This window comes from Coffea arabica, chromosome 9e (genome assembly GCF_036785885.1).
Source record: "Coffea arabica cultivar ET-39 chromosome 9e, Coffea Arabica ET-39 HiFi, whole genome shotgun sequence".
In the NCBI taxonomy this organism is placed as follows: Eukaryota; Viridiplantae; Streptophyta; class Magnoliopsida; order Gentianales; family Rubiaceae; genus Coffea; species Coffea arabica.
In genome coordinates, this window is record NC_092327.1 from 39,031,496 (window position 1) to 39,169,608 (window position 138,113).

Genomic DNA, 138,113 nt, shown 5'->3' on the forward strand with positions numbered 1-138,113 from the left:
TGATCCGTTTTCATCCTAAAGTACCTGGGGTCTGGATTTATGCTGCTGCTTGGGAGTTTGACCAGAACTTGAATACTGCTGCTGCTCGTGCTCTCATGCAGAATGGTTTGAGAGCATGCCCAACTTCAGAGGATCTGTGGGTAGAGTATCTCCGCATGGAACTCACATATCTTAACAAGTTGAAAGCTCGAAGGGTTGCTCTAGGAGAGGATGACGGAACATTAACTCGTGATCCCCGTGAAGCTGCTGAGAAGCAATGGAGAGCCGAGAACAGCGAACTGTTTATGGCACTTGATGAGGAAAAGGAGGATGCTTTAGAATCTAATGCCAATGCTGCATCAGAGGAGAAACCAGATCTATTTCGAGTGAAAGGTTTAAGCATCCTTCGAACTGTTTACAGTGGAGCAATTGAAGCCCTTCCTTCTAGTTTCAGCCTACGAACTAGATTTTTTGAGATACTGGAAGCAACAGACTTGACTCATTCAGATGATATGCGAGATGAGATACTTGCCGACTTACGAAGGGATTTTTCAAAAGAACCAGAATTTTGGGATTGGCTTGCCAGACAGCAAACTTATGAAAGAAGAAGTGGGCAAAAGAAGAATGAAGAAATTTTCCCTGAACAATTTAGAAAAACGATCCAGGTGTGTGGCCAAATTAGAAATTATGCATCATATAGTGCTTTGATTTATGGTGTTACTCTATGGTCATCCAATTCTAAGGGTGGTACTTACGCTTATTGGACAAATAGTATATTGATCCATTGGCTTGCCTTGCCTATAATGATATCACATGAGTAGTTCATCTGTATCAGGTATTTTGGGCTACCATTCATCATCTAAGGTTGCATAATCATGACCAAGCAGTTACATTTATGTCCTCCTTCCTGCACTCAATTATGATAATATCAGTTTTTCATCCTCCTTTTACCCCTCTTAGAGGGGGCTGTGCAACTTCTTTAGTTCTGTACTGCACCATGTGAATGTTGGTATGTCCTAAGGGAAATTCCTAATTTTTCAAAGCCAGATTTTGTGCAAGGAAAGTAGGAAGCTAGTATTTATAGCAAAATGATGCTGGAGCCTTATGAGTCTATTTTCTTTTTTGGTCAGTTTTTTTTTTCTTTGTCTACTGACTTTAGCTATCAAGTGTGTTTCAGCTACACTCTAGTTTACCACCCTAAATCACTGTAAATAAAATATTTTAATTATTTTACTTCTGTGCTTTTATGTCAAACATCAGAGGAAGATGATATCTTCTTACAGACTACATCTTGATGCATCATCTTTCTTGTTCTGAAACCTATAGGTTTACGAGGAGGGATTGAAAGCTGTGCCTTCAGCTACAATGTTTGAGTTTTATGTAAAGTTCTTAATGGATGCTATTAGTTGCATAATTGGGGACAACCAACCTGAGGATTCCAGCAAATCTGGGCAAGGGGTGGATCCTATTTCTCATTTATTGATGGTTTATGAAGAAGCACAAAACTCGGGGTTCATTTCTGAGGATCTTGCTTGTGAGCATGTGTCATTTCTATTGCAACTGGGGAAACTACATGAAGCTAGAAAGCTTGTGGAAAAGCTTTGTGCAGGAAAATTCTCAAATTCTGTGAAACTATGGGCTTTGCAAATTTCAATAGACATGAGATGTGTTCAAGATCGATCCAATTCTCCTACCAAAGCTAATTTATCATCCATCTTCGATATCCTCATAAATTTTCTAACTCATGTTGCCATTTCAGAAGCAGAAAAGCTGTGGCGAATGGTATGCTGAAACAATTTTTGGTACCCTATCTTTTAGAATTATGGATCTACTAATTCATGTTCATGTTATCATATGTGTATGGGCTTTGGTTGTTAAGAATAGCAGTTGTACTTACCTCATTAGTTTGGGACTGCATTAATTTTCTCACGCAGTTGTACATGTTCATTTATGCATGGACGACTGAATTGCATAGATGGCCTTAAGTTCTAACTTCTAATCCATTTATTTTGCATGTTATTCAGGCTTTCAAATATTTCGCACATCATCAACACTATTTTGACAAGCTAGTAGAGACTTCAGTAGTTGCACTGACCAAGTTCGGCGGAAGTGATAATGGCTTTTCTCTCGGTTCCACTGTTGTAAATCATGTCCTTCAAAGGGATGGGGTTCAGAGAGCAAGAGAGATTTATAAACGGTATTGCTGATTTCTCTGAGTATAATTGTGTACTTAATATGTATGCATGACGTAGTGACTATCATAGGGTGAAAATTATCCCCGTGGAAGAGCCAACATTTAAAACTGTTATACTTGCAGATTGCTTGCGTTGCCTCGTCCAGGGCTAATTCTATTCCAGAACTGCATTGAATTGGAAATGAACCTTGCTTCTGTGGGAAACAGCGATTGTCTTGTAAATGCTCGAAAATTGTTTGAATCTGCCCTCACAACTTATAGCCAAGAACCAAGTTTGTGGAGGGACTATTACACGATGGAGGTTAAGGTAAACTTGTACACTTGATCCCCTATTCCATTTCCGTCCCATTAATGTGTTTTTCAAGATTGTTGGTTATGTCGCTGTACAAAGTTAGTGAGTCAATTTTGTAGCTGCCTCAAAGAAAGCGGAGAAAAGGGTGGACAGTGTTCAAAAGGTGTATCATCTTGTTATTGATCTTATTTTTCCTGGCTGATTTTCAGATTGGAACACCGGACAAAGCTGCAGCTCTTCATTGGCGTGCGCGAAAGGCACTTAAATATAATGTTAAACTAGCTACGACAAATTTGTGACAAATGTATATAAGTGGCCAAGCCTATTAAATTTTGACTCTCTCTTATCCTTTTTTTTTTATTGCTGTAATCAGGGAAATGCTGTTAAACATGAAATTTAAGCTTTAGGTGGTGTTTGGTTCGCACATCGGTATTGGATTCGGATTCAGAATCGGATATCTTGGGTTTGGAATGAGGTCATTCATTCCAATACAGTTGTTTGGTTCAAGTACCTGGAATGTGTATCATTACTATAGTTGATGTTTGGTTCGTCGACTCTTTCGGAATGGAATATAATAAATATATTATAAACCCCATCGTAAATGATAGTTATTGGCTCTTTGTAAATGGGATATAAGAAATCTTCACTAATTAAATATATTAGTATAAATGTATTAGTAAATTTAGTCTAACTAATTAATAATTTCTATTAGTAAACATGTATAATTATTAGTATAATGGATAATATTAATTATATTACATAAATTAATATATATTATATAATACATATAAATAATAATAATATTATTATAAGTTTGTAACGAATTAAATTAAATATTATATATATAATTAAATATAAATATATAATTATATAATTATATAATATATACAAATATTAATTATAATAATATTTTATATAAATATAATATATTACATATTAAATATAGTTATTATTATATATTATTATATTTAAAATAATAATTATTATAATTATATAACTTATTAATATTATATACATGTATATATTATAATTATATGCACATATAATATACATTTATAAATATACATATATATTATAAATATAATATTATATAATATTAATAAATTTATAATATATATTATATAAGTATAATTATATTTAACTAAATAATTATAATATATAATTATATAATACAATAACATCATTATTATAAGTTTGTAACTAATTAAATTAAATATTATATATATAATTAATTATAATTATACAAACGCTATAAAATAAATACATAATTATAATTATATATTATATAAATATTAATTGTACTCATATTTTATATAAGTATAATGCATATTAATATTAGATATAGTAATTATTATATATTATTGTATTTAAAATAATAAATATAAATATAAATATAATTATATAATTTATTAATATTATATACATGTGTATATTATAATCATATGCACATATAATATGCATTTATAAATATACATATATATTATAAATATATTATTATATAATATTAATAAATTTATAATATATATTATATGAATATAATTATATTTAACTAAATAATTATAATATATATTTATATAATGTACTAGTATTATAATTATAATATATTATATATATGTATATAGTATAATATATAATATATATAATATATATAAATATTAATTATATCATTGTATAATTATAATATGTAATTGGATTTGTTTCTTGGAATCAAACTTGGGAATCGGACAAAACCCACCAAAATACTTGGGAATAGAGAAACACCAAATTTTTAGAAATCATTCCAAGATTTCAATTCCCATTCCAGTAAACCAAACACCATTTATGGGGTTCATTCCATTTCCCGAATCCGATACCCTCTTACCAAACGCCCAATTACTCTTTTGGGAAAGAAACTGGTATCATCTAGAAACGCTTTTGCTGCTGCCTCCTTTTTAGTCAGTTGCATAGCTATTCGGTTTTTCTGTTTCTTCCCCTTCTATGAAAAGAATCTTTAACAATCATGGTATACCAATGAAGGCTCCTGGAGCTGCTAAAAGTTAACCGTTCAATTTCACCATTCTCCCTCTAGGATTCTAAATCAACAAAAGGGATTGCACTCAGAAGTAAAAGAAAAAGACATTTAGACATAATTTTCAAAGGAACACAAAGTGTTGCCCTCTGAAAGAGTTGTATTGATCTCAACAAATAATGCAGGTCATATATTAAGATGTAAGATGCTTAGATTAGTAAATACTACTTTTTACAACAGCTACTTGTCCAAGAAAGTAGTACATAATGCTCTGCCAGAGCCTCCTATTTACAGCTGACAACTATTATATTTGGGGATTCCAGCAAAACGTGGATGTGCTCCAATTGGATTACCCTCTTGGCCATTGTGGACTCACAACCTGCATGAATTGTCTGGAAAATGAGAAGATCCCAACTTGGAACAGCAATGTTCAATGCGTAATCTATTTATATGACGAAATTATCTGAACATGTTTCAGTACTTCCTCTTCAGAGTGTTTGTTTGTCAAACATCAGGAGAAGCTTGGAATGAAAATGTATAACTGACCTCGAGTGTGCTAAATACTAATCTCATTCTGCTGGCAACAACTGATGGCTCTTCTGCATAGCCCACTACTGCCATCTGCTCTAGCTGAAGAGTCTTCACAGGAAGCCTAATGCAGACAAAAAGGTTATGATGTAAATGCTTCTAGCTTCAAGAAAATATCAACACTTCATAGCCATGGGGAAAGGCAGTCATACTACATTAAGATGAAGACATACACAAGGAGTTGACTTTATTCAGTAGACACATTAAGGCCTGTCTCTTAGAGAAAAAGTTACACCAGAGCAATATGGTAAGAAGGATATGTTCATAGATATACCAGAAGGGACAAATTTTGTAAAAAAGAAGAATTACGCCGGCAAGACAAATGCACATTGAATATAATCATTTCAAATGGATGAACCATCTTTTTTCCCTTCTTCAACAAACCATAAAACAGAACAGTAAAACAGATTAAATAATCTAAAGCAAGCAGAAAACAAAGATCTAACATAAAGCTTCTCAATAGGGGTAAGTCTGAAATGATAATCCACAATAGGAAAACAAAATCATGATGCCTTTACTTTCAGGAACACATTATATTAATGAGTATACAGAGATTTACTTCAAAAACTAAAACAAAATTATGGAAGAGAGAGGAATGGAAATCAAACATCAGACCATGCCATTCCCCTCACAAAGTACGCATTTGCTATGATTGCACAAAAGCCTTTCCAGTGCAGCATCATATCTTCAGAAACTGGAGGTGTGGATGACCATCTAACTATTGTTGGTTGTGGTGTACACAGGATGGTGATGAATATAATGCTCAACCACAGAATGCATTCATCAAGCTGCACAAACAAATTATGTGCTGTATCTTCAGTTTAAGCAGATGTTGTTGGTGACCAGTTAGCTATCATTTGTAAGACAAAGAAAAGCATTGGTAAGACAACAAGAGCACAGCAATTTGTCTCAAGATGGTCCTTAGAAGTTTAAAATCATCTTAATCAGAGCCAAATCTTCCACATGGTCATCAACCAACAATCAATTATAAGGCATAAAATAACAGGTGACGTAAAACACTGCTTAGATACTCTATGCATTAACTTCCAGCCCCAAAATATCGCATCAAACTTCATAAAAGGGTAGCACGACTTTGGACTCATGCTATCACTTCAAGTTGCCAGCAGATAACAAAGCAGTCAATTGTTGGAGAAGACGAAGTTCAGTCATCTAGTCATTAAACTCATTGATTTTGAGATCACTGGCCATCACATACACCACCAGTCTACTAGATAGCGAAGATATTACCCATAGCACCTTTTAGTTAAATTATACATCAGTGATTGAGGAATGAGACCATTGTCTTGTGAGAAAGTAGGACTCCCCATTTATTGACACAAGCAACAATTCACCTCATTAAGCAATATAAAAACAGCTATACAACTTAAGCCTCCTAAATAAGTGTTCCAAAAAAATAGATGCTGTCACTAACAAAACAGAGGATTTATGTTAGACAATGTAACCTTGCTTTACGACGTGCAATAGCACATATCATAGTCTGTGGATTTCCTGAATTATGAACATCTGAAGGGGATGAAAATATGAGAAAGCAACTTTGAACAATAAGAAACGATTAAGTGGATTGATATGAGTTCTTACTCATACAGCCCAAAAGAGATCTTAAAAAGAAAATGATGAGTTTAGGTATTCAAAAAATTGCAAGCATCAAAGATGTTCACTCGGATGGCTCCCAAAATTATACCCACAAGAAAAAGTCGCATTGAAACCAAAGCTTCAACGAGAACAATGAATAAGAGAGGTAGGAAATCTGAATCATTTGTCTTGATTTGGAGGTAATGCTATCCTGGTTGAAAACACAATGTCAGAAAAGGAACCTATATTGTCTACTGACCTGATTAAATTTGAGAACTTCTTTATGTAGAAGTGCTTTGTTCATATAGGAAAACTTTTAACTCACACAAAACACCAGGAAGTGCTGCTAACTGTCCCAATGAAGGCCTCAGAGTACCTACTGTCAGCATACATACTCCAGTTACACTTTGCCCGAGCAATATGATCTCATACCTTTCAATTTTAATATGTTATACATTGTCTTCTTTTTTTCTCTACTTCTTTCTTTGAAATATATCATTGACCTGTTCAAACAGGTGCACCAGCTTACTATTTTGAAAAACTACACTTGCTTCATTGGCATGTTATGTCTTGGCTGCCCTATATCTGGTCCCTTACTACTCAGCTTCTTATTGCCGTAAAGTAGAAATTTTCTTTTAATTTGAGATTATTGTCAAAAAAATCAAAATGCACTTTTCAACTTGGCCCAATAATTGATCATGCACGTTCTATTATCCATACATGACCTTCCCGCAATATTGAAGTTTGAGCCTCATATTTTAAATGCTTTTCTACCTGACTTCTCAAATTAAGACTTTCCTGGATTTAATCACTCGCTACAACATCTGGATTCACATGGACTATAACATGGTTAAAGAACTTGCTGCCATTACCATTGTTGGCAATGTGCCAAAAAGCAAATCAACAACACTATTGCACTGTCTGTTACCTCCTCACTGAATATCTTGTACTTTAGACTGGTGGTTCCACCATATGTTTGTAAAGCTTCAATTTCGGCACCAGATTCTTTCAATTGAATTAGTTCTTTCCTTAATCCTTCGTCAGTACATCCCAATGCATAGGCATTTACACCAGCACCAATGAACTCCTACAATTACCATTCTAACATCTTATTACAGGAAGCAAATAACTTCATCTCGTGGGAGAAAAAGCAACAAAGAAATAAATATACTTTTAAGTTGTCACCTCCTCCGCGCTCCACAAAACTCCGGTAACGCCTGAACAAGCTGATTGCTATATTACGTGATGAACGGTATTCATCGTCAGGTGAAACAGAGTCTTGTAAATGGCACTGAAATGATTACATAAGCAATCACATGAACGAACCAACATAGTCAGAAAGGACAATTAGTTGAAAAAGTTTGTGTGTTCCCCTTATTAAGGGAAAGAATGCACAACTTAATGCTTACCAGCCATATCTTTGAAGGATTCTGGTATGAGAGGTGATGGACTTTAACATGAGTAAAGAAATCCCGAGAAAAGGAGCAATTTTGTATTCTTTTAGTAAAAGGGTCCCTTGGAGAGTTAGCAGAGCTGACACTACTGCTCAAGGGATTTAGAAGCCTAAGCTTTCCAGATGCGGTTTCATTCAGTAAATTTGAGTCCAAATAAGCGTGGCAGTTGTTATACATTCCCAGATTGTGAACCGTCAACATGGTTGAACCATGACAGTTTATCTTCAATCAGTTCCAAACACTCAATCATAAGTTATATGCTAAATTAAGAATAAGAGAACAGTACAATAACCAAATTCCAAAACAAGTTCTTTATGCTTTTAGCATTCAAGCATACTCAAAACTAGTCACAAAGATCTGACTGAACAAGTGCAAACACTTTTAAGCAAACAAAAAAGAGACTAGACGTTTCATTATAGCAGGTTCCCAGGTTTCTGCTTATGTGAGCTACACCTGTTAATATATTTGCTTCCAACTTTTACTAAATCTATGGTACTATACACTTCGATAAAAAACTACATCCATCTTAGAGATGGATAAAACATTAGCCTTGCTCATATAATATGTTGTGAAACTTTAATCAGTTCCAGTTGACCGAAAGACCCTATCATCATATCAGATACCCCTGCAGTATTAGGGAAAAAGTTACAAGCTTTACATAACTGAAGCTTCATTATGCTTAACATTCTGCAAATAAGAGATTTCAATTATCTAAGTTTCATAATTTTCATAAACATTGAACTTTGGAAACAGCAACAATGAAGTGAATGAATACATAAACCCTGCAACTAGTCACACAAATGCAAGTCAAGATGGCACCTATATTCATATAGACCAAAACCAGAAAACCATTGCAATTTGCTGCAGCAAATGTAACTTTAAAATTATCGGTAAAGTCATCCTTTAAAATTTAGAAAAACTAAACGTAACAAAAGAACTTTGGGGGAAAGAGAGAGAAACCATTTCTCTGTTAGTTGGACAGCACCCCAGAAAGAATTCGAAGAGCATGGTGATTAAAACAAGGAAATTCATCATTTTTCAGACACAGGATAAAAAATGTTATGCTGATTCGAGCTTCTTTTTCGAGCTCACCTTTTAATAAAGCTTGACAAGATATAAGTATGGCCTACTGAGTACAATCATCAGTAGTAAAACAATGATCACACATGTTTCTTGGCTTTAATTCATAGTTACAGAATAAAAAAAAAGCACTTTTTTTGAGAAACACATACCTTTAGGCTTTATCAGGTTTTAGATGATCTCATCTGCCAAATACAGAAATAGATTTTCCAAAGTAAAGCTTAGTACCAAGACAGCTGAATCCAAATAAAAAATGAGGTTAATAGCGATCAGAAAATCAAGATTTAAACGAGCAAAATATATATAGATGCAAGGAAAGATGCTGCATGGAAGTTGAAGAAATATCTAAGGTAGAATCTCAAGGAGAATTATATGGGGGCCACAAATTTCATGAATGGCTCTCAAAACTTCTTCATTTGAATCACCTAGAAGGCTCTTTTCAGAAGAGGTGGAAATTTCTGGCTATTGACCAATGGCCTTTCCTAACCTTGGTGTTTTCTGCGCTTCGTTTTGCAAGGCAAAGTGACTAATGATCCAACGTTGTCGCTTTCGTGTAACGTGTTTTACTTTTATTAGGCTTCAGGATTGAATGCCAGCAGCACATATTTATTTCTTCAAAAAATTAAAATTTCCAAAAAAAAATTATGTAAACTCATCCTTTTTTTTTTGTTCTCTTTTAAAAGCTTGATCACTTTTTCTCAGAGTTTATAGAGTTGTCAATATTGCACTCCATTTTCCTTTCTTGCAAGATGAAACTAGAAAAAATTGAGAACACAGAGCTGATTGGAAGAAAAGCAAGTTTGGGATTGGGACGAACCCAAAAAATAAATAAATAAATAAAACATTGATTGAAACAAATGAAATATGAAAAGGGCAATGTCCAAATGGCACATATTTAAAATTTGGGGGAAAAAAAGGTTAAAATGGCATATAACATGCGAAGTAGAGGAGCTGCTCTACTAGCAAAAATGGGAGCAATCAAGCAAAAATAATTCCACATAATATTTTATTACTTACACCACAAATATAATTTTTAATTATCTTTTAATCTTTTTAATCACATTTTCATTTTATATACGTCATATTTTGAAAAGTACTGCCATATAATAATAATTCCAAATAATCTCCTATCCAAACACATTCATTTACATATTATGATGCAAAACCTCCAGAGCTATGTAACTTCCCGGAGGAAGATGTTTTCCTGTTCAATTGCTACTAGCTGATTACCACTATGTCACGAAAACTCTCTCCTACCAAACTGGAAAAAAAAATGATACACTCTATCATTGAAGAAGTTGCTTTTGGTTCAAACCCCTTCATAGATTGCCTCCACTAGAGGGCTATCTCACTAATTGGTAGAGTAGATGAGTCTAAATTTGATGTTCAAATTCTGAAAGATTGCTATATATAGAAGTCCTCAAAAAATAGATATGCGAGTCCTTAAATACAGGTATTGGAGTACTAATTGAATACTGGAGAGAATACATTTCCTTGTGATGAAATAATTCGGATGAGTTTGGCTGACTGACATTAGAGGTTGTAAAACCAATTTCTATGATTCAAATTATTGGAGACCTGATTGAATTCACGCCTCAAATAGTGAGGGCTCAAACTACATTTTCTCTGCAAATCAAGACCTCTCCTTGAACTTCTAAAACCAGAGGTTTCAGCTCATCATGAAAGAACTTATGGCAGCGTGCTGATCACCTTTTGCCAAATGCTTATGTACAAGAAAAAAATTAATTTTAACAACTTAGGATGTGAGTATGTGACCAAAATTAGAAATAGTGTCGTCCACATAAGAAAGCTACTGACTATGAGAAAGGGGTACAAGTGCAATACTCGAAAAGGATTTCTCTCCTCTCTTGTTACTGGTCTCTCACTATTCGAATTTCCAAGGTCTCAATTTCCTAGCTCGTCTCCAACCACCCCCAATCCAAACAATAGACTGAGAAAGAAAAGATATGGAGTATCCAAATTCCCACCACCACTCACTGGAGATGGGTCTCGATTTGGCACAGAAAGCCTCCTCCACCCACTACATCCCACCAAACTTCCTCATATTTTAGTCTCTCAATACCTATATAAACAGGTCCCATGTTACTGCTATCTCTTTATTTATTTCTTAGTTACATTACATGTACCCCTTTTAGTTTGAGATAAATCTTATAATATCCCCCACAAACATTCACATAAGGACAGTCTTTTCTCCATTTCCTTATGGGTATTTATATGTAACAGTCACAAGGCTACTACTCATCTGGGCTCTGAACTAAAAGAAAAAACAAGAAAAGATAAAGATCAGAGCTTTTAGCTTCCCAGAGCGGTGAGTATCATGAATCTCTGCACTTATTCTCTGTATTGCCATTGTCATGTTTTTGCATGCTTAAAAATGTGTCAAGTTTGTGTCTTTATTGCTTCATCTCATCTTCATGTTAACACGATTGGTTTTTTGGTACTTGCGTCAATGTTTGCTTCTGGGTTTTCGAGATCTATGTTGGCATGATTCTTGGAAATAGTATCTGTATTGGGATCTGGGATTGATGTTTTACATCCATATTTGCGTCCTCAAGTGTCAGCGGCAGTCTCTTTATTGTGGAATGCTGAGGTGAATGTTTTTTCAGGCTTAAATCACGTGGAGAGGTAAAGATTGGATTTTGATTAATGAGGGTCGGAATCCTATTAATCCGAGTTTCTTTTTGTTTGATGGTTAGGCACAGTCTAAATGAATTAGTTCACCCTCATGGTACACTTGTCAGCTGCACGAAATTTTGGGTTTTCCTTGGTTCGTTAATTGGCCTTTCAATTGTTCCCATACGCCATTCGACATTGTTAAGGTTATACGTAAACTTAATGATTGAAAGATATTAAGGAATATGATATTGCATACTTATCCACTGGATTTTGCTTCCCATTGGGATACCTTGATTATACTTATTTTTGGATCATATATCTGGCGGGAGATTGTAACTGGTAATCACAAAAGAAATCCGCTTTTTGTTTTGTTATTTGAATTTTTAAATGGTCAGTTATACTTGTATTGACTGACTATGATAGCGCTGTTGTTGTAGGAATCAGGATTTTAGCAAAGATGAGAGGAGGATTGTGGCAACTTGGTCAATCCATAACTCGCCGGCTGGTTCAGGCTGATAAAAAGACTATTGGTAGAAGATGCTTCGCATCAGAGGCTGATCTTAAGAAGACAGCTCTGTATGATTTCCATGTTGCCAATGGGGGAAAAATGGTTCCTTTTGCTGGTTGGAGTATGCCAATTCAATACAAGGATTCAATTATGGATTCCACAGTAAATTGTAGGGAAAATGGTAGCCTCTTTGATGTTTCCCATATGTGTGGCCTCAGCCTTAAGGGAAAGGACACGGTTCCATTTCTGGAAAAGCTTGTCATTGCTGATGTAGCTGGACTTGACCCTGGGACTGGAACTTTAACTGTATTCACCAATGAGAAGGGAGGCGCAATTGATGATTCAGTCATTACCAAGGTGACAAATGAGCATATATACCTGGTTGTAAATGCAGGATGCAGAGATAAGGATCTTGCGCACATTGAGGAGCACATGAAGTCATTCACATCAAAAGGTGGTAATGTGTCTTGGCACATCCATGATGAGCGGTCTCTACTTGCCCTTCAGGTAGGTTGTCACTGGCATCTAATGGTTCATTTTGTTCAGTTCTGTCACTAAGCATATTGCGTGATCTCTCACAGTTCATGAACTCTATTAGCAGAAGCATTCACACAATCTTCCTTAGTATTTTCTAGTCCCTTCTCATTAGCCCAATTACAGCAAGAAACGGATTGGGTGAAACAATTGTAAAGTGGTGAAGTATCATATGTTGAGAGCTTCTGCCACTATAGGTTACACCAATGGTTTTCCAGCAGATCCATGATTAGATTCATTGTGAACTGCTCGCTCTACTACCACCATTGTCCCTTGGCTGTTTGTTCTAATTTGAGATAGACATTTTTTTCCTCTTAATTTTTTTTATTTTCATTTTTCTTTTGCTTGAATGCATTGGTAAATTTGTTAGGCAAAATAAACATCAGCTTGGACTCTTTAACTGCTTTAGGCTATGAGCCTATGTAATTTGTAGTATTGTGTATTTACTGTTCCTCCTTTTACTTTTGTAGTTTGCAAGTGTCTCTCTCACTAGTGGCAAGATTTGTTACACCTTTCATTTTTCTCCTTGCCTTTTCATTTTCTCTTTTCCCTTTGCTTGTGAGCACAAGGTTGTGGCAGACAGGGTCTTGATCAGGAGATTCACCCTTCCACACAATACTTTGGTCCCTGTCATTTTAATTTTAAAGGGATATAGGTTTCAAAACATTCTTGTTTACTTGGTGGTGTTTCCTCAATATGTTCGGTGCAGGGTCCCCTTGCTACCCCAGTTCTTCAACACCTGACAAAAGATGATCTAAGCAAGCTTTACTTTGGGGAATTCCGGATCTTGGATATTAATGGGGCAACCTGCTTCCTCACAAGGACAGGGTATGCTGTTTCTTACTGTATCTCTTTGTGTCATTTCAGCATGCATCATATGGAAACTAAAAATAAGAACTTCTACTTGTTGAATATGAACCTAATTATTCCTTCATTTTGTTTTTTGCAGTTGATGTAATATAGAAACTCAGTACTTAAAAGCTGTTAGAACATAAGTTTACGAGTTATTTTTTGGGAGTGAGTTGTAAAATAGCTATCTAACCATTTAAAAGCTACTGAAAGTTGGTAGTTATACAGAAACAAGAAGGTGGAGTGAGGTTAAGTGATTAATATGAGTGCTGCATGCTTGATTCACCGTGTTTCCTTCTGCTGACCTGAGCTTAGAAATTTGAAAATTTTTGGTCATCGTCTTGTAATTACCAGTAAATTAGGTTGAATTTTAAAAGCAGCAGTAGTGTGGTACGACGAAGGTTAAAGTGAAAAACATCACAACGCTTGTGAAAGGAATAGTTTGCACTTTCTTCTCCTTTATTCCCACCGAACTCATGATTTGGCACGAGACTGAATATGAATTAATTAGTTGTATTGTCTCGAGTTCACAGGTATACCGGTGAAGATGGATTTGAAATTTCAGTTCCTTCAGAGAATGCTGTTGATCTTGCAAAAGCAATCCTGGAGAAGTCTGAAGGGAAGGTTAGATTGACAGGTTTAGGCGCCCGAGACAGTCTTCGGCTTGAGGCTGGGCTGTGCTTGTATGGCAATGACATGGAGCAGCACACCACACCCGTAGAGGCAGGACTCACCTGGGCTATAGGGAAAAGAAGAAGGGCAGAAGGAGGGTTTCTTGGCGCTGATGTGATACTTAAACAACTTGAAGAGGGTCCACGGGTCAGGCGAGTCGGACTTTTCTCATCCGGACCACCTGCCAGGAGTCACAGTGAGATTCAGAATGAGAAAGGTGACAATATTGGAGAAGTCACCAGTGGAGGATTTAGCCCCTGCCTTAAGAAGAACATAGCCATGGGGTATGTAAAATCTGGAAACCACAAGGCTGGAACCAAAGTAAAGATTGTGGTTCGAGGGAAGTCGTATGATGGAGCTGTTACAAAAATGCCTTTTGTACCTACAAAGTACTACAAGCCATCATAATTTCTTCTTTTAATACATCATCAACCTTCCAAGTTTTACAGTTGCCCCCTTCCCCTGTCCCTTTTGAACATCCCTTTGTGAACGCAGAATACTTACAGATGAATCTAATTCTGATCCTGGGATTATGGATGTTTATTTATCACTCTGCCTTAAATTGGCGAGGCTTTCTTTGTTTTCTCTTTAAAACAAGATGGACTATGCTTTATTGACGGCTAATTTATACAGTGGATGTCTTCAATATATATTTCAAGGAGGTAAAGGAAAGAAAACAGGTGCTGCAAGTGATTGAGTGTATTGGCACAATATCTAAGGTTGTCTCTGTAACTCGGATTAACCCTTGCTTCCATATCATATTAAGGATTAAATCACCTACAAACTGAATTGCTTCATTCCCAGGCAACTTATTTTCCTCACCTCATGTGCCTAAGGATTGATTGCGACCAACCTGTGTAATTTTCTCCCCCCACCTCATGGTACTTAAAATAGCTGGATACAATTTATGTAATTTGACCTAGTCCAGACCAAGCCCACCCCAAACTTGATACCAGAATATGCTTTTGGGTCATCAATCACAAAGTCACAATAACTTGAGATTCTTTTGCATAATCTCCTGGAGAATCCGCCACACCTAACTAAACTTTGTCCCCTCTGGCTCTCTTTCTATACACTTTCTTTTCCTAAGTTACCTAACAACATTGGTCCATCATTTTATGCCTTCTCATGCCCATTTACCTAACAACCCCATAGAGTCTCCCCTGTTCAAACTGTTGTAAACAAAATACGGTGCACGGGTATATAATTGTAGTGTGCATCTTGACCAAAGATATTTTCGTTGGAAAGTCTCTAACTCCGACCAATCTTAGAGAGGGCTAAACTATTACTGATTGATTGACTAGTACTTCGACTACAGTTTTCCTCGCTTTTCTCTCTCTCTTCCTCTTTCAATCAGGGTCCAGAGTAGAGAAAGAGAAAAGATGGGATCAGTTGCGAAAAAGAGTTTGGAACAGTATCTGTTTCAGCTTCAAAAGCACCCATTACGAACAAAGGTTTAATCTTCAACATCCCTTCATCTCTTCTTGATTTTTTTTTTTTTTTTGCAATTTATTGCATATTAGTATGTGAAGTTTCCTTCTTTATTTTTTTTTTAAAAAAAGTGTTGACTTTGATATGGGCTTAATCATTTTTCTTGGTTCTCCACTTTAAACTCAGGCGATCACTGCAGGAGTTTTATCAGCAGTGAGTGATATAGTGTCTCAAAAGCTCTCTGGTATTCAGAAGCTTCAACTCAGACGCCTTCTTCTCAAAGTGGTAATGTGTTGAACTATTCATTATAGCTGTTTTTCCTTTGACGCGATGGGTTATGTAGGTAATGAGACTGACTTAATTAAGGTCACATTTGATGGTCCTAAGCCCTTCAAGAAAAATGAAAATATGCAGTAGGAATATGTACGTGAAGTTGGCTGGTTGACTTTTTTCTTTTCTTTGGAGTGAAATTCAAATTTAAAATTTAAGAAGGGTAGGGAGAGGAAGGGGGATGCCAGAATGGGATGTTGAACATTGTTGTCATGTTGATGTTAGAAGGCCTCAACCACTTGGATTATTAGATCTTGCTCTCCTTTGGTTAGATAACTCGAACTTGGATCCCCTATCAATTCTAATACATGTTAGAAGATTTTCTTCTCTTATCTGGACTCAAGTTTTGAACCGTTATTAATATTGTTACTTTTGGTTTGGTTACTTGAATGAATCCTGAGGAAAATATATTTTTGAAGTGCTTGGTGAATTCCTTGAACTGTTCTCAATTTTAGGATGAATTCTATCTGCATTAACATATTGCTCTGTATTAGCTATGCTAACATCTTGGTGTCTGGATTTACATATCTAAAATTTTTAACCACCTAGCTTAGTTTGAGGGCATTTGCTCCTGCTTTTGGAGGTTTCAGAGTAAAATCATATTGTAAAAGCATATTACAAGCGGGCAGTTTTAAATTGGATGGCTTGTAAGTTTACCCTATGTTTTATTCCTAATCCTTTTTATGACTTGCTCTTAAACATAACTCTTGCAATCATCTGGACATACCTGCTGTTAATCCGATGCGTTTTTGTTCTGCACCAGTATTACATAAATTGTATGGACGTGTAAAATGTCTTTTATTAACCTCTTTTTCCATCATACTTTTAAGTTCTTAAAAGTAACTGACCTTTGATATCTCCATGAAGTTCATATTCTTAGGAAATTTTGGTGGTTTTCAAGAACTTTGGTTTTCCTTTGATACTTTCTCACGTTGGGAGTTTTATAGCATTTGCACTGTTAATTAGCTTAGTGTTAGTAAGAAACATGCTTATGGGAGCTGTGGATGCACATAAGATTGCTAAATCAATCTTTAGGAGATTAGTAGTTTGAAGGACATGCATTTTAGCGTGCGCTTAGAAAGTTGAACTTTTTTTAGTAGGATAAATCCATCTATATGGAATATCAAATATATACTTGAACACATAGTCCTTATCCTCAATGGCACAGCTAGTTGGCTGGAAAGAAACCCCTGGAAGATCTTCAGTTCATTTTCATCCATTCTCAATTTAAAGAAGCTGTTTCATTGTTGCCCATTGTGCAATTTCTGGTCCTTTTCCTGTAGTTGTATTTTATCAACTTTTAGAAGTCAGCTTTCAGAACAAATCCATCTTTTATTAAATTTTTATTCACCAACCTAGGAAAAATTAAATGTCTTGGTATTACTAGAGTAATTTACTATCAAATGACTTGACTCAACATTTGCATATTAATAATTTTTGGATACAAATACATTGTATGTTTCCCAGCCAACCCTGACTCTCAGATTCAAATTTCTCTATGTTCTTGATGTGACTTGGTTTCTGAAGCTTTGCTTTTCGCATCTTTGATGGAACTTGTGCTCGACTTGACAATATACTTGGAAATATGATCGTGCACATCTGAGCTTTGTTGAACTAAATTTACAAGTGAGCATCAGCATCCGCAGTGTTTCCTGTTGCACTAATTACTGATATCTCTTTTCTGATGTTCATCCAAGCAGATTTTTGGAGCTGCATATCTTGGACCACTGGGGCACTACTTTCACATGTTTCTGGATAAGCTTTTTAAAGGAAAGAAGGACACCAAAACGGTTGCCAAGAAGGTATAATCTGCCTCTGGACCTTTTCTTTTTCTTTGCCCCCCATTAACTTTATGGAGACATGGTTGATATAAAAAACTGAAAATTTGATATTCTCATAAATGATACAGCTGTGAAATTCCTGGTATTCCAGTGTGCACAAATAGTTCAGTCTGTTGAAAATAGTTATACTTCCCTCACTTTAATGTGCAAGTATGATCTTTAAGTGGTAATCTGGATAAGTGACTGGACTCTCTTACATTTTAACCTGACATGAATCATTACTGTTGTTGCTAACTTGCATTGGGCATGTTATCCATGACTGTCATATAATTAAGATTATTAGCAACATTGATGAAACAAAGGACAATGGCAAAATATACCTGTGTAACAAAATGTCGAATGCCCAAAATCTTTTTCAGGTCGTGCTGGAACAGGTTACTATTTCACCGTGGAACAACTTGTTTTTCATGATTTTCTATGGGTTGGCAATTGAGGGTAAGTTTGTAGTGTAACCTCTCAACTTGTTCTTAATTTGTTTGTCCTGCATTTACACCAAAAAGAAATGATTTGCTTCCAATGAGATGCCTACTTCTCCAAAGAAAATGTCAGGGATAACAAAGGAGACTTCTAGAAGTAAGATCCAATCTGCAGGGTCATTTCTGCCTTCATAAGATTAAATACTTCTGACAGCTCTTGGTTTTAGAAGTTATAGGATGGGCTCGCAACTGGTGTACTTGCATTGAGATAAGTGGAGCAATAGTTATAGGGATTTGTAGATGCAAGACTGTACAATTTGGGCTAAAAGTTTGAGTTACTATGTGAAACCTACCAAGCTTCAAATGATGGTGGGTTGGGGGTTATGTATGTTTGTTTGGAAACGCAACTTGTAAATTGAAGTTGACATAGTGGTAGCTTCTGTCACAACATTGTGTTTAGCTACACTCGAGCCAACAGCTGATGTTGGATAACTGCCATAATAATGTTGCTCGATCTTTTGCATCAATAGCTTGGCAATTTGTGGAAATCATTCTAAACTACTTGGCAGTGTTCTGGGTAGTGTTCCCCTCGAGTCTTAACATGCCATTTGCTACAATTCCAAATGCACAGGAAGACCTTGGATGCATGTGAAATCCAAAATCAAGAAGGAATATCCAACAGTGCAATATACTGCATGGACGGTATGCCATTTGCCTCGATAATCTTTCTGCAAATGCAGTTATATTATATGTCATCATTAAAAATGGCAAAGTGTGTGCAGAATGAACTGAACAAATGATTTTGCAGTTCTGGCCCGTGGTGGGATGGATAAATCACCAGTATCTACCACTGGAGTTGCGAGTTGTCTTCCAGAGTATGGTTGGATTATGCTGGTAATTCCTTTCTGTCGTCTACCTCTAATTTTGGGCATGGAATATGCTCTGTTGATTTGATTTCCATCACTATTTGGGGTGTTAATCCTGTTTTACCATTTTAGGGGAATATATTTGAATCTTCGAGCAAGGTCTTTGGCATTGACGAAAGGTTAAGCATATGGTTTAGGTCAGGGAGATTAATCTATGGAGCTTATTACTTTTGAGAGGAAACAAAAGGAATGTATCCTTGGACATCCTTGCATTGTTTGCTCTTTCCTTCATGTCGTCGCCCGTGTTCTTTCTTGCTTAACATTGATCATGTTAGCAAAAGTTGGCTAGCTTTTAATTGTGGAGTCATGGAGTACAAATGTGTTGAATCTATGTAGTCGTGTGTGTGGGATCAAGACTAAGAATTATTAGCTGTCTTCCGGTTATCAATGTGATATTTTCATAAGTTGATTCTCTAAAGGTTCTGTTTGATTATCCAATTCAGTACTTAAATATAATGAATTCAGATCTTAACATGTTCAAACGCATTTGATAACTAAAAATTGAACACCTAAATTAATTAAGTGGCACTAAATTTTCTAAGCAAAACTTATTTCTAAAAATAAGTTATTCATTTATCATTTAATATAATATACGTTCAAATGAATCAAATTTAGTACGTAACGATTTAATTGATTCAAATTTCAGTTTTTACTTCAGTTTTATCAAACGCATTCTAAGTCATCTTCATCAATTCTATTTGTCAACCCAAGGACGAAAAATGTATGACCACATCGAATTTGGAAGCATCTATTCTTATTCTTGGGTTGAAAAATTGTTCAATTTTCCAAATTATTGAACATCTTGAGTATTTTAGTGATTGCATGTCAGTCTAATCAAAATTCAAGCAACCTTAATTTGTTCATTCATGGTGTGTTGCAGTCTAGGTGCATTTTCATTGGAAAAATTCTTCTTGTCATTTCAATTATGAAAATTGCCATAATTCTAATTTGCTTTTTTAAGCATTATTGGGCTGAACGCAAATGATACAACAAAGTTGGGCGAGGCCTAATTCATTTTCCTACTCTAAATGGGCTAACTTAGTGACCCCCAGTCAGTCCCAGGTTTATACGTCCACGCACGCGTAACATTTTTTTTTCATTATCCTGTTCTATGCCATTAGGGCACAGGATGAAATGTGAGCCCTGTATTATTTTGCCTGAAAAAGTTAATCATGCAAAATTGTAAGCAATTTTACAGGACAGGGATAAGATCAAACTCTAACAGTAGGCCGAAACGCCTAACCCATCATCTTTTCTGTAAATTCATCCTGCTCTCTTATGGCACAAATAAAAAGAAAACTTTTATTTTATTTTGCAGTGTTTTTGAAAATAATCACTGCATGCAGAAGATGTAATCAGATTTGGATAGCACATTTAATCTAAATAATATTTCGTTTGCATCATAAACACATTTCCTAACTCACCTTGTTATATTTTTAATTATTTTTTTATTTCACATATATCACATCATAAAAATGTTATAATAATTATTTTAAATAATACTCTGTCTAAACAAATGTGTTCACAAAAAAAACATAAAAACTTTTTTGAATTGAGAAACTACAATGCAAACATAGACCTCGTCTCACGTGTACGTGGGGAGATGGCAAATGTCTTGACGACTGGTTGAGGAATTGAAATTGGTCAAGCATTGAATGTTTCGGGTCATGGTACCGGTCTCGTCTGGTGACCGCGATCAATTCAATTTGACCAACACACGACACGGGGTGAGATTTGAGACCATTTCACGCGCGCTCTTGGCCTCCAAGCTTCGCACTTCTTGGAACTTCAATTGCTGACACTGACCACGTCGACTGCCAATCTAATACGCCCTTGAAGATGCCAGTAAATCACAAACGCTCATACTTGGTAATCAAATATTGTGATCATACTGCAATCCATTGATATTATTATTATTATTATTATTATTGGTAATCAAATAGCATTTCAATAAATTCAAGAACATTTTGGAAATCTTTTCCTCATCAGTTGATCACCAACTGCTTTAGAGGTGCTCCTGACTTGGTTTTTTCTGAAACCCTCATTTGTTGCAATTGGAGTGGAGAGTCTGAATTATTGTCCAAGGGCTTTTCGTTTCACCTTCAAATTGAGTGTTAGAAGAACAAAAAAACATTAATGCTCAATAAAGAAATTCCAAACTAGCACTTAAGATTCCTGATATTATTTGTTCACCATTCGTTTTCTGGTCTGAATATGCCGTCATTCATCTTATACATGTTGGTTTGTTCACCATTGGTTTTCTGGTCTGAATGTGCCGTCATTCATCTTATACATTGAGTTATTTATTCATTTATTTTTTACTATGAAATTGAGACCACATAATCCACATCATCTTCGGATTACCTGAGGTAAAATTATTTGTTTAGTTAATGAATATAACAAACCATGGTGACGAATATGTTTACAAGGAGATTGTATTAGTTTTAATAGGGTCACAGGTGATAGCAAACAAAGAAAGTGGGATAAAATGTGAGATAAAAATTAAAGAGGAATTCACGTAGGAATTTAATGTTTTGAAAATTGGATTGGACCGGCCGGTTCGACCGATCAAACCAGGAATTGGCCAAGTTTTCGATTTGATTCACTATTAGTGTTGATTTATCATAAAAATTGATAAAAATTGCAAAAAATCAGTCGGACTGTTTTACCCGAATTGACCCATGAATTGCAGTTTTTCATTTTTCTCATTTTTAAAAAAAATGAACCTATAGTTTTAAACATAAAACTCATATGTTGAATCTTCTGTTCTCACCCTCAAACTCAAAGATTACCATTTTCTTTTGTAGTTCTATTAGATTTTGTTTAATTTCAAAAGTTTCAATACATTTTGTTTAATTTCAGAATATGGTTGTGATTTGTGTAGGATTTAAAATTTTTTCCTAGTAGGTACAAATTGAGATGAATTTATTTGTTTGAATTTACAATTTTAAAATTTATTTGTGTTTAAAAATATTTAACTTTTTATAAGGTGACGTGTTAAATTGGTCCATGGGATATCTTATTTTGTACACAAGTGTGTGTACACACACACACACACATATATATATATATATAATCATCGAACCAGGATTGAATTGGTCCGATCAATTGAATCTCAATCTGATCACTTCACCGGTTCAATTAACGATTCGGGTTTCAAAACAATGCTTAGCATGAGATCTTCTCTCACTTCCCACCCATTTCCTATCCCATGTTTCATTATCTTGCCATTTCTCTTTAGAAAGAATCATATTCTTTTTTTTTTCGGTTTCTTTAAGTTCCAATAACTAATTTCAAGGTAAAAAATAAAATATTAAACCAACACAATAAAATAGAAAATTATAAAATACAACGGAACATTTTCATAAATTCTATTTTTCTCCACTTTTTTTAGTTTGTTAGCATCTTACTGCAATTTTTTTACCTTGCTAGTAGTTATTAGAATTGAGGGAAAAAAAGAATTAATCAAATGTTTGTGAAGGTCAAATAACAATGTGACAAAAGGTGGCATAGAGAGTTGGATAAGAAGTGGGACACAAGATCTTTTGCGTCATTTTACTTTCTTTCTTTTTTTTTTTATTTTGCATTTTTAGTCTGGAGTATAATTCAAGAATGGACTTAATTTACATTTGTCACTTAATAACTCTAGGGGTGGATATATGAATTTTTTTTATTGCTAATAGATCGAGAAATTTATTCTTCAACTGCCGTAACATATTTTGCATGGCAATAATCATCATAACTAAATAGACTAGCCATGCCACTGTCTTGGTAATAAGAAATAGTCTTGCCCTGTCTCCTTGCCTCGCGGGCTGTTTCAAAACGGCATACTAGTATAAAAAAAGTTATAATTTGTGACTTTATTTTGGTAGTTTTACGTTGAAAGTCAATCAAGCAACCAATTATCAGAGGGAGAGATCCAACCTTAGAAACAGTCTAACAACGATGAATCAATTCAAAGGTTGAACTTTATTACTGCATGTCCCTCTTACGTACTGTTCTCTATCTATATATACGTACGCCACCTTCAATCCTCTCCATATCACAACATATTTTTGTACTACTTCACAGTTCAAAATCTCCATATTCTCAATTCATAGACACATTAATTGTAGTCAGATATCCCTAACTAAGCCTTCAATCTTCAGGCGATTTTAATTGTCTAATAGATTCAATTTATCTATAAGAGTTCCTTTAGAATCACCAATTACATGGCAACCCTTCAATCTTCAGCCTTATTGCAATATTCATCACCTAAAATATGCAGAGAACGCACCATCTCAGCGATTCTTGGTATCCCAAAATCAAGGACTAGTAATATCCCCCTCCACAATCTCCAACAAGCTGGACCATTGGTGAAGGAGATGGAGTTGGCTAGAGGTTTCATTGGCCACAAAAAATTTACAAAGAAAAATGATGAAAATGAACTAGCGGATTCATTAGTGATGAAAAAGCTTTATGCAGTGTTGGAAGCAGTTGCAGATAGAGTGGAAATGCATAAGAATATTGGAGAGCAGCGAGACAACTGGAACAGCCTACTTTTGACGTCTATCAATGCAATTACTCTTGCAGCTTCAACAATGTCCGGTATTGCGGCCACAACTGCGGTTAGTGCCGGCACTCCCTTGGCGGCTTTGAAGCTATCTTCCACGATGATGTTTCTCGCAGCAACCGGGATGTTGTTCATAATGAACAAAATCCAACCATCACAACTAGCAGAAGAACAGCGAAATGCTGCAAGATTGTTCCAGCAGCTGCAAAAGCAAATCGAAACAACGATAGCTATAGGCAAACCTACAGATGATTATGTAGAGGAAGCAATGGAGAGAGTTTTGGCACTTGACAAGGCCTATCCACTTCCTCTCCTTGGTGTCATGCTCGACAAATTCCCATCTAAAGTAGACCCAGCAGTTTGGTGGCCTCAACAAGCAAAAGAGTCCGCCCACAAGACGGGTTCGAAAGCGAATGGCTGGAACTCGAAGCTCGAGAAGGAAATGAGATCGATTGTGGAGGTTATAAGGAGAAGAGATAAAGCAGACTATTTGAGCTTGGGTGGAAAAGCCTTGAAGCTGAACAAATTGTTAGCCATAGGGGGTCCTTTATTAACAGGGCTAGCAGTCGTCGGCTCTGCTTTTGTGGGTTCTTCTTCTCAAATTGGTTTCTTGGCAGCCATGCTTGGAGTTGTGGGCGGTTCATTGGCAAGCATTGTAAACACGTTAGAGCATGGAGTACAAGTTGGAATGGTGTTTGAGATGTACAGGAGCAATGCCGGTTTCTTTAAACTCATGGAAGAATCTATAGAGTCTAACTTGATGGAGAGACGGGAACATGGTGAATTGTTTGAGATGAAGGTGGCATTGCAATTAGGGAGGAGCGTATCAGAGCTGAGAGATCTCGCAGCTTCTCCAGAAAACAAAGAAGAAGGTGCTAAGGAGGAGTTTGCAAGCAAACTTTTCTGATAGGTTGTTTGTCAAAATTTGACAAACTCCTGTAAATTTATCCTGTACACACATGAATAGCAAACGTAATCTGTATATTTTCTGACTTGGATTACTAATATCAAATGTGGTAAAAAAATTTTTAATTCTTTACATATCTGAATAGGAAATGTAATCTGTATAATTTTTTGACTAGAATTATTAATCAAATGTGGTGATTCTTTTAATTCTTTCTAATTGTTAATTTTGAGTTGTTGGCATGAATTGCTTCAGTTCAAACAAGATACAACCAGATGTCTCATTTTTATTTTCGTTTTGCATCGACTTTCTCAGGTTATTGGTTTATCCTATTGTCATTGTCGGGTTTCCTTCCTGTAATTAATATATATTTCAAGTCACTGTGACATCGTACGATTTGACCAAAACAACTCGGAGACCATTTCACTCTTCGTCTTAGGCTGCATGCATCTTGAAACTTGAATTACCTTCTGATTGAGTGTCCTTTCGAAACCAAAATTAAATTCATATTCGGACCTACTTGATAAAGAAAAATGATACCGATTACGTTGAATAATGTTGTTAGAAAATTTAAGTGATTCTTGAATATTCCACATGAATCAAAAGTCAGCCAGTAAATCGTACCTAACTATTTTATAAACGAATACCAGGTTAATCAACAAGAGTATTTTGTATGGCACTTGTTGCATCCTTGGGATGGTGTTCTGAGATATGCATCACTATTTCTTTCTTTTGATGAAATACTGAAAAGACTTGTAATCCCATTAAAATAATGTTGCAGGATAACAATCGAATGGTCTTGCCTCGTGGGTAGGCTGTTTCAAAGTTTTCATATACTAAAATACTAATACTAGTTGCTTTCTCTCGTATTATGGTTACACTCAATCCAAGCGGCTCAATCCATTCATTAGGGAGTCTTTCAATGAGGAGAAGTAGTCTAAACAACGTTCAACCAATTCTATTGTAACAGCTTATTGTGCTACAATATATCTGCTCTTATGTCCATTGTCCTCTACAAAGACTACAATTACATGTATCAAAGTATCAAACACCACCTTCCATCCTGCTTCAAACTCAATCATGATATCTATTGTCTGATTTCAGTCATCTACTTAAAATTGTTCACCCCGATTCAAATCAACAAAAATACTGCATTGGATTGGGTTGGACAGCCACAAGAGGTTTGCATTAGAACAAACAATGGCATCTCTTCAAGCTTCGGCTTTTATATTCCACTCAACATCTCCCTGTCCTTTGTTCAGGCTTCACAAGAAGCGAACACTAAAGGCGATTCTTGATCAAGTCCCTCAACCGGGGTCATCAAACGGCCGCAATGGACGATCGGGGGCGGCGAAGCTGGCCAGGGACTTTATGTCTTTGATCACTGCAACTACTCATGATCAGAAACATGAGGCCAGCTCCAATAATAACAGAAAATTGAACAACATCCATGCTGATGCTGATGGCACTGATGATACTATGATAGTAATGGCAAAGCTCTATGTAATTTTGGAGGCAGTTGCAGATAGAGTGGTGATGCACAAAATATTGGCAAGCAGAGAGAAAATTGGAACAGCCTACTTGTGGCATCCATCAATGCAATAACTCTTGCTGCTGTAACAATGTCTGCTATTGCTGCAACAAGTGCGGATGGTGCCGGTGCTCCTGTTACAGCCTTAAAACTGTCGTCTACTATTATGTTTGTTGCAGCAACTGGGATGCTGTCGATAATGAATAAAATCCAACCATCCCAACTTGCAGAAGAGCAACGAAATGCTGCAAGATTATTTCAACAGTTGCATAATCAAGTCCAAATACTTATAAACATTGGAAATCCTAGTGAAAATGATGTGAAGGAAACAATAGAGAAAGTTTTAGCTGTTGATAAGGCATTTCCGCTTCCTCTCCTTGGTGTCATGCTTGAAAAATTCCCATGTATGGTAGCACCAGCAGTTTGGTGGCTTCGACAGCAGCCAGGGCAAGCTGAGGAGCTGACCACTAAGATGGAATGTTCCAATGGCTGGAACGTAAAACTCGAGAAGGAAATGGAAACAATTCTTGAGGTTATAAGGAGAAAAGATAAAGCAGAATATCTGAGGCTGGGCGGAAAAGCCTTGAAACTGAACAAAGTGTTGGCTATAAGTGGTCCTGTATTAACAGGGCTAGCAGCCATTGGTTCTGCTTTTACGGGATCTCCTTCTCATGGGTTTTGGGCAGCTATGCTAGGAGTTGTAGGTGGTGCGTTGGCAAGCATTGTTAACACAGTAGAGCATGGAGGACAAGTTGGAATGGTTGTCGAGATGTACAGGACCAATGCTGGTTTCTTTCAACTCATGGAACAAACTATAGAATCTAATATGATGAATAAACAGGAAAACGGTGAATTATTTGAAATGAAGGTGGCTTTGCAATTAGGAAGGAGCCTATCAGATCTTAGAGATCTTGCATCTTCCTCTTCTTCTTCCAATGGAGAAGAGCATGTCGAGGAGTTTGCTTGCAAACTTTTCTGAAGTTTTGCGAACTTGTGCGTTAGACTAAGATAACATATCATTTTTTAGGTAATAGACATTTGTTGTAGTTGAAAAATGGTTTTAGAATGGAAGTCACGTATTCGTCATACTCACATGCTCAGCTTTTACAACGCTGGATATTTCTGGACTCGGTTCTTGGTTTTGAATATGTCCTCAGGTTGAACAGTATGAGATAGCCCTAAGGGCTTCATTTATTTAGAAAAATTTAAATGTGGGTGAATTCGGTTTCAATCACTACCATGTGTTAGAACATATTTTTGGACCATAGGTTGTCCACCAACAAAGTCGATGTGAGGGTTCTTACATATCGTCCACCAATATAACTCTCACATTAACAGTTGTATCCAAATTCGAACATATATTTTATGAGAAACTGGTTGACCCTTATCAATTGAATCAACTTATATTGGTACTGCAAATATGTGTTTTAAGACAAATGCGGAAAGTCAAAAGTTTGAAGATTAATAAGGGATTTCTTTTTCTTTTTTTTTTGGTTTGAAAGTAAACGCTAGAGAGTACAAATTTATTTTGATGTCTAAGTTGAGATTACGCAAACAATCTAAAAACCTGATTTTATAAAAGTTGTGTTTGAGTTGTATGATCATGTATCCCACAGTTGGTGGGTTGTCCACTTCCTCTCCCTTGCCTCTTTGCCCAATTGGATTTTCAAATCCATATTTCTTGGATTTATAATTTTGAGAATCAATCGATTCAGCAGCCAATTGGTGGCCTGAGGTCATTGGTTCAGTGACTTGGTCTAAATGTCTAATAAACCAAAGACCAGAAACAGTCTAAACAAAGAACCGATTCAAAGGTTGAACTTTAGGAGTACATTCAAACCCTTCATTGTCAACAGCCCCCTCTATATATACCATATTGGCATATTCCATCTTCTCCACCCCTTTGTATCATATCATTTCAAGTTTTCAACAAATACAATTCTCAAAAAAACACTTTGCAACCTCTTCTTCAATCACAACCACAAATATGTCAACACTTAACTCTTCTGGCATCCTACACTCATCTCCTTATTCTGCAGTATCCCCCAGTCTATGCAAGAAAGGCACATTTATGTCTATCTCAAAATCACGGACTACAAATATTCCCCTCCCAAATCTCCAAACTAGAGTTTTTGGAGATGAGCTGGAGTTGGGCAGAGATTTGATAATCAAATCTTTGACTGGTACCCTTCTCAAGAAACAGGCAAACACCATTAGAACTGGCAGAGACAGTGCTGATGAATCAGCTGATTCATTGGTGCTGGCAAAGTTATACGCCATCTTGGAGGCAGTTGCGGATAGAGTGGAGATGCATAAAAATATTGGGGAGCAGAGAAAAAACTGGAACAGCCTACTTTTGTCGTCCATTAATACAATTACTCTTGCTGCCGCAACGATGTCGGGAGTTGCAGCCACAACTGCTGTTGGCAGTGCTCCTGTGGCAGCCTTAAAGATGTCCTCTACTCTAATGTTTCTTGCAGCAACTGGAATGCTATTGATAATGAATAAGATTCAACCCTCCCAACTTGTAGAGGAGCAAAGAAGTGCTACAAGATTGTTCCAGCAGTTGCATAATGAAGTCCAAACGGTTATAAGTATAGGTCATCCCACAGACAAGGATGTAAAGGAAGCAATGGAGAAAGTTTTGGCACTTGACAAGGCCTATCCACTTCCTCTCCTTGGTGTCATGCTCGAAAAATTCCCATCTAAAGTAGAACCTGCAGTTTGGTGGCCTCAACAGGCAAACGATTCCTCCCACAAGACGGGTTCGAAATCGAATGGCTGGAGCTCGAAGCTTGAGAAGGAAATGAGATCAATTGTTGAAGTTCTAAGGATTAAGGATGAAGCAGAATATCTAAGGCTGGGTGGGAAAGCCTTAAAGTTTAACAAATTGTTAGCCATAAGTGGTCCGTTTTTGACTGGCATTGCTGCCATTGGTTCTGCTTTTGTGGGCTCTTCTTCTCATATTGGTTTCTTGGCGGCCATGCTTGGAGTCGTGGGCGGCGCATTGGCAAGCATCGTCAACACATTCGAGCATGGAGGACAAATTGGAATGGTGTTTGAGATGTACAGGAGCAATGCCGGGTTCTTTAAACTTATGGAGGAATCCATAGAATCCAATATGATGGAGAGACGAGAAAATGGTGAATTATTCGAAATGAAGGTAGCTTTGCAACTAGGAAGGAGCTTATCCGAGCTCAGAGATCTTGCATCTGCTTCTTCTTCTTCAAACGAAGTTGAAGATGTCAATGAGTTTGGTAGCAAGCTATTTTGATAGATCAGGATTTTCTTAGCCGGACGAACTCGAGTCAATGATTGTGTGTATATACTTGTATAACTGACTTTTTTTTAATCTGTAATTCTTTTGACCAGATTTATTACATTCAATTATTATTTTCTTTTAAGTATGTTGATTCTGGGTATAGATATAAGTAATTGGTTTAGAATTTGAAATGGTCACTCCATTCTCCACAAAAAAAAAAAAAAAAAAAAAAAGATAGAGAAATGTTCTTCATATTCAAAACAAACTTCAAGTGCTGCCTTGAGTTATTTTTATTTTCCTTTTTCATGGACATCAATATGAAAATATCTGATGATCATAAATCTCTGAACTCAACTATATATGAGATATCAAGAAGTTAAATTGAAAACAGCAACTTCTTAATAATTTTCTTATGAAATACTTTTCCACATTATTTGTCAAATCTCCTATCCAATTTAATTTGCAACATCAATACTTATGTGGGGTCCTAGGCAGCTTGAAACTTTTCAGCTAATGTGGGACGGTGCTATTCAATTATATTGTGAATTGTGAAGTTAAACATCAAGAAGTTAAACTTTTCATCAATACTTCTTTTGTTTATTCATCTCTGCTAGTTCTAATTTTCTTATGATTATCTATTGTAGCAATCATCCATCTTGTTGAAAGTGCGTTTGTGTACATTTGAAGACAACTTTTTAGATTCCATCTCTAAAGAGCTCTCAATCTCCCATCCTCTTTTCTAAGAATTTTGATCTATTTTAATTATATGAAATACATTAAATGCTTCCATTACATACATATATACTATATACATTTATTAATTACCACCATCTTTTGAAAATAATTTAAGTTCCACTGGATGTTCCACAGCAGGGTGCAATTTATTGACCTGCTTCCACGCCAATTGAGAAAGAATCTCAAAAGCTTCAAGAAAAGTTGCAAATTATTGAGCTCTAGACATCAACTATCCCTTGCAGTAGGGCAAATGATGATGAGGGCAAAACGAAGGTGCCCGGAGGGGAAGGGAAGTGGGACGGGGAGATGGGCAATTGCATGGTAATAAAGATACGAATGGTTGCCAGTTGCTTAAGTTTGAGGATCGTAAAAACCAAGGATTATCTTATCTTATCTTATTTGAAGCAATAATTAAGGACCAACCACCATGCAAAATCTCTAACGCATCCAACGTGTTAATAACTTAATATTGTACTAAAATAAAATGAGCTATAAAACACAAAGCATAACTTGGTAGATTACCCAACAAATCAAAAATTAATGCAACCAAATGGAGAAAGGTAAACCAAGCAATCTATCAAACTTGAACTGATCAACCAAAATCCATCTGACTTTGGACTGCTTTAGCTGTTGGGTAGGTAATTCTAAAGTCTAACCCTTTATGTGCTGTCATTATCATAAAGCGTACGAAATATGCAATGTAATTAGGGTCGAAAGATGAACCAAATTACTCGATATTCGAATGAAGTTCGACTTGATAAGAGCTCGTTCAAACTTGATTCGCTAATTAGTCAAATCAAGTTTAAACAATATTTTCTATTCGATAACTTTCAAATTCGAAAGAAAAAATTCGTTCAAACTCGAATATTCAATAACTAAATAAATCAAATTTGAACAAAATTTCAAAATTGAGGGTGTGAACCGGTGATGTTGACGTTGATGTTGGCTTATAGCATTAAGAAACTCCCAAATATATCCTATCGTGTTAAAGAAAGAAGACTTCCTGAACCTGCATTCTTTAATTCGAGGACAATGCCATTTTTATATTGTTAATGAATACACTCACGATAACTGATGATGACAACCATATGCAGTTGCATGTGAAAGTAAAATGAATTCTCTGATTGCAAGAAATTTCCAATTCTACGTTGCCAAAAGTGAACAGCTGTGTGAACACTCTTTATCTGCAAATTCCACCATGCGTGTATCAAGGCGTAAAGAGAAATGATCTATGTGTAGTCAAATACAGCAATGGTAAGAATATCTTCTCTTGAAAGGGCTATACATACTACTGTCATCTGAAATACAAATTTGCACCTAAAATGAAACCGAACATCAAAGTTTCCCCTTATATTTCATATGGAAAAAAAATTGCCTCAAAATTATTAATTGGAGCAAAATCGACAAGGGTTTTAACTTAACCCTTAAACTAGCTAGTAAAGAAGCCACATATCGAAGGAAAGAGAGCACTTTTGCACATCCTTCACACGAGTAATGCCTTTCCATGCCTAGTAACTTGTTCAATAATTTCTCACACTTTATCCCAGGTTGTGCGCAAACTATTGGCCAAGAATAGCCATGTACATTTTTTTCTTTCATTCGAGCAAGTCTTTTCTTACCCTAGAATTGAAATTTTTGAGAGAAGGAATAAGGAAAAGGAAAAAAAATAAAACAGCTAAAGGAAAAAGAAAAAAGAAAAAACTAGACGCAAAAATAATACTACTAAAGAAATTATGTGTAGAGTAGGGATGGCAGCGTAGCGGATTTGAGGCGGGGGATCCCACCCCACTGCCCATTAATTTCCCTCACCCCCGCTCCGCCGTGCTTCCCCCGCGGGGCTAATAAAAATTTGTTATATAATTTTATTATAATCAAATTTTAATAAATAATCAAGTATTTAAATATTAACACATTGCAAAGTTATTATCCGTTGTAATTTCACAATTGAAACTCATAAAAACAATCAAACAAAAGTTATTTGAATATAATCTAACATGACGAAACAAATACAACTAAAGTAGTCAAGTTTTTACTTTTGATACAAATATAATCACTAAATCATTATTGTACTTGTGCCAAAAGTGATTGTATTTGTGCCAAAAGTGAAAACTTGACTACTTTAATTATATTTATTTCATCATGTTGGATTGTATTCAAATAATTTTTGTTTGATTGTTTTTGTAAGTTTCTATTGTGAAATTATAATGAATAATAATTTAATGATGTGTTGATATTTTAGTACTTAATTATTTACTAAAATTTAATTTTAATAAAATTATATAATAAATTTTTACTAACTCCCACGAGGAAAGAGGGGCGGGGCGGGGCGGAGCAGGGGAGTGGAGTGCGAGAGACAGGGGACGGGCACCCCGCTCCAACTCCGCCCCATTGCCATCCTTAGGAACATTATACAGGGTTAATAAAATGCCTATCAAAAAGTTGAGGCGGATAAAGTTCAACTCACCCAAAAGTTGATAGAGGTTTAGAGTAATTAAAAAAGTTCCAAGGTAGCAGTTGCCAAATACAAACCTACTACTTGTCTTTAATTCTCAAGAGGCACACATCACTATGATGACCAAACACCAAAAGCCAATAGAGCTTCCATCTTCTTCCTCCCCTGCTGATGTCCATCTCTCTTCCTCTTTTTGAATAATTCTTCTGATTCAATCCTTAAGAAATCCTTGAATCCAAATCACTTAACAAATCCCTTCATTCATATGATCTAAAGTCGAGAAAAAAGTTGAAAAAAGAAAGAGAAGAAAGAACAAGGAGAAGGGGAAAAAGATGATTCGATTACTGTTTAGTTTGATATTCGCAGAGATGGCCTTGATCGTGATCTTCGTCTTTAAAACCCCCTTGAGGAAGTTGGTGATAATGGGCATCGATCGGGTCAAAAGGGGTCGCGGTCCAACCGTAGTCAAGGCTGTTGCCGGGACCCTTTTTGTGGTTATGATGTCCAGCGGCTACAATGCGGTGGCGATCCACAACCGTTGGTCTCAAGATGCCGATATAAATCCGACGGATCAGATTCTTTTTGCGAACTACCTACTTGAAGCCTCTCTTATGGGTAAATTTACCTTACAACCTTGCAATATGCATACCTGTGTAGGGTGTATGCTGTAGAATTTTGGTAACGAAGGGAAAGCGATTGTGAATTTGACTCTGAGGAAAAAATAATGAAGTGTTACTCAAGTAAGAAGGTGGTAATGTTGGGTTGTAGATTTCGCCAGGGAACTTGTGAACATGTTACTATCTTTATATAATGGTCTCATGTTTTTGTTATGCAATGCTTTCTGATTTCTGATAATGTGATTTTTCCCCTTTTATCACTATAAAAATGTGATCTTGTTCGTATTAGTTTTTATGACCTCAAATTTTTAAGAGTAAGGATTATACTTGATCATCTGGTGTGTGATGGTGTTGAAGTTGGATAAATCAAATCTGCTGTTGGCTGCGGTCTTTCTATTTTTTTCTTTATCTTTTTAATTCTTTTCGGCCTCATATGATATATTTGTGCTGAGTGTCTTAATCAAGTGATTTAGTGTGTGCTAGTGCTCTGCGATGATTACTTAGTATTTGGTTATAGTGGTGGGATTAAGATGTGAAGCTTAAGAAAAGGTTGGAAGAAGAGCAGGGGAATTACATGTCAGGCCTTTTAGGATGGCCTCTGACTTAAACAAACACTAATCATGCAGGGAAAAAGAAAAGAAGGTAAATTTAGTATGCTTTTCTTGGGAGGCCTAGCCAGGATGCAGAACTTTCCTCTTTACTAAATCCATTGTAAGTTTATAAAACACGTCTGCTTCTGAAGTTTTTTTAATTGTATAATTACATGCATTAAGTTGCTATATAATTCAAGTCATGCTGTTGTAGGAAAAACACGAGTCACGAGTTGTTAAACATTATGAGGTAAGCTATCAGATCTACGCACAAAGCTATGATGATATTTGCATAAATCGAGGTCATTTATGATTCATAAATCCAACTTCTGAGGCTTATCTTTGACTTTTCAATTTCCATGGTAGATTGAGATGCATTGTACTTGATAAGATTTCCTCAGAACTCCTATGTGTTTTCTACAAGTTGGAAGGACTAGTAATCCTTGGTTCTTTTATGTGTGAATTACAATTCTCCAGTTCACAAACTTTTGTTGCTTTTTGAAGCTGCATGATTGTAAATTTGAAAGTTGACTTTTTCTTTCCTGAACTTGTTAAAACCCCAATAAACACAGACATACTAGCCAATGTAATTTTTTTTAAGGTAGAATCAGAATAAATGTGAGGATTGCAATTCGCTTTATATTTGCTGCACCTCCTGTAATTTTCAGGCAGCGTTCCAATTTTCAACTGGCTTTTTTTTCTGGTCTTGATGTGTACTTAAATTATCCATGTTTTTGCTGCAGGGTTTTCCCTTTTCCTTGCATTCATGATTGACAGGCTACACCATTATATCAGAGAACTGCGGATACGAAGGAAAAGTATGGAAGCTGGAAAGAAACAAAACCGGATTTCTGATGATGGGAAGAATGGTGACTTTAAAGCATTGGAAGAAGAATCAGCTGCATTGCGGGCAAAGGTTAAGAACTTGGAAGCAGAGCTTGATGAAAAGACTAAAGAAGCAAGTAGTGCTGAAGCCAATAAATTGGCTTTGAAAAAGCAATCAGAAGGTTTTCTCCTTGAATATGACCGGTTGCTTGAGGAAAATCAAAGCCTTCGAAGTCAGTTGCAATCCTTGGATAGGAGAATCTCACACTCAGATAGCAAGAAGATTATGTAACAAACAATGACTAAAGCTATTCCTTGAGTATCTAATAGTTTCTACATTTCTTACAGCTTTTTGCTATAGGTTCCCTGACACTTGAAAAAGCCGGGAGACAGGTTGAAAGGGGAAGACATTGAATGAGTTGGATCTTTGGTGTTGTCACATTAGCTAATTTTTCTAGACAAATGAGTCAGTACTGGTTGCGTTCTTTCTTTCTGAAAGACTGATTCATTGTTTTGTATTGCTCTTAGTTAGACTTGAGAAAATTTGATCACTATGGCAAGAAAGCTAGGATTCAAGACTTTGTCATGGGTCCTATTTCACAAATTGGATTAGGCGTGACAATACGACCAGGAATTGAGAATTCTGTTGGTATTGATAATCTTCTTCTCTTTGGATTTTCTGATTGGAAATTCTGGATTGATTCTATTTGATATCTGAATGGAAAACAATGAAGGGAGATAACTGGTGTATCTACCATGTTATTCCCTTGACCAGATGTCTTAATGTAATCCAATTTTATATAACGTCTGTTAAGCTAGGCAACAACTGACATTGCTGATTCCCCTGGAAATCACGATTTTTTGTCTTCCTGATTATATGTGCATATTGATTGCGGTTGCGCTTGCCAAGAAAAAGTTGTGGTTGTGACCAGTAAACGGGGTTATATTATCTCTGGTGAAATGCGATTCTTGTGGAAAGTATGGAAATTGTTCAAGAATCAAATTATAAACCTTTCTCTTTCTTTTGTTTATTTCGATACAAGGTTAAAAGGAACAAAATGGGAAATTGGGAACAACACGCATAATTTACAACTCAATTCAACAAACTAACATATCTAATTATCTATGGTAGGGTGAACGCTACCATATGGTCAGAAGAAAGTCACCCAAAATAAGATTTGAATTGAAAACGTCCAGCACTTAAAATTTCAAACTTGACCGCTGGTAAACCTTAGGTAAGGGTCATTTTCCCACGGCAGCGGTCCAGTTTGGAATGCAGTAATGATCATCAAGCCTAGAAAAATAAGAACTGAGGTGGCTGACAAGAAAAGCATCAAACCAGAAGCCGTCACGCCTTCAATCTGCCGTGCATACTCTTCTGAGGCTAGTGCTAGGAAGGTTACAGGAAATGAGTAAACCCACCAAGCAACATTGTACCTTTTCATTGATTTCTTGAATAGTGCAGGTCGAGAAGCCTGAATATAAAGAAGAATAAGGATTAGACATTTTATATTTATAGCAGATGTTGGAATGCAAACTCTAGCGAATTTTTGAAAAGCAATTCGAACAAAAACCATTGGGTTAAAAATAAAATAATCTTTACAGCCTTAAGCTTTTAAGTTTCTTCATTTCTTCTTGTCTATCACCATTTGCATTAAATTATTTCCGAGGTTTTTTCTCTAGCGTATCAAGATATGAGCCGGACTGACTTACTAATGAAACAAGTAGGAACATTGACAGAAAAAATAGCATTTTGCATGATATGTTGAATGTCCCCGAAATGGAGCTCCAAGCTAGGCTAGCAGCGCTTGTTGCAGCAACGAACAGGAAAAAAAAAAAAACAGGTCGTAGTATTGCTGCAAAACGATCAGCGCCCGGAAGCCTCTAATAAAGTGTGATGAACACTACTAAGTAGTGTATTGCACCAACTGTAAATAAGCAAGCTGCACTTTCTTTCCATCCCATTTCAGCTGCTGCCCAAGAAGTCGAATTCGACAGTCAAATACTAGGCTCAATTATCAGCACTACTTACAACAATTCCCTTCCCTTCCCTTCCCTGTTCTTATATGACAATGCATCAGTCGTGTAACATGTACTAGTTAGGTATTTGACTTTCTTAGTTTTTAATATGGGCTGATGATATGCAGCCCACCAGTTGTGCAACTGGTTGTGTCACAACTCAAGTCCAAGGATGGATCCAAGTAATTTTTATACGAAATTCACTTGTCCAAAATAGTTAATTCAAATTACAAAATAATTCCAAGAGTCCAAGTTCTTAAACCATTCCTTTCATTTGCATTCTTCCGATGTGGATACTACAGGTTGGGTATTGGTTTCCTAGTATGCCGTTTGCAATGCTAGTACTGGGCCTACTGGCACACTAATAAACCACGAACCACCATAGTTCCGTGGGCCAGGGCTGAGTCTTGAGATTATGGTTACTTGCTCTGGCTGCATAAGATTAGTTATACATAATCACGGGATACCGGTCCCAAAAAGTGCTACCATCAGTTAATTGGGATCTGATGCCAAACCAATCATGTTACACGATTCACTTTATAAATAGTTATACCCAAATTATCATGCACAATTGAAGGGGCAGTTGTAGACATGTAAATTTACACAATTGAGCAGACAAAAAAATTACAGGCGTTAAATCTTTTTTTTTTTTTTTATCCTTTTGTGGCAGTAATACAAAATTCAAGATGATACTCCTTACGTCCTTCCTTTTTTTTTTATCCTTCCGTGGCAGCCAGTATTTTGACCATCATGATCACTGACTCTGACTGGTTTGGAACAAGATGACAACCAAATGGGATGTCCAACCATTGCGCACGTAGCAGCACACATCAAACAAGCACATGAGAACATGGAGAAACAACGAAGATAACAACACAACGAAGGTGCAATAAGAACACAGCACAAAATATATACAAGCATTCTCCACCAAGTCTAAAGCCTTTCGACTTCCAGTTTATACACCATGTTCCTTGGTGTACTCAAAACGAGTCATACAGATAGATATATTTAAGAAAGGCAACAAGCAAACCAGAAGACCATGGAAGACTATGCTGGTAGATCACATTCTAAGCTGCTTCAGCAAATCCAACCCTCATCTTGCCATAATCAAAAACAGTGTGGTAGCGACCCATGAAGACATCGCCCAGAATCCTACAGTAGCACAACCAGAAAGTTAGGCATGCCAATCCCACATCGGCAACAGAACTATCTACAGAAAGCAATGAGATTCAGGAAAGTAAATACCAAAGAGGTCCACGAGGAGGAGGCATATCTAGACCAGTGAAACCACTAATGCACTGTGCAGCGGCACCTTCACCCACCTTGAGAATATACTGTTCAGACAAGAAATTAGCCCACTTAGCACAACTAAGACAGAATAAATTACCCCCCAAAAACAAAATAGCAACAACAACGACCCAAAAAAAAAAAAAAAAACTTTATATTACGTTAAGTTTAACTGCTTACTACATGGGGACAGCTTCTGCCTGGGTGGGCTTACAATCTATGGGCATGTGTTTATGAAATGCAATTCTTAATGATACATAATATCAAAATATTAATTAGGACGTCTAAATAGCACAAACTCTATACTTTCTAAGTTTTTTAAGATACACTGTGGCTTGGTCCAAGAAGGATGTAACAATCATTCATGTAAGAAGATAAGCCTGTACCTCTTCTGGAGCAAGATCAAAAACTTTGCCACCAATAGTGAAGGAAACTTTAGGCATGGAAGAAATGCTTCCACACTCAACAGATGACTCTCCCATGGGGCTAGGCAACCGGTCACAAAGCTGATATTTTTAAGGTGATTGCAGTTTAAGTCAGGCAAGTAAAACCAGCATGAACTTAGGAAACAAACAACAAACTGAAATTCACCTCGTTGGCATAGTTCAAGATTCGCTCTTGAGTTTGATTCTGACTGAGCTGGTTCTGCATCCAAACAACTGCCATTTCACAAGCTGAGCACATAGCATCACGCAGTCCAGATGATCTTCCAGCATGCTCATCCACTACACTCTCAATACCCATGCTATTGAAAATATGGACAAAATCAGGAAAATTGTAGTGATCCTCAAATCAATTAATTAGATGGGCTAAAAAACTAGATTGATTCCAAATTGAAAAGACTAGTCCATGTAGTCACAGCACTTCAACGCATACCTAACACCCTGAGTTCCATCAAAAGTGCACAATCCAATCTGAGAGCATATCGTCTTAGGTTGAGCCTGCAGGAGCATGATAAAACATTGTATGATTTTGCATCTTACACTGCTCAATGAAACCAAAAGGAAGGTTCAAATAAAGGAAAAGTAAAGAGTGGGAGAAATGAAAAACCAAGAATCGAAATGCAAATCTGTTATAGGTTTACAAAGTACCTCTCCCAAAAGCAAGTCCACAATTGTCTGCCCATATTGTTGCACAACAGCCTTGCACTCTTGGCTAACTATACCAGAAGCTCCAATTGCATGATTTATCATCGTGATAATAGTCTGCAGATAAATCGGCGAGTTCGTATGGCAGAAGGCAAAATTGATCAAAAGTTAGCAATGCACAATAGCTTAACAAACCTCTTCATATTACACAAAAGCTTCACAGCTTATGTACTACGTATCACAAACAAATGCATACTAAAAAACAAAGATAAATTAAACCAGTATCAAGTTGGCTGGAGACAACTTTCTTGAGGCTACAGGATTATGACCACGGCAAACCCATAAAATTAACAAAAGCAGCAATAATCATAGTGCACCAAGTTCAGAGTATTTTGCCACCTACCGTTGGGCCAGCTAACAGAGAAGTTCCAGAGTCTGCAATTGCAGAACATCCACCTCTGCAGTAACCTAATCACACTCATATCAAATAATATCATGGCAAAGTTAAGAACAGTTCTAAACTTAAAAACACAAATAAGAATTTCAATCATGGCTCTTCCGTTGACTCATCAAATGGTTTCTCAACCTGTAATACAACAAGCCACTGAATACGTACCTGTTGGTTTACCCTCTATTAGAACATCCCCCATATCAAACTGCAAAGCACACCACAAAGATGGGATCAGTATGAGAAGTTGTATACCAACTTCAAGCTAGAATATACCATCCAGATAACTAACCTGCCAATAACCTTTCTGTGTCACTGGAACATAAGTGTGTTTTCCCTTGAAGTGATTTGGGTCAACCCCACCAAATACAATCTCACCCCCTTCTTCTTCCTCTGTCTTCCGGTTTAGCCAGAAGGAAAACACCGGCTCCTTGACAAGTCCTTGCTTAACCATGTTATACCTGTCATGTAATAACATCAGTAAGATTCAAGATATCAAGCTCAAAACAATCCTCAATATTGTTGATTGAAAAAAAAGTAAAGCAACCTCATTACCAGAAAAGATGTATATAGTTTTTGTTCGAACATAATGAAAACTTACCACACTGGAACAGCATTTCCAACTGATATTTCACGGAATCCAAGTCCCATTATACCATCAAACTTGGCAACTAGAAAAGTAACACTAGGCTCCCTTGTTGCTTCAATAAACTCCTGATAGGGTCAACAAACTAATTAGTCATAAAAACTTAAACCAAAATGCAGGACAAACACAAGCAAGAAAAACCATAACAACCTGATCCTTCACAACTAGGTCACCAACTTTGACATTATCCTGACTAAAGAATCCAGATATAGCTCCAGTGCCATAGTGAATCTCGGCAGACTTCCCTATAACAAAACAAAAACAGTAAATATCAATAATCTGATAGCATGCATATTTTACTGAAGCTTTGGTGTTCCTCCAGCATTCCACTGATGTCTTCCATTTTTCTCCTTTAAATTTGAGCCTTAATTGCTTATTAAATGGTGCTACATGTTCTACCACAAAGGTTTTTAACTCCCTAAAGTTAACCCATGTAAAGTCACTGGAAAGACAATGAGAGAAAAAGTATTAAGAATAACAAGGGCAGGCTTAATATTCAGTAACCAGAACACAACTCAGAATGCATAAGCACATATATAGCTATTACAAGCCAAAAAACCAGTATAGACTAAACTCCTAAAAAACGAACCCTAGATCCAGATGCCAGTTTGACAGATTAAAGCTATTCAAAGAATGGTTTTCTCCCAATTGCATTTATGGGTTTCCTGGAGCCCAAGTGGGATGAAAAAGAGTCTACTCATCCAATTCAAGCTCATGTAATTCACATGACATGGATTTGATGTATTTAATAATTTAGCATGTTCTCAACCTAAACAAAGCCTTAAACTGCAAATTATATACTTCAGCTCAATAAAAGATAAGAATGCAGGATTGTGCTTTTGGAGCAAAGGACTTTCTACAAAGTTCTCCGTCAAGAAGTGAATTTGCATTTTTTCCAAAATTAAAATGTCACAATATCTTCATAATACAAACATAAAGAATGGTTAAAGGAATAAAACAAACCATTCTTCTTGTAAGTGCTAGATTGGCTGGACTTATATTTGGAATGGAAAAAACATGGAACCTGCACCAAAATACACAAGTATCAAAGTTTCCATAGACTCCTCAAGGAGACCAGCATAAGAATTGCTTGATATGCCTTGTTTCACTCCTTCAGGACTTTTCAAACTCACCGAGAAGTAGCATTTTGATGAAGGTACCCACAAATTAGAGCTGCCAGTATCAAAGATTACAGTAAATTTCTGAGGGGGTGTCCCAATACCAATCTCGCCAAAGTACTGAGCATCCATATAGTTCTTTAGTGCAACAATGTCGGTGTCAGCAGGGTCCCCTAGTTTACCACGAAAGTGGTATTTCCTAATTGAAGACCTCAAAGTCTCCCCATCCTTAGATTCAAGCCGTGAAGCAAGGCGGTTGTTTTGATCAAACTTAATTTTTTTCAATCCAATTCTAACAAGTCCATCATTTGAAGAGGAAAACGCCAGAGGAAGCAGCAACAACGAAATGAACAGAGTAACTGTAACAGCATTCATTCGGATCCCCATTTTGACCTACAAGAAGTGCACAAAATTACCATCTCTCATTCATAATATTCTACAGTGTGTTTAAAGAAGAATTTAGTACTACCAAGTTTATTATTTCTCCAACGAAAAGAAATACTATCAAACCACAATTAGGTCCATTTCAATCTTAAAAGTTACTAATTTCCCATCGTTTTCCTCAAAAAAAAAACAATTTTCTTCGTTAAAATTCACCTCCTCCTTTTTACAGAACTCATGCTGCATGAAAGAAAATTTTAAGCAAAAAATAAAAATAAAAAAATTTTGTTATCATTCAGATAAAAATATTTGAAAACTGAAAAACAAATGCAACAAAAAATTCATAAAAAAAAAAAAAAAAAACTTTGTTATCATTCAGATAAAAATTTTTGAAAACTGAAAAAATGCAAAAGAAATAAATAAATCAAACCATAATATCAAGACATAGCTATAATACATTTTTGGCACGAGTATCAGCTTTCAATTTCTCAAACTTCAACAATTTCTGTTTCAGTCTAGCTAAATAAGCTGGCTGCATCCAACCAAAAGATATTCGAAGAAATAATAAAATAAAAAATATTTTAAACATCGCAAAAAAAGGTCAGTGATAAAACCATTATAAACCCTTCATATTCCTCACAAAAATAATAAGAGCGAAAAATTCACCAACTCTCAACAAATTGCAAAACCCAAAAGCCTAGTCAAATATATAGCATCCACAGAATCAAACAAATATAAATATTAATAACATACACAAACGTCAAACCAAATAAAAAGAAAAAGAAAAAGAATCCAGATAATTATCCGATAAACCTCAAACCACAATATAGTATAACGAGGAAGAAAGTAACAACATGAACAAAATCAATTGATTAAAAAAATGTAAAACCTTACCGGAATTTAACGAGGAAGAAAGTTATCCAAATTTCAGAGCGGAAACCGATGAATTGTTTTGCCAAAAAAAAAAAAATGGAATGCGTGAATTTATATTGCTGAACTAACTTTCCGAACAACCATTCATGAAAGATCTGCAGCCGTTGGATCTTGATCATGAGATTCTTAATCTGTGCCGTTGATTCTCGCGAGCAAGTCGCTTTCACGGGATGCTCGTGTGTGGGAGTGGGAAGTTCAAACAGAGGAAGCAAAGAACATTTGAGAGCGGGATTTTGTGCGACGTGACTTATTTGATTAAGACGGGTTGACGAATCTGGATCGTCGGATTTTCATCGGACGGTGAAGAGAGGGTGAGGTCGGGAAAGCAAGGAGAGTGACGGATAGATTGAGGTAGGTCGGTGACAAGGATTTAGTAGCGTGACGGAAAATGACGCGTGGGGAGATGAAACCGTAACGGACTAAGTGCTTACGTGTCAGCAAAGCAAACTATTGTGGAGTGGATGAGGCTTGCTTGCACGCGACACCTGGCTCTGTTTGCCTCTTTTCTGTGTTTTCTCAGCTTCTGGGGTTCAACCGTTTTGATCATGCTTCTTCATGCCACGACCACGACATATCTTGTTTAGTATTACTAATAGGTTTTCCAAAACAAGAAAAAAAAAATATTGCCAGATGTGTGTTTGGTTGGGGGAATCACCTCTCCACAATTTTTGTTTTTTAATAGATAAAAAGTTACGTAAAATCGATTCTCGTCATCACTACATATCAGGATATCTTTGGAATCATAATCGCATGTCTATCAACACAGTTCTTGCTTTTAAAAAATGATCTGTCCTTATCAATTCATTCAACTTATGTTAATATTCCTCTCCATCAACGGTTTTAACTTTTCTGTGAATGTCTCGGAATTATCGTCGCTTGCCCATCAACACAATTTTTACATCGAAAACAAGATTCAAGTACATCACTATCACTTTTTATGAGAAATTGATTCCAGCTTACGAATTAATTCAACCTCTACTGGCATCCCAGCTCTACCATGGGCTTTGAGCTTTGGCAGCCGATACATGGTGTTGGTAGGTACCTGTGGGTACGTATCTATTACTACGGACAATCCAAAAGTTGGTATTGCTCAAACAATTTGGACATTTTCATCCCATTCCTGAATTTTACATTAGCGAGAGCCAAAACAAAAATCAAAACAAGAAAACACTAGTGCAAGAGATCCAGCAGTTTCTTCGTCTTTTCTTCATTCTTTCCCGTTCCATCCTATTTTCATGCCTCTTGATTTGTTTGGTGCAGCCGTGGTGCCACCCCAGTTGACGGTGGTGCTTGAAGATTAACAAACTGAGGGGAAAATGCTCACAATTGCTGTACAAATTACATTTTTCAGCGGTGAGAATCAAGAGCAAGTGAGGTTCCTGGAAAATAGTTGCTATACCTCTGCATTTCTTGTTAAGATAAATTGAATGGCAAGACTTGTATATAGTTACAGCTCCAAATTGGATGCAACCGAGGAGTAAATATAACTTGCCAAGAATCAAATTCAAAAGCTCCTAGGGAAAATCTCCAACTGCGAAACCAATTGGAGCGGCAGTAGTCTCAGTGCTGCTGCAATTGGTGGTGCTGGTTGAAGAATAAGAAATTGTGGAGAAGAAAAAGAAGTTAAAAAGGGAAGGAAAAAAAATTTAAATGTAAAAATCCATTCCTTATAATCTCAATACCAAACAACTGCAAAGGTTTTGGTAAAATCCATTGTGATCGACGAATTTTTTATTGTCATTGACGTTGACATTGTCATTCGATAGTGAATGCCAAACGGTTGGTTTAGTATATTAGCATTGATGCATTATGCTTGCGATTTGAGGTAAAGATGCCACTGCCCTCACTATTTCCCCTATAAGGTTGGATAGACTGGTGATGCACGGTTCACTTCTGTATCTTCCAAAAAAAGGTAATTGCAAAGTTCATCAGATAGTAAGAAGGATTCGCCTTTCGTTCTTACATAGCGAGTTTAGATGCATAACAACAAATTTCAATTTAAATTTGAAGTTCAAGTTTTAAATATTTAATATATGTATATATATATACATATAAATTTGTTAGTATATATAATGTCAGTGTAGAAAAAAACTAAATCTAGTAACAAGTAGATAAAACAATTGCTCATATATGGAAGAGATTTTGCTCTAATAGTTAAAATTGAAACTTCATGATTTAGAAGTCCTAGTTTCAGATTCTCTTTTCCCTGTCCGGTTCTTAAATCTCACTCATTTCTTACTAAAAAAATTAAAGAAAAAGATAAATAATTGCTCACAATAAAGGTATAAATTAATCTTTATTACATTGTTACAATAAGCCTTTTTTTATATGTACTAGAGATATAGGTGTATGTTATACGTAAAATGAAAGAATTGTAAATTTGAATGAAAATGAAGTGTCATTCATCTAAATCTATTAGTGAAAAAAATTATGTGTAGTAAAATTTCATTCTAAAAAGATTACTAAAATAAAGGTACTTCTCTCACAATCTATTGTTAAGGTTAGAACTTAGAACTCTTACAAAGGGATAATTTGAGAAATCTCCTATGAGGTTTTTGACTATTTCATTTAACTTTCTCGAAGTTTTAAAAATTACACTTATCTCTTTTGATTGGACATTTTTGGTAACCAAACATTAAAATAGGGTAAAAAATTCAATGAATATCCTAAAATGCCCTTATTTTATAAAGCTTATTTTATTCTTCTGAACAATTATAAAGTATTTTGGCACAATTACAAATGGAGTGAGTGTCAAATTTTTTATGCCAATATTTGTTGTTTGATAATTAACTATAATAATAAATCTGTCACTACAATCGGCTACTTTTCATAGTGTTTTATTGAGAATATAGATTCTTTTTGAGATAGAGAAGAAAGTGTCTTTTTTTTTTAAGTTTGTGGACTATTTCAATGATAGAATTACCATAGTTTGATAGTGATTTTATGCCATTTGTTTTTCAGTTATTGTTGATTTATTCTTGATTTTGATACCAAAAAAAAAAGAGTTCAAAAAATTGGATGATATTAAAAGTTTTTAAAAAAATGTTACTAGTTTGATGTTTGATCAACATAGAGGTTGAGGATAACATTGATAGTTTTTTGGATTGTCTGATAAATTATAAGAGAAATGAATAAGAATGAGAAAGGAAAAAAAAATTATAAAACCCATCCTTTGTATAATGCAAACAATAGAATTTCCCTATAATGTTAAGGCTTGTATTATCATTTTAAACGGCTAAGAGAGGTAAATGTAATTTTTAAAATCTCATACATACTAAATGAAATCATTAGAAATCTCAAGAGAGGTTTCTGAAATTATCCCTCTTATAAATTGCCAATAGATATTGTGTTTGTTTGCGTAGTAAAAGCATCACAGTCATTACCTTTGTAGTAACTATGAAGATTGGAAGTGTAACAAGGTGATTAGTAATCCAGACCATGGTAGAAGAAGCCAATCAGCTACAGCAAACAAACTGAAGAAAAGAGTGAAGTGAAACGAGCAGACACATCGCTATCAAAAGCTTTAATCCATTGTCGGTGCTAAGCGGCAAAGTTAAGTATCAGAGGATGAAGAAAAGGGTGAAGTGAAAGGAATGAAGATTAAAGACTTTTCGCCGACGGAAGTCAGTCGCCCACCTTCGTCGTAGCTTTTGTGTCACCTTTGCGCATCATCTCTTAAGTTAAATGCTTACTGGTACATTTTGGCTTGCAGTTTGGAATCATAACCAATCTAAAGCATTAGAAGATAAATAACCTAACAATTTATGGTAGCATGCTTTGTATTAGTTGATGTATCAAAAGGTCTATTAAATTGGATGCGTTGGATTAATCTATCATAATCACATTTTAGTCGCGAAAGTGTTTGGATTGCAATTTTCTACCAAAAAAATTTTATGTTTTCTGTGAGCACATTTTCTAATCGCTTTTTAACTCGAATAATATTTTGAAAGTCCACACACACACACACATATACATACATACATATATACATATATATATGTATATATATGTGTGTGTATACATCTTGACATATGCTTTTGAGGCAATTGTGGAAAAAGAGTATTCACAAAATTGAGGGGCTCAGTTGTACGTAGGTTTGCCTCACACTCTACTTTGTAAGAGATCTTATCCACCCCAAGAAGTTGAGAAAATTGCAGTTTTGATCCCACATTTTTTGGACATGATAAATTTTATGCACTAACAATATAATAATTATTTTTACACTAACAGTTTTGGATGTATGCTACATATATATAATTTAAATTTGATATGTGACATAATCTAAATATGTTTGTATATAAAAAAATTTTTACTAATGTATTAAAAAGTTATCCGATAAACAATAGGCAATACCTGTAGCCATTCTGGCAAACTTGAAAAATGTTTGGATACTTGGGCTCAAAGCCCATTTAATGTGTTAGTGGACTCCAACTTGAAGAATTCTTCTTCAACTGTTTCTGATGTCCTAAGTTCCACCTTTTAACCTCCCAAAAAAAACATGTTAGGATGTCAATTATTACGAATTGTTAACAGTTTGGTAGTTTGTAGCTTCAACTTCTATGTGGTGTGACTGGATATAAATGACTAGGTCGACTTGTACAGTTGGAATATTAGCAGAATTGCTATATAGTTCTCCAAAACTTCCATCATTCTTTTTCTTGCCCTTTAAACTTAAAGTAGAATGATAACCTAATCTCTGAACTTTTACAAGCATATCAATTTTGAGCGTATACTTAGGTATTAGAGCCATTCCCTACATAATTAAGCTAGTCTGACCCAAAATTACAGCTTAAACACATATGTTTCCACCAAATGATAATCCTTTTACATTATCACAGCCAAATTTAGGTTGAATTCTTGACACTCGTACAAATATTGTGATCTCGCTAATCCCTCGCCCCAAAAACAAAGGATAAAGAGAAAAAAGAAAATATCGCTAAAGAACAATACAACAATAGTAAATCTTATATATATTGACGGTGTATATACTATCACGGTTGGATATACGACACATAGATAAAATTTGAGTTTCAAATTCAAATTCGAATCATGCGTCATGCATCTAATGGCGAGTGTGTATACACTGTCAGTATATAGAAGATTAATTCATACAATAATTATGTTTCAGAATACACCATTAACAAGGCGCGTTCGCATCAATATGCTACACATTTATGAAGATATATAATTAAATAGAAACAAATCTAAGTTGAGATTCTCATATTTTCCTTTGCATTTCTACTAATCATCTTTTCCCTAATTTCAGACATGCATTCTAGAGGATAGACATTATTCCATATTTTAATTTGATATTGTCCATCCAAATAGTGGATTAAAAAAAACTATGTAACAGCAGTCTTAACTATATACCTTCTTGAAGCTACTCAATCTTGTCAAAAAAGAGAAAATCAATTAGCTAAAAGCTACTAAAAGTAAAATTAATTTTGTATATTTTAGTACCTTTAGATGGATGTCACTTTATTCCAATTAAAATTTAAAGTCCATTTTTAACATATCCAACTTGTATCCAACGGTGTCAGTGTAAACGTCATTGGTAGATGCAAAACTAATTTATAAAAATAAGTAATAGTGGACAATGGATGCGCGACCAAATCACATGGAAGCATGTGGGACTTGGACTTGGTGCTAAGGCCGTTGGTTTTGGTAAACATTGCTGTACGGCGGATCAAGTACGGTGCGACCCACAAAGTCACAAGTTGGGTTGTTGTCAAAATTTTATGCCCCATCTGAACAAACATGATTGGTGGAAGCATCATGTGCCCAAAGTCAATTTTATATTGCCCAACAACCAAAGTCGCCAAAGCAGCCCTTCTGTGATGATCCCATTCCCATCCCAAGAAAATGTTAATTAGATTGTAGTTTTCTACTAAAAATATTTTTATGTGTGAATATATTTTTTAATCATTTTTTTTATCTTATACACATTGAATTATTACAATACATTTTTTTTATAAAAAGTTTAAAAAAATAGCAATCCAAACGAAGTTGATATTGAAATTCACGGAACTGTAGATCCAAAATGCATCACCATTCACAATCCCAAGGAAAGGAAATGTATGTTAACAAATAAACAAATAATTCTTTTTTTTTTAAAATAGCAAGGATCATTTCATCGATCCCAGGAGATCATCAATATTAGCAAATACATGGATAAGATGCAGCAAATGGAAAAAGATCTTCTTTCCAAGCCCTAAATTTAACCAAAAAATAGTAAACATTTTCAACCTTCAAATATTCAATTTTCAAATAATATTTACAGCCCTAATAGTATGTACATTAGAGCTATGCATCGACTAGAAGTGTCTGTGTCTCCTGAATTTTTCTTTCTAAATTACATTTAACTTATCATGTGAATATACATGCTCACATTTATTGCCTCCTGAATTTAGATACTCCCTCAAATTAGTTTCACTCTTGTCAAACCTATAAATAAAATAGGAGATATCTAAAGGAAATTTGATAACAAACAAGTGAACAATTCAATAAAGCTTAATTTTCAAATTTTCTTTTAAGTTGAGAGTTAAGTATAAAAGATTGCAAAATTATGGAATTAATGATTGTTGGGATTTAGATGCGGAACAAATTATTATTGATATATTAAGTGCACAAAATTTAATAACAAATAAGCCACAAGTATAAAAGATAAACGGCACACAAGATTTAATATGATTTGACTCCATCATTGAGCATATGTCCGTGGAGAGAAACCTATTCTTTATTCAGAGAGAATAAATTCCATACAAAATATAAGTCGAACCCAAATCCAACTCTTATATAATTTCTCTCAACTCCTGAAAATCCTTTTACCCCATGTATAAGGCTATATGTTGCTCATTATGTGCTGTATGCCAACCCCCACCTAATTATAAACCATATTACTTGGGTGTTGGCGCAAGTAATAATAGGAAATAACTACTAATTTCTAAACTTATAGAAAATAGGATATAACTTCTAATTTCTAAACTCATATAAATAGAAAATTTTTTTACTATTACTTTAAGTAATTAAAACAATTAGAAAACTAACTATTCCCACACACATTAAGATTCCTATCTAAAAGAAGCCAATTTCCTAAAAATGAATTTTAACATTTTTGAGTAAATTTTGTCAATATTAAAATTCTTGTACATATAGAATCTTTCTACTTGTAGTGCTTATAAGTAGTACTGTTAAGCGAGCCGAGTATTTGGTTGCTGAGCTCGACTCGAGTTTAACTCGAGCCCAGCTCAATCTTGCTCGACTAGGTGGACAAGCTTTGAAATGTGTTCAGACACGGCTTGCCAAATGGGACATGTGGCTCGAGTTCGAACTCGTGCAAATTGACCCCAATAAAAATCTATAATTTTTAATTTTTATATTTTTGAATTGTGAAATGACATATATACCCTTCCTTATCAAGCCTAATCGAGCTACTCAGATAACAAACGAGTCGAGCTTACTCGACTTGTTAATTAAATGAGCATATCTCGAGCTCGCACTCGATTCATTTATCACAATTAACGAGTCGAGCTCGAGCCTTATCGAGTTGAGCTCAATTGAGCTTTCGAGTTGCTCGTTTCATTTAACAGCTCTAACTATAAGATGACTTAAAATTACGAAGTTAAATACTTGGGCTTGAAGAAGCTAGGGAAATTTACTCTCTGAAGAAACACAATTCAGAACCTTAATTTCTGTTATATTTGATAACTTTGGCAATGAATTTAAGAACATAGGAAACAGAACTATATCGTGATGTCCAAATCATAAGGTTTCAAGTAAATAAATCAACGTCCGCTAACCTTATTTTATTGTGTTTCCTCCCCCCTTATGGAGTGATATTTTCTTGTGGTTTTTAGTAAACCAGAGCACTCATTAAGATACATGTTTAAGAAACACCTAATTTATCATATTTACCATATGAATACACATATTTAGATTTATTAGGAATGCTCTCCTACAATTGAATACATTCTCAAATTAGTTTTGCTCTTGTTAAAATATTAACACTTGAATTTATGTAACCTGAATGCCAGGGAGTACTTGATTAGCCAAGCCCTAACTCCTTAGCCTGACAACTTAAGGAAATTTCGTGTTTGGATTGCAATTTTTTTAGAGTTTTTATAAAAAAAATGTACTGTACCGATTTGATATATGTAAAGTAGAAAGATAATTAGAAAATGTGTTCACGGAAACATTGAGTTTTTTTTTGTGAAAAATCCCTTTCCAAACAAGGAAGAAAAAGCAGTTCCTATCTCCATTTGGATTAAAAGGGGGAGATGAGATTGACTTGAAAATGAAGGACAACAATGACCGCTAACTTGTTGGCTAAGCAATGGTATGGTTACCCAATTATCAGCAATCCTTCTTGTTAAGCCAAAAGAATTCCACATTAAACTTCACCAAAACTGCTTTTCGATTGATCAATATAAAGAGTTTTATCTGATACCGTAGCTCTTGATGATAGGAAGCAACAAAGGTTTGCAGCAGCCTTAGGGCGACTTTTATCTTGGAATTACACGGGAAGTAGCTTTTTAGGATCGAGTTGAAGAACATAAATAGACGGGGTCCCATTCCAAAGAAAGAAGAGAACTTAATGGTAGATTTTTTTGCGCACATATCAAAATCATCAATTACGTGTCAAGATACTTTTCCACGCATTGTCAATTGAGTTACAGTGATCATTTTGATATTTTCCCTTTCCGGAGAAAATGAATCATAACCCGTTCACTTACACAAGGATAATTGCAAACAAGTCAAAGAAGATGATCTTTTCAATTTCAAACTTTATTGCTAGGAATTGCTGCATTAGCTCTTTCTTTTCAAGGCATTAGAAGTATAATTCTTGATGATGATCTTATCAGATAAAATTTTGGTCCCCTCGCTGGTTTGGCCAAAGTAGGCCATTCACTTTTCCCTTGTTTTTTCCAACCAAGATTTCTTATAGAGTTGATTTCAGACATTCCTTGGGAATGAAATCTCGTAAAAAATTAAAAGTTTTGCGTTCAAATCTTTGATCCCTCTTTTCTACTTTCTTAAATCTCATTTTTTTTTCTTTTATTAAAAATAATTTTTAAAGAAATTCAAAACTTTAAAATTATTCATTATTGTGGGATTGATAATACAGCTCAACCATTGTCTCCATTCAGAGACGTAAACCTAATCAAAGAGATGCATTCATTATCCCCACGAGAATCGTGCTTTAAAGAATCATCAAAAGGAGCTGCCATGAGGTCTCTTGTGGTCTACTCCATCTCCGTCAAGTCTATCCAATTGCGTGTCAAAAATAATGGCCGTAGTTATTGACCGGCGACCACTCCTCCTACCGAATCAGAATATACCTGTCGCTTTTCACGCGTCTGATTATCCGTTTCTTCTTCGTCGACTACTTCTTCATACATTATTATTTTCTTCGCCCACACATATTTAATAAACCAAATAGAAAGCTGAAATAACATAATTCAAATTCACTCGGAGTAACGCGCAATTGCTCTTGGCGTTTCATTTTTCTTGGGTTCTACGGTATTTACTGAAATTCAAATAAAATTTATCACTACAGAAAGTGGCAAAAAAATAAATGAAGAATTTTTTTTTTTATGTTCCAACATTTTCCTCTGCAGGCCCGACCTAAAAAAACTAAAAAATATGAACATGTTAACTATGTTCAGCCAAAATACATGTGAGGGAAAAAGGAAAAAGAAAGATTAGACAAAATTAATTAACATCAAATATCTCCACAAAAAAAAAAGCAAGAAAATGGAAGCTCTTGAAATTAATTCCCAGGAAAATTGGCAGTTGGCGGTGTTGATGTGGTTGGATTACTATTGTTGCTGCTGCTGGGATGAGAACCACCAATGATAGAACTGATAGCAGCTGCAAGGGCCGCGGTGAAGTTGGGATCAGCTGTGATCGCGGCCGTGGCAGCGCTAAGCGTGTCAGCGAATGATGGGTGGTGCTGTCCTTGTTGCACCTGTGGATGTTGCCCTTGGTTTTGCATTTGTGCTGCTGCTCCTGCAGCTTCAATGTCCTGGGACACTTGGAGACCAGAAAACTTCGATTGATTGTACAATGCTTGGCCAAAAACCTGATGCATTTGTGGGTTAGCCACCGGAGGAAAGTTCTGGGGAGGGGTTCCAAAAGGAAGCTGAAATGGGGTGGAGGGTTGTCTTTGGAATTGTAATGGATTTGGAGTTTGAGTAAGGTCTAGTGTGACTGTTGGAAATGGAGCCGAGGCTGAAATTGTTGCCATGTTAGATGAGCAAGGTAGAATGGTTCTTGCTAGAAAGTTGGGATTCATCAGTCCATCGGCACTTGACATGGAGCCCGAAAGTAGCATATTCGCGGCTGCAGACGTCGTCGAAGCCATCGCCATGGCGGCCGGAGGAAGCGGATGGTTGTGAGTACCTTCGTATGTTGTTATTAGGACAGTTCGGTCCTCAGCACACCTCTGAACCTGGAATTGAATATAAAATTCATTCATAAATATTATAGCCTGTGCAGATCTTGAAATTAGAAACATGCTTGCTTATCATTTGATCAAAATAAATGCTTTCTTGGTGTAGTAATTTTTTTACGTACCTGTTTGCGCACTGGACAACCAACAGCCATGGTGCACCGGTAGTAAGCACGCGGACACGGATTTCCTTTGGCCATCTTTTGTCCATATTTTCGCCATTGGCATCCATCAGTAATCTGTATTTGATTTGATCGAATTGGTTTAGTAAACAAATCAATCCTCACATGTACTTAATATCATCAGCTTGATCATTGTTAAGGATTGTATCATGAATTACCATGGGAGCTTCTGATCGGGCTCGAACAGAAACACGAGCTTTCCTCATGGTAGCTTCGGCTTGAGCATGATCAACAGTCTTCGATGATGCGTTTAGTTTGGCAACTTTGTTGGGAGCCCAGCCTTGTGACTCGGGGCTTTCTTCCCTACCAACTCCTTTATTCCTAGACAGTTCCATATTATTGTGGGGTGATCCGGAAAGGGTTCTCTCCTCAGACGAAGAATTGGTTGGCTCGTCCATCTCGGCTGTGCCACTAGGGCCTAAGTCCAAGAATTGTCTTGGAACTACAACTCCTCCATTTTCAGGTTTATTTTCTTCAGATTTCCTTTCTCCAATCTAAATGATGCAAAATTTATTCAGCATCTCAAAATTAATAGTGAAAAAAAAATCCATATATGATTGAATATTATATCGAGTTAACAGTTAGACAAATCTACCTCATGGTCTTGTGTGGTTTGGGGTTTGGCATTCTGTTGTTGCTGGTGCGTCAATGTCATGAGGTGCATTTGCAGGGCAGTGTAATTGTTGCTAACCTGACTTAGCATCTCTCTCAACCTTCGATTTTCAGCATTCATTCCTTCAAGCTCCACTTGAAGCTGAGCCAGCTGAATTAATTGTGCAAAACAGGAAATTATTATCAAAACGTGAAAGCTAATTTAACTAAATCACCAAATTAGACTTGAAACATCATTCAGTCGATAAGAAAGTTAATTGTCATCCTCTTACCTCAAGCTTAGCCCTTTTATCTTCAATATCTGATGAAACTCCATCATCCACCGTGGATTGATCACTTCCAGTGTTCGCGATAACAAGTTGGAGGCCCGTCTATACAGGGGGAAAACAAAAAACAAAAAGAGGTAAGCACATAATCGTGAAGTAATGGGATTGGATTAATTCACCAGATATATCAGATTAAGACAAAAAAAAAAGTACTACTGTCTTGTGGGATGCTTACATTTACAACGTCCATGTTAGTCTTCATCTTGTCTTCACCATGACAATCTTCTTTCTTGATCAGGATATCATTAGCCTTCTTCTTGTCCGAAAAGAAGTCAACTTCGCCAACAACAACCCTCTTCTCACCATCGGACGAAGCAGCAGCGTGCGAGTCTTCCCGGCGGTTCTGATTGGCCAAAAACTCGGCGGCCGGAAACATACTCAGACTACCCTTGCTAGGATTCAACCTAGGACTCAAATTGAATCCAAAAACCGGCTTATTTCCAAAAAATCCTATTTTGTCAGAATTATCTACGGTTACGCCCCATCCTTTGTCCATAAATATCAACCCCAGAAACTAGTAGTGTTTTTGCACAAAGAGATAAACACCAGTAGCAAAATACTCTGGTCAATCAAGAAGATTGTTGTTAATCAGGCTGCAGTATTCTAAAGAGGAGAGAGTCTAAGAAGTTTTTCACAGGTGGAATGGGGAGGGGTATATAAGGAGGTGGAAATGAGGCGAGGGGAGACGGTGTCTTGATTTCAAGGTTACGTCGACTGAAAATTGTTCAGATTTGATCATTTTTGATAAATTTACGTAAGGAGATGCGTCAGAAATGGTGCCAGATGGAAATAAAGTCCACTTCTACTGGAATAAATAAAGTAGTAATATCTCAGCAATAAATAGAGTTGAAAAAAAGGGGGAAATCGGGAAAATAAGGGAAGGTTTCGTCTGTGTTTCGTCAAGACTGAGTTTGACTGGTTCCTATTATAATTTATAAGGAAAGGAGGAAAAAGCTAGTACTAGTTAGAATTCAGCGAAAAAACAAAAAGTAAAAAAAAAAAAAGAAGAAATATAGAGAGAGAGAAGAGAGAAATCCACCGGCCCGAAGGGTGCGGCGCGTTCCACGTGATGAAAATGAAAAGGTAAGAGGAGAAAGTCAACCGATTTGACGGCCAAGGTTTCTGGGGGAGAGAGAGAGAGACGATGATGGATGAGGTGGGGTGTGTTTTTTTTTTTTTTTTTTTATATATCCTGGGTCCTGACTTGGTTTGGTTTGGTTGGTTGCTTAAAATTAGTAGTGTGTGAGTGCGTGAAAAATGAGTAGCGTGTGCACGCACGGGCGGACGCAGCAACCACGTCTTTGGATGGATTCTTGGGAGGGACAGATCTGTGACTTGTGTGGGTTTGGAACCCAGTGTTGACTGTTCTGCTTCGGGATTGGGCGGTTCCCAGACTTTCTGGTTTGGCCTTTGCCTCCGTGGGACCTGGTCCTGTGCGTGCAATTTTAATGGGTTTCTTTGACTTCTTTTTTCATATCGAAATTTTTAGTCAGTAATTAATTGTGACTAAGCATATAGATTATTGAAAATTGAATGTGTTCTTTTGCACCATTTTCTTGTGATTTGGAACCTGTAATGCACTGCTGTCTTTCTCATTTATGGCATCAGTTTTACCTACTAGTAAACTGGTTGCTAATTAACATCACTAGCTTAAATTTTTAATTTTGTTGTTTGAGAATTTAAAAATCACTCCAACAAGATTTATATCACATTCTAGGTGAACAATTTTAGAAGGAATGTGAAATAGTAGGAGTTTTTTGATCGATGAATAATAATACAAATTACTTCCCCCCCCCCCCCCCCCCCGGGTATAAAATCAAATCATAATATAGCTTGATGTTTTTCTTTCAATGGGTACGGTGTGGTCATGATTTCAAAATCATCGGTTTTGATTTCTTTGAAAGGTGGAATCGGAATCGGTCCTTGCAGGGACAATTACGGTGACGATTTTGGAATCTTCAATTCCCATTTTAGGCTCTAGTTCTTTCCGGTTATTGTTTTCAATTTCTGTTTGTTAGTTTTTCGATTTTTTGAGCTACACATAATTACTTATGGTTATGAAAATGATTCTAAGAAAATATGACAATCAATTCAGAATAAGAAAATATATGAAACAATACCTCAGATTTATTGAACATTTTAAATAAAGTAGAAGATATTTTTGGGCGATGGTGTTTGGGTTGGCCCTAGAGCTGAGGTGGTGTCTTCTTTCAAAAATTAAAAGAAAACAATTTGGATGGTTCGAGTCAGCTTAAAACTATTGGTTTCAAATCTGGATGAACCAAAATCAGAACCTTCAGCCAAGGTCTTGGACAGATTCTGTTTCCCAAAGCCAATTCCATTTCTAATTTGCCAAATCGCCAATCCAATTCTCACCTTTTTCCAGTTTGAACCTAAATGGTGACCATGTCGGCCACATATCTTATTTGAAAGTCAAATTTATTCACTTTGAGATTTTTTTTTTTCAAAGTGTCAATATTCACATTAAGGAAATAAAAACATTACAACTCCTAGCTTGTTTAAGATAATAATAATATGTGAACCATTCCTACGAGAAACTTCCATCAAATACAGATTTTCTGATTTTGTTATATTGAACTTAAGAAAATGTTTAAGAGAATACTATTTATTAAACATTGAAAACATAAAATTACGTGAGGAAATACACTGAGGGAAAACTAAGCAGTGCGCAAAATGCAACACCAGCTAGCTTACTGTATAGCCACTAGGCCTTTGGTACGAGGGTTCAATTCTTGCCTTCCACCAATTTATCATTAGATGTGGTGGTCTTAATTGGCCATCTTCGATGGAGTCTTTACTCACATCGAGTCCTCTTCCCTTCTTCCCATAGATTAGGCTAGATTAGATTATAAGAATCCTAGTCTTGCGGGGAAAAGAAAAAAAAAAAAGAAAAAGCTAGCTTACAGTACCATTCAGACCTTTCCTTCCTGTCTTCCAATTCAGTCAGATACTACTAAAAATCTCCCAACTTGCTCTTGCATTTATTTTTTTGGATTTCTTTAAACCCCAACAGATGATGAACTACCAAATAGGAGAGAAATGTGATTTGTGCTACGAGGCACTTTTATTATGGTAGGTTCCCTTCTAGATAGACGAGCGAGTTACTCTGCAATTACTCTTGCACCGAAAAAGCCAATGCACAATACGAGTACACAAAGACTTGGAGAGACAAGACAAAAAATGAACATTTATGGTAATTAAACGGACCACAATCTCTAATTAACGAAATAAGACGAAGGAGAAAAGAAAAAAGGGAGCAAGTGGAGACAAAGAGTCGATGGCTTCTGAACAAGTATGACCAACCAGGGCGTCTCGTGGAAAAAGTTTCACGTTAATTTGACCTTTCAATAAGTACTAGCATTTTGCCGTGACTAAGACGCGATAATTTGCCTCAATTTGACAATTTGGATGACAGTCAGGAGAAGCTGCTGTACCAGTAGCCATTAAGTTCAGACGGAAACATCAACGTTCATTAAGTTATAAGGTTTTGAGATCAAGAAACTCCTCCTCGATCTTCAGACAGGAAATGCCTTAAAAGCTAGTAAAAAAGACTCAAGTTTTAGATATATCATCTGATCTTTGGTCCTCAGCAAAAGAAACATATTTTGCCAAAGTATTGTTTTGTTTATGGCCATCGAAAAAGGGTTAAAGCGTGCTCTCCTGTCGGCTGGATCCTGTGTAGTGTGTACTTTGTATCCTTTTCGGGATCTTCAAAGAAAAGGGCCCGACCAAAATGTGGAAAAGTTAAAAAAGAAAACGAAAACAATCTCCTGTCTTGTTTGCACCTTGAACAGAATAAAAAGGCGCCTCGCCTCGCCTCACCTACTTAGTTAGAGGATTCTTCTGCCCGCCTTAGTTTATGTTCTTTTAATCTTTTCTTGATTGCTTAGGTTTGAAAATTCTCTCCATTGTCAAGTTTGGAAATCGAATTTTGGGTTTATCTTCGGCTGATTTGGGTAGGAAATAGAATCGTGATCCATCGGTTTGACAGGCTATAGAATATATAGGATTTGAGTTTTATTAGCTTTGCTGCAACCAACCAAAAAGCAACTGCGGCCATCAGGCACACACGTTTTTATGGGATCATGTTAATAATAATTTGTAAACACCGCTTGGCCCTTTATTTTGATTATATACTCCAGAAGCAATGGACAAAAACTCTCGGGTGACCCAATCTCTTGTCTTAGTATTGAAAACTATTATTCAAGAAGTAGCTGGCGGTTCTTTGTTTTTGAATGTGGAAACATGATATGATCTCGCGGTCAGCAGATGCAGGTAATAGGTTGTCTGGCTGTGACCATCGTGGGGTTTCTTACGTCAAAGATGTGAGGCTCCCTTTTTCTTCCTTCATCCAACTTTCAAGTCAAGCACAATGACCCTACACGGCTCCGGCGGTCTCCATTTGCAGCTATTGTGTCTGGGAAGTCTTTCTTGGTCATTTGTCTTCCTCTTTTTCCACGAATGCTCCAAAAATAGTAGTAGTATTTGCATTTAAAAGAAAACTGGAAGTACTGAATTAAACTTGAGGGTGTTTGGACAGCCTTTATCGCCGAAAAATTGTGTCGTTTTCGGTGATCACATTTTCTTATTATCTTTTTTCCTCACATACATCAAATCGCTACAGTAATTTTTCTACAAAAAATTCAAGAAAATCCAATCCAAACAAGGCTAGAGGAAAAGTGAATTACATCAAAAAAGGGAAACAGGAGAGAAAGAATAAGAGGGAGGATCTCTTGGTACGATTTAGATGTCGGCTCAAGTAGCAAAACTTTTTGATGCATTTTTTAAAATATAAATTGACTTGTTTAAAAAAAAAATATGTTGAATTTCTTCCTTGTAACGAAAAGAAATTTTAAATGAAAAAGTCTTTATAGGAAGTTTCCTCCAATAATCTTCTCAATATATGTAACAAGCTACAAATTGAAGGACCAGATGATAATATATAGCAGGATTATTTTACAAATACATTAGACGGAAAAGGTTGAGAATTTAACTGCTGAATCAATTATTTCTCTGTTCTTTAAGTCCTGCCTTTGAATTACTTTTCGATTTTTTCTTAAGTGACTCTTAAGATGGGTCAATATGTCAGGTCTTCATCATACGACGTCATGAGTTGATTATCCGTTTTCAAGTGACGATAACGCATGAAATTTTTACCAAGATCACTGTCCAGATTTTCAAGAACCGCAAAAATTTCTTGCTGGTGGGGCTTATCTAAGCTCATCATCTATCTACATACTTGCTTATTCACCAGTTGATATATTTTAAAAAGTTTCTAATATTTTGACGTCTCATTTTTTAAGATTATTGAATTATTTTATTCCTTAATAAATTTAATTCATTATTATCTACTGATTATATGTTATTTAAATCCCTATATAGCACGTACGGGACATAAGTTCAAATGTCTAAATCCTTACCTTTTTTTTTTTCTAAAATTTAATTTATTTTTGATCACTTGTAATTTTCGTCCATAATTGGATATAAAGCTAGTTAGTCTAGAAGGTATAGTGTTTTTTTTTTTAAAAAAAAAAAACCAGTTAAGACGTAAGAGAATAATCGTGCTAAGTAACAAAAGAAGTACTGAGTTTGTTTGGATAGGGTATTATTTGAAATATTATTTGGAATAATTACTGTAGCACTTTTTATGATATGATGTATATGAGATAAAAAGATAATTAAAAAGATAAAAACTTATATTAAAAATTGTAAAGGTGATGTCAGCAAATATATTTGACCAAATAATCTACCGTCTAGTACTATTTTTAATGGGAGACCTTGACTGTCAGTTTGAAATGCGTGCTGTCATTAGCATGAATGGAGAAGATTGAACCACGATTTCTTTAAGCTTTAAACTTTATTTTAACTTTAAAATGTAGGGCCATCTGATCAAAGCAGCTGTGGAAAAGAAAATTAAGCAAGATGGAGAAGACAAAAGGAGGGTTGACTGAGATTCATTTCCCTTGACCATACACCAACTCCAACGTGGCTTACTTGCATGGCATAGAAAATTTGGTGTAAAGATTAGGTTCTGATTGGACCACGGAGATCAAGGTTCAAGAGTTTGGAAAGAAAAGCTGCAGGCACACGATTCTTACAAGAGGTTCATTAGGTTATTTGCCCCTTAGGGAAATGTTTCCCATTTCACATAGTAATAAGAAAGTACCAAAAATCGATAAGAATACTATGGTCAGGCAAATTACCTTTTACATATCAGTTCTTTTTTCACTAGAGATTTATCAGTTTCAAAGTGTAGTGGAACTGACGTGATAAATTTATAAACTATTCCATGCATTGACTCAAGAACTACAGAGACTTTACTAAAACTCGTAACGTATCAATTCTACCCTTTTTTACGTACTTTACATTATTATGGTATTTTGCACATTGTATCACGAGGCGAAGTACCTAAAAATTGCTATCTTTAACGATACGAGACTGTAACAGTTCACTTGTTTAGTTTGGTAGTTCACTTTTCTATTCATATACATGTTTAATTAGGTTTTTCCTTCTCTTCTATACTGTAGAAATAGTGTAGATTGTTGCTGCCGCTGAGAAAAAAAAAATGTTGACATGATGATGGAGATTGGGGGGCTAGTCCAAGGTATGCTGAGTCATTACGGACGCTAAATTTTGGATTTTGCATTTTGGCGTAAATTCTGGGCTCAGGGTTGCTCGTGGTTTGGAATCATGTCCAAGCTCTACGGCATGGCTGGTCTCTGTCGAAGTGCTCATCATGACCAAACCTTTCTAAATTCTCCAATTTAGAGCCACTTTTCTTGTAACTTTATAAAATTTCTTCGCTGTTCATTTTTGAACGCTTAAGGTTTTGCGTGCTTCTATTTCTTTTTTGAGCAAACTAACCTCCTTTTAATTTATTGACCTACAAAAGAAACGTATTCCTACTACAGTAGAAACTCTAGTGTAAAAGCAACACTATACAACAAATAAAATATTTGCTTACTCGTGGAAATGAGGGTCACCGTCTACGTAATATGAAGAGGCTGCATCTCAAAAATAGTAAGTATTTGTGACTTGACAATCATAATTTTATGTCATAAAAAAGTGATTTTTTTTTTTTTTGGCTTTTTGTGACTTGCACCCGTCGAACAAATCGCGAAGACTTATAAATATCTTGTAGTGGATGAAGAAGGCATGTCTTCATCTTTGCTATCTTCCCCGTGTCATTAAGGATTTTGGGACCCACACAATTCTTTTCTAGAAACCATAATTTGTCTTTATCCATGCTTTTCCTAGAAATTTCCTGTAGCTTTATGCAGAGAGTCTTTTCAGGCAAATTAGAGGGGGCGTTTTCTTCGTAAAAAGGCCGCCCTCAACTTTTGCAGTTTTGTCAAAGAACGTTGGCTTACGTTCCAAATTAATCTTGCAAAGTTCAAAATGATTTCTCCAATTTTCCAAAACCTCCCGAGACCGACATAACCAATCGCATTCAAACCCATGCTTTTTTCTTCAACCATATGGAAACAAAACGATTACACTACTCGTTTTCAACCTGTTTGGCCTCAAATTTCTTTTCCACCTGTATGGTTTATTGTCTCTTAATTTATTTATAAATCAAATACCATTTCCACGCTGCCAGTTGTTCTTTCTTCAATTGGGCAGCACTATAGCTGTCAAACAAATTCATTTAACTAAGTTTACCTCTATACCCGTCCATAAATAGATGGGTATGGGTATCTTAAATTTTTGTACATGAGTATAAATGGATTACCCAATAATACCCATCAAATCCAATTAACTCATTTAGAATTGTCTTTCCTCAAACCTCCTCTCTTACCCCACCCGTTTTTTTTTTTCAAATTTGCACTTTGTCATGATGTTAACTATTTTTGTTTCATTATTATTATTATTTGTTGGTTTTATCTTATCATTTTATTTTCTTTTAGTTTGTTAACTTGCTCATTTTTCAACATTACCAATTTATGACAATTTTTAGTCTCTTTTTTTTTACTTTTCCAAAATAAAATTTTAAATTTACACACGAAAAAATGCTAGATGTTCAAAATTTTTGGATTAAGTTTTTATGTTAACTTTTATAGTACTTAGTTCAAAATTTTATATTCCTATTGTTTAATTATTAAATAGTATGTAATTTTGCGACATAGAGTACAGATGGGAAAAAAATTGATAATTAGATTTATTGAGCATTATAAATAAATATTTAAAACTAATGATGGGGGCAAATGATGGTATAAATTGATAACTTAGTTTGTGAAAATGAATATAAATGAATTTACAAAAAGATAAAAATAAATGAGTTATAAATGGGTAATTGGGTTACCCAATTCATTTTTTGACTTATCTATTTATACCCATCTTATCTATTAGATGGGTATAAATGGGTTGACTCACTTATACCTATTACCCATTTTACCCAACCCAAACCCGTCCAAATCACCAATTTTGACACCTCTAGACAGCACCAAGCTTCTTCCTCCAAAAAAGGACGAGAAGAATAAAAGAATGTCAATTCTTTTGACATCAGAACTGCGAAATGATACACTCAACACAACAGGCATGCCTTGGATTCTCTTGATAAGATATCTAGCACGTATAACTGCTCTTTAATTAACATAATCAGAGTTTGGTCAATTGCACCGGAAGATACAAGCTACTTTTGAAATTACCAAAAAATTTGTGTGTACCAAAATGTTTAATCTTTTGGGATTAAATGAAGCAACATATAATTTGTATGGATCATTCGATCTATTTTTTGGTTATTGAGAAGTAAGGAGGTTTCTAGAAAATATTTGTCATCTTATTTTTCTTTTCTCAAGATTTTCTGTTTGTTGGATTACATATCTACACTAGAGTTGGGATTTAAATTCGTAATTTTCGATTTTTATGAATGTTAATCAATACAAGTTACTTTTATCCCATGAGACAATTATCCAATATTTAGAACCTTTGAAAAGTATTTGAAATATTATTCTTAAATAATTGTAGGGCAAATTACTATTAACCCCTCTGTGTTTTCGTACCTTTCTATATGCTTAATAATAATCACTTAACTCCCCTATAATTTTATATAGAGCAAATAATGGATGGAAAGCACATTGGCCAATTATAGCACTAGTTAGAATTGTAGGAGTCCATCTTCAAATACAACAAATGACGAGGCTTCAATCACTTTATATAAAAACCATTAGGGGGCTATGTAATCAAATGCAAAATCGTAAAGAGATTAAGAGCATGTTTGGGGTTGCAATGCTTTTACTAAAAAGGTACTTTTGAAGGATAAAAATACTTTTAAAGTAGTTGAATTTAAGAGTAGAGCTTTTGATCTCTAAAGCATTTTTAACACAAGCCCAAAATTGATGCTTTTATAGCAACTTTTATGTGTCAAAAAAATAAAAAATGAATTCTAAGTATTTTCTTATAAAATTTGAACTAAATGAAGAGATAAATATATTTTAGAAATTTAAATTAAATATTATGAAATAATAAAACACACTTATGCAAGTACATGCCCGAGTAATATAATTAAGTGCGTAATAAGTATTTTGATAAAAAGTTCTATTAATTGAAGTGCTTTTTGATAAGCTACCGCAATCTCAAACGAGTAGATTATATTTTTAGTATAATCTATATTTCAGGCTTTAGATATAATTTAGGAGTACATTTGCATCTAGAAAACCGTTCCAATCATTTTTCACGTTATATAAAATCACTTTCCATTCATTTTTCACTTTATATAAAATCACACGGGGTTGATCATTTTTCACTTTATATAAAATCATTAGGGGACAGGACATAAACTGTGAAACCAATGGGGGTTGATAGCAATTCACCCATAATTGTACGTACATTTATCGTCATCATGTTTTGGTACAAATTCAAGACATATTAGTTATCTTGTGATACATATGATACCAATAAAATCATGCAGGTAGTAGGATACGAATATGATTAAGATGATGAATCTGATAGAGTATTGTAAACAGCAATTTAATCTGTTACTGATTTGATCCTAAGTTGATCGGCTTCACTGCATTGTCTAAGTGTTCAAGGGAAGTAAATTCCCTTTCATGACATCAACATCCATCAGTATCATGCAAGCGTGCACCGTCTCTGAGATGGACAGCAATCCCTAGTGTCCAAAAAAAAAACCACAAATTTTCCATACCTAACCTTCAGGTTGAAAATTGAAAATGAAATGAGAGAAAACTGCACGCATGCATGCATGCAATTAGTCTGAACCTGATTAAGAGATCAGAAAACTTTTCCTTCGTGCCTGGTAACCTTTTTCCACATCTTCAAGTTTCCCCGAGACATCAAATTCTGAAATCTGTAATGTTGAAAACCGCAACAAGCATGGCGATTTGGACCGACGGGGTCTTAATCAACGGAAAACGGTGGACTTGTTGTATCATCAATGACGCCCGCAAGCACCCCACTACTACGCCAGGGGCAGGGAACGAAAACCATATATTAATTCCGCACAGGTTGCCAACTGCAGGCTGCAGTATGCCTGCCTAAGATACCTTTCACACTCGATCGACTGTGCATTTCTGCCATCTTCAGAGGGGATTGAATTGATACTTATCAAACTTCTGCGGGCGACGGTTGATGACTTTTGAATTTCATCTGATTCTCTATACACCTTTTTCAAACGCATACTATTCATTTCTTGAGGAAGACCAACTTAACAATTTTTTTTTTTTTTTTGTTGTTGTCAAAAAGACCAACTTAACAATTGCTACTTCCTTTTCTTTACTTTCCTTTCCATTCTTTTTTTTTTTTTTTGGCGTTTCAATCCGTTTCATGGCATGCTTTTCTCTTGGTCAAGGAGACGTAGTCCACAAATCTTCTCAAACAAAATATTCTGAAATCAACCTACAAGCAGCACTCCAACTCACATTGCAATCACTTTTTTCACCATCCATATGAAGTGTTTTTAGCTGCAAACTTTGACTGGTCGGTTTTGCCGTTGGTATTTATTGAAACAATAGGCATGCTAGATGGCACACGAGATGCCATTAGGTTTAGGCCCCGTGACCCAGGTCATGGTCCTGACCCGAGGCCTTATACACTGAACTTGGCCTCCGGCCCATTACATCAGCTACATGCAGCATGCAGGGACGGTATTAACTTTTTCTTTTTCTTTTTTTTGGTTTTTTTGTGGTGTGTTGGGGCCTGGGGGGCCGGGTGGGGGGGGGGGGTGTTTGGGCGGAGCGGGCGCGTGGAGTTGCATAGGCAGCAGCCTCCGAACTTTTAAAAAATATATATAGGGTCTGTCTAACGGGTGTTTATAGAACATTTGTTAAGATATATTTTAAGTATTATATTTTTGAAAATATAAGATTAATTAGAGAAAATAAATAAATATGAAGGAGGGTAGTTAAGATTAATTAGGAAAAGTAAATAAATATGAAAGAGAATAGGTAAGATTAAATATGGAAAGTATATAAATACAAAGAAGAGTAATAATTAGTAGTATATGTATATATATATATATATATGATAGGTTAGGTGCAAGTTAAATTAGAAAACCCTTAAGTAGGCTTTTGAAAGTTTTGTAAACTTATATATGAAGTCTTAATTTCTAAATCAAAATTTATCACTTTACCCCTCCCCTCAACATGTTTATCGTTATCATATTTAGATATAAATTAGAAAATCTACTTAAATGTCACTATCTAAACCAACTCTCAGTTTTCTCATATTAGCATAAGACATAAATTTATTATAAAACTAATCTTAGTATATAATTAGTATTTGATTTTGGTGTATTCTACTTTTAAATGCTAACTAAAGAATCGCCTTTAATTTTTCTTTGTAAAATATCCTATATATAGCAATTCAAGTCTTAGTTTCCTTATATTAGCATACATATCAGTTTCACTTTAATATTTTTATAGCATTAGTAGCTAGTATAACTTTTAAATAATAAATAAATAAATACTATATTCTTTATGGGTTTTTTCTAGCCGGTGTACCATGCGTATTAGTTAATAAGTTATATTATACTTAACTTAGCTTACCATATGAATAAACACAATCATAATTATTTTAACCCTTGCATTTCGACACTTACAAATTAATTACACCTTTTAAAAGAATTCTCATCTGAGGCCCCTCTTAGCTAGTCTCTCATTAGACACTTGCTATCCAAATCATTCCTTTATTAGATATGATTATTATAACTTTAAAATAATAATTAAGAAACACTATATCGGTAAGCAAAATAAAATGAAAAAGAAAGACAAGACTAAGAGAAGAAATCAAACTCAAGTACAAGAAGATTTAACCACAGGGATAAATTATTAATGGTAAATTTACTTAAGCTAAAAAAAGAAAAAAATAGGAGTATTAATTAAAATAAATATAAAAAATTTCAACTTTTGTTTCTGTTTGATCAAGCATCGATCTTTGCTAACAAGCATTGATTCTTTTACTAAGCTCTAATTTTTAAAGGCAGTTTTATATTACTTTACAATTTCTTTCGTTATATCATAAATTCTAGTTATTAGAGATTTAAATAATTATTCTTATTCTAAGTTTATAACTCAAAAATTTACGATGAGTATTAACTTATAACATGTTTGTGTAATGTTTGCCCCCCTAAAGCAAAATTCTGGTTCCGTAATTGGCTGTCTGCTAAGTAGCCCAGGTACTATTGCACCAGCCTGACCGGGTGTAGCAGCCGCTCTAAGGTTAAATTACGTATGCTAGCGGCAGGTCTTTAGAACTGAATGCTAAACCCAAATTTCGCTCTATTAAGCTCGTTCTGGCTCATTGGATGATCGAATAAGCCAAAAGCTCAAGATCATAATTTTGTGCTCTTTTTTCTTTTCTGAATTTCCTATCCTGTATCATATTTAATGGAAAAAGAGGATATTTTTGTGGTATATTGCTAGCAATGAAACTTCTAAAAAGTTGCCAAAACAAGAGAAGATCGTTTGATCGGTAATAATCAAGATTGTTGGGTGCTACCAACCGGACTGGGGCTCTTAAAAGGTGTTAGTTAGGTCACCCCTTTATCTAGTCAGATCAGTAGGCAAAAAAGGTTTATTGTAGATTGGGTGCACACGCCATCTCGCAAGCTTGTAAACCAGACCGAGATCCTCCTCTATAATCATAGTAGTTAATGGTACTTGGCTATTTCACTTTCTGCGGTCGAATTAGTAAAGGCGCCCGGGGAAAGGTTATTAAAGAACGGAAGGCGTTGTTTTTCATGCAATTTATATATGTTTTCAATTGGATTGACAGAGTATTCAATACCATTCTCATGGTGTCTCCTCGATTAATTGCCTTAATCTCATTAGTCGGGAAAATAGCAAAACATGTCTACATTGGTTCTTCGTCTTATATATGCAAGCTGCCTTGCGGCGGCTTAATCTAATTTTCATCCTGAATATTCTTTACTGAAATTCAATCTCTCCATTTGAAGTATTTCTCCTTTCATTAACGTTGTGTTCTTCTGATGTTGTTAGTTCTGTTCAATTGGTCCTTGATGCATGGCCTGTCAATTGTACATTGAACAGCTTCTACTATGTTTGCTCGTCTTATGTTCATGTCGAGCACTTCAGTAGAAACGTGGGGAAAAACAAGTGAAGAAATTGCAGAGGCTGAGGACGTACGACGAAGAAGAGGAATAAGCTTGAAGCCAACGACTTCTGATCCCAAAAGAGGCGCATAATTAGCTTAGTTTTGGCACCTGAGAGTTGGTAGTGCAGGCTGGCTGGCTGAGTTTTTGCACTAACATATATTGGCATTCTGTGTTTGCAGCATTTGCTTTTCGACACATTTTTCTGTTTTGGGTTAGTTTAACATCGACCAAACAAGATTGTGTACTTCTTTTGGTGCAAATAAAATTGAATACGAATGTTAGATTATATGAAGATAGATTGCTTCTCCTCCCACGAAGGTAATCATTTCATGAGTGATAGTCAACATTACTAGTGTGACTATTTGTTTCTAACCGAGCATTGAGGAATGCGAGGTTGAACATTAGAAGGTTAGGAAGATGAAATCAGCGTACCAAACTATTTTATAAAGATCCGGAGAAGTGCAAAAAGGTAATACAATTTTCCATTTAAAAAGGGGCATAATTTAGACATAAAATGAATAAGACTCTGTTAATTGACATCTAGGTCGAATTGAATATAATAAAATGGCTTCCAGTCTTCCACTATTGGTAATGCTATCAAATCAATATCGATTCTTATAAGCTAAAAGTTCTAATCGATAATTAGGGCAAAGAAAAATTTTAGTTTCATTAAACTTTTTTAGGGCAAATTACACTTTACCCCCCTGCAGTTTAGTATTTTTTCAACATAACCTCTCTATGGTTTCAAAAGTTATACATAACCCCCTCATGATTTAAATTAAGGTGTCAAAGTGACGGAAATGATCATTCGTAACGGAGTCACCTAAAATGTCAAAAATACCCTTATGTAAAGTTAAAAATTATTTATTAACCAACTGAGGGTTATGTGTATATTTTGAAAATTATAAGAGGATTATATGGTAAAGCATTAAACCATAATGTGGATATATAGTAAAACATAAAATCATATGGGTTTAGTGTGTCATGTATTTATAAGGGCAATTTCGATATTTTCAAAGGTTCCGTTACGAATGATCATTTCCATTATTTATTTGACACTTTAATCAAAATCATGAGGGGATTATGTATAGTTTTTAAAACTATAGGAGGACTATGTGAAAAATCGCTAAACCATAGGGGGGCAAAGTGTAATTTGCCCCTTCTTTTATCTGCCCTCTTGTACAACCAAGGCACATGATGTCCAACAATATTTTTTTAGCAAGGCATCTGTTGATGCGCTACCCCAGGCTTATAATATCAAACTTCATTCACCTCACGTGAATTAATGCTTCTCTGCTCATGACTGTTGTTAAAGGATGTTTCTTTCTAGGTTAAATCAAAATTATTCCAGTGAAAATACAGTTAAAGTTTCCCATGTTGGAAAGCAAAAGCAGAAGCACTCAATTACATGAAGTGGGAACAAAGTCTTAGTATTGGGAAAAAGAAAAAGGTAAAGCATAAAGTATAAAAAGAAATTCTCAGAGAGATTCCTCCCAAGTAAATGGTTAACTTTACTCATTACTCCCCTAAGCAATGTTGAACTATACAGAACTTGCTCGAGAGTTGAGGTCATCACCCTGAAATTTTTGCATCGCCTAATTCGTATCCAAGATGGTTTCTACATACATGGGAAGATCCAGATGGGATATGATCAATTTACTACTCCCTGGTCATCCCTGCTTTATTTTTTTGCTTCTTTCTTTACTTGTAATTCCATCTTTAACAGGTCTTACAGAAGCACAATCAAAGCTCTGCAGAACGTCTTGTGGTGATATACCAATCAACTATCCCTTTGGCATTGATGATGGCTGTGGCAGTCCATACTACAGACACCTCTTTGTCTGCTCAACTTCAGGACAACTTGAGTTCATGACTCCTTCAGGGAGATATCCAATTCGAAATATAACCTATTCTGACCCTCATATTCTTTTAACAGATCCTTTCATGTGGAACTGCCAAGATGGCAACAACTTTCGTCCCACCAGGCCGTTCAGTCTAGACACCAGCACGCATTTCACACTTTCATCCCAAAATGACTACCTCTTCTTCAATTGTAGTGAAAACTATGTGATAATGGAACCAAAGCCTATGTTCTGTGAGCGATTCCCTGAGCAATGTGATTCTGCTTGTGACAGTTCCAGTTACCTCTGCCGACACCTTCCAGAATGTGCATCTGCATTGAGGAGTAGTTCATGCTGCTCTTACTATCCAAAAGCTACCGAATCGTTAAGGTTGATGCTGAGGCATTGCTCAACTTACGCGAGCGTCTACTGGAGAAATCTTGGTGTAACTCCACCATTTAATCAGATCCCTGAATATGGTATACGAGTTGATTTTGAGATTCCGGTGACAATGCGTTGCCTTCAGTGCCAGGATACGGCTAAGGGTGGTGGTATTTGTGGGTTTGACACAGAAACACAGAATTTCTTGTGCCTCTGTCAGAAAGGGAATGCTACCACTTTCTGTAAAGGTATGTTTAGTTATGGCCCTTCCAGAAATCTTTGTTTTCCCATTCTGTTTGTTCAAAAAAAATACTCATGGAGAATACTACTTGAACTAATTAGCTATTATTGAGATTCTTTTTCAAAAAAAAAAGAAGCTATTATTGAGATTTAAATTACAGTAGATTAAATAATATTCGCTAAACAGATACACTATAAGATGTCAGGAACTCTGGATTAACATTACGTTAAGGGCAAATTTATACTTAAAACCTGTATTAGATCGTTTCTTGAATTTTTTATTGGCAAAGGTTGCACCGCTTGATCACCTCAGTATTTGAAATTTCAAAAGCTATCAGGCCTATGGACTGCTATTTGACATTGTTTAATTCGTTCCATCATGCAGATCGCAATAATTCTCAGCATTCGAGAGTAGTTGCAGGTTAATACATTCTCAATCACCTAATCTCGTTATACTATTGAAATGTTGTGAGCTGAGCATTCTGGTACTGTTTATGCTGCACCTGCACCTTCTAACAAGGCAAGTTTACTCTCCCTGATAAACATCTGAACTGTATCAGGTACGGTAACAGCAGTTTCAGTTGCTGGAGCGATTGGAATCGGCGCTGGCATATGGTTCTTGAGGAAAGTGAGGACAAAAGCTCCTGTAACCCACGGCGTGCAGAGCAATGAAAATAGACTCTTTTGAATAATCATTTGTTTCCAAGCCAAAACATATGATATATTGTCCGAGATTGTCAATTGTAGCATTCGCCATATAGGTAACTCGTGGAAGCACATGTCAAGTTATAATCAACCTTATGATGCACTTTGTCTATCTTTTACTGCTATTGTTGCCATTTGAAAATTTTGCAGAAATACCGTCATAGTATGCCAGTAATATCATTGCTTTGTACTCTCTATATTGGCTGACAAATTGTACTGCCAAAGCAATGACTTCTGGATTTTCAGATAATTTAAGCAATGAAAGAGATTCCTTTGCCTCTTCTGAATTTTCAGATGTCACACCGATGTTCCTTTAGAAAATGAACCAAGACCTTTAGCACAATCAGTTAAGGTTTCGCTATGATCATTGCATTCACATCACTCTCTTGCGGGTGACTATAGTTTGCCAAAAGTTACCCGATCACAGCCTCGCAGTCTTTTACAATTATTAATCCCAATTGCGTGTTGTAGTATAGACACAAATATAACAGATGTAGCCATTAAGACATAAATAACATACCAAAACACAATAAATTTTAACACTCCTTAAAAATTAGGGTAAAGTATACATTACCCTTCTATGGTTTAGCAAATTTTCACATAACTCCCCTGTAGTTTTAAAAGTTATATATAACCTAATAATAATTTGGATTAAAGTATCAAAGTGACAGAAATAATTCTTAGTATTAATGTGAGATTACCCTTATTTAAAAACTAAAATGGTTGAAATAACCAAAATATATAAACATAATATGCATGATATTTTAAACTCTTATGGTTTTATGTTTTATTACATAACCCACTTATGATTCAGTGCTCCACCAAATAACCTCCATTATGGTTTTCAAAATATATACGTAACCTCCCTATGGTTAATAAATAATTTTCAACTTTATATATGGATACTTTTGACATTTTAGTTGATTCTAATTATGAAATACAAATTTCGTCACTTTGACATTTTAGTCCAAACCATGAGAAGTGTGTATAGCTTTTAAAATCACAGAGAATTATGTGAAAACATTAAACTATAGGGGGTAAAGTGTATTTTACTCTAAAAATTATGTGCCACAATCAATCTCATCTACTTAATTTCACATTCAATCAATCCCCACTATAAAATGCACTCTACAATAAAAAAAAAAGTGATTGAGGAGCCCAAATCCATTTTTATTTGGGTTCATTTAGACCTGTTAAACTCGAACAGTCGATAAGAGTTTACAAATTGAACGTGCCATGGGTAAAGGAAGGCCACACAAGAAGGTTGTCACCATTTATAGGCTCCATGTCTATTTGAGAAGATTATAATGTCTCGTGGATTTGCTCAAATTTGTGTAAAGGAGCTACAATAGTATGTTACCTAGAGAGTGTTTGCATTGCCTTGTACAAGTTTTGTACATTGAACAAAACAGGGCTTGAATTTTTTGTTTTTTAACCATGTCTGGATTTTGCTTGTATAATTTGCCTTGTGGTCTTCTGCAAAATTTGTTGCGTCCAAGTCTGCATATGCAATTAGTTTTTCGAATGCTAAAAATTGCTGTTTGACTCTTGGGGGGTCTCAGTTCTTTGCATTTCCATGAGAACAAGTTTAAGATTTTGCCACATCTTTCAAGTCATATGTTTCAGCGGTAGGGATCTAATGTAAAATTAAGAAATTACATCTTCTGAATGAGTCTGTACACGAATGAATTTCGATCATTTAAATTTAGCTTAACCAATTTTTTTTGGGGGAGGGGGGGGGGGTGTGGTGCGTTAGTCAGTAGCTACATAACCATATTCTGATAAGCACAAACAAGAGGCACTAATGTTGTTGGGAATTCCCAAAACAACAAAATACTATAGTTGTCTTTTGTGAAATTCATTTTGGAATACTGGGAGTGAAGCTCGCGAGGCGCGGGAGTGAAGCTCGCGCTTGTATTTTCAGGCTTTCAGCTGCTCTTCAACTCTTTTTTTTTTTTTTTTTTTACGATAAAATTTTAGACAATGTAATAAAATTGGGAAAGAAAATAATAACAGAAAAGGTGTATATGAAAGACAAGTATTCAAGAATATTAGCCAAGACAAGAATATCAGCCAAGAAAAAGATAAAAATCAATAATAAGGTGAGTTTACTAAAACTTGAAACACAATATCTATTCAAAATTACAAAAAAAAAAAAAGAAAAAAAATGTTTCATCTTAGGAGAAAAACAAAATTAAATGGATGCTGTCAAAACTAATCACAATCATTAAAATAAAAACCCCAGCCTAAATGCTTGCCTTGCAGCTAAAGGAAAAATATGTTGGTCTATTTCTTGAATTTTTTCTGAATTAATAGAAATTCGACCTTTTATCTAACAACAAGTCTAAAAATAAATATTTCAAAAATAATTGGAATTCTTTGTTCTAAAAATTTATAATTCACGATCTCTCAAAGAGCAACACAATCACAATCTATACAGTCTCGTAAGAAGATTAGCCTGATGTGTCATTCAAGGAAAGTTCCTATACAAATCTTCATAACCAAGTCTTTAGCTTGGACAGTAAGCATATTACAAAGGCATGGCTGGTGAAATCATTTTGCATATTCACCAATTAGGAGATTATTAGAATATCTTCATATCACAACAATATATCAACCATGAACTTGTGTATATATTAAGGTAATTATGAGAATATCTTCATATCACTAATATAACAACTATAGACTTGTGTATATACATTAAGGAGAGAAAATTAGAGACTACACTTTCATCTCAAGTAATAATATGATACTAAGGGGAAAAAATATTAAAAATATCGATTGCATATAAATTATATTCAATTTATTATATTTTGACTTTATTTCTTAATTTTTATTCCTTCAAATATTTTTATACCTTAACCTTAGCGCTAGCATTGAATGTTATACTTCTGAGTTCAACTCCTAAGCCCACAATCCTATGAAATTTGATAGTAACCAAAGGTTATAACTTGTTGCCTCGTCAGCTACTGAAGAAGACTTACTTGATCAACCTGAAAAAAGAATTGTTAGATTGAGTAAACTCAAGAAAAATTATTAAAAAGAGAATCAACTTCTAGGATTCATAACTATACAACACACTAAATCTACTGACCAAATTCACATCAACTAATCAATAATATTCCTGCAACTCGTCAATTAGTTAACCATAGACATATTTTAGTTAATGGTCATATAGTAGATATACCAAGTTATCGCCGCAAACCCCGAGATATTATTACGGGGAAGGATGAACAAAAATCCCGAGCTCCAATTCAAAAATCTCTGGATTCATCCACTCAAGAGAAATTGCCAAGCCATTTGACCTTTTACCCATTTCAACATAAAGGATTGGTCAATCAAATAATATATAGTAAATGGGTCGGTTTGAAAATAAATGAATTATTAGTCATAAAATATTATTCTCGACATACTTAAACCTAACTAAACTAAATAAGGGTTTGGACATTTTTCTGCCCTTTCGTCAAAGTAAATTAACCTAACGTTAAGTAAGAAAATTGACCTGAATTTTCTTGCTTTTATTTATCATTAAAGGAATAAATATCTAAGTGAATATATAGAATAAAAGCAAGGAGTGTAGAAGGAAATTTACAATGAAACATAAATTTACAAAAGCAAGGAAAATCACCAATTTCATTTACCTTTCCACAAGATTTTGAGTAAATTCTTCAGCCTATTTGACAAAAAAATTCACAACCAAATTAGCAAAATCAAATAAGTCATTAACAACCTCACTAGTTAACGATAATCCAATATACAACATATTAATCAAGAAAAATAGACTTAAAATCTTGTCCATAGTAATAAAATATAGTAGAAGAAAATTCCAAAACTTTAAAGCAACAAAGAAATACCTGGCAGACTAATGAAAAGCTTAATATGACAATCAATTGGGGAAAAATAAATTAAAGTAAAGGAAGAAGAATGGTAAAGTATTATGAAGATTGAAGTAACGGAAACGAATAAATAAAGTTCAATATAAGGAGAAGTAACGGAAAAAGAAGGAAAATAAGCATCCCAATTCTAAAGTAATGGAAACTTAACGGTGGAAGTAATTGCGCAATGGATTGCCTAGCTTTTATTCCTCGCCAACAGAACTAATCAAACACCTCTTAGGATGAAAAGGTAATCATACCACCAAATTCTTTGCATATATAATTTGTACTCAACTTTAAGATGCATCTTACCCATGTGTGAAATACCTATCCTGACCCCTAAATGAGGCGGATGAAGGTCAAAGATTGAGTTTATCACAAACTCCTTTTTATATAATATACTGGGGAGGGACAGCCCGCGTGACTCCTTTCTATATAATATACTGGTGCTTGTAATTCAAGATAATTAATAATTATTGTTTAATATTTTGTAGTATAGAAACTGAAGTATGATGATTTTATCATGTGATTTTAATAGAAAAATCATAAGTTACATAGTGAGTCAATAAAAATAATGTGCAATGAGACATCCTTATCATTATACTATATAAGAATCCGTTGTGATCAAAAGTTATGTTTGAATTTCAATTACAAAGATAAGGGTAGTTTGAAAATGTAAGAATGTTTGAAGTGCAATTGAAAAGTATCCAAAGGTCTCTTCTAAAACTTATCCAAGATGATAAAACATTTTAAAGTATCAATTGGACCCTTCATCTCTCGAATCTATATATGTTCGTGAAAGATCCCTCAAGCAATGCTTCTGATTTCTCCCTCGACTTAAGCTCAACCTGAATTATCAAGTCAAGTTTATCCAACAATCACTTTGCGTCCAATCTAATCTAAAATAATTTTATTTTTGACTAACTATTTATATAATTTGGTGGGCATAATACGACTTAATCACATGTTTCTTACAGAGATAATAATGCCCAAAAATGATAGATAAATAAGAAACTTAAGTGGTTTTTTTCAAAGTTTTGTAGAAACTATTCAGATTTGGTGTTTTTTGCTAGGAGCATTTCTTTATAATATCTTAAATAAGTTCAAATCTGCATAATTGTTAAAGATCTGAATTGAAACTATCTTGATTATAAAAAATTGGTGCAAATAATATTTTCTAAATTTGAAATTGTAGAAAATGGTAACTAAAATCAGAAGAAATTCCTCATACGAGTTCAAATTGCAAACTATAGGTAGAAACTGCTTAATGATATTTTCCAATGTTTACTTGTATAAGTATCCAATATAGCATCTCTACTTAATTGACTTGTTTGAACTATGGATAATAGTTGGTTCAATCAAATCAAGAAACATTATTTATCATTGTACAAAATACAATTATGAGTAAATGAATTAATACAATGCAATCAAAATGGTACTATAGCTAAAGCATTTAAACTCATCAAGTTCCACTACAAATTCTTTTAAATAGCATAAAAAGTAAATTTTTTGTATTTGAAACTATATAAACAGTAGAATACAAGAACGAGATCATAACATGAAAAGCAAATAGAGTGCAAATGACATCTTAGTACTATGTAGCATGATTAATTTTCTTTTTTAGTTTCAACGAAGTACAAAATTCTAAGTTAATAAATTTTACAATTATAAAATTCTCAATTAAAATAAACACAAGCTGAATTCCAAATTACATTACATGAAAAAATAACTACTTGAACCATAACTGTTGGAATGTAGTCAACAGATCTCTGGAGTCAAGAACAATAGGAGAAAGTTCATGAGAAATAAGGTTATTTGACTTAAATAAAGAAATAATACCTTGGCTGAGGAGAAGAAGATGATAAAATTGCTTTTCTGATTATTTTAGAAAGTGACAACAGTATCTCAAATTGTACTTTGATTAGAGACAGAATCTCTGGGATCTACTAAGGAAAACAATACAATTAACTAGTTTTTGGAATTAGAAGTATCAAAAAGCAAATTATATGGAGTTTTTGGATAAACCAATCATCAGAAAAAAAAAAACTACAATCGAAAAAAACAAACCCAAAGAACTCACCTCAATTTAAAGGAAAAGCTACGCATTCCACCAAATATTTAATAACCATAATAAAACCAAAGGGGTGAAACCGAAAAAGAAGAAAGGGTATCGGCTAAACATGGGGGCATAAATATGATAATGATTGTTCAAATAATAATTAAGTTAATTAATTGTAATTAAAATCCAATTATGTAAACATCCAATTAATTCCTTAACGGATGAGAGATGTTTCAAGAAATTGGAAGGCTTGGATGTCAGTATAATAAATGATTAAAAGGGCTTTTATGTAATTCTATCAAAACACAAGCTTAATTCAGTTGTACTTGATACTCAACTTGGCACCAAACATTGTAACATACCAAACCTGCTCCTAACCTTAAATGCCTGAAAGGTTATATATGTAATTATAGTGAAATTAAAGCTATAATAACTTGTACTCAATGTTTCAATTACACTTCAAACACTCTTACATTTCCAAAATAGCCCCACCCTTGCGGTTGAAATCTAAAAACCGTCTTTGTCCTAAACTCGTTCTTATATGGTATAAGGAAGTAAATTATCCACACTTGTTTAAGATAAATTTCTCAAAACCTTGAAGTATCGCTCTGTTTTTTTTTTTAAAATCTTTTTTTATACTAATAAAATTGGGCAAAAAGTCCCAGTGGCCCTCAAACTATTAGCCGGATGAACTTTTGATCCCCAAACAATTAAAAGTGAATTTTTGGCCCTCGATCTATCCAAAGTACAAAATGTTAGACCTTCTGTCAAATTTAGCAGTTAATACTAACGGAAACTACAATCACGTGAGACGCATGCTGAAATATGAAGGGCATTTTTGTCCACAATAAGCTGTGTTTCACTCGGTAAAATAGGACTTCTTCCCGAACAGAGTTGAACAAAGAAAAAGTCCGTTGCAGCCGGAAATTCATGCGGTTTTGTGAACCATATCGGAAGAAAAGAGTAAAATAGAAAATCCGAAAGAATTAGTAAGCTTGCAGAACTAGCCTCTTACTGAGCCTCTTGATTTCTCTATCCATTTGACCAGTAAGCATCAATCTAAACATCTTGAAATCACACAAAAAGGACCAAAAGTGATGCCCAAAAGTTGCAGGAACATTTCCTTCCACAAAAAAATGGGCCAAGTCATATCCCAACAAGGGCACAAGGATCACAAACCACCAGTTGAAAAGCATTGAATATATCAAGCAAATAATGCTACAAAGCGTGCCCACAAAATGTGATAGGGTATAATTTGTTAGTAATTTTATTATTAATTTCCCCTTTTATTTCTGACAAATATTGTGTTAATTGCTGACATTTACTTATATTTGGTACCATGACTTAATTTCAGGAATGAAGCAGAAAACCATAAAAAAGGAAGGACTTTATGGAAAATAGGGAGACTTCTAAGGGCTTCAATTCTTGGGCCCTTGAATTGGTGGGGGACCACAAGCTAGTGGAAAGCATCTAGTCATTTGGGCTCTTAAAAGAAAGTTACGGGAAAGAGACTTGGAACAAGAAGTACTTGGAGGGCTTTGTCCACATGCGTGGGGACCACCTAGATAGCCTTTAGTCATCTTCCTCTTGTTGCTTAAATAGGGATAACGTAGAGTAGCAGGGACATCGAGGGCTTTAGTTTTAGTTTTTTAGTTTAGTTCTAATTTCCTTTCTTTGGACTGGCCTCTGACACACGCCAGGTGTTCGACAATATTCCCCAACGGGGAGATTTTCTCATGAGGCGTGGTTAAGCTTTTCTAGTCAAGGGGACAACTGACGATTTGGTTCGACAACTACTGTGAGATCGAATCTGTTTTAATTGTTTTCTTCATTTATTGGTATTTATATGTTCCTTGATTTTAATTGCTATGGCCTTGTGTATGATTGATTAGTGCGCAATAATTAATTATTCATATAGGCTATTTTTGCTAAATAGGGGTAATTGAATCCGTAATTGTTCGTTATCTTTATCTCAGTAGCAACTGGCGTAATTGGATTTATGTCTGGGGAACATATGATCTAGCTTAAACAAACCCTCGTAGCGTGTTTGTTGGTTAGGATTGGGCCTTTCTAATTATTAATGCAATCTAGAAATTAAATCCTACGGTCGTACCTAGGGTTATTTTTGGGTTAGAGAAATAGCTAACGGTCGTACCTTAGCTATCGAGAAATTAAGGAAGGGTTGGTTGTTTATCGTGTGCATGACAACTATAACTAATCTATTGCTAAATGTTGGAATTATTTCTGCATCAATGATCAGTGCATGAACCATTTCTGAAGTGTACCCTTGGCTAGAGTTTCCCCAATCATTTCTTTTAATTAATTATTTTCTGCAGTTAATTTATTTAGTTAGCATTTAATTCAAAACCCCCATATCTGGAACTTGAGAAGAAATTAAACTATCCCCAGTCCCTGTGGATTCGACCCTGCTCACCGCTATATACAAAATCTGTATTTTTCTCGAGTAGGTATTTATTATTGCACAGGTTCGGCACCTGTCAATTTTTGGCGCCGTTGCCGGGGACTGGTGTCAGATTAATTTGTTTCTTTTTTTTTTAGTTCGCCTTGTTTTCATTTTCAATTTATTTTTCTTTTTTTTTTATGGCTGCTAACATTCCATATTTTGATGATAGACTGGACTTTGTTCCTGAATGGGGTTATGAGACTCATGTGTTTCCTAATGATCAATGGGATAGTGCAAATTGTGGAACTTATTTTGACTCAGGTTATTCAACTGACACATGCCCCGCATTTCAAGATAATCTAAGTGCTCCAATTGATACTTTTGGAGATTTTCCACCCCAATATCAAATGCAGTATGACCCTTATTCAAACGGGTATGATCAAGGATGGTGGGATAATTCCAATTTTGATTATGTGACCGGGCCAATGGATTTTCAACAGCAAGAGTCTCAACAACCATCGTCCTTGTCAGGTATGTCTTTTCAGGAATTGGGTGAATTATTTATTAATACATACCGATTCCAACAGGAGACACAAATGAGGAATGAGATGATGAAGGATCCAATGAGTTATCTGGCAGATCAACTATGTCTATTGATATCCAAAATGAATCGATTGGCTTCTCAAATGGAAGAATTGTCCTCGGAAATCATTGTTGATTTTGAAGAAAATGAGAGTGCAATTTGCTTGACTAGTGATGAGGAGATGCAAGAGTGTCAAAATGAAAAATGTACAGATGCAGTTGAAAAAGAAGCCGAAAAGGAAGAAATGGAATCCCAACCGCAACCCATTCAAGTGAATGAATCCAATGAACAATCTCCAAATGCGGTGACATCTTCTCTACTCCTTAATCAATATTTTCCTGACTCCTATTCTTCAATTCCTGTTACTGAAATTGATTTTATTATACCAGAAAATTTGAAATTTCATGACAGGAATAAATTAAGAGTGGCAATGGAAAAATATCTTGAACCGAAGAATGCATGTGATGGAGGAGTGAATGGAGAATGCAAATTATCGTTGACTTGTTTAGCACCATTTACTAGTCCATGGAAGCCCGCAACTCGTGTGCTCAAGGATTACTCTATTTACGAGGGTTACCAGGATCACATTGAAGATGAAGCATTGAAGCGAGTCACAAGATTTTATCCTCCGTGAACAAGCATAGCATGTCTAGCCAAAGACATTAAAGAAAGGCGCTTTTTGGGAGGCAACCCAATTGTTGATTTTGTTATTTTTGTGTTCAATTTCTTAAATATGTCGTTTCTCACTTGGGTACTAATCACTCTTGATGTTTCCTCACTATGACCAGAATAGGTAATCTTGGCGTGCCCACGTGGTGTTTGTATCTCCTGAGGTCAGAGGATGTTTGTCAATCTTGGCGTGCCCACGCGGTGTTTGGGTCTCTTGAGGTCAGTGGACGTTTACTAATCTTGGCGTGCCCACGCGGTGTTTGACGACCCAAAACATGAAAAAAAAATAAAAAAAAAATAAAATAAAGAAAATTTATTTTCATTTTTCAGTTCTGTGTTTCCTTCAAAAATTCAAAATTTGAAAATTTTTAAAAAAAAAAACAAAAACAAAAAAAAAAATTTTTTTTAAAGAAAATAATAAATATAAAAAATTATTTCTTCTTCTTCACTTTCAGTTTAGTTTCTTTCAGCAATTCGTTTTTTTTGAAATTTCAATTCGAAAAAAAAAGAAAAAAAAAGAGAAACAAAAATAGACCAAAAGCTGTTATTTTTCTTTTCTTTTTCTTTCTTCTTCTTTTCTTTCTTTCTTTTCTTTCTTTCCTTTCCTTTTCTTCTTCTTCTCCGCTATTCCCCTGTTTTCCACTTTTCCTTCTCTTCTTTCGTTTGTCCGCCGCCGCAAGCCCACGCCACCAGCTCTGCCCAGCCACACCTAGCCGCCGCCTCCAAGCTTCACCCACGGCCTGCTCCAGTACCAGCTCTCCACCAGCGCGCGAGCTCGAGCTACACCAGAGGCGTTCGCCGCCTCCCCTGCTCTCCCTTCGCGACGCCACCAGCAGCCGCGGAGCTGCCCGCCGTTCCCCTCACTCTCCCTTTCAAGCTCCACCCGCCACCTCCACTCACCAGTGCCTTTGACCACCGCCAGCGCTCCTTCTTCCTCTCCTGCAGCGGCGCTCGTCCAGCTCCTCTCCACCCACGCTCCACAGCCGCGGCCACCACCTCGCACCACCATCAGTTCTCCTCCAGCTTCGTCTCCGACCAGAGCCACCATCGCGCGCTGCTCCCGCGCACGAAGTTTCGGCCACCGCCTCTTCCTGCCAACCGCCGCAACCTCCCTCTGCTCTCTCTCCACCTCGTCACCAGCTCACGGCCAACAGCTCCTCCGCTGCTCCACTGCTCCACCACCCATGGCCATCTGCTTGGTGTCTCTGGTATGAGGCGGAGGTACTTGTTTTTCCCAATTTATTGGCCAACTTTCTAAGATAAATTACTTATATTTGGAGTACTATTTCTGGAATAGATTTCTAGATTGAATTGGGCACAGACTTTGGGTTCAATGTTGAACTTTGGTTTTCGGTCCCTGCTAAATTAATTTGCTGAATTCTTGATGCCCTATGACTGTTGATTTAAGTTGCTAAATTATTCGGGCCTCTGCTGAATGGTAGTTGGCAATGTTGTGCATTTATTTAATCCAGCAATTTTAATACTTAGTGCATTGATTCCTGATTTCATGGCCATAGTTACTATCCCAATTCATTAGTTTGGGACTTCTTTTAGCCCTTGAGATTGATATTTTCTAGACCCTCTGATAGCTATTCTTATTTGGAAATTATTGGGAGTTGATTTTGGGGGTTTGCTGCTTTTGTTGGGCGTTTGTTGCGATTTTGGGTTGGGCATTTAGTTGCTGCTTCTGTGCACCATCGGTTGCGATTTTTAAGAGGTTCTTGTGGCTGTTTTAAGAGGTTCTGGGAGGCATTTACTGAGATTTTGTGGGGAAAGGTTTGGTATTTGTCTGCATTTGCGGATATCATTACTTATTGAATTGCATTTGCTGGTTCTTACAATAGTGGGGCTTCCTGTGATTATTGGTTCTTTTGTTGTATTGTTGGGAGCTGTGTTCTGATAGTGTGGGTAGCTACTTTCTGCGGTTGATTGTTGATTTGGGAAGCTACTGTGACACTTCCATTGCCTATTGCTCATTTTGTTGCATCTAATTGACTTGCTTGGGGTAATCTGCCCATCAATTTTAATTACTCAAGTCTTTGGAGCAGTTGTTGCACATTTGGACTACTTTGTTTCTATATCTGACTGAATTGGGACCACAAGTGCTTGTCAATTGCATTTGCTATAAGTATTGGGGTATTCGTATAGATTTTAGGAGCCTGCCTTGTGCATTTTATTGTTTGGGTTGCCTGCTAGTTACCATGGTGAAGCCACGATCCTCCCCCAGGGGCCGACGACTGGCTCCAACTTCCGATGACAGTTGAGAGACTGGAGACTCGAGTGACCCACATTGATATCGACTTGCATAACATGGCGCAGAATTTGGCAGCACTCCGCCCGACCCGCCCCTGTTTTGACGATTTCAGGGAAGTTCCGTTGCCTTTCGCCTTGCTATTACTATTTATTTATCACATTGAGGACAATGTGTGAATTAGGTGTGGGGGGAATGGTCAGTTTGGGTGCTACATGTTTCCAGTTTTCCGTTTTTTGGGGTGTTTTTCCTATGTTTTTAGTTTAAGTGTTTTCTGTTTTAGGTGTTGCTCCTTTATCCCTTTTGGGTGATTTTCCCTTGCTTCTATATTGGTGAATATTTTGGCAGCTCACTTTTTCTTGTTAGTTATGGTTTGTACTATGAGTTGAGTTACAGTGGCAAGTAAAAGCATGCTTTCTTGGTGAATACTTTGAGTTTAACGACGTGGTGCAATTTATGGCTAACTTGTTTAGGCAATATAAATATTTTGCTGGCACTGTTGTGTAGTTTGGTCTCCTGTTTACCTTAGTCTCCATATTTAGGACATGACGCAGGCTATGATCTATAATTATTTGGTATCTTGGTGTTTTATGGTGAATAACGTATGGCTATACTCCGCTAGTGTCGCCACCCAGTAACCGGGGGTCTTCACCACACGTGTCGGCTCTCGCGTTAAAAAGTGGCGATATCTATGAGTAAGTGGTCCTGGAGCTGTGAAAAGTTGAGTAACTGGGCTCTTTCATCTAAAAATGTCAGAGTTCACGTCAAAAGACTTGAATAGCTTGGGACTCAGCCTTATTCGTGTAAAAAAAAAAAAAAAAAAAAAAAAAAAAAAAGACAATCAGATGTGGAGAATATGTGAGTTCATGATCATGTTAGCCTGCCGATCCTTGGTTCGTATTGTTGAGATTTTGGTTGCCAGTGGACTTAATTATTGACTGTTGCTAGATAGTATTTGGATTCCCTAAGCGAAGTGGCCATGAATTGGACAGGTCTATGAATTTAGGAGCTAACCGGGAGAGACATGTTTTGACACTTAGTCACTAGATCTTGATTCTGGGTATAAGCACAGCTGGCTATGATAATGAGAAAGCTAGCCATTGTTGAGTTGGATTTTTCCCATGCTTGAGGGCAAGCATGATTCAGGTGTGGGGGGAATTGATAGGGTATAATTTGTTAGTAATTTTATTATTAATTTCCCCTTTTATTCCTGACAAATATTGTGTTAATTGCTGACATTTACTTATATTTGGTACCATGACTTAATTTCAGGAATGAAGCAGAAAACCATAAAAAAGGAAGGACTTTATGGAAAATAGGGAGACTTCTAAGGGCTTCAATTCTTGGGCCCTTGAATTGGTGGGGGACCACAAGCTAGTGGAAAGCATCTAGTCATTTGGGCTCTTAAAAGAAAGTTACGGGAAAGAGACTTGGAACAAGAAGTACTTGGAGGGCTTTGTCCACATGTGTGGGGACCACCTAGATAGCCTTTAGTCATCTTCCTCTTGTTGCTTAAATAGGGATAACGTAGAGTAGCAGGGACATCGAGGGCTTTAGTTTTAGTTTTTTAGTTTAGTTCTAGTTTCCTTTCTTTGGACTGGCCTCTGACACACGCCAGGTGTTCGACAATATTCCCCAACGGGGAGATTTTCTCATGAGGCGTGGTTAAGCTTTTCTAGTCAAGGGGACAACTGACGATTTGGTTCGACAACTACTGTGAGATCGAATCTGTTTTAATTGTTTTCTTCATTTATTGGTATTTATATGTTCCTTGATTTTAATTGCTATGGCCTTGTGTATGATTGATTAGTGCGCAATAATTAATTATTCATATAGGCTATTTTTGCTAAATAGGGGTAATTGAATCCGTAATTGTTCGTTATCTTTATCTCAGTAGCAACTGGCGTAATTGGATTTATGTCTGGGGAACATATGATCTAGCTTAAACAAACCCTCGTAGCGTGTTTGTTGGTTAGGATTGGGCCTTTCTAATTATTAATGCAATCTAGAAATTAAATCCTACGGTCGTACCTAGGGTTATTTTTGGGTTAGAGAAATAGCTAACGGTCGTACCTTAGCTATCGAGAAATTAAGGAAGGGTTGGTTGTTTATCGTGTGCATGACAACTATAACTAATCTATTGCTAAATGTTGGAATTATTTCTGCATCAATGATCAGTGCATGAACCATTTCTGAAGTGTACCCTTGGCTAGAGTTTCCCCAATCATTTCTTTTAATTAATTATTTTCTGCAGTTAATTTATTTAGTTAGCATTTAATTCAAAACCCCCATATCTGGAACTTGAGAAGAAATTAAACTATCCCCAGTCCCTGTGGATTCGACCCTGCTCACCGCTATATATAAAATCTGTATTTTTCTCGAGTAGGTATTTATTATTGCATAGGTTCGGCACCTGTCAAAATGCCAACACCTGGTGGCTGGTTTCGAGTGTTGATTCATGTAAAATAGCCAAAACTCCTCCACGCTTCAGAAATTCATACCTCAAATGCAGTCAGAGATCAGCCCGGATCAAAACTGTGGGGAAAAAGGGATCGATCTTTCCCATGGAAGAGATGGAAAGAAGCCCACTACAGACCCAAATCAGATAGTATATTTTATTGTAGTATACTCGATAAAACTGTTTTGCAATGGAATTTCCAATCTCAGCTGGAAGTTTGATTCAATTCCAGTGTGAAAGATCAACAAGTTTTGGGAGTTGCCGAAATGCCCAAAAAGGTTGATAATATTCAGCTAAAATTGGGTTAGGGGCTGGGATGCAAGATGATATTTTGGATCGATACGGACGAAGAGCAAATAGGATTTGACCGATATTTTGTAGAATAGAATTTTGCAAGATGATGCTGGAGAGGGAATCCTTCCACCCACTGATTACAAGTAGTTTGACTGTTTGTTTGGGATGTTCGAGAAATTAAGCTACCCAAAATATAAATGGGAAAGGTGGGTGAGGTTAGGGGTTTCAAGGATGGATGGTAGCTCACTCAATTTCATCTGAAAGAATTTAGGGGCAATAATCTATGAAGAGAACAAAGGAGGTTCGAAGGCTCGTCCCGATCCCATCTGCAACAGGGATCAACATTGTTTATATCTCTCATTCAAAGACGTGTGATTGCACGCACACCCCGACATAGCAGAAATTCCAAGTGATTGGTCCCTGGGCCTCTGGTCACTCTTTGCTCTCCACTGCATTTTGCATCACCGTCTACTTCCACGGTGTTGATAGTTGGGAAGTTGCAGCAATCGCCAACAATGGTAGAGGAAGAGATATTGGTAAAAGTAAACGATTTGGTCAAAATTATTTTTCGCTCCATTTTATCGAGTGGAACACAGCTCATTATGGACAAAAATGCCCTTCATATTTCGGCATGCGTCTCACGTGATTGTAGTTTCTGTCAATATCAACTGCTGAATTTGACAGAAGGTCTAACATTTTGTACTTTGAATAGATTGGGGACCAAAAATTTACTTTTAATTGTTTAGGGATCAAAAGTTCATCCGGCTAATAGTTTGAGGGCCACGGGAACTTTTTGCCCAATAAAATTACTAAACTATCGCTCTCAATCAACAAATTACGAGGTCAGGCCAGCTGTAGGAATATTTCTTAAATGTCAGTTGCCTGTCAACTTTTCCCTTGTTTGCTAAGTGTATATCTTTAATGGGGCCATCTTCTATTCTCTAATTATTATGAATTAAATAAGGAAAAGTAAGAGCTTAAAATCCGGAATCTACTATTTGATCACTTTCAATTTCTACATGGAAGATTTTCAACACAGCGGAGAGGGCCAGCATCACGAGTCAAACTAGTAGGAACTCCTTTTGCCGAAGCCACCTTAAATGCTTGAGATCTAGAATAATCAGGTCTCCAAAATTTCCCAGATGAAACAAAATATGCCCCGTTAAAAAATAAATCATTCTTGGATTTCCATGACCACTTCTTCCACCTCCGATCATGTGATATTCTCTTAGTAACCTGCCACAAAAATGCCACACCCAAACATCTCATCCTCCAGCAACTATAAACAACGTACTGAGAGAGATATATATATATATATATATATAAACATTTTCTTGGATGAATTATTAGAGAATTATATGAATACTCAAGCACCTCTTTAGTACGAGGATCATTTCGTGCAGTGTAGTGGTTGCCTTCGCTCAGTATTGTTGGGTGCGAGCTCCCACCGATAGCATAAAACCCCCATTCATCGTACTTATTATTTGCTACATGAGCATATCCATACCTAACCCTGTAATTTTATCAAAAGTTGCAAAATACATCCAAGTTGAGAAAATATTTAGACAAATATGTAGGAGCATCAAAATATATCCTAAACATGAAAACGTCGAATTTCTCCCAAACAAGAAATATCAAGTGGTTTATAAGCCTCCTCCCCATTTTCAAGTTACAAGTTGCTTAAAGAAAATGCCAACACATTCAAGCATATCACGAACTATGTGCTACCTAGTTAATTTAAAGAATTGAAGTTCACATTTTAAACATATATTTCTAACCAAAAGCACTTATAATTTATTTATTTGGGTAAAATTTGACCAACCAACAATTGATATTTTTATTAAAATGGGCACTACTAAGTGCGCCCAAAAAATTAACATGTACAAAATCGGTTTTTCAATTGCAAAAGAACATTAATTAGATGGTTCATAACCACCACAATAAATTGATCTAACAAACTAAACATTTGATGCTTTATAACGAGCTCAACAAATACGTAAACATTGAGAAGTCCAACAAAAAAAACAAGAACAGTAAGATGGGTTTATAATCACCAAGACATATTTTAAAGCAAAAGAAGCGAAGATCGCGATTTGATTAGAGCTTGATTTTACCTTGGCATTCTTTGGCCTAGTCCAGAAGCAAAATGGTTGAATACCACGGTAACATGCATCTTTTTGTCCTTAGGATACATATTTGAATGCCCTAACAGCATCACCTGTAAAGAGATTACATCAAAGTCATGACTACCTGAAATCAAGAAAATCCTTTTTATGGTTTTTTTTTTCCTTCTTTTTTTTTCCGAGTTTCCTATTAAATTTATTCTGGATATTGTACTGTATATATCCGTTTTTAACTTGTCCATTTTACCTTGTTATGCTGTGTGAAATAGTTGTTGGATACGGTGACGGCAGCTGATCCTTGAGTTATGTCAAGAAGACCATCTCCACATTTTGAAAGGTAGCAATGATCAATCCAGATTTTGCTAGATGAAGTCACTCGAATGCCATCTCCATCAGATTGATAACATGATCTCTTTACAGGTACTTGTATTAACAAGATGATCGGGATCACGACGAACCAAGTCAAGTCTCCCACGCAAACAATTATGAATACTGATCCCATGGATAATAACATGGCTCACGTTATCGAGCCTGAGGCAAGGTCCGTTTGCAATCTCAACCCTGGCACCCCTTCCATCGATAGTCTTGTAACTACTAATAAAAAGTTCACCACCTTCCAAGGTTATGCTCATGTCCCGTTTAAAGATGATCCAAAGAGGTCTTTTTTGAATTGCACCATATCTGAGTGTCCCCTTTTTGGGATGGATCGGGTGGTCAGAAGGGTCAGTCACAACATATATGGCACCATTTTTGCCTCCTCGGGCATCAGCTCCATATCCTTTGGCACAATCAGCTAATTTTTGGCGATTGGAGGCCCACTTGCTGTCTTTTCTCCAACAACTATCGATAACGTTGAAACCGCTGCCGACTTCAGATGGATAGGAGTTTGGGAAAGAGGATATGTTTTGGGTACTTTTTGTCTGGTAGGCTTGAGTTATTATATGGAAATAACACATGATGGCTAGTATCCATGAAAGCACTAGGCAAGGACTTAAATTTACCATGGCAGAAATTTGATGAATTGGGATGAAAAAGAAGATTGAATTAATAGAATTTTTCGGCAGATGAGATTAGCGTTTTCTCACATTTTACTTGTATTGACTTTAGTTTCAAGTAAATATTACTGATTTTCCTTGCACTTGTAGTCTATACTAGAGCTGACGATTGCTCATAATAAGCTGAGGCAGGTAGATGAGGAAACTCATAGTTTGGCACTTAATGCGCTGATCTACATTGCTTTTGTCCTATTCTGTCAAAGCCTGCTGTTGTGTTCGTATTACAAGATTAAGCATGATTAAGAATTTCTTAGTTGTCCAAAAAGAAGAAAAAGAATTTATTAGTTGGTTACAACATTGTTTTCAAACTCGGACTAGACCCATTGGTTTGATCGATCAAACCAGGAACCGGTCAGATATTCGGTCCGAGTTATGCCAAAAACCATGTTGGAAAAAGTTCTATCAAATCCGGTCAAAAATAAGGTTGAACCGTGAACCGTGCAAACCGAGTTAATTTCTATGTTCTCATTTTGCTTGACTTGCCAACCGACCAACCCTAATTCTTGATTCTTCTCGTCATATTCACACCAGCCGTCACCCCCCAATTCACATCCCACTTCCCTTTTCCTTCTTACCCAATTTGCCTCCGAACTCCTCAGAGACATGACAATTGCCTCATCTCCCTAAGCCGATGACTTCATCTCGCTAATGTAAATTTCTCTCTTCATTTGTCTTTTAAAAAAAAAATTCATTTTTATTTATTGCAAGTATAAAAGTGTTAATCGGCATCTGCTTTGCCCTTGGGGATCGGCTCTATGCACTGATTTTGTTTGTTTTCATACCAGTTGTAGTTAAAAGCGTGCATCGATATAAGAAGAAGAATAGTAATAATTGATACTATTTGGGAATCAATTTTTGTATTAGTGTTTTTTCATTTTTGGCATTCGTATTTTAGATTAAGCTTCGCGTGTAAGTAAGAACTTGCCAGGGATTATACTTTGCAATAATTTGTGACATATGAATTCTAAGAAAAAGAACTAAAATGTATATATTGGGCCTAGAAAATTCTTGAATAACTCAATATATAGAAACTTAATATGTGAATGGCTAAATAAATACTATGATATGTTTTCAACTAAACAAAACTTATTATACTTCAATTTGTTCTGTTTTTGTTCTTTCAGATGATGTTGCTGCATCGAAGTTTTAGATTGAAACAAATTATTACAGCATTTCAACTTGAAGGAGTTGATGAATATACAGAAAGAGGTGTACTTTTCATTGTCTTAAGATTTTAACATGTGTTAGATTCCTATTTAGTTTAGTTTGTTAGTTTGGATGGATTTGGAGGCTATTGCTCTTCATTTGTGAAGTTATTCTTTGGATTGTATTATTTGAGTTATCAAAGTTGGTTTTACTTCATGGGTATGATATGTAGGAAATGTGTAGGAAAAAGAAAAACACCAAAATGTGTATACTTTTCATGGTATTTCAAGTTTTATATATTTAATATATATTTATGATATTATGATGACATCACCTGGTTCGGCTTCAATTGAACCCGATCAAATTTATTAACCCCTAACCCCTGAGTTCGACTGAATCGATGCCCAATCCGAGTTTGAAAACATAGGGTTACAACTATTACAGAACTTAAAGACTCGGCAGAGAGAGAGAGAGAGTTCAAGTATAGTCACTCTCAAGCAAATCTTCAACTATACAAATCTTGCTGGAACGTTGAGATCATCCCCTATAACTGATGCTTGTTGAAACCACAACAAATACAATACCTATTTCAGAAAGATATATTTTTCAGTGCAATGATAGTAGGGTGGATCCAAAGGGATTGATTGATTTATTTCTTTACTAAAGGAAAGAGTGAGGGTATTGAGAAATTTGGCTAAACAACTTAATTAAAAGAAAATAATAATGCAACAATAAAATAAAACTAATTTAATAATATAGAAACTTCTAGTCAAAAGACTAATCTCGATTTTGGTGCATGTAATTGATCATTGATACAAAGATAAATTAATATATTTATGAATAAATTGGTTAAATTAGTTATAGTTGTCAATAAACTCGGACAAGCAATCTTTGCTTATTTTCTTAATAACTAAGGTACGACTATTAATTACTTTTTTAATCAAAAGACAATCCTAAATAACGTATTAGGATTTAACATTTCAACAACATTAAGAATTAAAAAAAGTCCAATTCTAAGCAATACACTCACAGGTTTGGCTCATTTAGATTAGATTATATATTTTCATGATATATATTTGAAACTTTTATATACAATCAAATTATGTCATATGCCTCAAATACTAAAACAATCAAATAATTATGGATTTGATGTTTTGGATGGTGATTGATTATTCTGACAATTAAATAGTGATTAGTTATTTAATCATGCAAAACAATCAACTCGAGAACATGTAGAGGATATATAAATACTTATGAATAAATGAAACATAAAAGTCAAAATTAAATCTCACAAGTGTTGTGGATTCAAAACCTTAACTATCCTTCAACTAGAAAAGAAAGTAACAAGAGAAGAAAGCAGTAAAAAGGAGAAGTAGGGTTAATGAGAGAAGGATAGAGAGGGGGAGAGTCACCCATCGGAAAGAATATACTTTTTCGAGGCTGTCTAATCCCCCTTATAAGAAATTGTCTTTCCTTTTATTTATCGAAAAGTATTCTAAAAAGGAATTAAGTAATAAATATCCCAAAATTAAATGGTTCCTATCTAAAATAAAAGTACCCTAAATAAAGTTTGGACTCAAAGTCTGCTACCGATAAGGATAGCTAAGAGGCAGTGTCTAGGATTTGTCTCAAGCGATGAAGTCTCGTCTCGCGTCCCATGAATTTCAGACTTTGCGGATGCACCTACGCCATATTGACATCAAGTCTTCTGAAAATTCCTCTTTGAAGCTCTTTCTACTTCAAATTTCTATGAATATCACCAAACACAAAATATGAGCAGATTCCATCAACTGACACAACATTTTGCTTCAATCAAGGAAGATATTCATAAATAAAAGAGGAAAAAACCTGAGGAGCCCTTAAACTATTGTCGTTGTCATCTTTTGGCCCTCCATCTAAAATTTGTTTTCGATTGATCCTTAAACAATTAAAAATGCATACTTTGAGGACTTCTGATGACTTTAACCACAAATCTGACCGGAAGTAAAGGGAATTTTTGTCCGTTCATGTTTGCACCCTCGGGACCAGCAACTAAGTAGCGTAAAAAGAGATTGAAAGATGCAACTCTTCAATTCTTAAGCAAGGCAAAATCGAAGCAACGGAAATCCTTTCCAAAAAGCGAGTTTTGCCCATTTGTTGAAATTTCATCTTCTTCTTCTGCAAAAGAAAGAAAAATTAGGGTTTTCTTGCACGTATAGCATTGGAAACGACGAGGTGGAAGATGCCAAGATCAAATCCAATACCTCCAATGTGTGGCTGCGGATTGAGTACCATTCTGAAAACGTCATGGACTCCACGGAATCCAGGTCGAAGATATGCGGAATGTCCAGTTGCTCAGGTAATGGATAGCAGTAATTTAGTGAAGTTGTTAGTAATTGCTGAGGTAAGTTGTTAGTAATTGCTATTTTGTTATGAATTTGAATTTGGGTTAGGGATGCAAGTATTGGAAATGGATAGATGAAGAAATGTGTCCGCATTCAGTGGAGATTATACCTGGGTTGCTTCGGCGAATCAATCAAATGGAGAAACAGCTCACAAATGCCGAAGAGTCTGCACAAAAGTGGGAGTGCAAAGCAGCAAAATTGCAGACAAAGGTTCGAAGGTTGGAAATTATGATGCAACAACATGCATCAAGGGAGAGGAAGTTTGCTGCAGCTCTTGCAATCACCTATGGCTTTGTGTTAGCAGGATTTGCAGTCTGGGTGTTTGAAAATTTAGGAAATAATGATCTATTGCAATTACCCCAGAAAGATGTATTATAAGCAAATGAATGAAGAAAGTGGAACTGGAATGTAATATGTACAAATGTAGTTCATGGGTGAATGGAAAAGCATGTTTTGCTTTAATTGGACACAGAATGTATTGGAAAAGCATGTTTTGCTTTAATGATTGCATCATATTGGTTTATTCTGTTTTTGTGAGCAATGTACAATTGAAACAATGGTATATTTGACGTGTTCATTTTAACATGTTTAACAATGGAAAAGCTAGAATAGTGTAAAATTGGATTATGATAGAACATAGGGAAACCAAAAACCTTTTTGATTAAATACCAACTGCCAACATATAATTACATCATTAATACCAAGAGTCAAGCCACTTAATTAACAAACAAAAGGTGGTCCAACTGTATGACATCTACGAATAAACCACCAAAAAGACAAGTCATTTTCATGCTCGACATAGCACGAGATAAGTCATGTTCTGAAAGCAAAAGTAAAAAGGCATCCAATGCCATTGACTAGGCAACAAATCTAATACTTAGTTGAAGATGAAGGCACACGTCCTCTTCCTCTTCCTCTTCCTCTTGCACCAGCACCCTCACTTTGAGTTGGATTGACATTTCTTCTTCCTCCTGTACCAGCAACTTCATCCTGATTTGGATTCCCACTTCCTCTTCCTCTTCCACCAGCACTTTCACTTTGATTTTGAGTACCACTTCTTGTGGATCTACCTTTGCCCCATCTTCCTTTCCATCTTCCTACAGAAAAAGGAGGTTGCTTTCCAAGATAAGCATAGTTGGAGTTTATCCTTCCCTTTTCAGCATCAGTCAATGTATTGTTTTTCTTTGTCCTGGAGGCTTGATTCTGAGGTGGTTGCCGTTGCTTTTGCTGTTGTGTTGACTGATTGAAGGGTGGTGGTTGGTGTTGTTGTCTAGCCTGAGATGACTGTTGTTGTTGGTTGTTTTGTGATTGATTCTGCTGTTGGGTAGGCTGTCTAGATTGCTGTCCCTGCTCTTTATTTGCATGAGAAGATTCAGGTACACCCTACTTTTCTCTCCTTCCCTGAAAGTGTAAATCTCGCCAGATCAATATGTGGATTAATGTACAAACAATGTTAGTGAAAATTCAAATTTCATACTCGTTTGGACTGTTGCTGCTCAGCCCCTCTATCTCTTGAACAAGTTACAGCATTGTGGCCAGTCTCTCCACATTTTCTACAGTGCATCACAACTGTCTTGCGCAGCTTGGTACCATTTCCCTTTTCCTCTGTTATATCCCTTCTTCTAGCCTTTTTTGGCCTTCCAGGTTGTACACAAGCGACTGGAGGATCCATTTCCAAATGTTCAGAATTAGGCCAAAGTGAGACCCCACTAATTGGCTCCAAGACATTCTCATAAATTTTAGCAAACAACTCTCTTGAGTAGCATGGGGCTGTGAACTGCATTGGATTTCTATTAGACACCAGCATTGCAGAAATGACATGAATACACGGAATCCCACTTATCTCCCAAAGTTGGCACGTGCATGTGTTTTTTCTGAAATCTACTGCATATTGAGCTGCCCGCGGACCTTTCACTTGGTAGCCATACAAACCATTCCAGATTGGCTCCCAAAGGCAGGCCTGCTTAATTCTATCTTCAATCAATTCTTTGATTAGGGGCCCTACTGGTTCAGTCCATTTAGATATCCCTTCTCTTCTTTGTTGGATCCTCTGCATCATCTTCTCTCTTATTTGTTCAAGCATTGATATTATTGGTTTGTCTCTGGCTTCAAGAATGAACGCATTGAAGGTTTCACAAATATTGTTTACCAGCATATCACATTTCGTATGGACTGGAAAAAATGCCTTACACCAGTGCCTGGCATGAGGTGCTTTTTCCACCCATTTAAAGGCCTCACAGTCAAAATCTTTCATGTCTTCCATGGCCTTGTTGAACTCTTCCATACTTGTACTAGTGGCTATACCCCACATCTTGGACTTCAAAGCTTTGTCGGGATGTTTCTTTTTAAAATTTCTGTACATATGTTGTACACAATATCTATGCTCACTCCCAGGAAGTATCTCAGACATAGCTCTGTCCAATCCCTTTACAAAGGTAAAAAAACATGAGTCAACACTCAAACTGATAAATATGAAGGATATCGTTTCTATTGGAACAATTGTTAACACTCAAACTATATTGATATTCTTACCTTTTGTTGATCAGAAATGAAGGTGTAATGATGTTGATTGTCAATATTCAAGTCATCAGCAAGGAGTTGAAGGAACCATTTCCATTGCTCTCCAGCTTCTTTTTCAACAACTGCCCATGCAATGGGCCACCATCCATTGTTAGGGTCAACACCCATAGCTGTTAGTAATTGACCACGATGAGTTCCTTTAATATGACAACCATCAAGACCTATTAGTGGCCTGCAACCACTAAAAAATCCCCTCTTAAGTGGCCTCAAACAGCAATAGAATCGCATGAATGTTGGATTACCACCAGGTTTTCTGAATGGAATGAATACAATTTCAGTCGTTGTACCTGGATGAGTTTTTTTAAGCTCCTCAGAGTACCTACCCAAAAGTTTGTACTGCTCTTCAGCTGAACCCTTCACAGTTTGAGTAGCTAGTGCTCTTGCTTTATATGCCACTGCTCTAGTGATTTTGGACCTGTACTCTTCATCAACTGTTTGTATTAACTCTTTCACAGGTAGTTGTAGGTTGGATCTGTACCTCTCTTCATACCTATTTGCCAACCACTTTGAGGTAATAGCTCTATTCTTCCAAGCATGGCCACAGTTTTCATGCTTATCATAGATTGACTTCACCACTAAGTCATTTGTGCGTAGACAATTTACTGTTGAGGCAAAAACAAACCACCTACAGGGGTGCTTACATTTTGCTCTAACTCTTTTTCTCTCATTTTTGCAAGGCTTCACAGGTTTACCATTAACAATTGCATAGTTTTTAAGAGCTTCTTTGAACTCCCTGCTATCAGCAAATCTTTGCCCTTTAAAGAATTTTGGATTCTTCATGTCCCTCTCTGGGATAAAGTCAATGAATTTGGGGATATGTCCTCCCCTTTCCTCAGATGACTCTTCCCCACTATCTAGTTGATCATCTATTTTGTCCCCATCAAATGCAGCTCCAACATCTATAGATTTTGAACGAAAAGTTGCAGGCTGTCTTGCTTTATTTTTTTTGCCTTTCTTTTGTGATTGTTGGGTAGGAATGTTAGAAGTTCCAGTCACATCTTCATGCTCCTGCTGCTGCCTTCCCACAGATTGCTGGTCATTTTCTGTTTCATCTATACTGCCTGCATCCTCAAACATCAAGTCATCTCTGCAGAAATTATCATCAGCACTGAACTGCTCATTATCTGAGCTGCTGGTCGTGTCATCAGCAGCATCATTGTCTCTACCCTTACTAGTACCTACCCCTCCCACTGTTTTAGTTGTTGTCTTTTGTTTGCCACTTTCAATTTCAGCCTGTGAGGTTGGAATCTTTTCATTAAGAATGTCTTTCTGCACCTGTTTTTCTGTTAAATTTTCACCTACACTTGCACCACTTTTTTTTTTTATTTTGAGTTTCAGCATTCAAAGGCTTTTTGGTTAATACCATATCAGTACAAGGCTCCTCTATAACTCTGCCCTCATCATCTATTTCTTCTATCAAAACACCAGATTTTGGTGGTGCTGCATATGTCTCTACAGGCTCATTGAATTGCATTTTCAATACCTCTTCAATGGTCTTATGGTCACAGTAAACTTCCATCACCTTATATTCCTGTACCCAACTACAGAACTGGTTAACATGTTGATCAGTTTGCAATTGCCTTAGTCCATCAGGTAGAACACTTGTCGGCTCAAGGTAATAGTACAACACAGCTTCCTCTTCCCCATACCCCAGTTTTTTTAACATTTCATTAATCTCAAGCACTGACATTCTATCACCATCACACAAATCTATATGATCAACTTCACCACCAGTATAAAATCTGTAATCCGAACCATTAAACTTGCCCCCATAGTGCAATCTAATAGTAAAATATTCACTCCCATGTTCTGCACAATCATGTATCAAATTAAAGTCAAAATTCACTATATTCATAGAGTAGTAAAAAATAAGCAGCAAAATTGCTAAATAAACAATTGCCCATGCAACATCAACTATTTTTTGTCAAACTCTATACCAGAAATTTCATTAATTTACTATTTTTAGTAAACTAATAATGGACCACAGATATAGTAGGACCCCATGCAACCTACCAACAGGACAAAACTCTCAGACCCTGTTTCCACCCAATTAATTTAATTAAACTCCACTATATCTAAGCCCCTATCAACCAACATCTAATTCTTTAACAGCCCTTAAATTGTTCAATAATAACACAACAATTACACACACAAACCCCGACGATATAAGCTTACAAATCAAGAAGCACATTACCGTATACGAGATATGGGTCAAAATATGCATCCCTCCTTCTGATCATCCATTTCATTTCTCTGTCCATCTGTAGCTTTCAATGCAGAATTTCTCCCATGCAACCTTCAATAGCTGTAATTGAAAGATTATCTAGCCATTCTTATACTTTAGATGAAATTTCAACAAGAAATGGGATTTCAACAAATGGGCAAAACTCGATTTTTGGAAAGGATTTCCGTTGCTTCGATTTTGCCTTACTTAAGAATTGAAGAGTTGCATCTTTCAATCTCTTTTTACGCTACTTAGTTGCTGGTCCCGAGGGTGCAAACATGAACGGACAAAAATGCCCTTTACTTCCGGTCAGATTTGTGGTTAAAGTCATCAGAAGTCCTTAAAGTATGCATTTTTAATTGTTTAAGGATCAATCGGAAACAAATTTTAGATGGGGGGCCAAAAGATGACAACGACAATAGTTTAAGGGCTCCTCAGATTTTTTCCTCTAAATAAAATACACAATTAGCTCTCTATCAATAATTGACATCCTTAATCCATATCCAAAATGACTTCTACATTCGTAAGAATATCCAAATGGGATCATAATTGAAAGTCGAATTTGTGGTCTCAGTCACGACCAAAGTTGTTACACTACACAGTAGTTGTGGCGTATGGTCACAGCTGCAGTGAGAAGTAGTTTTTCATATACAAAAATTGTGAAAATATGTCAAAAGTATGTAGAAACATGTAAAAGAAGAAAATGATCAAAGTAGGTTTTTTTATCCTTGAGTATTAAAAATATCAATACAGTAAAACAAAAGTAGCTATAAATTAAAAAACAAGTACAAGAAAGTAATAAAATTTAAATTACTATGCAATTATTTTAGTTTAGAAATTAGTTAGTTCAATAATAAAAATAATATTATTTGACAATTTTGGTACTTATAGATGATTTAGAGATGAATTATGATTTTAGAAAAGTGAAACAAAAAAAAGAATAATCATAAATAAAAAAAGGGCTGACTATGAGACTTTAAGAGAAGTATGAGGACTTATATGTAAAAACCATATATTGCATCCAATTCAAAGCCTGCTTCGACATCACCCGGTACTAAGGGCCAGTTCGGAAGTTGGTGATTCGGGCAGAAAATAAAAGTAAAAGAACAGAAAGATAGAAAGAATTTCTATTGCCCAGCAATTTTTTTTTTTTTTTTTGGTTTCTAGGGAGAGATTACAGTCTCTAGATCATAACCCTATAACATCTGCACCAAGTATTTGACTCATCCCTTCTGGTGGCTTTTCAATGCAGTTTTGAGCTGCTTCCATGTACGTTTCTCTGGCCAGCCAATCTGCGCTCCTATTTCCTTCCAGGCCAAACATGCGTCAGTTTGCACCACCATTTCTAGGCTCCATTTCTGTTTCAGGAGATTGTTATTTGCTTAGATTGTTCAAATGCTATGATGGTAGGCCATGTATAGAGTATAGAGTAATTGTATTGCATGGTACAAATTAGAGTTCATTTTTTTGGACTATGTTAATTGGTTTTTTGCTTAATTTGCCTTCTGAAATTAACATTTGTATGGAGACAATTTGCGTTTTGAACCAAGGTTAAGATTTGATCCCATTGACAAGTCCTGTGCATCCATAGTTGGGATAATGGGGATCTATAGAAAATTTATGAAACGTACATCTTCTCAATGAGTTAAGAGTATATGTACATGAATGAATCTCAATCATTCAAGTTTAGCACTAAGATTTTGACGAAATGTTGACCTTCACTTTCTAAACAATTGCACAGGCGGCTATTAATTAACTGAGGCTCCTGGGCACTGTTGGTGCTCTTACATTTTCAGAGTTCTTGTTATTCCCATTTCTTTTTCTTTCCTTTCCCCCTTTTTTTTTTTCTGGGAAAGTCATTAACTACATAACCATATTCCATTAAGCAGCAAATAAGAGGCATTAGTGTTGTTGGAATTTCTGAAAGGAACAGATTGCAAAAATTTTGTCCTTTGCGAAATTAATTCAGCCAGTTGCACAGGAATAAAATTATGCACATTTGTACGATGTAAATTTTTCAAAAGCGTGAAGTATTTTTCTTTTTTTTTTGGGTTTTTTTAGTTTAGTTAATAACAAAATTACTAAAATCACACTTCCAATCAAGAAAATATGCAGTTAGCCCAGCTGTAGAATTAAATCTTAATCTTGAGTTGGACGTACGTTGTTATGAATTATCTTGAATAGTTCTATATTGCAACGAGAATGCATGAAAATGATATAAAGTAAAAACCAAAAATGGGGAGCTGATCACAAGATATAAAGAAGACAAAAGCCCACAATCTGGAATCAATTATATCACTTTGAATTCATACATTGGAGACATTCATTATAATTGGAGAGGACCAGCATGAAGAGTCAAAATAGGTACACTTCCTCCTGGAGCCAATTCAAATGCTTGGGATGCAGAATAATTAGGCGTCCAAACATTCCCGGATGAAACAAAATATGCCCCGTTAAGAAATACATCATCCTTGGAATTCCATGACCAATTTTTCCGCCCCGGATCGTTTGAAATTCTCCTGGTAACCTGTCAAAAAATGCCACATCTCCGACGTTGTTAATCCCCCAGGCAATTCTAGATAATTGGGATGCAAACATTTTCTTGCTATAGAATTCATGGGACATGGTCAAATTATAAGAGCAATTATTCAATATTTGAGCACCTGTTTAGCATCAGAATCATTTTTCGCTCTGTAATAGTTGGCTTGGCTCAGTATTGTTGGACACGAGCTGCCACCGATAGCATACATTCCCCATTCATCATACTTATTGTTTGCTACATGAACATATCCGTACCTGACTCTGTAATTATTTCAAAAGACCAGAATCCATCCAAGTTGAGAAGAAATATATATATATATAGACGGTTTACAAATTAAAACCATTGAAATAAATTCTGAGTAGAGCTTGATTTTACCTAGGAATTCTTTGGGTTAGTCCAGAAGCAAAATGGTTCAATACCAAGGTGACATACATCTTGTTATCCTGGGGAAACTTATCCGAATGCCCTAACAGCATTGCCTGTAAAGAGATCACATCAAACGTTATGAATAGCTGAAATCAAGATCAACCTTTCTAATGTTTATACTTTCCCATTTTGGTCTGGATATTGAACCATATATTTAATTAGTTTCTGTGGCTTTTGATTTTTTTGGCATTTTACCTTGTCATGCTGAGTGAAATAGTTGTTGGACACAGTCACGGCAGTTGATTTATGGGATATGTCAAGAAGACCATCGGCACAATTAGAAAAGTGACAATGATCAATCCAAACGTGGCTAGATGAAAGTATTCTAATGCCATCTCCGTCAGGTACTCCATTAGAACTTGTGTTAAGAAGATGATCAGGATCAATCCGAACCAATCCAGGTATCCCACGCAAACATTTACGAAAGTTGATTCCATGGACAATAACATGCTCCACATCATTGATTCTAAGGCAAGGTCCATTTCCAATCTCAACTCTAGCACCTCTTCCATCTATAGTCTTGTAACTATTAACAAAAATTTCAACGTCTTTCAGTTTTAGGTTCATGTCCCCTTGAAAGACGATCCAAAGAGGTTCCCTCTGGATTGCCCCATATCTGAGTGTCCCCTTTTTGGGGTTGATGGGGTCGTCCGAAGGGTCAGTGACAACATATGTGGCACCATTTTTACCTCCTTGGGCACCAGCTCCATATCCTTTGGCACAATCAGCTAAGGCTTGGCGATTGGTAGCCCAATCCCCGTGTTTTCTCCAACAAGTATCGATCGCATTGAAACCAATGTCCTGATCTGGGGTACTTTTTATCTGAAGGGCTTGGAATGTCGAGAAACAGCAAATGATGGCTAGCATCCGTGAAAGCACTAGGAAATGACTTGATTGTGCCATGGAAAAGATTTGATAAATTGGGATGAGAGGGAAAATTGAATAGCATTTGGGAAGATGATCAACATTTTTAGACTTGATATTCATGTTGATCAATTTACTTCTAAACAAATATTACTGATTTTTCTTGCACTTGTAGTCTAGAGCTTCTGATTCCTTATATAAGCTGGAGCTGGTGGAGAACGTAAATTGCAAGCTTGGCACGTAGTGCCCTGATAATTTAAATTGCTTTTGTCCTGTACTTTCAAATCCTGCAGTTATGATAATCTTAAAGATTAAGGATAATTAAGAATTTATTAGTTGCCACAAAAAAAAAGAATTTATTAGTTTGTTACAGCAATTGCAGAATATGAAAGACTCTATAGAAAGAGAATTCAAGTATTATCAGTCTTTAGCGCATTAGCATTGTTTCTTAAATGATCTAGTGCACACTTGGCTTATGAACAAATCCCTCGTGTCACTTGAAATTTAGAAATGTCCCAGATTTTTAACTTCTCCAATGTTCTTTTTAGTTAGTTTACAGGGAATTGTTTTGTATTGGTTCCTAAAAATCGAAATTTGTTAGAATGAATTGGCCTATACATTTAGATGGATTATTTCAAATTGGCCTATACATTTAGAATTTGTATAGCTACAAACGTAGGGATGAAACATATATACAGCTACAGAGCACTTAGGCAAGCTATCCTCACATTCATCCAACAATGGTACACTTAACTATATCACATCCAGCCTAAACAAGTTTCAGCAATTGTTAATTCTTCAAGTCCAAACTGATTCAACTCAATAAACATGTATAAGCTACATTTAAGCTCATTAGATTTAGGCTCCCTTTGGAGTTGTGATAACTTGTAAAGAAGCACTTCTGACACAAGTACTTTTATAAAAGTTGCTATTAAATTATCAAAAATTGGACTGCTTAAATTATGGGAAATTAGTTACCAAACATTTTATAACTACTTGGTGGAATTTTATAAAATCAATTAGAATATGCAAATTATATATTATCTCAGTAGTTGCATTGTGCCATGCCGAGATTTGAAATGGAAATGATTTAAACAGTCTGCACGAACATTCCAAAAGGTACAAGATATGTATTTCATAAATCACTTGCTTCCTCGTAAGGCATTCAAATTTATTTTATTTTATTTTATCAAAGGCCTTAAATATTTAGCCACTGGTTGTAGGTGTACAATTTTAAGGTTATCATGATGGCACCAATATTATGGTGCAAGGCACAGGCACCAGTCCAAACCGGTGCTGAATACTGGATCTTTCTTCTGATTAAAGAAGTCATAAAAAAAATCTAACTCCTCAAGATTAATTGGTTATGATACATGGTGGAATTAACGCAGACATCAACTAACAAGCTTTATTCGTAGTGCAGCGTAGGGGGCCTGCATCAGCTGTTAAAGCAGGTACCAACGAACCATCGGCCACCGGAAAATTCTGATATCTATTGTAACCAGGCGCACAGTTTCCATATCCAGATTGAACAAAATATGCTCCATTCATGAATTTATCTTTGGAGGACCTCCATTTCCAATTTTTCCAACCATTTTTAGCCTCTCTCTTCGTCACCTGTTCAATCAAGCTAGTAATTACTAGGTATTAAAGAAACTATAAATCTTGCAAGTGTTACATGATTAGAAGATCTCTCTGCTCTAAAGGTTTTAAGTGATATCACAAGATTGGTGAATTAATGTTGTTGGTCATATAATTTGGATTGGCAAGCTGATTAGGTGAAAGAACATCTAGAATGCAGATAGCATCCAAAGAGATTCTAACAACGGCAATTCTTGCCTCACCAAGAAATCAGTTGACCTTACTTGTTTAGCATCAGGACTGTCCGGAGCCATGAAATAGTTCCCTTCGCTGAAAATGGTTGGATTGGCACTTCCACCAATTGCATACATCTCCCATCTATCGTACCTGTTATTTGCCACGTGCGCATAACCTAGCCTAACCCTGAGAGGATTATACGTTAAACTGATGTGCATGAGTCATATATATATATATTCAGACAAAAAAAAAAACTGAAGAATTCCCAAACCTTGGCATCCTCTGCACAAGACCAGGACCAAAATGGTTGAAGACTACCGTAACTTTTATGGCTTTATCTTCTGTGTTCTTATCGTTGTGCCCAAATAACATCACCTGCCAATGAAACCCAGTGAGAAAATCTGCTGTACCTACGAAACTAAATTACATGAAAGGCTCACAAATATTGTGTAATTTCTAGCGAAATCTAGTCGAATATATATATATATATATATGTGTATAAATATATAAGCATTTTGCTGACCTTATCATGCTGAGTAAAATAGTTATTGGAAATGGTAATGGCAGTGGAAGCATGGATAACGTCAATGAGGCCATCGCTGCACCTCGCAAGAGAGCAATGATCAATCCATATATAGGAAGAATCGAAGATATCAATGCCATCTCCGTCCGAGCCACCACGGCGGCCTGTGTGGGTTGAACTGCTCTGGACAATGCCAGCCTTCCCTGGCTTACAGTCATGAATGCTAATCCCATGAATAATCACATGGCTAACATGTTGTACTGTGATGCATGGTCCATAAGCAATCTCCACTTTCACCCCTCTCCCATCAATGGTCTTAAAACTATTTACTATCAGCTCATTTTTCAGAGTTATAACCATGTCCCTAGCAAATATAATCCACAATGGTTTTGTCTGTACAACACCGTGTCTAAGAGTGCCCGGTTTTGGGTGTCCGGGATTATCGGATGGATCTGTGACGATATATGTTGCACCATATTTTCCACCGATTGCATTCTTGCCGAAGCCTATAGCGCAATCGGCCAATGCACGCCGGTTATCTGCCCAGTTAGACCTGCTTCGCCAGCAAGAGTCTATGATATTCATGACTTTTCTGGCGGGCTTAGATGCACTAGGGCCAGCGGCTTGGGAGGTGGAGAAAGTGATGCTTAGAAGACTGGTTATGATGATCAGTAGCAAATGAAAACCCTGGGAGGCCATGGCTTGGGAAGTGATAATTTACTTGTGATTATAAGATGTAATATGTCAATTGTGTACAAGATTACAAGGTGGCACACACGATTCACTTAGACGACTTTCTCGTGGTATTGTTTTCTCGAAGATTTAGGGGACGCAAAAGATGTGATTGCACGAATTCAGGTTGTTTCATTGACTTTTCTTATGAATCCAAGTTTTGAGTGTAGAAATGAGGCATTTCTATATTATTTGACCACCAAAGATGTTGTTTATACATTAGGCTCCCTACCGCTCTCCCTCTGCCCCTTGGAGGGGTGCGAGGGGGAAAATAGTTAGGAGAAGAAGCTATTGACTTTTAAATTCTTGATCATTGAATATTAGCCAATTTTGAATGGAGGATGAATGTTTTCACATAATATATTACTACTAAGATTCTCTCTTTCCATTCAGATGTGCATTAGGAATAGTTTTGGTAAACTAAAATATAATAATGTTCATGCAAAGCGAGGAAAATGAGACTAGTAACTGGTAGTCGGAAAAGTGAAATTAGGATAATAAAAAGCAAGAAGGTAAGTTGTACACTTATATTATATACCGTACGTCCTTAATATCTAACCAAACCAAATCCCTCCATTTCCTTCTTCTCTTTGGTAAAATTTGGAATCTCCTTTGAATTGATAAAAGTTCATATTTAGTATTAATTTCTAGTCACAAATTCTTATTTGATTTTGAAAGATAAGGATTAACCTATGCATTGGACAGTGACTAGTACATATTTAGAATTCACATGACCTGAATTTTACCGCTCCCCTTTAAGTCTCCGTTCTGTTTCAATATCATCTTGCTATGTCCATTTTATCTCGTACGACAAAGGTTTTTTCTTTTTCATTGGTATGACAGTGATTTTTTTTTACGCCCATAAATGCACTTCTCAATTTTCTCATGTTATTTTCTTCTGTCTATTTTGTATTTTTTAGTATCTAAGTCTTGAAACTTACCAAAAGGTCCAAAACTGTTCGTCTCCTAACACCTGTACAGTCATTCTTCCTCGTAAGAGTCCTTTTTTTTTTTTTTTTTTGTCTATTGTCACTATCTACATTTACTCATACTCCTAATTCTATTCTAACCAATACTACGGAAAATGACCCAACAGGGTCATCAAGAACCAATGGGTACTGAACCACCATCGGACCATACAGGTGCATCAAGCACTCATATGGATCTTAGAAAATCCACATTAAATAGTAACTTTTAGATGGGAGATAAGATTTGAATCTTTGACTTCTCACCTCACAAGATATGTGGTGGCCAACTCCTTTGAAGAAGGTTGGTTTTCCTCGTAAGAGTCAGCTGCACCAACTTTTGTAATCTTTATCTAAGTTGTTGATAGATTCAATCAATAAATATTGATAATGTTTTGGTCTAATGATTAAAGTTTAGATCGTATGAATATAAAGTTTTGAGTTCAATTCTGCCTTTTCTCTCTCCAATTCTTAAATCCATGATAATCGTCATTCTTTCCCATATATTTTTTCTCCTCTCTAGTTTATTAGTTTCCTAAAACTCCTCCGGTTTGATAGTTGTATCTTAAATCTATGATTGTTTGACATTTATCATGGTTCAATGTGATGACTATAAGATTATATATTTTCCACATTTTAAAGAAACAAGAAATAGAAATTTTTTTTTTCATTTTCTTGACCATCAAAAACTTCCTCTCTTTTAATCTTTATCCGAGTACCTCCTTTTTCTAATTCGCTTTTGATTATTTTTTCTCTACTTTTTTTCTGTCTCTCTGTCATTGATTAGTATTCTCATAGTCACTCAAATTTTTTTTTTGGGTAACTTGAATCACAAAATTACTGGATGCATGCTTTCGAAAAAATTCTTTTCACCATCAATATAGTCCCACATGACTTTTGTTGTACCTATTTTCTTTTTTTTTTGTGATTTTCTATATTTAGTTTTTTTTCTCCAGATTCTGTATACTGTACTTCAAATTTTCATGACATTTCTGAATCTCGATTGCTCATTCCTTTTCTTTTGCTAGGCTAGCAAAAGAAGGAGGTGATACTTGATGGAACAAAGTAATTAGAGATGTAAAAGAATTATCATTTTTCTTTAAAGATTTGATTTGTAATATTTAGCAAATGCCATGCATGTGGTACATAATTTTTATAATCCATACTATAAGCTTTCATTCTTTTCTCCTTCTAATCTCCTTGGAACCCTCCCACAACAATCCGAGTTCTTTTCGTCTATTACAGAAGATGCTTACTTTTAAAGGAGGAAATATAAAAGGGTGCAATATTCCAATAATATGATTTTTTTTTATTTAAATCGGTCTAAATCAGCATGCCTCTCCAGGATGACAATTGAGAGGACCAGCATCCGAAGTCAAAGAAGGAACCAAGAATCCTGAAGCAACAGAAAATAATTGAGATGCAGAATAAAGAGGAGAGCAGCTTCCCAATCCAGATTGAACAAAGTAAGCCCCATTAAGAAAGACATCCTTAGAGGTTCTCCATTTCCAATTCTTCCACACTCCTGGACCCCCTTCAATGTCTCTTTTGGTAACCTATCAAAATAATTGCACCACAGATTGCATCATTTTTTTAGTAGATGTATTCATACAGAGCTACTTACGAAATTGGGGAGCTAGATTTTTCTGCACCTGTTTAGAGTCGGGATTTTTTGAAGCTACAAAGTAATTTCCCTCGCTTAATATTGTTGGATTTGAGCTTCCACCAATTGCATACATAAGCCACTGGTCATACCTATTGTTTGCTACATGAGCATAGCCGTACCTAACCCTGAAATCAAGCAATGGATCCAAGAAATTGAGTCAGTTCTCAAACATGCAATGATTGACTAATCCATTTAAATGCTTTTAGAAGACTTAGAATTCATGGATGGCTGGAACTCGTCTACCTTGGCATCCTTTGGACTAATCCAGGACCAAAATGGTTGAATGCCACTGTCACCTTCATAACTTTGTCTGCAATATAGCCATCTTGATGCCCAAGCAGCATCACCTGAAATTCATCCAGACGACAACATCTCACTCATCGATGATCAGTTAATGAAATTCCATTTTCGAAGTGTATGCTAAAGAATTTTCAGTGATAATGGCTCCATTCTTTTTTGGTGGAAATGGCAAGCTATTGGACTCCCTAGCATAGACTTTCCCATTCTCAGACTTTCATCATATGCTTAACATGATATTTTAATTCCTTTAATGCCGGATAAAGTACTTAAATGGAAAAGGAAAAAAGAAAATCATGATAAAAGATGTTCTTGATCACCTTGTCATGCTGAGTGAAGTAATTGTTTGAGACAGTAATGGAAGTTGATGCATGGATTATGTCAATAAGACCATCGGTGCAACGAGCCAAATAGCAGTGGTCAATCCAAATATTAGAAGATGCAAATACAGCAATTGCATCTCCATCAGAACCCGTTCTCTCTCCAACATGATTCAGACTACTTCGGACCATACCACGTTTTCCAGGTTTACAGTCGTGTATGCTGATCCCATGAATAATAACATGGCTGACACCTTCAATAGTGATGCAAGGTCCATTGGCAATCTCAACTTTGACACCCCTTCCATCAATAGTCTTATAGCTGTTCACCATCAGCTCATTCTCCAGCTTGAGGACCATGTCTCTTTGGAAAATGATCCATAGGGGTTTATCTTGGGTAGCGCCATATCGAAGTGTACCTGGTTTAGGATTTATTGGGTCATCGGACGTGTCAGTGACAACATATATGGCGCCGTTCTTCCCTCCTAAAGCAGCGTTTCCGAACCCTCTAGCACAATCAGCCAAGGCTTGTCGATTTGAAGCCCATTTTGGGTTCCATCTCCAACAAGAATCAATTATGTTCATGGCTTTCTTTTGGGGGTAATATGGACTTATGGGATTAAAATTTGTCGGAGTAGTTTTATATGGAGTGATATGAATTTTATGAGCTTGGAAGGTTGAAAAACAACAGATTAAGATCCATGAAAGCAGTAGCAAGAAACTAGAATTTGCCATGGCTGAGGTTAGAGAATTTGGGAGATGGAAGGAGAACAAATAGCTAGCATGTCAACTGCGAAATGGTTAAGGAGGTGGTCACCATGTTTAGAGCATTCGTCAGGAAATGATTAATAAGTTGTTTAGGAGGATTTCGGCTTGATTTTCTAACGCTTTAGATGAACGTGATGGCACGAGATATAAAGATAAGTTGACCTAGAGATTACGAAGCACTACTGCCTACTGCAACATCTTCAGGTACTCTAGCTAATTAAAAGCCATTTTTATTTTGTTCTTTTGTTTACTATCATAAAACCATGATGTAGTATATGACTGGAAGTGTTAATTCTGGGAAAGGTTTTGTGTAGCATGTCTAGTAGCAATAGATGTGCCATCAGTACGCTCTTTTGAGATGCAGCAACGCAAAGCAAAATTAGTGAATCAAATGCAAAATACAACTCTAGTTTTCAAATTGGGCTGTAACAAGTACCAACACACTATTTTCTTAAGTGTTTAATTCATATTAAGTACTCAATGATTGAGTCCGTTGCAGTATATGCATCAAGAACCCGAATGCGACAGGAGGAAATAATTTGCATGTGATATTATATTTGATTCTTGGTTGAAGCACGGACTTCTTAACCAATTCTCTTTGAATTCTATGGCTAGCTAAGCTGTTGTTTGCATGCACCCTCAAATTAACATAGATGTAACTTTTGTTTTGATTCATGGTACATCACAGCCAAGAAAAGGCCTATAATTGATATGACTATTGATCTAAGTAATCGACTCAAAAATCAGCACGCAACTCCAGGATAGCATTTGAGGGGACCTGCATCCGATGTCAAAGAAGGAACCAAATCTCCTGAAGCCACAGTAAATACTTGAGATCCATTATAATTAGGGTAGCAGCTTCCATTTCCAGACTGAACAAAATAAGCCCCATTCACAAACACATCGTCGAGGGATCTCCAATTCCAATTCTTCCAATTGTTCGGACCACCAGCATTGTCTCTCCTGGTAACCTACCAAAATAATTGCATAATCTTACGTCAATCTATTACTATTAACACATGTGTCATACAAAACTATGCAGTAGTAGTAGTTTTTTTTTTTTTTTTTTTGTCAAAACGATAAGTTGCTATGAAGTAGTAATTTGCGCACTTGTTTGGTATCAGTACGGTTTGGAGCTATAAAGTAATTCCCCTCGCTAAGTATTGTTGGATTTGAGCTTCCACCAATTGCGTAGAAAAGCCACGGCTCGTAGAAATTGTTTGCTACATGAGCATAGCCGACCCTAACCCTATACATGATTTGTCCATGCAATCCATTCGGCCATCGAGAGTGAATCAGTTATCAAACGGAAGGAAGATTTATACGATAAATTATCAATAACTTCCTGCGAAATTGCAAATGACTGCATTATTCGCATTATCCCTCTAAAATGTACCTTGGAATTCTTTGAACTAATCCATAACCAAAATGGTTAAATACAACGGTCACCTTCATAATTTGGTCCTCAATATTGCCATCTCGATGCCCAAAAAGCATCACCTGAAAATCATATTCAATGTAAGCTCATACCATGGTCCTTGGGAACAAATGTCAAAAGCTGAGCCCAACTTTTTAAAAAAAAAATTTTTTTTTTTAGCAACGATACATTTGTATAACCTACTCTATCCTAATCTAGGGGGAAGGGGAGCCTAAGGAGACTGTGGTAGAGGCTAGTAGATATACAGACCCAACTAGACCAAGGGAGTGCTATGACACAATTCTTAGATTTTTTTCGCTGTTGGTGAGATTTGAACCCTCACCAACAGCCCAAGGAGGGACTTAAGTCCCTCCCTGGTGCCCAACTGAAATCTAACTGATGATACCATTAATTTCAAACTCTTAATCAAATGTATCATCGATTTCTAAACCATCAATCTCAGATAATTGAACCCAAATTTAAAAAAAAAAAATTTAAAAAAAAGCCATGAAGTACTACATTCGTCACCTCCTCATGCTGAGTGTAGTAATTGTTGGAGATAGTCACAGATGTCGAACCACTGACTACATCCACGAGGCCGTCCGCACAATTAGCTAAATAGTTGTGATCAATCCAAACATGAGAAGATGTGAATACAGTAATTGCATCTCCATCAGAACCCAATCTGAGGCCGACGTGATCTGGGGTGCTTCGAACCAGCCCCCGTTTCCCTACCGTGCAGCTATGGATGCTAATCCCATGAATAATAACATGGCTCACATTTTGAATTGTGATGCACGGTCCATTTGCAATCTCAACTTTGACTCCTCTTCCATCTATAGTCTTGTAACTATTCATTATCAGCTCGTTCTCCAGCTTAAGGACCATGTCTCTTTGAAAAATGATCCATAACGGTTCATATTGGATCGCACCAAATCTGAGTGTACCTGGCTTGGGATTTATAGGGTCATCAGAGGGGTCGGTGGCAACATATATCCTACCATTCTTCCCTCCAAGGGCATCACTTCCAAAACCTTTAGCACAATTAGCCAAAGCTTGGCGATTTGAATCCCATTTTGGGTTTGATCTCCAACAAGAATCAATTGCATTAAGGGTCTGAGTTTTGGAATTGGTATTATTTTGAGGAATACTATGTATTTTTTGAGCTTGAAGGGGTTGAAATCCATATACCAAACCCTCAAAAAAAAATCCATATATCAAGATTGTCCATGAAACCGCTAGGAAGAATGCACCAGACTTGGCCATTGCCGAGGAAATTGAGAATTTGGGAGATGGATGGGTCAATAAATAGGATATGTTCCCATGTTTAAAATGCATGTCATTCAATCCAATAATCATAATTTATCTTTTTGGGCAGATTATGAATTGATTTCTAAAGATTTCGTTGCCAAAAGCACATATGCACACACATATATATCATGCGATGCATATAAACGTCATGGCATTTATATATATACCTAGCAGGAAGATTAGAAGTTTATTAAAAAAAATCTTCATCACTCATCGCTCAAATTAAGGTACTTTATTTCTCTCACCAAACTAATATCTAAGTATTTATTTATGTCTTCTTCTAGCAGCCTTATGTTTCTTAGTGAAGTCATATTATTAATTTTTTTCAATAAAAGGATATTTGCTTGCTTATATGTTATATACGTACATTGCAACTCATAATAACCCTCGAGTTTTACCCTTAATTACATTTATTCGTATAGGTGCATCAAGTAGCGAAACGGAAGCATTATATAGAAAGCACTTTACTCCTCAAACGACTAAATTATTTGCAAATATGTTGAAAAAGTAAATATGATTATTGGAAGAAATCCGCTTCGTACGTCATTTTATGAACTTCAGAATAATGCCACCTTCAGCAATATAAAAGGAAAAATATCTTCTTTTGTCAAAGTTAAAAAGGAAAAGTTTTTGAATAAGAAGGCAACATTATAACTCAAAATCTACTTAGTATAATACGAATATTTTTGCATCCATTTTCCTTTTGTTCTTCAACAAGCATGTCTATACATTGCGTTAGGCTTAAACAAAGGAAAGACACCATATACATGCAATATATGTCATATCCATTATATGTACAAAAGCGCTCCAACATGGGCAGGTTTTTCTTAACTTCCCTTCTCGAGCTTTCTCTGCATTTTACTTTTATTTTTTACTTTTTTTTATTTGTTTACTTCCTTTTATTATTTTCTGTCAATCAATAATATCTGTACTTCTGTTACAGTGACCTATACTGGGAGAAAGTCAATTGGACCAAATGTGGTTACTGGGAGGGAAATTTACTCTAAAGTAGAGGAGTAATGCATTACTACACGCCCCGAAAAAGAAGAGTTTGAACTTGTGCCCCGCAACCAAAAGTATATACTATGCGTTGCTTGTATTTACTCGCGTTGATTGTTAACAAGTAAATTTTGTCATTGTTAGAAGAATTCATTCTGGAGAAAAGTGTTTATTGAATTTGTTAATGTAAATAAAATATTTTGTTGTATTGTTAGCACCAACTAGGATTAGAGTTGCTGGTGAGTTAAGTCGCTTGCAAGTTACTCACGAGCAATTCAGTCAAATACTCGATTCAAACTCGATTTGATCGAGTTTAAACTCGAACTCGAGTAGATCAATGCATATACCAAGTCGAGTTCGGACATCCATTTGTGTTACTCGAGCGCTAGTCAAGTAGTTTAATTATTGGTATATTGTTTATATTATATTTTTATTTTTATTATGAAATGATTAATAAGGGCTAATGTTTTAGGTAATTTACCATAAGTGTTGTCTATTCAATAAAATTCATAAATGGCAAAAATGTAATATTGTAAAAACTAAAAAGAAAATGAGAATTTTAGATAATTTACCATAAATTTTTGAGGCATAGTATCAAACCCAATACCCAACTCTAATACCATGGATCAGAAGTTATTCTTTTAGATGTTTGTGCTGCTCATATTATGGTTGAGTTCAAATAACGTCAGGATTCGTCAAAGTACTTGTTTTGGATGCTTAGTTCTTAATTTTCCAAATTCTTGCGTAAAAACACCTTTTTTGATCATGTTCTGGATTTAAAAATAAATCATTTCATACTTTCTTTGAACTTCTGAAATAATGTTCTACGTATGACTTGAAAATTGCAAGCAATTACAACGGAAATACCCATATAGGAAATTGAAAACAAATAACCAATTGAAGAGACAACCAACCCGAGAGACTATGGGAAGGCTTTCCTTCATTATTCCTTGTACACAAACGAATATTTAGGACCAAGTAATAGTGCTTCAATAGTCAGTTAATTACATGCATGTTGCCTAGCTATAAATGGTTTCAGTCTTCTTTATAAGAGATGTGTGGCATCAGTGCTGCGATTTCTATGCGTAGCTGCACATTCCATAAACACAAAAGCTACCTTTGTTGCACTTATTGCTGCAACTTCCACAGTGTCTCCTATCTGACAATGGATTCACGCACCTTCCTTTGCAACAGATCTCTGGGTACTTGCATTTCTTCCCGCACATGCCACAGTTTAGTCTGTCAATTAAAACATTCACACATTTCTTCTTGCAGCAATCTGGCCCTGGACTTCCCCTTATGTGGCATACTCTGGGGTAATTGTTGCATGTCATTTTGGCCCTATATTTTTGGGGAAGGAAGCGGTTAGTCCCACGAAGTGATATTGGTGCTTCATCTTCAGGCGAAGAAATTTCAGAGGAATCAGCTACTTCAGAGCCTTCCTTGTTGCCAAGAAATGATTCGTCTCTAGATGCTTCTGCTGCTGATATTGTAATGGCCAAGGCCATCGCCATCACCATTGCAAGTAGTACTAAAATCTTTGCGCACTTCATTTCAATCCCTGGTCCAATTTTCAATTTTATAAGCTGAAGAACGAAAGAATGAGGGATTAGTTGGAGGAAGTTTGAAATTTGGATGGGTGGATGTAATGGAGGAACAAGAGTTTATATAGACAAGAATTGCATGGAAAGAACGTGGTATTCCCTGCATCGTTAGTGGGATAGTCTACTAGAACGGCTAGGAACAAACTTCAATCAAGCAAACCTAAGTTAGGCAGTGGAAGAAATATCAGCCCTTCAAGAAAGGAAGACTGCTGCCACCAAAATAAGTCAGCAGGCTACCACACATTTGACAGATTAGGAATAAGTAACCGTGAGTTTTTGTCCCTCATTATTTTGATTTTCACACGCGAAGGTAGTGGAAATTAGAGAGATACAAAGATGGAAAAACCATCATGTTGATTGAAGATCAGAAAAAAATTCTTTCAGTTGAATACTTGGGATCTCTTTTTCAGCATAATAAATAAAAGGAGTGGCCTCGTTGGCGTTTTTTTCCCAAAAAAAAAAAAAGGAATAATAGTGCCTCATTGATCGTGCATATATATTTTAAATTAGAAAAGTATCACTAAATTAGAATTGTTTTTGGAAAAAGGTACTCTACCTTCGTAAAAAGATATCCTTACCTTCAATATAAAACAAATTAAAGTTCTGGTAGGCAAACATCATGAAGCTAAATTGTCACGGACAGTTAAGACTTGATCAACTTTTTTAAGTCCTAATTTATTTACCAAGAACCTTGAGTACTGAGTTAGTCGTCAAATACTATCCTAATCTTAGCCAAAGTGATGGATTATGTAACTTTTTTCTAAGTTTGGGCAGATAAATCTGGAGTTGTTAAAAGTCAGATGTGGATTTTGCAGGTCAATGGATGTTAGCTGCTTAAATTTAGAAACCACTCGAACCAGAGCTCACAAGAAACGTTTAAATAGGTCTAGAAAGCCCAGAATGAGACCAGAATCCTGCTTGGATTTCTGAACTTTGATTTTGGAATTCGTTACACTTGCACTTAAAGTGTTCTTAGCGTCTGTGATTTGACTATCATATACAATTATACAGTACTAACATTTCAGGTTCCTAATTTGACCCTACGGAGCAGAGCGGACCCACCTTTGACTCGTTGCCTTAAAACTTTATTTTAATGGGTAAAAAACAAAAGAGTCCCAGTGGGAAATCTAATATACAGAAAAATCTCCATGGTTTCAAAATATACAACACGACACCCCGTACTTTGAACTAAATTGTAAAGGTGACGGAATCCGTTAAACTTAATGGAAATGGAGAAAATAACCAAAATACCCTGATATAATTAAGCAAAAGACAGCTCAAAAAAATCATTTGTTTTATTCTTTAGATAGAGAGAATTGAGGGTTAAGGGATAAAACAGGTATATTTGTTAAAAATTAGGTATAAATTTTTTTTTTTTAGGTTCCAATAAGTCATTTCCGTTAAGTTTAACGGATTCCGTCACCTTTACAATTTAGTTCAAAGTACGGTCGTGTTGTATATTTTGAAACCACAGGGAGCTTTTCTGTGTATTAGGTTTACCACAGGAGACTTTTTTGTATTTTATCCTATTTTAATTCATGTGAAACGCAACAACAGATCTTCCCTCCAATTTTCTATTCCGCTCTTTATTTCACTATTTATTATATTCTCATTTCTTTTGCATAAACATTTATACTTTATATTTTTTTATTTTCTTAAATTGAAATAACTCTAAGGGAGTAAAAAATAAAATGCAACAGTCTAAAAAGATAATATATAATAGAAAAGTAAAATTTACAATAGAAAATTCACAAAATTTTCATTAAACAATTAATTTTGCTCTTTTTAGTTTGTTGAATTTCGTGTATTACCTTGTTAATATTTCTTGAAATCTTATGAAGACAGAAAAAAAGAATTATAATATGATGTTTATAAAGGAAAAATAAAAATATAATAAAAAATGGAACAATGAGTGGGATGGAAGATTCGTTCTCAAAAAAATATATATATTATCACATTCTATTGCTTCTGCTTATTTTCCTGCGAAAAAGGGAAAAGGAAGCTCAATTGTTTCCGCAAAATTCATTACCGTATATGAAACTTGCAACTGCATTTCACGACTTATTATCTAGGTTCATGATTTTAATACTCGCGTAAGTGAACGTCTAGCCCTGAAATATATCATAGTTATTGAAGCACAAAAATGGAAATATCTGGTTCCTTTATTTTGGTTACTTTAAGATAAGAAACTGGACGCAATAATAATAATAATAATAATAATAATAATAATAATAATAATAATAATGATAATAATAATAAAGGAGAAAGAATTCACAATGATCTTCTTAGTTTCTTAAATTTAACAATAAAAGTATTTTAAAAAGTTTCTTCTCAAAGCAAAGCCGACATTGGCTTCTCCCTTTTTACAGTTTCTTTAGACCCCCTCCCTGTAGAATAAGACAAATTAGCCTCTTTAGATTTTTTAGATTATACAAATGTTATCATTGTCAAAAAACAAGTCAACTATTTATCATTCCCCTACATAGACTAAATTAGTTTATACAAATGTTATCGTTGCCAAAAAAAAAAAAAAAAGAAGAAGTCAACTATTTATAATTCCCCTACTGACTGAACTTAATGAAAATCACCTCCTTTTTTTTTTCTCTCTTTTTAATTCCTGAAATACTGGTGGATGTGGAGGGAAGGAGGCACCCACAAGACTTTAGAAATTCTTTTTTCCCTCCTTAAAAAAATTAAATTTTTTATATCCTTTTAGAAATTAGACTTTACCCTCTCCCCATTAAGATTTTTTAGAAATCCTTCATTTAATCTTAAAATTTAACAGTTTTCACTTATATCGTCGCAATCTTAGACTTCCTTTTATGTACTTGTACACCTTTACTAGTCTTGCCCCCAAATCCTTTTTTTTTTTCGCCCCTAGTTCTGCATTATAAATGTTCTCAGGGAAGTAATACTCATTGATTTCCTAAAATACCTTTCTACATAAATAAAGTCAATGTGAGGTTAAAAATGAGAGATAAATGCTAGTCAAGACAGTACAAGTTGTCCCTTTATTCCTAATTTCTTATAGTTGATCTCTGAAATCTTAAAAAGAATTGGGAAAATTTGGCACATCTTCGCCTATATATTTTTCCCTCTAACAAACCTTCTGAGACATGCTAGCATGTTGAATCTCAAAGTCGTAACATAAATATTTTTCTTGTAAACTGGATTGAGCTGTGACGGCTGACAAATGCTAAGACTATGTAATACCTATTATATTAGAATCGAAATCCTGTGTTTTAAGCTCCTTGAAATTGAACAGTAAGACAAATACATTCTTAAATTTTACCAACAGGAAGAATATTCGTACCTATATATATATATAATTTCATCAAGTTGTATTCCATTATATCAACTTGATCCCAACTCCTAATTACAGTCAACATCAAGTTGGTGAATATGAAATTGATAACGTTGACAGTTTCATGTACTTTCTGCCTTCAAGGAAAACCAAGATGGCCAAATTTTTCAAATTCTAATTCCTATAGCATTTTACGGCCGGCAAGCAGCAAAAGTCAGCGGCACCAAATATGTTCTACTATTAATGTGACCATTCGAATTGAAGCCCACCTCTTTGATCAACTCATCGGGTTTTTTTTTTTTTCTTTTTTTCAACTGTTTAATCAGTTCCAGTTGCACTATAATATTCAATTACATGCAGTGCAAGAGTTGGATTTATTTTCTTTCACGACTTTGTTGCCAGTGCTCGTCAATGTTTAATAGGCTTAATGTTCGTTCAGTCAAAGTCCATCTGCAAATTCCTGTGCATTACTAACTAATGGGATTGTGACAAGAAAGTTGCCCGTTTAGTCTTCGAGTCTAAAATTTGCTTGTGCCCACATGTATTTCCAACCTGTTCAACACAATTACTTGGCACGTAATTATCATTCTTTCAATCACCGTTTTTAGCTAATACTTAATGAGTAAATCTTATATATACTGACAGTTTATATACTATAATCATTAGATTCATGACATGTGTGCAAATGTTGAATTTCAAATTCAAATTTTACATAGTTATCATTCATCCAACGCTGACAGTGTATACACTGTAATCTATACTTAATTAGGGTTTTTTTTCTCCTATTTTCTTCCATTGTATTAGGTTAAATTTAGAACATATACATCTTTGGTGTTTGTTACCATAGGAACCTACATGGTAAATCTTGATCTTATAATGGGTGATAAGTTCGCAATTAATGGCTGATAAAGCAATATAAGTCAGTTTTGCTCAGTATACATCTTCAATTTCTTTGTTAAAGAGAATGCATTCGATAATTCATGTCAAAAACATGCTACTCATGATGGATTTTGTATTTTTATGTCAAAGTTTATTTGTTATTAGTTGTTCATATTTTTGTTATCACTTACAAAATAATTCTGCATGCGTTGTTGCTTTGTATGATTAGTGGAACCAATTGTTCTGATTTTTCTAATAAGATTACAACTAACATGTTATTGTCCAACATATTGTCTAATTATAACAAACAAGATTACACGTACCCAACAACAATATAAGGAGATGACTACAAACATATTCTTAAATTACGCTCACAATAGTAATAGTAGAACCTCAGATCTCCTTCCGATAACCATGGTACAATTAAATGGTTAAAACAACTGTCATGGGAAGAAAATAAACTTTGTGATTCCAGAATAACAGACACAATAAATAAATAAATATAAATATAAACATATACATATATTCATACACACACACACACACATATATATATATATATGTATAATGGTACTAGAACTTAAAGCCCATCTAACTCAAATTTAAAGAAATGGCAGATTTCATCATGACAATTTATTTTTCTAACTAAATAGAGGAAATATGCGGGATTTACTCTGGTTTACTGGATTACATTGTATAAACTGAAGCCACATGACACCGCGGTCTGATCATCAGTTGAGGTAAAAAGAACAACCCGGCCTGGGACTTCAGTCGGGACATAATTTGCAATTCTGCAAAGTTTCTTCGAGAAGGACTTGTAACTTTGCAACATGGCACATTTTGACTGTAATTTATTAGTATATTACTGGCTTCTTTTAAGCTTTATTTCCAAGCCTTTATTTGGTAAACACCTTCTTCACAAGTCGCAGATTGACATCACTCTCACCCTCCAGACTGGAATTCACGTAAGAAGTGATTAACAACAAAGCATTTTTAAAAGTAATTATATGTTACATAGCTCTCACAGAATTTGTAATTGTAATCAAAATGAACAGAGGGAAATTTCAGTATGAAGAAACAATGAAAAAGTATAAGTATTGATTGAGCCTTTGTAACCAAGAATTTTATGCATAACCGCAGAACCCATAATCACAGCGATCAGCAGGTTTGCATTTGATGTTGCATCCGCCGCAGTTGTTCTTATCGTACAATGTATTCTTGCATTTTCCGTTGCAGCAGTTTTCACCAAATTTGCACTTGATGTTGCATCCACCACAATTTATAGTATCGTTCGACTTGTTCTTGCATTTTCGATTGCAGCAGATTTCACCAGATTTGCACTTGATGTTGCATCCACCACAATTGTTCTTATCGTTTGATGTGCTCCTACATTTTCCATTGCAGCAGATTTCACCAGGTTTGCACTTGATGTTGCATCCACCACAATTATTCTTATCGGATACCATGCTCCTGCATTTTCCATTGCAGCAGATTTCACCAGCTTTGCACTTGATGTTGCATCCACCACAATTATTCTTATCGGATACCATGCTCCTGCATTTTCCATTGCAGCAGAATTCACCAGCTTTGCACTTGATGTTGCATCCACCACAATTATTCTTATCGGATACTATGCTCCTGCATTTTCCATTGCAGCAGATTTCACCAGATTTGCACTTGTTGTTGCATCCACCACAATTATTCTTATCGGATAATATGTTCCTGCATTTTCCGTTGCAGCAGATTTCACCATTATTGCACTTGTGGCCACACATAAAACAGTTCAAGCTATCAGTCTTCACATTGACACATTTCTTGTAGCAGCAATCTGGTCCAGCACTGCCCTTCAGACGACAAACTCTTGGATATACGTCACAGGTATAATTTCCCGGAAGTTTTTGCTGAGCAAGGGAGCGGCCACTTAGTCGTATCAAAGGCTTGGATCCTCCAAAATCAGGGGTTAGAAAATCATCGAAGTTGCTCAAGTCCTCGTCTTCATCAATCATGTCATCAGCCCTGAATGCTCCAACGATAATTGTTATTGATGATAGAAGAAGGAAGAGTATGAAGAGTCTTAGTGCCTCCATGGCTTTGAAATTTTAGTTGTAGGACTCTGGGAGGCAGTAGGGAGTTGAGAATGACATTCGAGGAATTGGGCTTTTTATGGAAGCATTAATTGGCAAAGAGTTGACTGAGGGAAATTGAAGTTGCAAGTCTTGCTTTTTTTCTGTTGTCCCGATTCAATTTACTACTTGCAGTTTACCGAGTCTAAGAAATACCGTGTTTCCACTTGCCAATCAGCGAATCTATTTTCAAACAACTATTTTCTTGATTGGAAATGAAGAAAGTGGATTACCAGAGGATCTGTATCCCCACTCTAAAGAAAATGGCAGCAATGGACTTCTTGATTGGCCTCTACTCGCCCAGGGGTGACACGGTATGTGGTCGGTCAAGTGTGTATATTCTTGCTTAGAAGGGCAATTTGCTGAATTTTTCACTGCTCCACTACTTTATTCATGATGTCAACCTTCAACAGCCTGCAGATGAAAGCAAGGATCTCTAAGGCCTAGAATTTTGAATTCTTAGTAATTTTCTGAAGCGAAACTCGTTAATTAGGAAGACTCAGTGAACCTTTTTTTTTTCCCTCCTGTTTTTAATTCTTTCTTCTTTTTGCAGACTCAAGTTCAATCTTAACTTGATTAGCATAGAATTGAAATTTATAGGAACAAAACTCAAGTTACTCGAGCTCATCTCAATAAAAATTCGCTCGAGTTAGGCTCGATAAATAAATAAATCAAACTGGAGCACAACTGTAAACTCGTTAAAATAATCAAACAAATTTGAACATAAGGTTTGATTAGACTCATTCACATCCCTAAACCAGAGTAACCATTACCAACTGTCTAACTCTTGCTCTACAATGAGACATACCATTCGATTCCTAAAGTTAAAGCAATACATCGGAGAAGATCTAAATCAGAAACTACGCCTTACATGTTCAAAGAGATTCTAGAAAAAGGAAAAAGATGTGAAATGATGTTGGAATAAAATCTGATTTCGTTTGCAGCTCTTCTGTCAATTAAAGTGGTCGACAAATATTTCCCTTGTTGAGTTGGGTAAGTAAGGTACATATTCTAATCCTCCCAGCCGCAGCTTTCGAGGATCAAGTGTGCCTAGTCTTGCCTGCATACACGATTATAAAGGATCGAAGAAGCTATCATTTAAGACATTCCAATTCTACTCCAAGAAATTACACTAGTATTTCTGAGCAGCCAAAGACCATGATTTTTCATTGTCTCATTTTTGTGGGTTTTATCTCTTTCCTACCCTCAACTGATTCCAGTATTTCTGCACTCAGCGAGAAGCTTTCTCCCACGATGAATAATGACAAGATTAATAATGTTCCTATAATGGAGTTGCAATCCAGCAAGGGGCAATACAAGCTTCCCGTTCCACATCAGAACTTGAGGCCGCGGAACCTCCGGCATCACCCTCTCCGCCTAAAATTAGTAAGGGGTGGTGCTTCATTCTTGCAGAAAGTGTTGTATTCTTCTTCCGATTACTTTTCCTTCCTTCCTTCGTGATTCTTGATCTTAGCTTCAATGAAACTTGACACTTCACAGTCACTGACGGAGTAGCCATGTGGCCCTCAACTTTCAAATATTAGAATTTAAGCTAATAATTTTGTTAATTTAGCTCGCACTATTGCACTGCATAAAATGCGACTTAAATTATTGATTGAGCATCAAAATCATAGATAAAATAGTGTAGAATATGATTATGTGAGAGTTGCCAACAGGTCCATGGAATGGTCAACATTTTTGGATGGGGAGTTCTCTTGCCTATTGGTACAATAGTTGCAAGACACTTCAAGAAATTGCCTTCGAACAACGCTGATTGGTACTCTCTGCACATATTATCCCAAACATCAGGATTCCTTTTGGGCACAATTGGATGGGGCCTTGGTTTGTCTATTAGAAGTGCAGCCAAAAAGCATAATATGAGTGTCCACGGAATTCTTGGCACCATCATTTTTGCCTTGGCCACATTACAAGTAATTAAGATCCCAAATCCCTTCCTTTTTTTTTTTTTTGGTCAATTAAGGGTTATTTTTGTTTCTTTATGCAGACAAGACAATAACATATTACAGTTAATTATAGCAGTGTGTGTGAGACCAAATCAAGAAGAACATGGATCGAAGACTTATTGGGTGATAAGCCATCATATTTTGGGCTATGCTCTGATTATTCTCATCATCTCAAATGTGTATGAAGGAATTGGCCATCAAAATTTTGCAGCAGCCAAGAATTGGAAATGGATTTATGGCGCCATCCTGGGGGCACTTGTCTTTACATTCCTTGCATTGGAGCTTGTAAGGCGTGTTAAATTTGATGTCAGGTCGGCGTAGTGATTCTAGATCATCAGAAGAACTACTGTATTTTTTTTATATATATATATATAGAAAACGAAAATTCAATAATAATATTATTAATGAGTTAGTTGGAAATCGTTCGAGTACAATTTATTTGACAAGGTCGGGAAGAAAAATTCATAAAGATTCAGTTAGGTTGGCAAATTTAACGATCAAAACTACTACATCTGATTGTATGACTAATGGAGGAATTTCATGTAATTTTCTTATCGATTTTTTTATTAATTGAATGTATATTTGAATTTTTAATTAAATCTGCTTTACTGTTCGTTAGCTCTTTTGAATTGATTGCAACATGTTTGATTATCCTAAAATTTGATTTTTGAAATTTTACACCAAGAAATACGGAATTTCAAATTTTTTATTGTTATCAAGGCTATACATCTCATCCACTGGTTTCCTTGTACAATACTTCATTTATTATCACAAAAGATGTTTCTGAACATTTTAGAGGTTGGTGTAAATTTTTTGTGTCATTTTTTATAATTTTTATTTTACCCTCCAAATAAAGGATAAAATAATACTGTCATCTCTCTGAAATAAACACATACACGCACCCCTATTTTTCTATCCTAATATAACTTCCAATAAAGAATAACTGCTAATAACTTTCTATCCCAAAAAAAAAAAAGAAAAAAATATTTTTTCTATCCCAAAGAATAACTGCTAATAACTTTTATGTGAAAATATCCAAATGGAAACCTACTTGTGAATTATACACACAGGAGATATTGACTGCCTATCAATATTTTTTGGTAATAATGCAAATTAAAAGCGAACTATATATTTATTGGCGATGGATCTCATTTATTTATTTGGGGGTTTATTATGAGTTTTTGGATGCCAGGTGGTAATTGTTACCCAAAGAAAGAAAGGACAATGGCCCGAATTCAAACAACATAAAATCAAAACCGTAGAAATATAAAAGAAAAATTTGTCAAATTGATCCCTAACATTTTCATAAAAAACTTTTTTAGTCCCGAATATTTAAAATCAGCCAAAATAATCCCTAACATATAAATTATGAGCCAGTTTGGTCCTAATGCTCGTATTTGCTTATTTCTCCGACTAAAAACAGCACACCTCTCTCACGTGGGCATAATTTCAAGGGCAAAATAGGAAAACATTGGTTAATCCATGGTTTTACAGGCAAAACCCCCTTGGATTCCTATTACTTTTCTCCCTTTCCCTCGACACCATTTTGCAAACTAGCCGGAAACCATCAACAAATTTCACCTTCTCAGTCAAAGCAGCGTTTGCACTTTTCTTGATTTCCCTGTCCCCATATCAAACCGCCAAGCCCTTCTTCAATTTCAACATACCTCTCAAAATAATTCAACAAAGTCTCAAAACTCATCTCAATTGGTTGGCGCATTCTCCACCAATTTTATTGCTGACAAACCCATCAATTTTATTGCTGGGGTTTTCTAGGGCAAGCAAAAAAGACTTAACATTCTTGAAAGTAACAAAACCATAGACTTTTGATAAAAATCTTGCGGTAGAATGGGATGTCATCAACGATGGAAAGAACGGTATGGAGACTGCTAGGATGGACAATTACAGCTTCTGAAGGATTCAACAACTTGGGATTTCGTGAAGGATTGCAAAATGCAAAATTTCACCTTCTTCAAATTTCAAGTTTTCTGGTTCTCTTGAGATCATTAGGCTTTGGGTTAGTGGTAATGGTGGAATGCATCTGATGGAGTAGGTGCAGGGAAAATGACTCAAGATTGACTCTAGGAGGAGTGGATGGAGTTATGGAAGAGTAGCCGTTGAGAACTCGAGCTTTGAAGAGAATATTCTTTTTCTTTCAGAGTCTAAAATCATGGATTAACGAATGTCTTCCGATTTTGCCCTTAAAATTATATCCACGTGAGAGAGGTGTACTGTTTTTAGTCGGAGAAATGAGCAAATACGAGCATTAGGACCAAACTGGCTCATAATTTGTATGTTAGGGACTATTCTGGCTGATTTTAAATTTTGTGAAAATGTTAGGGACCAATTTGGCAAAATTCCCAATATAAAATGAGCAATACTTTATGGACCAAAAAATATATTTGGACCCTATAAAACCAATATTTGCTCCAAAGTCCCAAAGAAAATGGAGAGTGCAGAATCAGCCTCAGCAATCGCCGAGAGAGAAAAACGGGACAACCAAAATCCGATTTCGAGCGTACCGAAATTAACGGAAAGTGGGAGTTCAGAAATGGCGGCTGCTTCCGCCATGGACGGTGTGGCTGCGGCGGCACTGAAATCGGTGCTGCAGCGCCTGCAACAGACGGCGGATAGGTGCGGACGTGGGTCAGATAGGATCCGTGTAGTCGCTGTTAGCAAGACGAAGCCGGTTTCACTTCTCCGGCAAGTTTACGACGCCGGCCACCGTTGCTTCGGGGAGAACTACGTCCAGGAACTCGTAGAAAAAGCGCCTCAGGTTTTTCTTCTACTTCTTAGCTCCTCCCTATACATAATTTTAACTTTGCTTATTTTTTTGAAAAAAAATTGCAGATTTTTGTGGGGATTAGTTATTGAGGAATTTATTTTTTGTATTTCAGTTCGTTCGTTTCCCGTTAATTTTTTATTTATAGCAGAAGTATGAGATTTTTATCAAAAAGATTAATACGAGATGATGGACTATAAACATCCAATTTGGGGTGGAAATGAAGACCTTGAAAGAAAAGGATTGTATTTTGGCTGAGTTTTTCTACCTTTTTTTTTTGTTTGCTCACATTTTGTGTGATAGGTATACAGAAAGTATGAATCTTTAGCTGAAAATTTATGTTTTTTGGGTGAAAATGCAGCTACCGGAGGATATAGAGTGGCGTTTCATTGGGAATTTGCAGAGTAATAAAGTGAAGCCGCTTTTAAGTATGTTTTCCTAACTCCGAACTCCCTCATTTTCAGAGTATGTATACATGCAACTGCATCTTGGTTTTGATTTCGTTGGTTTAATAAAAAGGCAAGTGTGCTAAGAAAAAATGGAGATAAACTAGAAAACAGTTCTTGAGTTTCTAGGAAATGAGTTTAGTTGGAGTAAGATGTAGGCTGAGTGCGAACCTCAGTCTTTTTTTTTTTTTAAGGGGTACTTGGATAGGGAAGATATGATGTTCGGATGGAGGATTTAAAATGTTATTCTGGAGCAATTTCTTGAACAAAATCTTTTGATGCTTTACGCCTGCCCTTCAAGTTAAACTAAACATGCAATTCCAATTCAACCTACTGTCCGACATTCTGACTGGATAGTTAATTTAGACTGATAACCTAAATTTATGATTAAGTGTCAGATAACCTATTGTTCTTTGAGCATTTTGGCTCATCATTTCAAGGTAGTATTGAAAGCAGTGTACTTAGCTAATAGGGCTTTAAATAGGACACTTGATTGTTTATGGTTCATAATGTCAGTCATCTAGAGTTTGAAAGACCGATACAGCATTATATTTGCCAATTCAGCAGGAACGGACTGATGCGCGCTTAATTAGTTTACTCTCCGGTTGATCATCTGTTTAATAAATGGCTCTATGGTGTCCAGAAGTCTGGATTTTATTACTTGTATTTCTTGAAACTTCTTATTGCCCCATTTATATTCTTTTCTCCAGTATGTTGAGTATACTGTGCCATTTTCTTATCAGTTGATTCTCAGCCACTCTTTTTTTTTTTTGCCAGCTGGAGTGCCAAATCTTGCCATGGTGGAAACTGTTGATGATGAGAAGGTATGAATGTTAGCAGTAATAGTATTTTTATCAAATAGGTGAGGACCTTCATAGAGTTAGTTCTTGGTGCTCTGTGGTCGCACTTTGCTATTGTGCTGAGTCAAAAGGTATCTACATTATTAAGAGACGCTTTAGCTACATTTATAATACTTTGGTAGTAAGGCTGTCGGTCCAAAGATTTTCTAAAGTGGTTGGTTTACATGCTGAGACATGTCATGATTGATAGCGAGTAAGGTTGAAGCTGTTCGTCCTAGGTGATTACTGCAAAAGCACCTCCCAGCATTCCCTCCCTTCCTCCATCTGTCCTAGTCATAATTAAGTTTAAATCACTGTGTTGCTTCTCATAGTAAAGACGACTTTACTTTCAGCATAATGAATCTTAAAAAATTTTTAACTTGGAGTTCAGAAAATGTTGCTGGATCATATGGATAAGTACAAACACATCTACTTGCGCCAATGGTTCCTGATGGGCATTGTGATGATACCCAATACCTGCTAATGAGTATCATTGCCGATGTCTTTATGCATTGTTGTGATTGTTATTGTCTTGAACTCAAAATCTATCCTTTGATCTTGTAGATTGCCAATCTTCTTGACCGCGTGGCTGGAAACATTGGAAGAAAGCCTTTAAAAGTGTTTGTCCAAGTTAACACAAGTGGGGAAGCATGTGGGTAACTAGCGTATGTCACTAATTTAGTAGGATCTCCAGTATTTTTCAGAAGCATATAGGAAGCCACGTTTAATTTGCTGCTGGTCACAGTTCCTTGGACAGATCAACACACTGAGACACAAACACTGCAATGAACAAATTTTTTCTGCTGGAGAAAAATGAAAAATTTGTTAAAGTTAGTTTTTTCTGCTTTTTGCAGCTAAATATGGTGTTGAACCTGCTGGTTGTGTGGAGCTTGTCAAACATGTTACTTTGTGCTGCCCAAACCTTGAATTTTGTGGCCTAATGACAATAGGAATGGCTGATTATACTTCCACCCCAGAAAATTTCAAGGTGGTAATTTTGGTTAAATTGGTAATTGTTGTCTCGGATTGTCTTATTCTAGTGCCATTTAAATTGTTCTGATGATGGCAGTGATTTACTTGCAGACTTTGGCAGATTGCAGAACTGAGGTCTGCAAGGCACTTGGAATTACGGAAGAGCAATGTGAACTGTCAATGGGCATGTCTGGCGACTTTGAGCTTGCTGTAAGTTAATTTTCGCTTGTGACTCGCTGTTAGCATCTCATTTGCAACTGAGATATATTTCTTGAAGTGAATGTACCATATTTCTTGTTGGTTTTCCCCATTCGCGTCTTTGGGTTGGAGTATTAGGCTTTCCTACTCATCGCCTGCATGACTTACGTGAAGTATCTTGTGTGTGGTGTTTTTTTTTTTTTTTTTGGCAGATTGAAATGGGTAGTACAAATGTTCGAATTGGATCCACCATATTTGGAGCGAGGGAGTATCCAAAGAGGCAGTCGAATTAGCAATGCAAATATCAGCATCGCCACCCTTGGCAAGTTTAATTACAGAAATCACACACCGTTTACCCCCAGCAGCTGCTTGATCAGCTTGCCCAAGATTTATGTTGTATTTTTTAATATCATGCAAGCTAGACTGAGCCCTCTGATTTTAAGGTTGCTTATATTTGAGCCCTCTTGACAGTTTTTAATCACTTATATCCGCTGATGTATCAAATGGCATGCAAAGCACTTGATGAGTTGTGCATTTTTTTCTTTTTTATCTTCAATTCTTAAAACTGGCCGTCTCCTTTTTTCTTCCTTCCTATGGCTTTCAACATACACAACAGTATTTTCGAGGAGCCTATATTAGCAATTTGGCACTACGCTAATGGCACTCCATTCTACATTTCCTTCTCTGCATTATTGGACTGGCTTTTCTTGGTTTCCCAATTTAAATTAGTCAAAAGTGATATTTAGCTTCGTCTATTCTTTCCCAGCAAGCAAATGGACGACCAATTAGGAGTATTATTTTACCCTGCACCTGCATTCCTGTCCCTATTGCAGGCCAGCCGTCTCCTGGTGACTTGTTCCTCGCAATAATTTTCCGAAATCTGCTCCGTGTCGCACCTCATTTTTTTAAAAAATAAATAAATGATTTATTTTGGTGCTAGAAAAAATGTATTTTATTTGAAAATTTTTATTTTAAAATTAGTTTTTATTTTAGAGAATAAAAAAGGAGGGTCCAAAATGGGACTTAAAAAGTGCGACGATTTTGACCCAAAATTAATAGTTTAAGAAGGGTTTTTAACGAAAAATAAAAGTCGACACTTGGTATCGAGTTTAGAAAACAATTGAGTTTGAAGAGATTGATATCATTTGGAATAGGTTGGAGATTTATTTATAATTTTCGCAGATCTGGTATATATGTAAATCTTTTAAATCTGTTGTTTCTTATATATGTAAATCTTTTAAATCTGTTGTTTCTATGATACATTCGATGATTATTTTTTTGTCATTAGTGCAGATTTATGAATGAAATGATATTTTTTATTCAAAGAAAAAAAAAAGAAAAAGATCAATGATGATTATAGGACTTACCATTATTCAAGCGACTGAGGTAAGGTACTCAGATGATCTTTTAGTAAAAATAGAAATAAAAATGAAGTAAAAACAAAAGGTAAAATTTTGGTCTCTACACTCCGAGACAAAATTCTAGGGATACAAACCAAATAAGATACTAGATGGGATGACAATAAAAAGCAAAGAATAACAGAGCGTAACATACTCAACCGCCGTTATTCCAGATCCCAAAAGATCTCCATGCAAAGACATATAGGCAAAAGGAACAAACTAACGAGTATAACTCCAGAAACACAGATGAATCTACAGCACAAACAACAGGGAACATGCAGTCCCAAGATGATGAGGTTAGCTACAGGGCTGATGGGTATGTGCCTTGCCGGTTACATAGCTGTCCCGCCAATTTATTGGCACCTCTCCGAGACACTGACTTCCGTAGGCCACTTTTCTTGTCCCCCTTGCGACTGCGATTGCCCTGATCTACCCCTTTTCTCCAACTCACAAGGTAGACAAAAATGTACAGCATGTTACCAATTATCCCTCAATGATGATGGTTGTTTATATTATAAATATGTGAAAATCCAACAGTTATTTCGCCATTGGACAGTGAATTTTTTTAACCTTAGGGTATGATAAACGTAAATGCCATTTTTATTTGGTCATCTGGAAATAATTTTTGGTACTATCACATGCAATGGAATTTTTATTCTGGGTTCATCCTAGAGTATAGTCTGATGAAACCATTAAAATTTGTTGAAATAATTTGGTTTACAGTCGTCGGCCATGTGTGGAAATAATTTGTTGAACATACGTGTCTGATTAATTTGCTAGATGCATTAATGCAGTATTTATAGCGATGAGCATATCTAAGCGTACGTGGTTTCGTTGTTTACCATGCAGGGTTGAACTTCAGTTTCTTTACAGGTTAGTTCTTCAATTCCCCTATGAAGTATCATGAACGCAGTCTAGGATAATATTTCTGGCGCCATGAATGATTGAAGTCTACTTTGAAAGATGCAAGCTCTCAATTTGCTGCGAGACCATTATTGACCTAGGATTCTTTTTTGATCGAAGAAGATCTACTGTCATTAAAATTCTATCATTTTATATTCTTGGTGTAAGATGGCCTCCTTTGTTCTTCTTGATTGGAGATAAATCTACGAATCAGAGCACTTAAATACCAGTCTGTTCCTTGCAACATCATACAGCAGAATCACTGGCTGAATTAGCTGATATCAACTTGGTGCTTTCAACAGTAATTAAAATCCATTTCCTTTGAGGCCGCGCCTCGGAACTTCGCATGTTCTGCAGCAATGCTAGGAAAGAAGGCTTTGACATTCCCTTGCATAGTTGATTAAGTGCGTCTTTAAAGAACTCTCCTTCGGGGGAAGAAAATCAGTTTACACAGGAACAGGACATTTTAGGGTGCCCCTTTGCTGATTAACATGATGGTTTTCTATTCTTACTAATAGTTGATTATTTCCCCACTCAGATTGCATGAAACATGATCCCGAAATGAGTGAAGAGACGGAAAAGAGTTATGTGGATTCGTTGTCCGACGAGTTGAAGCAGAGGGAAGCTGTAGCTCTGGAAAATCAGTACCGCGCCGACATGGCACTGCTGGAGGCTAAAAAAGTAACGTCACAGTATCAGAAGGAAGCAGAAAAGTGCAATTCCGGGATGGAAACTTGTGAGGAGGCCAGGGAGAAGGCAGAAGCAGCTCTGGAAGTGCAAAAAGAGCTCAGTGAGATGTGGGAGATGCGGGCTAGGCAAAGAGGATGGAAGGAAGCCACCATCTGATCATATCATCTTAGGCTCATTGTAGAGTCGTGGTGCAAAGCTTATAGCAATGCCCCGATTGAGTTGGGAACTGTGATCCTACTAAATTTAAGTTAATCAAATGTCAGAGCTTCAATTTGATCCCCCAGATTATCAAATCACAAAGCCTTCTTCATTTGCAACACCACTTCTTTCCTTTGTTTTTCCAGGAATGATGGATTGCAGAAGTTGGATGCAGGAGTAAAGGATTGTGTGTATATGGTTATAAAACTCATTAGCCAACAAATTACAAGTATAAATTGCACCTTTGAACTTTCCAAGTTCTTTACAACCTGAATGAGTATAAGAATGGTCTTTCAGAGTTGATGGCAACTCTAGCTATCAAAAACTGGGTGATTCGATTTCGAACAAGTCATAATTGGGTGATAGATATAGTTAAGTCATCCTATCAAAATAAACGGATCAAAAATGAATATGACCCTCAATGGATAGGAATTACCTATTTATGACCTACTTATGACCTATTTAAAATTTTACTTACAATTTTTTTGTTCGACAAGAAATAATAATATTTTATTACGGTAAGAAAAAATCAAAGATATAGTATCAAGGTTAGTAAATAAATCCTTTTATCCAATAAAAAGAAAAAAATCAATGAAAATTGTACATACTAAAAATAATGATCATGATGAGCTTCAAATGATGTCAGACTATAAGAGTTGAAATATTTAAGTATAACAAGAGAAATCAATTAACACAATAGTTGAAGAGTTTACTTGAATTTTAGAAGCGGAGGAGAGAAAGAGAAGGCAAAAATAAATGAAAAATCAAAGAAAACAAATATAATAGTAAACATGATGGATAAACTTTGAAAAATAGTTATTGAATTGATGAAAAATCTAAAATTTTCCACCTAACACCTACTAATAAATGAGTTTGAATTTACATTAGTTTTAAAATAAAATGGGTCCACACTGGTGATCCAAAGTCAAGCTATCATCTAACACCCACTAATTAAATAAACCTACTTGAACCACTCATTTAGACCTAAACAAGATACATTACACACCCAAACCCATTTATTTGTGGACGAATATTGGAGTGGGTCCCCTTAAAACAACTCTAATAATGTCTACATATGCTTTGGGCAATTCATGCGTATGTCAATATGGACATACAGCTAAGTATGTAATTGGGCCTTGTATCAACAACGATCTACAGGCAGCCCCGGGTCAACCTAAATATCAGTATCAACTACCAAAAAACATCTCTGCTTGCTATATATTTTTATCTGTATGTATGATATCTATCAATCTTTGTATATCCTTACTGGGTAGCATCAGCATTTTACATAAGATAGCAACTAGCTGGATGGTTTGGTGAGGTTGAGACGCCTGAGATGTTAGTAACAGGAGTACAATTAACTCAGAGCGAAGTGTCCAGCAATGAAGGGGGTACCAGATTGGCCAACCACCCCTTCACTTAAAAGGCGCATGGCAGCTCCTTGGGAGAACTTCCTGGCAAATAGAAAGCAAGGAACCAGTGTACCATTATTGCTGCACCACTCTGTCCTAAATTCTGTCTCGTAGTATACGTGGTTCATACCCTGTAAACATCCATAGGAGAAGAGTCAGCTCTCCACTCAAAAACAGGGACTTGATATGGGTGTCTTAAAGAGTGATTGAAGGATGAAACAGTTCAGTGATGAGTACGCGTCATGTAAACCGTCTATTAGTAGTTTAAACATCATTTAACCATAAGCTTAAATGTCAAGCACCCCATCAGAAGCAGAAAGGCCACAAGATTAAACCTTTATTCTTCGGATTTGTTGAGGTCCAGCATCTGCATGTCTAAATGTTATAGGGTGCCAGCCCTTCGTTTCCATGTTGCTCATAGATTGGTTCCACAAAGTATAAGTCACCGGCCTTTGTTCAATTTCATCTTCAAGATCATTCATCTGTCCAGAATAAGAAGGTGATTGCCAATAAACTATAGGAAACCAAAGCATCAGGAGCAAACATTTTAAAACCAAAGAAACAAATCTTGACAAAGAAAGGGAGCGCACAACCAAGAATGTAGTAATACTGTACGGAAACAAAAACAATAAATGTGAAAGAGAATAGATTGAAGAGCAATCATAACTTACAGCAAGTAACGTCGGCACGTAATGTTCATCGGGGATACAGTTGTGCTGCTTCTGAAGCTTCTGTAATGGTTATTGCGAAACGTTAATGAAATAGGTTAGAAACATAGACACAAATGCCGGCAAACAAGCAGCTAGGCCTGTTTTTCAGACCCAAATTCCAAAATGAACTGGAAGCACTTCTCCATTTTAGAGCAGGCTATTACAAAAATTCTTTAACTTACAAGGTTCATCTTTCCCTTACTGGCGTCCACCATAGGACGTCTCTGAACAAGTCATAGGAAAATCACAGTGAGCTAGCATGTAATTGGAATCCCTTCAAATTAGAACATTACACCAATTTTGCAAAAAAAATTTATGTAAAAGACACTGTAGCTCAAGCACTTGTAATTTGAAGTCAGAAGCTTATTTTTTAAAGAAAAAAAAAAGGTAATTGAAATCAGGGGAAGATAAAATAAAGTGGTTTCTCTCTCACATACCTTGCAGAACTTTTGAAAAATTGGAAAGATGACTTGATCATCTACAATAACTTCTGCATGCTTCCGGATCACAGTAATCCACTGCAATTATCCATCACGTTAATTAGTTCTACTTGCAAACCATTTGACCCAAGTACTCAATCATGAAAAGAAAGTTATCAGCTAGTACTGCCAGATTACCCTTGAAAATGAAGTATTCTTTCCAAGTATCAACCCTTTAATTCTTTAAGAGAAATCATTCTCATCTTTTATATGACTTTTCAATTTTTTTTCCCGCAGAGGGAATTGGCTTCTTCATAGAGAGAGAGAGTTCTAACAAATTAGCAAAAACGTTTCATATGAACATAGCAACACACAGAAAAAGTCTACATCTAAAATTAGCAATTAGTACAACAACGGTTTCCTAGCTCCACAGATTGAAGGAACCAGTAGATGTCACCCAGCATATTCGTGTATTTCTATAGAAGCCACCTTAGAAGACGGATCCGTTTTGCAGTGGCAAATTTGGCAATCAAGAACATAAATGCCACCTTATTATCATAATTCAATACATAAATGAAACAACTGACTATTATCAAGTAGATAAACCGTTATCCTAAATCAATCAGACTACCTTACTTGAAAAACAAGAATGAAGCAGCCATAATTTGCTTCTCCTAATCATCCAAAAAACACGGAAAATAGTACACAATTAACATACTAATGGAAATCGTGTCAAAGATAGAAAAACATAAAATCAGGATTGAAGGGAATTACCTGTGATCCTTTCCGCCATTTGTTCTTAGGTATAACTGGTGACATCTTCTGATTATAGCGTCCTTCCTTTTTATCAAGAAAACTGCAAGATGGAACAGAAACTCAGGAAGTTCTGTTATGTGGCAGACAGCCTAAAAGATTTGACAAGGCTCATGTGATTTAGAAAACCCAAGAGTCAATCTGCAATCACACAGCATTTATCCTAGCAGATCAAGTATATCCACTTACCTGTCCACGAAACTCCTTGGAGAAGCCATTAGATAGTTGTAGATATAGCTGAAGTTGTACAATGGAACACAACTGCAAAACGAAAATGGTAGATTCAATCAGAAGCAACAGGAGAAGGGCTGTAGTCAAAGAGAGTAAAAACCTCTAGTCATCTATAATAAAACACCCAGCTCAATCACTCTGTGACATCCAAGTTACCTATACCCAATGTCGCTAGGAGGAATTTTATGAATTAGCAAGTAAAAATAATTTAAACAAAAATTAAATGAGCTAAAAGGTGCTGCTGATAAATATGACAGAGAGAATCAACTGACTTGATAAGCTAAAAAGGTGGGGGTGTTTTTGAAAAACTTTGCTGTAGCAGAGTTTTTAGAATATATTTTGGAATATTTTTAGAAAATATTTTGAGATATTTAAGAGTAGAAGAGTTTCTAGAATATATTTTGAGATATTTTTTAAAATTTTAAAAAAATTTAAACTAATTTTTAGATTTCCTTTTAGAGTACTTTTTAAAATTGTATTTGAAAAACTAGTTTTTGAAAAACACCCCAAAAACAGGGGATCCAAACAGAGTTACTGTTTTTCCATTTATCAGTCCCACTTTTTGCATTGTGATTTATGCATCTAAGAAGAACATTCCTGCTAACTTGTACATATAAAGGATTGACCACCCCATGTAGGTCAAAAATCCAAGTACGCAATACAGCCATCACAAACTACATAAGAACGCCAAAACTTCATCATACAGAGTCTCAAGAATTACTAAACAGAGGCTAATTTGAAGGCAAAACAGAAGAACCTTTCTGATAAGAGAACAAATCTCTGGTTAGCTGGATTTTCCAGAGCTGCTCCAAGTAGCAACCTCTCAGCTTCAATCATGCTAGATTCTCCCCATGCTACCTACACCATCTTTCATGTCAATCAGTGGAAAAGACAGAACTTACTTAGACAACTTATTTAAACAGAAAAGAAGATGGGAAAATATAATTTAAATTCCAAATTAAGTCCTCCATTTTTCTTCTGCCGCGAATGCTTATCAAAACATTGCAACCCACACTTAGGTATTTGAACATCCAATGTGCAACATGTTCACAGTGACATGCAGGAGAAATCAAAGAGAACAAAAGCCAGTCTGCCTGGGTAATCCATTTGTCTATGACCATATAACGCTCTTCCTTTTTTGACGAAAATGTTGTTGTCTATTCTCTGACTTTTCTCCTAAGGACTCATTTTTTTGTGGGTAATGTATGTATATTATTCGGTCATCCCTGTCATAATAGTAAAATATCCATAGAAAAGATGAACCCCCAAGTTTAGATGTTCGTTTACTGACAATCAGATAAACCAATGGATTTTTGCTGTCCTGACTATCAAAAGAAGTCCTTTTTCCTTCAGATGTCTTTTCATTTTTATTATTGGTTCATGCAAAATATACCGGCATCTATCATCCCTCACATTTGCTGCTCTCTGATCAAATTAAGCGCAGACTAATACCCTGCCATCCAAGCAACTAAATGGTGAGCTAGTGAATACAATTCTATTTACCTTAATGCTATTCTTTAACTGACGATTATAAAAGAAAGATGTCTTCGTAGTTGATTCATCAAATACAAACCCAGGTTCCGCATGTATATACACCGAAAAATTTCCCACATCAGCATTCTGCAAATAAGAGGAAAAAATTAAATTAAAAAAATAAATGCCAAGTTGTAAATTCAGCAGCTAGGCATAAAACACTTAGTTAAACCATGCTCCTCCATTCTTTTGAATAAATAAACGAAAAGATATTTATTAATAACCCAAATAAAAAAGACAATTTAAGAACCAAGTAGCGTAGCCAATAGCACAAACGCCAGAACTCACAAGTTCCCAACTTCGAGTCATTTTCAACGGAACCAGCCGGAGAAAATTTAACCAGACGGGGAAAAAAAACTGAATCTTTACTTCAATTGTCATAAATTGCAGAAAATGAATCGAAGAAATCAGCAATTGTAAAATAAAATTTCCAAAGAGAAAAAAGAAACGGCTACGTTTTGAAGAATTTTGTCATCATCTCAAAAGAATACTAGTTGAAAAGAGTAATAAATAAGGAAAAAAGAAAATGATATAAAGTACTAATAGCACTTGCGACAAGGAAGATTGATTTACCTCGAAAAAGCTTCCCCAAAGAAAATCCAGCGGTAAATTTCTCCGAGCAAGAAATAAAAACGCAATCTTGGCATTGCCTTCAAACTCATAACTGCTCATAAATCTCGACCGATGACGAACAAAAGAAGTGGGGGGCGACAAACCCGGCTCCGAGTCGGAGTAAGACAGAGAATATTGCAGTCTGAGAAAAGCCATTAAACAAAGAATAATGCACACTCCAATCACCAGTTTCCAGCTTAACCGCAGCATGTACCTCACCGGTATCCCCGGCGCCGCCGTTGCTCCTCCGCCACCTGCCACCGCCTTCTTCATCATACGTCCTCCTCAATATTTCAAAAAAATTTCTCATCAATTTTGAATCATTTAACAAAGGAAGGCGTGAAAAAGGTTGAAAAATTATAGAAAGTCTTCAGGTTCAGATGTGGCGTGTGCTTTGCTGGTTGGTTGCTGCCTCTTTTCTTTTTTTCTTTTTCTGGTTATGTCATGCGGAAAGGCGGAAAGTATACAGCTGGTGAGGGAGAGAAGAGATGCCGACTCCGAAACGGAACGCTGTTGTTTGGTGGATTTCGTGAACTCTATAGCTTGTTCTGAATCTGACAATCGAAAGTTCAAATGCCCACTCGGTCATTACTGGTGGTATTTAAATCAGGGGATGGCTGCGGAACCACCGCAACATGGTCAGTTTTAGGGTTAATTACACTTTGCCCACCTGAACTTGAGGGTGAGTAACACTTCACCCCTTTGTACTTAGGCAATATACACTTTACCCCCCGTACTAACATCTTGAGGGTTCTGAATGAAATCATCAATTTTCATTCCAAAACTAACCCAACTAAAGTTTTTTCACGTGGAGCACAATCTGTAATACACTATTCCAACTATCACTTTCTTAATTATTGCTCAATATTCTCTACAAATTTGGCTATAAAAGGGCAACTTGAACTCTTGCACATTCCAAACTAAAGAAGCACGCTATTCAATCATTGTATAAACATCTAAGAATCCAAACAAAATACACAAATTAGAAAAGCAACTAGATAGCATGAGATCCATAAAAAGCCTGATGCTCATCTCATATTTCATCACTATGCTCAATCAAGAAGGAAAATATTTCAAGAAATAAGATGTACATCCACCTTAAATCTGTTTGATGTTTCATCGATTAAAGGCCATCAATTGTAATTTTACGAGATGAATCATGACATGCACAAGATAGGAAGGAGTAGTAATTTTGGAAGAGTTTTAGAAGTTTTTAACTTGTTGCGGATGACATTTAAGATTATCTAGTCTTTTTTGTTTTCTTTTTTAACGTTACATGAGGTTTTATTATTTAGGCGCCTATATTCCAACCTAATGGACAAAGTTATCCATACAAACAATATATGTGGGCATTAATGTCAATTCACTAAATTTTTGTACGAAATTCTAAAATTTGATGTCAGTAGGGGGTAAACTTTATATATTCTGAGTTCAGGGGGGTAAAGTGTTACTTACCCTCAAGCTTAGGGGGTAAAGTGTAATTAACCCTTAGTTTTACTTTGGTCCTCTAAAAATCGCTCAAAAACTCAATTTGTTCTCTCAAACTGAAAAGGTCTCAATTTGGTTCACCAAAGGTGCAAATGGTCTCAATTTGATCCCTTAAATTGAAAAAGAATCTTAGGCATTTGGATTCGTAATAGTATATCAACTATTAAAATATATTTTAAATATTAGAATAATTGGTTATTTAAAGATCCAAGTACATTCTAAATAATATAAACATCTAGAGGGATTTGAGAAAATTTCAAATTTTTCATCAAATCCCTCGATTATGTTAATGGTCCAACTTGTGGAAATCGTTCCAATTTGGTCCTACAAAATTGTTATGCTAATGGATCGATAAGTAGAGAAGAACAGAAAAAAAAAAGAAAAATTAAGGAGGATTTATTCAGCACTCCATTAAAAGTTTTTCTGATTTTAGAGGTTTTAATGATTAATGTCTTTTTACACTCAACTAAAGTTTTGCGCACTTATTTCCCTTTTACCGCTGATGAAGCCTCTAAATTGCTCTTATTCACATCAAAATAACATGAAAAAAATTGCACCTTTATCATCCACAAATTATGGTGTGGATGCTTATCAGACTTGTAAAACAAGCTTTGAATTTTCTATATTTTTTTATAATCAATGAATATTTAATGCATTCAATAAAATATGGTTGGAATATCAATGTAGAACATCCTTCTGAGTTTGGAGGAACAAATTGAGATTTTTAACTTAGATGGATCAAATTAAAATTTCATACTACTTTGAAGGGCTAAATTGATATTTTCTCAA

At 35.8% G+C, this 138,113-nt stretch overlaps 20 protein-coding genes, 1 long non-coding RNA gene and 3 pseudogenes across 29 annotated transcripts in view; 11 read left to right on the forward strand and 13 right to left on the reverse strand.

Moving 5' to 3' along the window:
• Positions 1-2,889, forward strand: part of LOC113709460 (uncharacterized) — a 4,029-nt gene extending 1,140 nt beyond the window's left edge. The window contains exons 2-6 of the mRNA XM_027232231.2: positions 1-644; positions 1,306-1,761; positions 2,004-2,176; positions 2,297-2,480; positions 2,675-2,889. The exon at positions 1-644 is cut by the window's left edge and continues 13 nt beyond it. Of these exons, the coding sequence (XP_027088032.1) occupies positions 1-644; positions 1,306-1,761; positions 2,004-2,176; positions 2,297-2,480; positions 2,675-2,764 (1,547 nt within the window). The 3' untranslated portion in view covers positions 2,765-2,889. The remainder of the gene's footprint in view (positions 645-1,305; positions 1,762-2,003; positions 2,177-2,296; positions 2,481-2,674) is intronic.
• Positions 2,890-4,583: 1,694 nt separating this feature from the next.
• Positions 4,584-9,768, reverse strand: LOC113710232 (uncharacterized). 3 transcript variants are annotated; one of them, XM_027233126.2, is made up of 8 exons: positions 9,614-9,768; positions 9,341-9,424; positions 8,064-8,330; positions 7,826-7,945; positions 7,583-7,741; positions 5,677-5,849; positions 5,020-5,125; positions 4,584-4,852 (listed from the first exon to the last, which is right to left on the reverse strand). In XM_027233126.2, exons 3-8 carry the CDS (start codon positions 8,307-8,309, stop codon positions 4,823-4,825), a joined length of 834 nt encoding a protein of 277 aa, XP_027088927.1. In that variant the 5' UTR covers positions 8,310-8,330; positions 9,341-9,424; positions 9,614-9,768; the 3' UTR covers positions 4,584-4,822. The 3 variants fall into 3 exon arrangements, with proteins under 3 accessions (XP_027088927.1, XP_027088926.1, XP_071921537.1); XM_027233125.2 differs by having other exon boundaries at positions 8,064-8,733; positions 9,614-9,767; XM_072065436.1 differs by having other exon boundaries at positions 9,341-9,749.
• A 1,252-nt stretch (positions 9,769-11,020) lies between these two features.
• Positions 11,021-14,938, forward strand: LOC113709680 (aminomethyltransferase, mitochondrial). Of its 5 annotated transcripts, none has more exons than XM_027232515.2 (5): positions 11,021-11,283; positions 11,433-11,517; positions 12,263-12,840; positions 13,577-13,695; positions 14,250-14,938. In XM_027232515.2, exons 3-5 carry the CDS (start codon positions 12,283-12,285, stop codon positions 14,794-14,796), a joined length of 1,224 nt encoding a protein of 407 aa, XP_027088316.1. In that variant the 5' UTR covers positions 11,021-11,283; positions 11,433-11,517; positions 12,263-12,282; the 3' UTR covers positions 14,797-14,938. The 5 variants fall into 5 exon arrangements, with proteins under 5 accessions (XP_027088316.1, XP_071921583.1, XP_027088319.1 ...); XM_072065482.1 differs by having other exon boundaries at positions 11,162-11,283; positions 12,249-12,840; XM_027232518.2 differs by having other exon boundaries at positions 11,162-11,283; positions 12,270-12,840.
• Positions 14,939-15,408: 470 nt separating this feature from the next.
• LOC113709682 (peroxisomal membrane protein PMP22) lies at positions 15,409-19,750 on the forward strand. Its single transcript, XM_027232519.2, has 7 exons — positions 15,409-15,842; positions 16,006-16,104; positions 17,850-17,951; positions 18,350-18,425; positions 19,038-19,108; positions 19,215-19,300; positions 19,405-19,750. The coding sequence occupies exons 1-7, from the start codon at positions 15,771-15,773 to the stop codon at positions 19,454-19,456; spliced, it is 558 nt and encodes a 185-aa protein (XP_027088320.1). The 5' UTR covers positions 15,409-15,770; the 3' UTR covers positions 19,457-19,750.
• Positions 19,751-23,543: 3,793 nt separating this feature from the next.
• Positions 23,544-24,791, forward strand: LOC113710635 (probable F-box protein At4g22030). The gene has a single exon (XM_027233750.1). The coding sequence runs from the start codon at positions 23,544-23,546 to the stop codon at positions 24,789-24,791; it is 1,248 nt and encodes a 415-aa protein (XP_027089551.1).
• A 1,197-nt stretch (positions 24,792-25,988) lies between these two features.
• On the forward strand, positions 25,989-27,298 carry LOC113710634 (probable F-box protein At4g22030; annotated as a pseudogene).
• A 933-nt stretch (positions 27,299-28,231) lies between these two features.
• LOC113709268 (probable F-box protein At4g22030) lies at positions 28,232-29,723 on the forward strand. The gene has a single exon (XM_027231992.2). It carries the CDS (start codon positions 28,307-28,309, stop codon positions 29,591-29,593), a length of 1,287 nt encoding a protein of 428 aa, XP_027087793.1. The 5' UTR covers positions 28,232-28,306; the 3' UTR covers positions 29,594-29,723.
• A 3,161-nt stretch (positions 29,724-32,884) lies between these two features.
• Positions 32,885-35,651, forward strand: LOC113709207 (uncharacterized). The gene is made up of 2 exons (XM_027231911.2): positions 32,885-33,383; positions 34,719-35,651. Exons 1-2 carry the CDS (start codon positions 33,101-33,103, stop codon positions 35,090-35,092), a joined length of 657 nt encoding a protein of 218 aa, XP_027087712.1. The 5' UTR covers positions 32,885-33,100; the 3' UTR covers positions 35,093-35,651.
• A 311-nt stretch (positions 35,652-35,962) lies between these two features.
• Positions 35,963-36,795, reverse strand: LOC140014718 (S-type anion channel SLAH1-like; annotated as a pseudogene).
• Positions 36,796-37,704: 909 nt separating this feature from the next.
• LOC113710500 (aspartic proteinase) lies at positions 37,705-42,939 on the reverse strand. The gene is made up of 14 exons (XM_027233546.2): positions 42,682-42,939; positions 41,422-41,799; positions 41,252-41,312; positions 40,439-40,533; positions 40,244-40,356; positions 39,935-40,103; positions 39,811-39,850; positions 39,598-39,662; positions 39,198-39,311; positions 38,983-39,047; positions 38,698-38,851; positions 38,493-38,612; positions 38,065-38,153; positions 37,705-37,971 (listed from the first exon to the last, which is right to left on the reverse strand). The coding sequence occupies exons 2-14, from the start codon at positions 41,791-41,793 to the stop codon at positions 37,887-37,889; spliced, it is 1,542 nt and encodes a 513-aa protein (XP_027089347.1). The 5' UTR covers positions 41,794-41,799; positions 42,682-42,939; the 3' UTR covers positions 37,705-37,886.
• Positions 42,940-52,280: 9,341 nt separating this feature from the next.
• On the reverse strand, positions 52,281-55,005 carry LOC113709337 (probable WRKY transcription factor 31). The gene is made up of 6 exons (XM_027232085.2): positions 54,466-55,005; positions 54,237-54,335; positions 53,948-54,115; positions 53,511-53,846; positions 53,296-53,409; positions 52,281-53,170 (listed from the first exon to the last, which is right to left on the reverse strand). The coding sequence occupies exons 1-6, from the start codon at positions 54,784-54,786 to the stop codon at positions 52,490-52,492; spliced, it is 1,719 nt and encodes a 572-aa protein (XP_027087886.1). The 5' UTR covers positions 54,787-55,005; the 3' UTR covers positions 52,281-52,489.
• Positions 55,006-69,413: 14,408 nt separating this feature from the next.
• On the forward strand, positions 69,414-71,338 carry LOC113709523 (uncharacterized). The gene is made up of 3 exons (XM_027232306.2): positions 69,414-70,354; positions 70,732-70,767; positions 70,907-71,338. Exons 1-3 carry the CDS (start codon positions 69,496-69,498, stop codon positions 71,032-71,034), a joined length of 1,023 nt encoding a protein of 340 aa, XP_027088107.1. The 5' UTR covers positions 69,414-69,495; the 3' UTR covers positions 71,035-71,338.
• Positions 71,339-77,971: 6,633 nt separating this feature from the next.
• LOC113710633 (uncharacterized) lies at positions 77,972-86,152 on the reverse strand (annotated as a pseudogene).
• A 500-nt stretch (positions 86,153-86,652) lies between these two features.
• On the reverse strand, positions 86,653-88,742 carry LOC113710632 (probable pectate lyase 4). Its single transcript, XM_027233748.2, is given in 5 exon segments — positions 86,653-86,880; positions 87,019-87,157; positions 87,759-87,862; positions 88,015-88,191; positions 88,193-88,742. Coding segments are annotated over 5 exon segments (1,179 nt in total). The 5' UTR covers positions 88,724-88,742.
• Positions 88,743-99,413: 10,671 nt separating this feature from the next.
• Positions 99,414-101,136, reverse strand: LOC113709251 (probable pectate lyase 4). Its single transcript, XM_027231974.1, has 4 exons — positions 100,320-101,136; positions 100,074-100,177; positions 99,820-99,958; positions 99,414-99,683 (listed from the first exon to the last, which is right to left on the reverse strand). Exons 1-4 carry the CDS (start codon positions 101,109-101,111, stop codon positions 99,483-99,485), a joined length of 1,236 nt encoding a protein of 411 aa, XP_027087775.1. The 5' UTR covers positions 101,112-101,136; the 3' UTR covers positions 99,414-99,482.
• A 1,250-nt stretch (positions 101,137-102,386) lies between these two features.
• LOC113710630 (putative pectate lyase 2) lies at positions 102,387-104,028 on the reverse strand. The gene is made up of 4 exons (XM_027233746.1): positions 103,330-104,028; positions 103,078-103,181; positions 102,854-102,992; positions 102,387-102,605 (listed from the first exon to the last, which is right to left on the reverse strand). The coding sequence occupies exons 1-4, from the start codon at positions 104,026-104,028 to the stop codon at positions 102,387-102,389; spliced, it is 1,161 nt and encodes a 386-aa protein (XP_027089547.1).
• Positions 104,029-106,354: 2,326 nt separating this feature from the next.
• On the reverse strand, positions 106,355-108,044 carry LOC113709310 (putative pectate lyase 2). The gene is made up of 4 exons (XM_027232052.1): positions 107,310-108,044; positions 106,936-107,039; positions 106,679-106,817; positions 106,355-106,582 (listed from the first exon to the last, which is right to left on the reverse strand). Exons 1-4 carry the CDS (start codon positions 108,042-108,044, stop codon positions 106,355-106,357), a joined length of 1,206 nt encoding a protein of 401 aa, XP_027087853.1.
• Positions 108,045-108,820: 776 nt separating this feature from the next.
• LOC113710629 (putative pectate lyase 2) lies at positions 108,821-110,760 on the reverse strand. The gene is made up of 4 exons (XM_027233745.2): positions 110,023-110,760; positions 109,474-109,577; positions 109,188-109,326; positions 108,821-109,048 (listed from the first exon to the last, which is right to left on the reverse strand). The coding sequence occupies exons 1-4, from the start codon at positions 110,758-110,760 to the stop codon at positions 108,821-108,823; spliced, it is 1,209 nt and encodes a 402-aa protein (XP_027089546.1).
• A 1,886-nt stretch (positions 110,761-112,646) lies between these two features.
• LOC113710628 (uncharacterized) lies at positions 112,647-113,428 on the reverse strand. Its single transcript, XM_027233744.2, has one exon. It carries the CDS (start codon positions 113,355-113,357, stop codon positions 112,884-112,886), a length of 474 nt encoding a protein of 157 aa, XP_027089545.2. The 5' UTR covers positions 113,358-113,428; the 3' UTR covers positions 112,647-112,883.
• A 5,187-nt stretch (positions 113,429-118,615) lies between these two features.
• On the reverse strand, positions 118,616-119,766 carry LOC113709317 (uncharacterized). Its single transcript, XM_027232061.2, has one exon. The coding sequence runs from the start codon at positions 119,676-119,678 to the stop codon at positions 118,716-118,718; it is 963 nt and encodes a 320-aa protein (XP_027087862.1). The 5' UTR covers positions 119,679-119,766; the 3' UTR covers positions 118,616-118,715.
• A 1,075-nt stretch (positions 119,767-120,841) lies between these two features.
• Positions 120,842-122,254, forward strand: LOC113710572 (uncharacterized). Of its 2 annotated transcripts, none has more exons than XR_011821563.1 (3): positions 120,842-121,100; positions 121,391-121,645; positions 121,742-122,254. It is a non-coding gene; the product is annotated as an uncharacterized lncRNA (long non-coding RNA). The 2 variants fall into 2 exon arrangements; XR_011821562.1 differs by having other exon boundaries at positions 121,755-122,254.
• Positions 122,255-124,088: 1,834 nt separating this feature from the next.
• Positions 124,089-127,457, forward strand: LOC113709494 (uncharacterized). Its single transcript, XM_027232269.2, has 7 exons — positions 124,089-124,454; positions 124,822-124,888; positions 125,684-125,730; positions 126,310-126,397; positions 126,600-126,733; positions 126,829-126,927; positions 127,128-127,457. Exons 1-7 carry the CDS (start codon positions 124,125-124,127, stop codon positions 127,206-127,208), a joined length of 846 nt encoding a protein of 281 aa, XP_027088070.1. The 5' UTR covers positions 124,089-124,124; the 3' UTR covers positions 127,209-127,457.
• Positions 127,458-128,342: 885 nt separating this feature from the next.
• Positions 128,343-130,424, forward strand: LOC113710627 (uncharacterized). The gene is made up of 3 exons (XM_027233743.2): positions 128,343-128,769; positions 129,165-129,188; positions 129,757-130,424. Exons 1-3 carry the CDS (start codon positions 128,505-128,507, stop codon positions 130,062-130,064), a joined length of 597 nt encoding a protein of 198 aa, XP_027089544.2. The 5' UTR covers positions 128,343-128,504; the 3' UTR covers positions 130,065-130,424.
• Positions 130,425-130,905: 481 nt separating this feature from the next.
• On the reverse strand, positions 130,906-136,260 carry LOC113709289 (glycosyltransferase BC10-like). Of its 2 annotated transcripts, XM_027232018.2 has the most exons (10): positions 135,798-136,260; positions 135,195-135,311; positions 134,449-134,549; positions 133,650-133,721; positions 133,422-133,503; positions 132,666-132,746; positions 132,411-132,452; positions 132,190-132,249; positions 131,854-132,000; positions 130,906-131,649 (listed from the first exon to the last, which is right to left on the reverse strand). In XM_027232018.2, exons 1-10 carry the CDS (start codon positions 136,110-136,112, stop codon positions 131,464-131,466), a joined length of 1,203 nt encoding a protein of 400 aa, XP_027087819.1. In that variant the 5' UTR covers positions 136,113-136,260; the 3' UTR covers positions 130,906-131,463. The 2 variants fall into 2 exon arrangements, with proteins under 2 accessions (XP_027087819.1, XP_071922175.1); XM_072066074.1 differs by lacking the exon at positions 132,411-132,452.
• Between the last annotated feature and the right edge of the window lie 1,853 nt (positions 136,261-138,113).

What these genes read in the sequence shown, in the direction of transcription:
- LOC113710232 (XM_027233126.2), bottom strand. Translation starts at nt 8,309, where the DNA reads ATGTTGACGGTTCACAATCTGGGAATGTATAACAACTGCCACGCTTAT. An exon ending in GAGGAGGTGACAACTTAAAA is followed by an intron (nt 7,742 to 7,825) that starts GTATATTTATTT and finishes TGGTAATTGTAG; the next exon opens with GAGTTCATTGGTGCTGGTGT. An exon ending in TAGTATTTAGCACACTCGAG is followed by an intron (nt 4,853 to 5,019) that starts GTCAGTTATACA and finishes CAATTCATGCAG; the next exon opens with GTTGTGAGTCCACAATGGCC.
- LOC113709680 (XM_027232515.2), top strand. Translation starts at nt 12,283, where the DNA reads ATGAGAGGAGGATTGTGGCAACTTGGTCAATCCATAACTCGCCGGCTG. An exon ending in GGTCTCTACTTGCCCTTCAG is followed by an intron (nt 12,841 to 13,576) that starts GTAGGTTGTCAC and finishes TGTTCGGTGCAG; the next exon opens with GGTCCCCTTGCTACCCCAGT. An exon ending in TGCTTCCTCACAAGGACAGG is followed by an intron (nt 13,696 to 14,249) that starts GTATGCTGTTTC and finishes TCGAGTTCACAG; the next exon opens with GTATACCGGTGAAGATGGAT.
- LOC113709682 (XM_027232519.2), top strand. Translation starts at nt 15,771, where the DNA reads ATGGGATCAGTTGCGAAAAAGAGTTTGGAACAGTATCTGTTTCAGCTT. An exon ending in CTATGGGTTGGCAATTGAGG is followed by an intron (nt 18,426 to 19,037) that starts GTAAGTTTGTAG and finishes CCAAATGCACAG; the next exon opens with GAAGACCTTGGATGCATGTG. An exon ending in AGTATGGTTGGATTATGCTG is followed by an intron (nt 19,301 to 19,404) that starts GTAATTCCTTTC and finishes TTACCATTTTAG; the next exon opens with GGGAATATATTTGAATCTTC.
- LOC113710635 (XM_027233750.1), top strand. Translation starts at nt 23,544, where the DNA reads ATGGCAACCCTTCAATCTTCAGCCTTATTGCAATATTCATCACCTAAA.
- LOC113709268 (XM_027231992.2), top strand. Translation starts at nt 28,307, where the DNA reads ATGTCAACACTTAACTCTTCTGGCATCCTACACTCATCTCCTTATTCT.
- LOC113709207 (XM_027231911.2), top strand. Translation starts at nt 33,101, where the DNA reads ATGATTCGATTACTGTTTAGTTTGATATTCGCAGAGATGGCCTTGATC. An exon ending in ACTTGAAGCCTCTCTTATGG is followed by an intron (nt 33,384 to 34,718) that starts GTAAATTTACCT and finishes TTTTTGCTGCAG; the next exon opens with GGTTTTCCCTTTTCCTTGCA.
- LOC113710500 (XM_027233546.2), bottom strand. Translation starts at nt 41,793, where the DNA reads ATGGGGATCCGAATGAATGCTGTTACAGTTACTCTGTTCATTTCGTTG. An exon ending in CATCAAAATGCTACTTCTCG is followed by an intron (nt 41,313 to 41,421) that starts GTGAGTTTGAAA and finishes ATTTTGGTGCAG; the next exon opens with GTTCCATGTTTTTTCCATTC. An exon ending in CCTCCTCGTGGACCTCTTTG is followed by an intron (nt 37,972 to 38,064) that starts GTATTTACTTTC and finishes GTGCTACTGTAG; the next exon opens with GATTCTGGGCGATGTCTTCA.
- LOC113709337 (XM_027232085.2), bottom strand. Translation starts at nt 54,786, where the DNA reads ATGGACAAAGGATGGGGCGTAACCGTAGATAATTCTGACAAAATAGGA. An exon ending in CTAACATGGACGTTGTAAAT is followed by an intron (nt 54,336 to 54,465) that starts GTAAGCATCCCA and finishes CCCCCTGTATAG; the next exon opens with ACGGGCCTCCAACTTGTTAT. An exon ending in GTTGTCCAGTGCGCAAACAG is followed by an intron (nt 53,171 to 53,295) that starts GTACGTAAAAAA and finishes ATTCAATTCCAG; the next exon opens with GTTCAGAGGTGTGCTGAGGA.
- LOC113709523 (XM_027232306.2), top strand. Translation starts at nt 69,496, where the DNA reads ATGGTTTCTACATACATGGGAAGATCCAGATGGGATATGATCAATTTA. An exon ending in TGCTACCACTTTCTGTAAAG is followed by an intron (nt 70,355 to 70,731) that starts GTATGTTTAGTT and finishes TCCATCATGCAG; the next exon opens with ATCGCAATAATTCTCAGCAT. An exon ending in GCATTCGAGAGTAGTTGCAG is followed by an intron (nt 70,768 to 70,906) that starts GTTAATACATTC and finishes GAACTGTATCAG; the next exon opens with GTACGGTAACAGCAGTTTCA.
- LOC113709251 (XM_027231974.1), bottom strand. Translation starts at nt 101,111, where the DNA reads ATGAATATCAAGTCTAAAAATGTTGATCATCTTCCCAAATGCTATTCA. An exon ending in CTAACCCAAAGAATTCCTAG is followed by an intron (nt 99,959 to 100,073) that starts GTAAAATCAAGC and finishes AAATAATTACAG; the next exon opens with AGTCAGGTACGGATATGTTC. An exon ending in ATGATTCTGATGCTAAACAG is followed by an intron (nt 99,684 to 99,819) that starts GTGCTCAAATAT and finishes ATTTTTTGACAG; the next exon opens with GTTACCAGGAGAATTTCAAA.
- LOC113710630 (XM_027233746.1), bottom strand. Translation starts at nt 104,028, where the DNA reads ATGGCCTCCCAGGGTTTTCATTTGCTACTGATCATCATAACCAGTCTT. An exon ending in ATTTTACTCAGCATGATAAG is followed by an intron (nt 103,182 to 103,329) that starts GTCAGCAAAATG and finishes TTTCATTGGCAG; the next exon opens with GTGATGTTATTTGGGCACAA. An exon ending in ACAGTCCTGATGCTAAACAA is followed by an intron (nt 102,606 to 102,853) that starts GTAAGGTCAACT and finishes TTGATTGAACAG; the next exon opens with GTGACGAAGAGAGAGGCTAA.
- LOC113709310 (XM_027232052.1), bottom strand. Translation starts at nt 108,044, where the DNA reads ATGGCAAATTCTAGTTTCTTGCTACTGCTTTCATGGATCTTAATCTGT. An exon ending in ACTTCACTCAGCATGACAAG is followed by an intron (nt 107,040 to 107,309) that starts GTGATCAAGAAC and finishes GATGAATTTCAG; the next exon opens with GTGATGCTGCTTGGGCATCA. An exon ending in AAAATCCCGACTCTAAACAG is followed by an intron (nt 106,583 to 106,678) that starts GTGCAGAAAAAT and finishes TTATTTTGATAG; the next exon opens with GTTACCAAAAGAGACATTGA.
- LOC113710629 (XM_027233745.2), bottom strand. Translation starts at nt 110,760, where the DNA reads ATGGCCAAGTCTGGTGCATTCTTCCTAGCGGTTTCATGGACAATCTTG. An exon ending in ACTACACTCAGCATGAGGAG is followed by an intron (nt 109,578 to 110,022) that starts GTGACGAATGTA and finishes TATGATTTTCAG; the next exon opens with GTGATGCTTTTTGGGCATCG. An exon ending in ACCGTACTGATACCAAACAA is followed by an intron (nt 109,049 to 109,187) that starts GTGCGCAAATTA and finishes TTATTTTGGTAG; the next exon opens with GTTACCAGGAGAGACAATGC.
- LOC113710628 (XM_027233744.2), bottom strand. Translation starts at nt 113,357, where the DNA reads ATGAAGTGCGCAAAGATTTTAGTACTACTTGCAATGGTGATGGCGATG.
- LOC113709317 (XM_027232061.2), bottom strand. Translation starts at nt 119,678, where the DNA reads ATGGAGGCACTAAGACTCTTCATACTCTTCCTTCTTCTATCATCAATA.
- LOC113709494 (XM_027232269.2), top strand. Translation starts at nt 124,125, where the DNA reads ATGGAGAGTGCAGAATCAGCCTCAGCAATCGCCGAGAGAGAAAAACGG. An exon ending in TAAAGTGAAGCCGCTTTTAA is followed by an intron (nt 124,889 to 125,683) that starts GTATGTTTTCCT and finishes TTTTTTTGCCAG; the next exon opens with CTGGAGTGCCAAATCTTGCC. An exon ending in CCACCCCAGAAAATTTCAAG is followed by an intron (nt 126,734 to 126,828) that starts GTGGTAATTTTG and finishes ATTTACTTGCAG; the next exon opens with ACTTTGGCAGATTGCAGAAC.
- LOC113710627 (XM_027233743.2), top strand. Translation starts at nt 128,505, where the DNA reads ATGCAAAGACATATAGGCAAAAGGAACAAACTAACGAGTATAACTCCA. An exon ending in CCTTTTCTCCAACTCACAAG is followed by an intron (nt 128,770 to 129,164) that starts GTAGACAAAAAT and finishes TTTACCATGCAG; the next exon opens with GGTTGAACTTCAGTTTCTTT. An exon ending in GAACTTCAGTTTCTTTACAG is followed by an intron (nt 129,189 to 129,756) that starts GTTAGTTCTTCA and finishes TTCCCCACTCAG; the next exon opens with ATTGCATGAAACATGATCCC.
- LOC113709289 (XM_027232018.2), bottom strand. Translation starts at nt 136,112, where the DNA reads ATGATGAAGAAGGCGGTGGCAGGTGGCGGAGGAGCAACGGCGGCGCCG. An exon ending in TTTGGGGAAGCTTTTTCGAG is followed by an intron (nt 135,312 to 135,797) that starts GTAAATCAATCT and finishes TCTTATTTGCAG; the next exon opens with AATGCTGATGTGGGAAATTT. An exon ending in TTTGTTCTCTTATCAGAAAG is followed by an intron (nt 133,722 to 134,448) that starts GTTCTTCTGTTT and finishes TTCGTTTTGCAG; the next exon opens with TTGTGTTCCATTGTACAACT.